At 44.6% G+C, this 144,179-nt stretch overlaps 2 protein-coding genes and 2 long non-coding RNA genes across 8 annotated transcripts in view; 2 read left to right on the forward strand and 2 right to left on the reverse strand.

Annotated features, from left to right (window-relative positions):
- Nucleotides 1-3,727: 3,727 nt before the first annotated feature.
- STIP1 (stress induced phosphoprotein 1) lies at nucleotides 3,728-90,211 on the forward strand. Of its 3 annotated transcripts, XM_056527262.1 has the most exons (15): nucleotides 3,728-3,809; nucleotides 9,720-9,854; nucleotides 47,858-48,067; nucleotides 50,878-51,019; nucleotides 51,109-51,250; nucleotides 60,900-61,068; nucleotides 61,344-61,470; nucleotides 61,572-61,674; nucleotides 61,830-61,950; nucleotides 69,601-69,697; nucleotides 83,852-83,976; nucleotides 85,219-85,255; nucleotides 87,582-87,685; nucleotides 87,894-88,066; nucleotides 89,885-90,211. In XM_056527262.1, exons 2-15 carry the CDS (start codon nucleotides 9,753-9,755, stop codon nucleotides 89,955-89,957), a joined length of 1,725 nt encoding a protein of 574 aa, XP_056383237.1. In that variant the 5' UTR covers nucleotides 3,728-3,809; nucleotides 9,720-9,752; the 3' UTR covers nucleotides 89,958-90,211. The 3 variants fall into 3 exon arrangements, with proteins under 3 accessions (XP_056383237.1, XP_056383239.1, XP_056383238.1); XM_056527264.1 differs by lacking the exon at nucleotides 9,720-9,854 and having other exon boundaries at nucleotides 3,789-3,809; XM_056527263.1 differs by lacking the exons at nucleotides 3,728-3,809; nucleotides 9,720-9,854 and adding an exon at nucleotides 34,542-34,834.
- Nucleotides 90,212-117,868: 27,657 nt separating this feature from the next.
- FERMT3 (FERM domain containing kindlin 3) overlaps nucleotides 117,869-144,179 on the forward strand; it is a 71,118-nt gene continuing 44,807 nt past the window's right edge. Inside the window, exons 1-7 of one of the 2 annotated variants that reach the window (XM_056527261.1) lie at nucleotides 117,869-118,320; nucleotides 128,800-128,970; nucleotides 135,573-135,806; nucleotides 135,885-136,010; nucleotides 136,918-137,089; nucleotides 142,764-142,866; nucleotides 144,177-144,179. The exon at nucleotides 144,177-144,179 is cut by the window's right edge and continues 105 nt beyond it. In XM_056527261.1, the coding sequence (XP_056383236.1) occupies nucleotides 128,811-128,970; nucleotides 135,573-135,806; nucleotides 135,885-136,010; nucleotides 136,918-137,089; nucleotides 142,764-142,866; nucleotides 144,177-144,179 (798 nt within the window). In that variant the 5' untranslated portion in view covers nucleotides 117,869-118,320; nucleotides 128,800-128,810. The remainder of the gene's footprint in view (nucleotides 118,321-128,799; nucleotides 128,971-135,572; nucleotides 135,807-135,884; nucleotides 136,011-136,917; nucleotides 137,090-142,763; nucleotides 142,867-144,176) is intronic. The other variant, XM_056527260.1, reaches the window with a different exon arrangement.
- LOC130277041 (uncharacterized) lies at nucleotides 118,710-134,130 on the reverse strand. 2 transcript variants are annotated; one of them, XR_008845351.1, is made up of 3 exons: nucleotides 134,035-134,130; nucleotides 129,004-129,125; nucleotides 118,710-118,843 (listed from the first exon to the last, which is right to left on the reverse strand). It is a non-coding gene; the product is annotated as an uncharacterized LOC130277041 (long non-coding RNA). The 2 variants fall into 2 exon arrangements; XR_008845350.1 differs by lacking the exon at nucleotides 118,710-118,843 and adding an exon at nucleotides 128,807-128,919.
- LOC130277038 (uncharacterized) overlaps nucleotides 135,787-144,179 on the reverse strand; it is a 34,371-nt gene continuing 25,978 nt past the window's right edge. Inside the window, exons 3-4 of the long non-coding RNA XR_008845347.1 lie at nucleotides 136,884-137,025; nucleotides 135,787-135,923 (exon numbers count right to left, since the gene is read on the reverse strand). This is a non-coding gene — a long non-coding RNA (uncharacterized LOC130277038). The remainder of the gene's footprint in view (nucleotides 135,924-136,883; nucleotides 137,026-144,179) is intronic.

Raw genomic sequence — 144,179 nt, forward strand, 5'->3', positions numbered from 1 at the left:
CTGTACCTGAGGACAAGCAGGGCTCTGTACACTGAGGGCAAGCAGGACTCTGTACACTGAAGACAAGCAGGGATCTGTACGCTGAGGACAAGCAGGGCTCTGTACACTGAGGACAAGCAGGGCTCTGTTCACTGAGGACAAGCAGGGCTCTGTACACTGAGGACAAGCAAGGCTCTGTACACTTAGGACAAGCAGGGCTCTGAATACTGAGATCAAGCAGGGCTCTGTATACTGAGATCAAGCAGTGCTCTGTACACTGAGGACAAGCAGGGCTCTGTACACTGAGGACAAGCAGGGCCCTGTACACTGAGGACAAGCAAGGCTCTGTACACTGAGGACAGCCCCCCCCAATCCTCAAGTAGAAAAACAAAGCCACCCCCCCCCCCGCCCGCATCTCCCACCTGCCAGCTAGCTATTGGAAGACTAAACTCCCAGCATGCTCTTACAGTGAGGACATGCTAGGAGTTGTAGTTCTACCAGCTAGCCAGTGGGAGGTAGATGCGGGCAGATGGCCGGGGAGCGGAGCTTCACAAAAAGTTGTACAAAAAGTAGCAGTTTGCGACTTTTTGTGCACCTTTTTTTTAAATGCTACAGCACGTCTTGTAAGCCGGGTCTGACCTGGCTTAAATTTGCGACTTTTTTTTAAGGGGGTTTGGACTGGGACCAAAAATACACTCTGACATTTAAGAATAAGCAGTCCATTTTTTTTTTTTGGTGGGGTCTGAATGCTGGGACCTCCACCAATCACCTCGCTTCAAGTTGCTCTCCAGCTGTTGCAAAGCTACAACTCCCATCATGTCTGAAGCCTCAGGCATTATCGTATGCAGTTTTGTAACATCTGAAGGCCACAGATTGGAGTACAGTGTCCCCATCATCACTGCAGAACTTACAAATTACAGCAGTGATGGGACAGTCAGGAGAATACACAATGATATCACTGACCTGAATGACGTCTTCTCTGTTGTCGTTCCTTTTCCTCTGGTCCAGACGCCTGGTCTTCTTCCAGCTCCATCTTCTCTGCAGAGTCTGAGGCCCAAACTTCATTGTCTCCTCACTATGTCAGCAGATCCTCATCCTCTGTATGATACTGCCAGATACTGTGCCCTAAATAAAATACTGCCACATACTGCACCCACTGAATGTAATACTGCCACACACTGTACCCACTGAATATAATACAGCCATACACTGAGCCCTGAATATAATACTGCCATACACTGCGCCATGAATATAATACTGCCATACAGTGCGCCCCAAATATAATACTGCCATACACTGAGCCCTGAATATAATACTGCCATACACTGCACCCTGAATATAATACTGCCATACACTGCGCCCTGAATATAATACTGCCATGCACTGTGCCCTGAATATAATAATGCCATGCACTGTGCCCTGAATATAATACTGCCATACACTGAGTCCTGAATATAATACTGCCATACACTGCACCCTGAATATAATACTGCCATACACTGCACCCTGAATATAATACTGCCATACACTGCGCCCAGAATATAATACTGCCATACACTGCGCCCAGAATATAATACTGCCATACAGTGCACCCTGAATATAATACTGCCATACACTGCGCCCTGAATATAATACTGCCATTCACTGCGCCCTGAATATAAAACTGCCATACACTGCGCCCTGAATATAATACTGCCATACACTGCACCCTGAATATAATACTGCCATACACTGCGCCCTGAATATAATACTGCCAAACACTGCGCCCTGAATATAATACTGCCATGCACTGCGCCCTAAACATAATACTGCCATTAGTCTTTGGATTAGCCTTTGGATAGGGGATAAGTTATAGATTGCGGTGGGTCCAAGCATTGAGACCCCCCACGATCTCCTGCACGGGGCCCAGTCATTATGCCAGAAGCCGACGTCTGACCCCACAGGAAGCCGTGGTCGGCACGCTCCCTCCATGTATTTTATATGGAGTATACGGAGTGGTGTGTCGGCCGGCACTTCGTGCGGGGTCAGCATACCTCTTTTCCAGCTGACTGACAAGGCCCGTACTGGAGATCGCAGGGGTCCCAGCGCTTGGACCCCCCCACAATCTATAACTTATCCCATATTCTTTGGACCCCGCATCTATCAATCATGCATATACACCTCCCCCTTATACTTGGTTTCCTCAGCCTCACACCTCCACAAACCCCCCCATCCTTGTTATCCTCACCAACACCCCCCAGCCTCCCCCCCTTCAATCATAAATATATACCCCTCCCCTCATCCTTGGTCCTAACCCCCCAGCCTCCCCCCCATTAATCATAAATATACACCCCCCCTCATCCTTGGTCCTAACCCCCAGCCTCCCCCCCATCAATCATAAATATGCACCCCCCCTCATCCTTGGTCCTAACCCCCCAGCCTCCCCCCATCAATCATAAATATACAACCCCCCTCATCCTTGGTCCTAACCCCCCAGCCTCCCCCCATCAATCATAATTATACACCCCCCCCCTCCTCATCCTTGGTCCTAACCCCCCAACCCCCCCCCCCATCAATCATAAATTTACACCCCCCCTCCTCATCCTTGGTCCTAACCTCCCAGCCTCCCCCCATCAATCATAATTATACACCCCCCCTCCTCATCCTTGGTCCTAAGCCCCCAGCCTCCCCCATCAATCATAATTATACACCCCTTCCTCCTTGTTCGTCACCCCCAGCCTCCCCCCCATCAATAATACATATACAACACTTCCCTCTCCTCAGTCTTACCTTAATCACACGCAGATCCGTCCCTCGCTCGGCAGCAGTTCCGGGCTCCCAGCTTTACGGCGTGAATATGCAGGGGGGAATGACGCCGCACGTGACTCCCCTGCGCTCCCAGGGCTGGACAGGGTGGCAGACAGAGCGGGCGGACACAGACCGGAGCGGGCGCTTGGTCCGCCTAGTTATAGAGCCGGGCCTGCAGGCGGCCTATGCGGCCGCCTGTGCAGCCCGCTGGTCCTATTTTCATGTAGGGGCCTGGAGCCCCTACGTTAATCCGGCCCCAAAGTGGCCCCAGGTCCAGCGGCCCACCGGGATAGATCCCCGTAGGCCAGTCAGGGCCTGCTCCCAGCATACATACACACACATAACAGGGACTACAACTCCCAGCATACATATACGCACATAAAAGGGACTACAACTCCCAGCATACACACACACAAAACAGGGACTACAACTCCCAGCATACACACACACACACACACAACAGGGACTACAACTCCCCCCCCCCCCCCCCCCTCACATAGAAATCATCCACAAGCAGAGATTTATTCCCAGTCCCTGCAGTGTATGATTCCCCAGCCCGTGTACAGTAAACACAGTCTGACCTCAGGCAGGGGAGATGAGGAACAGTGCTCTGGCTTCTAGACCTGCTCTAGCCGTGCTCCTCCTCTCGCCCCTGCTCTGGCTTTCCGTGGAGATCTGCGTCCTCAGCTCGGGGAGAGGAGGGAGGGGGCGTGTACTTCTCCCCGTGGAGATCTGCATAAATTCAAACCCGTGAAAAATTCGGACCGCCCCCTTCCGAAGATTGCCGAAGCTAGAAGGGGGAGGAGCAAGAGTGCCGAAGCTACAGCGGGGAGGAGCCGAGGGCAGAGCGGGGAGGAGCCGAGGGCAGAGCGGGGAGGAGCGAGGGCAGAGCCATGGGTTTGATTTTTTCACGCAGAGACATGGGTCACCGCACGTCTGCAGATATTCAAGCCACGCCCCCTCACACCCCTCATGGAGAATGGAGAGCGCCAGACGACGTACACAGCTCCTCCCTTCCCCGCTCTGTATACACTGGACCCAAGGTTTGATTTTATCACGGGGCAAAGCTTCTCTCTCCCCCGCTCTGTATACCAGTGTTTTCCAACCAGTGTACCTCCAGCTGTTGCAAAACTCCCAGGCTGTCCGGACATGCTGGGAGTTGTAGTTTTGCAACAGCTGGATGCACACTGGTTGGGAAACACTGCTGTATACAACACAGGACCCAAGGTTTGATTTTATCACGGGGAAAAGCTTCTCTCTCCCCCGCTCTGTATACACTGGACCCAAGGTTTGATTTTTATCACGGAGGAATCACAGAGCGGGTGAGGTGAGAGGGAACATGCAGAGCTCCTCACCTCCATAATGACTGCTGTGTGTGAGGAGACACTGGGCATGACAGGACATATTATATGGGATGGGGATGACAGGACATATAACATGGGATGGGCATGACAGGACATATTACATGGGATGGGCATGACAGGACATATTATATGGGATGGGGATGACAGGACATATTACATGGGATGGGGATGACAGGACATATTACATGGGATGGGGATGACAGGACATATTACATGGGATGGGGATGACAGGACATATTACATGGGATGGGGATGACAGGACATATTACATGGGATGGGGATGACAGGACATATAACATGGGATGGGGATGACAGGACATATTACATGGGATGGGGATGACAGGACATATTACATGGGATGGGCATGGCAGGACATATTACATGGGATGGGGATGACAGGACATATTACATGGGATGGGCATGACAGGACATATAACATGGGATGGGGATTACATGACATTACATGGGATGGGGATGACAGGACATATTACATGGGATGGGGATGACATGACATATAACATGGGATGGGGATGACAGGACATATTACATGGGATGGGGATGACAGGACATATAACATGGGATGGGGATGACAGGACATATTACATGGGATGGGGATGACAGGACATATTACATGGGATGGGCATGACAGGACATATTACATGGGATGTGGATGACAGGACATATTACATGGGATGGGCATGAGAGGACATATCACATGGGATGGGGATGACAGGACATATTACATGGGATGGGCATGACAGGACATATTACATGGGATGGGGATGACAGGACATATAACATGGGATGGGGATGACAGGACATATTACATGGGATGGGGATGACAGGACATATTACATGGGATGGGGATGACAGGACATATTACATGGGATGGGGATGACAGGACATATTACATGGGATGGGGATGACAGGACATATAACATGGGATGGGGATGACAGGACATATTACATGGGATAGGGATGACAGGACATATAACATGGGATGGGGATGACAGGACATATTACATGGGATGGGCATGGCAGGACAAATTACATGGGATGGGGATGACAGGACATATTACATGGGATGGGGATGACAGGACATATTACATGGGATGGGGATGACAGGACATATAACATGGGATGCGGATGACAGGACATATTACATGGGATGGGCATGACAGGACATATTACATGGGATGGGGATGAAAGGACATATTACATGGGATGGGCATGACAGGACATATTACATGGGATGGGGATGACAGGACATATTACATGGGATGGGGATGACAGGACATATTACATGGGATGGGGATGACAGGACATATTACATGGGATGGGGATGACAGGACATATAACATGGGATGGGGATGACAGGACATATTACATGGGATGGGGATGACAGGACATATTACATGGGATGGGGATGAGAGGATATATAACATGGGATGGGCATGACAAGACATATAACATGGGATGGGGATGACAGGACATATTACATGGGATGGGGATGACAGGACATATTACATGGGATGGGCATGACAGGACATATAACATGGGATGGGGATGACAGGACATATTACATGGGATGGGCATGACAGGACATATTACATGGGATGGGGATGACAGGACATATTACATGGGATGGGGATGACAGGACATATTACATGGGATGGGGATGACAGGACATATTACATGGGATGGGGATGACAGGACATATTACATGGGATGGGCATGACAGGACATATAACATGGGATGGGGATGACAGGACATATTACATGGGATGGGCATGGCAGGACATATTACATGGGATGGGGATGACAGGACATATTACATGGGATGGGGATGACAGGACATATTACATGGGATGGGCATGACAGGACATATTACATGGGATGGGGATGACAGGACATATAACATGGGATGGGGATGACAGGACATATAACATGGGGTGGGGATGACAGGACATATTACATGGGATGGGGATGACAGGACAAATTACATGGGATGGGCATGACAGGACATATAACATGGGATGGGGATGACAGGACATATTACATGGGATGGGGATGACAGGACATATTACATGAGATGGGGATGACAGGACATATTACATGGGATGGGGATGACAGGACATATTACATGGGATGGGGATGCCAGGACATATAACATGGGATGGGGATGACAGGACATATTACATGGGATGGGGATGACAGGACATATTACATGGGATGGGCATGACAGGACATATTACATGGGATGTGGATGACAGGACATATTACATGGGATGGGCATGACAGGACATATTACATGGGATGGGGATGACAGGACATATTACATGGGATGGGCATGACAGGACATATTACATGGGATGTGGATGACAGGACATATTACATGGGATGGGCATGACAGGACATATTACATGGGATGGGGATGACAGGACATATTACATGGGATGGGGATGACAGGACATAACCCCCATCCCCAGCCTGTGTAATGTCCCCTCACACATAGTAATCATCCCAAGTATGATATTTATTCCCCTGCAGTCTATACATCCCCACCCCATGTAATATGTCTCCTCACACATAGAAATCATCCCCATCCCATGTAATATGTCCTGTCATCCCCATCCCATGTAATATGTCCTGTCATCCCCATCCCATGTTATATGTCCTGTCATCCCCATCCCATGTTATATGTCCTGTCATCCCAATCCCATGTAATATGTCCTGTCATGCCCATCCCATGTTATATGTCCTGTCATCCCCATCCCATGTAATATGTCCTGTCATCCCCATCCCATGTAATATGTCCTGTCATCCCCATCCCATGTAATATGTCCTGTCATGCCCATCCCATGTAATATGTCCTGTCATCCCCATCCCATGTAATATGTCCTGTCATCCCCACCTCCCCCAACTCTAGCCCTGCTGCTTCTATCTTGCAGAGCCATGGGTTTGAATTTTTCACCTCACAACGGCAGAGTCAGGAGCGCGCCCCTCAGGGATGCGCGCACAGCGCTCGCTCCCGTCTGTCTGATTGACAGGCGGGGAGCTGCGCTGAGTATGCGATTTCGGACTCAGCTGCCAGGCCGGCGGGAGTCCGAAATCACTAAAAAAGGGACTCCTAGGGAGACCTCTAGTGGACAAGAGTATAAACACAAAAAACACATAAAAGTATACATTTTTTTAATAGAACCCAATTAGAAATTTAATTATACATATTAAACTATAAAATAATTTTTTTTTTTTTTATGAGAGGTACTCTTTAACCTTAGCATAACACATTTACTGTAGATCACATGACCTAAGGTCCTGGAAGTAACCTTTATAAAATAAAATATATACAATATACACATGAAATTAATGAAGGAAGAGGCGACTAGGGGTTATCCCATTAGGAGACTCCTATCAGGACGAAGGAACTCTGACTATGGGGACTTACTACACAAGGTACAGGACTGGGACACCACATATGCAACAGCTGGAGGCACACTGGTTGCAAAACACAGAGTTTGTTACTTAACTCAGTGTTTCCCAACTTGTGTGCCTCCAGCTGTTGCAAAACTACAACTCCCAGCATGCATGATTTGTCAGTGCATGCGGGTTGGGAAACACTGAGTTAGGAAACAGACAATGTTTCCCAACCAGTGTGCCTTCAGTTGCAGCAAAACTACAGCTCCCAGCATGCCCAGACAACCGAAGGGCATGTTGGGAGTTGTAATTATGCAACAACTGGAAGAGAAGCGTTTGGAGACTACTGTGTAGTGGTGTTCAAACTGTAGCCCTCCAGATGTTGCAAAACTGCAACTCCAAGCATTCTCAGACTGCCCAGGCATGCTGGGAGTTGTAGTTCGGCAATATCTGAAGGGTCAGATGTTGCTGAACTACAACTCCCAGCATGCCTGGGCAGTCTGGGCATACTTAGAGTTGTAGTTTTGCAACATCTGGAGCGCTACAGTTTTGGCACCACTGTATAGTGATCTCCAAACTGTGCTCTTCCAGATGTTGCAAAACTACAACTTCCATCATTCTGACACTGTCCAAGCATGCTGGGAGTTGTAGTTCTGGAACATCTGTAGGGCCATATGTTACAGATCTACAACTCCCAGCATCAGGCCCGGACTGGCCTACCGGGAACTATCCCGGTGGGCCTGGGGCCACTTTGGGGCCGGATTAACGTAGGGGCCCCATGCCCCTACATGAAAATAGGACCAGCGGGCTGCACAGGCCGCCTGCAGGCCTGGCTCTATAACCAGGCGGACCAAGCGCCAGCTTAGGGGCGGCCAGGTCCGCCGCAGTCCGGGGGGCGCAAAATTTGCTGCCCGCTCCGGTCTGTGTCCGCCCGCTCTGTCTGCCACCCTGTCCTCTCTGTCTGTCCGTAGCCCTGGGAGCGCAGGGGAGTCACGTGCGACGTCACGTGCGGCGTCATTCCCCCTGCGTCTTCACGCCGTAAAGCTGGGAGCCCGGTACTGCTGCTGAGCGCGGGACGGATCTGCGTGTGATTAAGGTAAGCATGGGCTGCGGAGGGTAGGCTGAGGAGAACAAAAGAATAAAGTTGGCGTGCAGGGGGGGGGGGTGTTGTATATGTATTATTGATGGGGGGAGGCTGGGGGGTTAGGATCAAGGATGAGGGGGTGGTGTATATTTATGATCAATGTGGGGGAGGCAGGGGTGTTAGGACCAAGATGAGGGGGGGGTGTATACTTATGATTGATGGGGGAGGATGGGGGGTTAGGACCAAGGATGAGGGGGGTGTATATTTATGATTAATGGGGGGGAGGCTGGGGGGTTAGGACCAAGGATGAGGGGGGGTGTACATTTATGATTAATGGGGGGAGGCTGGGGGGTTAGGACCAAGGATGAGGGTAGGGGTATATATTTATGATTGAAGGGGGGAAGGCTGGGGGGTGTTGGTGAGGATAACAAGGATGGTGGGGTTTGGGGAGGTGTGAGGCTGAGGAAACCAAGTATAAAGGGGAGGTGTATATGCATGATTGATAGATGCGGGGTCCAAAGAATATGGGATAAGTTATAGATTATGGGGGGGTCCGACTGCATGAAGTGTCGGCCGACACACCCCTCCGTATACTCCATACAGATAAATGGAGCGAGCGTGCCGACCACGGCTTCCTGTGGGATCAGACGTCGGCTTCTGGCATAATGACAGGACCCCCGTGCAGGAGATCGTGGGGGGTCTCAATGCTTTGACCCCCCGAAATCTATAACTTATCCCCTATCCAAAGGCTAATCCAAAGACTAATGGCAGTATTATGTTTAGGGCACAGTGCATGGCAGTATTATATTCAGGGCTCGGTGTATGGCAGTATTATATTTGGGGCGCAGTGTATGGCAGTATTCAGGGCTCAGTGTATGGCAGTATTATATTCAGGGCGCAGTGTATGGCAGTATTATATTCAGGGCGCAGTGTATGCCAGTATTATATTCAGGGCTCAGTGTATGGCAGTATTATTTTCAGTGGGTACAGTGTGTGGCAGTATTACATTCAGTGGGTGCAGTGTGTGGCAGTATTTTATTTAGGGCACAGTATCTGGCAGTATTATAATGATTATTGTCGTCATACAGAGGATGAGGATCTGCTGACATAGTGAGGAAACAATGAAGTTTGGGCCTCAGACTCTGCAGAGAAGATGGAGCTGGAAGAAGACCAGGCGTCTGGACCAGAGGAAAAGGAACGACATCAGAGAAGACATCACTCAGGTCAGTGATATCATTGTGTATTCTCCTGACTGTCCCATCACTGCTGTAATTTGTAAGTTCTGCAGTGATGATGGGGACACTGTACTCCAATCTGTGGCCTTCAGCTGTTACAAAACTGCATACCATAATGCCTGAGGCTCCAGACATGATGGGAGTTGTAGCTTTGCAACAGCTGGAGAGCAACTTGAAGCGAGGTGATTGGTGGTGGTCCCAGCATTCAGACCCCACCCAAAAAAATGGACTGCTTATTCTTAAATGTCAGGGTGTATTTCTGGTCCCAGTCCAAACCCCCTTAAAAAAAGTCGCAAATTTAAGCCAGGTCAGACCTGTGTTACGCCGAGCGCTCCGGGTCCCCGCTCCTCCCCGGAGCGCTCGCTTCACTCTCCCCGCGGCAGCGCTCCGGTCACGTCCTCTGACCCGGGGCGCTGCGATTCCGCTGCCAGCCGGGATGCGATTCGCGATGCGGGTAGCGTCCGCTCGCGATGCGCACCCCGGCTCCCCTACCTGACTCGCTCTCCGTCTGTTCTGTCCCGGCGCGCGCGGCCCCGCTCCCTAGGGCGCGCGCGCGCCGGGTCTCTGCGATTTAAAGGGCCACTGCGCCGCTGATTGGCGCAGTGGTTCCAATTAGCGTTTACACCTGTGCACTTCCCTATATCACCTCACTTCCCCTTCACTCCCTCGCCGGATCTTGTTGCCTTAGTGCCAGTGAAAGCGTTCCTTGTGTGTTCCTTGCCTGTGTTTCCAGACCTTCTGCCGTTGCCCCTGACTACGATCCTTGCTGCCTGCCCCGACCTTCTGCTACGTCCGACCTTGCTTTTGCCTACTCCCTTGTACCGCGCCTATCTTCAGCAGCCAGAGAGGTGAGCCGTTGCTAGTGGATACGACCTGGTCACTACCGCCGCAGCAAGACCATCCCGCTTTGCGGCGGGCTCTGGTGAAAACCAGTAGTGGCTTAGAACCGGTCCACTAGCACGGTCCACGCCAATCCCTCTCTGGCACAGAGGATCCACTACCTGCCAGCCGGCATCGTGACAGTAGATCCGGCCATGGATCCCGCTGAAGTTCCTCTGCCAGTTGTCGCTGACCTCACCACGGTGGTCGCCCAGCAGTCACAACAGATAGCGCAACAAGGCCAACAGCTGTCTCAACTGACCATTATGCTACAACAGTTACTACCACAGCTTCAGCAGTCATCTCCTCCGCCAGCTCCTGCACCTCCTCCGCAGCGAGTGGCCGCTCCTGGGATACGCTTATCCTTGCCGGATAAATTTGATGGGGACTCTAAGTTTTGCCGTGGCTTTCTTTCCCAATGTTCCCTGCATCTGGAGATGATGTCGGACCTGTTTCCCACTGAAAGGTCTAAGGTGGCTTTCGTAGTCAGCCTTCTGTCCGGAAAAGCCCTGTCATGGGCCACACCGCTCTGGGACCGCAATGACCCCGTCACTGCCTCTGTACACTCCTTCTTCTCGGAAATCCGAAGTGTCTTTGAGGAACCTGCCCGAGCCTCTTCTGCTGAGACTGCCCTGTTGAACCTGGTCCAGGGTAATTCTTCCGTTGGCGAGTATGCCGTACAATTCCGTACTCTTGCTTCAGAATTGTCCTGGAATAATGAGGCCCTCTGCGCGACCTTCAAAAAAGGCCTATCCAGCAACATTAAAGATGTTCTGGCCGCACGAGAAATTCCTGCTAATCTACATGAACTTATTCACCTAGCCACTCGCATTGACATGCGTTTTTCCGAAAGGCGTCAGGAACTCCGCCAAGATATGGACTCTGTTCGCACGAGGCGTTTCTTCTCCTCGGCTCCTCTCTCCTCTGGTCCCCTGCAATCTGTTCCTGTGCCTCCCGCCGTGGAGGCTATGCAGGTCGACCGGTCTCGCCTGACACCTCAAGAGAGGACACGACGCCGTATGGAGAACCTCTGCCTGTACTGTGCTAGTACCGAACACTTCCTGAGAGATTGTCCTATCCGTCCTCCCCGCCTGGAAAGACGTACGCTGACTCCGCACAAAGGTGAGACAGTCCTTGATGTCTACTCAGCTTCTCCACGTCTTACTGTGCCTGTGCGGATGTCTGCCTCGGCCTTCTCCTTCTCTACAGTGGCCTTCTTGGATTCTGGATCTGCAGGAAATTTTATTTTGGCCTCTCTCGTCAACAGGTTCAACATCCCGGTGACCAGTCTCGCCAGACCCCTCTACATCAATTGTGTAAATAATGAAAGATTGGACTGTACCATACGTTTCCGCACGGAGCCCCTTCTTATGAGCATCGGATCTCATCATGAGAGGATTGAACTTTTGGTCCTCCCCAATTGCACCTCGGAAATTCTCCTTGGACTTCCCTGGCTTCAACTTCATTCCCCTACCCTGGATTGGTCCACTGGGGAGATCAAGAGTTGGGGGTCCTCTTGTTCCAAGAACTGTCTAAAACCGGTCCCCAGTAACCCTTGCCGTAACTCTGTGGTTCCTCCAGTAACCGGTCTCCCTAAGGCCTATATGGACTTCGCGGATGTTTTCTGCAAAAAACAAGCTGAGACTCTACCTCCTCACAGGCCTTATGATTGCCCTATCGACCTCCTCCCGGGCACTACTCCACCCCGGGGCAGAATTTATCCTCTCTCTGCCCCAGAGACTCTTGCCATGTCCGAATACGTCCAGGAGAATCTAAAAAAGGGCTTTATCCGTAAATCCTCCTCTCCTGCCGGAGCCGGATTTTTCTTTGTGTCCAAAAAGGATGGCTCCCTACGTCCTTGCATTGACTACCGCGGTCTTAATAAAATCACGGTTAAGAACCGCTACCCCTTACCCCTCATCTCTGAACTCTTTGATCGCCTCCAAGGTGCCCACATCTTCACTAAATTGGACTTAAGAGGCGCCTATAACCTCATCCGCATCAGAGAGGGGGACGAGTGGAAAACGGCATTTAACACCAGAGATGGACACTTTGAGTATCTGGTCATGCCCTTTGGACTGTGCAACGCCCCTGCCGTCTTCCAAGACTTTGTCAATGAAATTTTTCGTGATCTGTTATACTCCTGTGTTGTTGTATATCTGGACGATATCCTAATTTTTTCTGCCAATCTAGAAGAACACCGCCAGCATGTCCGTATGGTTCTTCAGAGACTTCGTGACAACCAACTCTATGCCAAAATTGAGAAATGTCTGTTTGAATGCCAATCTCTTCCTTTTCTAGGATATTTGGTCTCTGGCCAGGGACTACAGATGGATCCAGACAAACTCTCTGCCGTCTTAGATTGGCCACGCCCCTCCGGACTCCGTGCTATCCAACGCTTTTTGGGGTTCGCCAATTATTACAGGCAATTTATTCCACATTTTTCTACCATTGTGGCTCCTATCGTGGCTTTAACCAAAAAAAATGCTGATCCCAAGTCCTGGCCTCCTCAAGCAGAAGACGCCTTTAAACGACTCAAGTCTGCCTTTTCTTCGGCTCCCGTCCTCTCCAGACCTGACCCTTCCAAACCCTTCCTATTGGAGGTTGATGCCTCCTCAGTGGGAGCTGGAGCTGTTCTTCTACAAAAAAATTCTTCCGGGCATGCTGTCACTTGTGGTTTTTTCTCTAGGACCTTCTCTCCAGCGGAGAGGAACTACTCCATCGGGGATCGAGAGCTTCTAGCCATTAAATTAGCACTTGAGGAATGGAGACATCTGCTGGAGGGATCAAGTTCTCCTGTTATTATCTACACCGACCACAAGAACCTCTCCTACCTCCAGTCTGCCCAACGGCTGAATCCTCGCCAGGCCCGGTGGTCTCTGTTCTTTGCCCGATTTAATTTTGAGATTCACTTTCGTCCTGCCGATAAGAACATTAGGGCCGATGCTCTCTCTCGTTCCTCGGATGCCTCAGAAGTTGAACTCTCTCCGCAACACATCATTCCACCTGACTGCCTGATCTCCACTTCTCCTGCCTCCATCAGGCAGACTCCTCCAGGAAAGACCTTTGTTTCTCCTCGCCAACGCCTCGGAATCCTCAAATGGGGTCACTCCTCCCATCTCGCAGGTCATGCGGGTATCAAGAAATCTGTGCAACTCATCTCCCGCTTCTATTGGTGGCCGACTCTGGAGACGGATGTTGTGGACTTTGTGCGTGCCTGCACTATCTGTGCCCGGGATAAGACTCCTCGCCAGAAGCCCGCTGGTTTTCTTCATCCTCTGCCTGTCCCCGAACAGCCTTGGTCTCTGATTGGTATGGATTTTATTACTGATTTACCCCCTTCCCGTGGCAACACTGTTATTTGGGTGGTCGTTGATCGATTCTCCAAAATGGCACATTTCATCCCTCTTCCTGGTCTTCCTTCTGCACCTCAGTTGGCTAAACAATTTTTTGTACACATTTTTCGTCTTCACGGATTGCCTACGCAGATTGTCTCGGATAGAGGCGTCCAATTCGTGTCTAAATTCTGGAGGGCTCTCTGTAAACAACTCAAGATTAAATTAAATTTTTCTTCTGCATATCATCCCCAGTCCAATGGACAAGTAGAAAGGATTAACCAGATCTTGGGTGATTATTTGCGACATTTTGTTTCCTCCCGCCAGGATGACTGGGCAGATCTCCTCCCATGGGCCGAATTCTCGTATAACTTCAGGGTCTCTGAGTCTTCCTCCAAATCCCCATTTTTAGTGGTGTACGGCCGTCACCCTCTTCCCCCCCTCCCTACTCCCTTGCCCTCTGGTCTGCCCGCTGTGGATGAAATTTCTCGTGACCTTTCCATCATATGGAGAGAGACCCAAAATTCTCTCTTACAGGCTTCATCACGCATGAAGAAGTTCGCGGATAAGAAAAGAAGAGCTCCCCCCGTTTTTTCCCCTGGAGACAAGGTATGGCTCTCCGCTAAATATGTCCGCTTCCGTGTCCCTAGCTACAAGTTGGGACCACGCTATCTTGGTCCTTTCAAAATTTTGTGTCAAATTAATCCTGTCTCTTATAAACTTCTTTTTCCTCCCTCTCTTCGTATCCCTAATGCCTTTCACGTCTCTCTTCTCAAACCACTCATCCTCAACCGTTTTTCTCCCAAGTCTGTTCCTCCCACTCCTGTTTCCGGCTCCTCGGACATCTTCTCGGTCAAAGAAATTTTAGCTGCCAAAAAGGTCAGAGGGAAAAATTTTTTTTTAGTGGACTGGGAGGGTTGTGGTCCTGAAGAGAGATCCTGGGAACCTGAGGACAACATCCTAGACAAAAGTCTGCTCCTCAGGTTCTCAGGCTCTAAGAAGAGGGGGAGACCCAAGGGGGGGGGTACTGTTACGCCGAGCGCTCCGGGTCCCCGCTCCTCCCCGGAGCGCTCGCTTCACTCTCCCCGCGGCAGCGCTCCGGTCACGTCCTCTGACCCGGGGCGCTGCGATTCCGCTGCCAGCCGGGATGCGATTCGCGATGCGGGAAGCGCCCGCTCGCGATGCGCACCCCGGCTCCCCTACCTGACTCGCTCTCCGTCTGTTCTGTCCCGGCGCGCGCGGCCCCGCTCCCTAGGGCGCGCGCGCGCCGGGTCTCTGCGATTTAAAGGGCCACTGCGCCGCTGATTGGCGCAGTGGTTCCAATTAGCGTTTACACCTGTGCACTTCCCTATATCACCTCACTTCCCCTTCACTCCCTCGCCGGATCTTGTTGCCTTAGTGCCAGTGAAAGCGTTCCTTGTGTGTTCCTTGCCTGTGTTTCCAGACCTTCTGCCGTTGCCCCTGACTACGATCCTTGCTGCCTGCCCCAACCTTCTGCTACGTCCGACCTTGCTTTTGCCTACTCCCTTGTACCGCGCCTATCTTCAGCAGCCAGAGAGGTGAGCCGTTGCTAGTGGATACGACCTGGTCACTACCGCCGCAGCAAGACCATCCCGCTTTGCGGCGGGCTCTGGTGAAAACCAGTAGTGGCTTAGAACCGGTCCACTAGCACGGTCCACGCCAATCCCTCTCTGGCACAGAGGATCCACTACCTGCCAGCCGGCATCGTGACAACCTGGCTTACAAAACATGCTGTAGCATTTTAAAAAAGGTGCACAAAAAGTCGCAAACTGCTACTTTTTGTACAACTTTTTGTGAAGCTCCACTCCCCGGCCATCTGCCCGCATCTACCTCCCACTGGCTAGCTGGTAGAACTACAACTCCTAGCATGTCCTCACTGTAAGAGCATGCTGTGAGTTTAGTCTTCCAATAGCTAGCTGGCAGGTGGGAGATGCGGGCGGGGTGTGTGGCTTTGTTTTTCTACTTGAGGATGGGGGGCGCCAAAATGGAGCTTTGTTTGTGTAGCAAGAATTCTTTGCACCGGCCCTGGCCGCCTGGCGCCGACGATAAATATCTTAACAGAAAACGAGGGCCGGCCCTGCACTGTCCTAGGCCGGCCCTGCTTCTTACTTACGGCCCTGGGTGGTCGGCTGCCTGGGAGAGGCGCTTTGAACTCCGGCGTGGCGCGCTGCTGCGCTTAGACGTGAGGTCACGTCACCATGGGGGTGACGTGACCTCACGTCTAAGCGCAGCAGCGCAACGTCGGAGTTCACTGTGCCACCGATCAGTGCGCCCGCCACCCTGGCTGCTCTCTCTCTCGTACAGAGCCCTGCTTGTCCTCAGGTACAGAGCCCTGCTTGTCCTCAGTGTACAGAGCCTCGCTTGTCCTCAGTGTACAGAGCCCCGCTTGTCCTCAGGTACAGAGCCCCGCTTGTCCTCAGTGTACAGAGCCCTGCTTGTCCTCAGTGTACAGAGCCCTGCATGTCCTCAGTGTACAGAGCCCTGCTTGTCCTCAGTATACAGAGCCCTGCTTGTCCTCAGTGTACAGAGCCCTGCATGTCCTCAGGGTACAGAGCCCTGCTTGTCCTCAGGGTACAGAGCCCTGTTTGTCCTCAGTGTACAGAGCCCCGCTTGTCCTCAGGTACAGAGCCCCGCTTGTCCTCAGGTACAGAGCCCCGCTTGTCCTCAGTGTACAGAGCCCCGCTTGTCCTCAGTGTACAGAGCCCCGCTTGTCCTCAGTGTACAGAGCCCCGCTTGTCCTCAGTGTACAGAGCCCTGCCTGTCCTCAGTGTACAGAGCCATGCTTGTCCTCAGTGTACAGAGCCCTGCTTGTCCTCAGGTACAGTGCCCGCTTGTCCTCAGTGTACAGAGCACGCAACACTATGGGGCTGGTATGTAATTTTTTCCAGGGCTGGTTTTCACACCCAGTCCGGCCCTGCCCAACATGCCTGGGCAGTCTGGGCATGCTTGGAGTTGTAGTTTTGCAAGATCTGGAGGGCTACAGCTTGGGCACCACTGTATAGTGATCTCCAAACTGTGGCCCTCCAGATGTTGTCAAACTACAACTCCTAGCATGCCCAGACAGACAAAGGCTGGTCTCCGGTCCCCAGCCTCAATCGCCGGTCCTCCCGTACTCTGATCCCTGCCACCATCTTCCCCCCTCTCTGCCTGGACATCCAGGGGCGGGCAGAGTGGGGATTTCAACTTTAACCCCCCTGCACCCAACGGCAGGGGAGAGGAGGAGGTGACCCCCCCTGCCACCTCTCACTGTCTCTGACAGCTCCGATCATCCCTATTTTCTGGGTTATCGGGTCATCATAGACTCGATCAGCCTGGAATCGCTGCGAATCGCCACTCTGAATTGATTGGTCATTTGCGGCGATCGTCGATATGGAGGGGTCTCAGGACCCCCCCCCCCCCCAGGCGTTGTCAGGGGATGCCTGCTGAATGATTTCACACAGTTACAGGTATGCCCTGAGTCCTTAAGGATTGAGGATGCAGGGCGTATGCATACGCCCTGCGTCCCCAAGAGGTTAATAAACATATTTGGTATTGCCCTGTGCATAAATGTCTGAACTATCAATATATAATGTAAATGATCCCATACAGTGAAAGGTAGAGAAAAAAAGAAAGCCAAAAATTGCTGTGTTTTGGTCACATCACATTCCAAAAAAAAATTAAAAATGCGATCAAATAGTCACATATGCGCAAAAGTAGTATTAAAAACAACTACACTACATCCATGTATACAGAAAATTTTGAAAGATATAGGTGGTCAAAATAGGGCAATTTTTAACATAATTATTTTGTGAAAAAAGTTTGAGTTTTTTTAAAGCAGTACAATAATTGAAAAGTATGTAATCATGGATATCATTTTAATCGTATTGACCCACAGAATAAAGAAAACATGTCATTTTTATCATAAAGTGCACTGCGTGAAAAGGAAACCCTCCAAAAATTGCTAAATCTCAGTTTACTTTTCAATTTCTTCACACAAATATTAATTTGTTGAGTTTGCGTACATTTTATGGAAAAATTTGTGATGTCATTACAAAGTACAAATAGTTATGCATAAGACAAGCGAGGAGGAAAAAATGAAAGTGCAAAAATAAAATTGTCTGTGTCCTTAAGGCCAAAATGGGCTGTGTCCTTAAGGGGTTAAAAAAACAAAAAAATAAACAACTCTTTTTTTAATGTTTATTGGAAAAATGTTATGTCCCCATAGGGGACCATTTACTGTATGGCAATCTATCAATTGCTTATACTGTTCAGTGGTATCATAGGCATAGCACACCGATCAGTATAATCAGCAGTCTACTTCTTTGGTCTAGCAGATGGCAGCAGGAGGCCGGTAAGGGGACCTCTGGCCACCATCTTGGCTCATCAGATCCCTGCTGTCGTGCCCTAGTTGGTTCGATAAGGTGTACAAAGCCTCCTCAATACTTCAAATGCCATGATCAGTAAATAGTACTCCTAATGTGTAAGAATACTCCCACCTAAAGAGTCTTTGAGACAACATATATACATGCCACCCCAGCTGAGCCCTAGCAATAGACACAAGCAATTTACCCGCTACCTCCCCACTCTCACGGTACTTCTGTCTGACCAAAAATCATTTATACTAAGCAGACAATTTTAGGCGCTGTTTATAATCAGCCTGAGCTTGGAAGCAGTCCTCCTGTGTGGCATTCGTTGGGTCTAGAGTATTGCTACTCACATCCACATCTGCTTGCCAACCACACCAAGCCCCTCGCATCCCAGTGCATGACTTATTAGTAGTAATGTATGTAATAAATAGGCCCCTCAAAAATGCTTTAAATGGGCACTGTCAGATTCAAAAACTTTTTGTATGTATATTAACCTTTCTAATATACATCATAATAAAAGTTTATTTCCTTTTTATAGAAATCATGGATAATAAAATCATGGCTTTGTCCAGACTGAAGCACAGGCATGGACAAAGTCCAGTAAGTGAGGGTGGGCCAGTACTCCTGTTACGCCGAGTGCTCCGGGTCCCTGCTCCTCCCCGGAGCGCTCGCAGCGTTCTCCTCTCTGCAGCGCCCCGGTCAGACCCGCTGACCGGGAGCGCTGCACTGACACTGCCGGCGGGGATGCGATTTGCATAGCGGTCTGCTCACCTGTCCCGGTCCCCGGCTGTCACGTCCTGGCGCGCGCGGTCCCGCTCTCTAGGGCGCGCGCGCGCGCCAGCTCTCTAAGATTTAAAGGGCCAGTGCACCACTAATTGGTGCCTGGCCCAATCAGTGTAATTAGCTCCTACCTGCTCCACGCCTATATATACCTCCCTTCCCCTTCCCAGTATTGCCGGATCTTGTTGCCTTGTGCCAGTGAAAGTGTTTTGTGTATGTCCCAAGCCTGTGTTCCAGATCTTCTGCTGTTGCCCCTGACTACGACCCTTGCTGCCTGCCCTGACCTTCTGCTACGTCCGACCTTGCTCTTGCCTTGTCCTTCTGTACCGCGCGTGTCTCAGCAGTCAGAGAGGTTGAGCCGTTACCGGTGGATACGACCTGGTTGCTACCGCCGCAGCAAGACCATCCCGCTTTGCGGCGGGCTCTGGTGAATACCAGTAGCAACTTAGAACCGGTCCACCGGTTCGGTCCACGCCAATCCCTCTCTGACACAGAGGATCCACCTCCAGCCTGCCGAATCCTAACAACTCCTCTGTGCTCTCTCCTGTCCTATCAGGCTGCAGCACTACTATCAGACATGAGGGAGCATAGAGGACTCCTATCAGACAGGAGATAGCACAGAGGAGTCCTATCAAACAGGAGTGAGCACAGAGGAGTACTATCAGACAGGAGAGAGCACAAAGGTGTCCTATCAGACAGGAGAGAGCACAGAGGAGTGCTATCAGACAGGAGAGAGCACAGAGGAGTCCTATCAAACAGGAGAGAGCACAGAGGAGTGCTAGCCCACCCTCACTTAATGGACTTTGTCCATGCCTGTGCTTCAGCTTGGACAATGCCATTATTTTATAAACCATGATTTCTATAAAAAGGAAATAAAATTTTCTTATGAAGTATATTAGAAAGGTTAAAGGGGTACTCCAATGGAAATTTTTTTTTTTACAGATTTGTAAATTCCTGCTACTAAAATCTTCCAGTACTTGTCAGCTGCTGTATTCTCCAGAAGAAGTTGTGTGGTTTTTTCCAGTCTGACCACAGTTCACTCTGCTGACACCTCTGTTCCTGTCCTGTGCAGGAGAAATTTGCTATATGGATTTGCTCCTGCTCCGGACAATTCCTGACATGGACAGAGGTGTCAGCAGAGAGCACTATGATCGGACAGAAAAGAAAAACTCAACTTCCTCTATAGTATACAGCAGCTGATAAGTACTGGAAGGATTAAGACTTTTTAATAGAAGTCATTTACAAATCTTTCAAACTTTCTGGAACCAGTAGATTTGAAAAAAAAAAAAAAATTCCAACGGAGTAGCCCTTTAATGTTTTGTAAAGATGTACAAAATGTAAAAAGTTTTTTAATCTGACAGTGCCCATTTAATTTTTCATCTTCACAGCCCACTGTTCCAAAATTCTGTGAAACGCTCCCCTTGTTACATTCCTTGAGGGGTGTAGTTTTCAAAATGGGGCCACATATGGTGTATTAACATACTTGGGAGAAATTGTGTTACAAATTTTTGGGGAATTTTTCTCAGTTTATCCCTTGTAAAAATGAAAAATTTGGGGTTACACCAGTATTTTAGTGTAAAACAATCACATTTTTTATTTACATGGCCCACTGTAATTAAAATTTGCCCAATCAGTATGATCGGTAAAAGCATCTCAGAGTTATTAACCCCATTAAGGAGAACTCCAGAATATAAAAATTGTCCGCCATACTGCCGGCAGTAAAAAATATAAAGATGTACATACCTTTCTCCGCTCCCCTGGGGCCTCCGGTAACCGGCTCTGGTGTCCGCCGTGATCCCCTTCCTGATTGCCAGTGGTCAGAGAGTAATACTGCACTCAGCCAATCACCGGCCGCAGTGAAGTCCCGACTCGGCCGGCGATAGGCTGAGCGGCAGTGTGATGTTTTCGGCCCCCGGCAGCAGGTTCTCACACTGCCGCTCAGCCTATTGCCGGCCGAGTCGGACTTCGCTGCGGCTGGTGATTGGCTGAGCGCAGTATGACTCTTTGACTATTGGCAACCAGTAAGAGGATCGCGGCGGAGACCGGAGCCGGTTACCGGAGGGTCCGGGGGAGCGGAGGAAGGTATGTACATCTTTTTTTTTTTCTGCCGGCAATATGGGGGACAATTTTTATATTCTGGAGTTCTCCTTTAAGTCCAAGCCAATTTTCACTGTAGGACCAGAGCGCTTTTTGGACCACTGTCACTTTAAGCATTAAGAACTCTGGGATGCTTTTACTTTTCATTCTGATTCCAAGATTGTTTTTTCGTGACATATTCTACTTTATGTTAGTGGTAAATTTTTGTTGATACTTGCATCATTACTGAAAAATTCCAAAATTTGATGAAAAAAATTAAAGTTTTGTATTTTTTAACTTTGAAGCTCTCTGCTTGTAAGGAAAATAGACATTCCAAATAAATTATATATTGATTCACAAATACAATATGTCTACTTTATGTTTGCATCATAAAGTTGACATGTTTTTACTTTTGGAAGACATCAGAGGGCTTCAAAGTTCAGCAGCAATTTTCCTAAAATTATAAAAACTGCATGCCTCAAAGTATCCAAAATGACATTCAGTAAATGTGTTAACCCTTTAGGTGTTTCACAGGAATAGCAGCAAAGTGAAGAAGAAAATTCAAAATCTTCATTTTTTACACTCGCATGTTCTTGTAGACCCAGTTTTAAATTTTTACAAGGGGTAATAGGAGAAAAAGCCCCCCAAAATTTGTAACCCAATTTCTGTCGAGTACGGAAATACCTCATATGTGTATGTCAAGTGTTCGGCGGGCGCAGTAAAGGGCTCAGAAGGGAAGGAGCAACAATGGGATTTTGGAGAGTGAATATTGCTAAAATGGTTTTTGAGGAGCATGTTGCATTTAGGAAGCCCTATGGTGCCAAAACAGCAGAAAACCCCCCATATGGTATACCATTTTTGAAACTACACCCCTCAAGGCACGTAACAAGGGGTCCAGTGAGCTTTAACACCCTATAGGTGTTTTACGACTTTTTGTTAAAGTCAGATGTGTAAATGAAAAACATTTTTTTTTTCACTAAAGTGCAGTTTTTTTCCCCCAAATTTGCAATTTTTACAAAGGTTAATGGGAGAAAATGCCCCTCAAAATTTGTAACCCCATCTCTTCTTAGTATGGAAATACCCCATGTTAGGATGTAAAATGCTCTGCGGGCGAACTGCAATGCTCAGAAAAGAAGGAGTCACATTTGGCTTTTGGAAAGCTGAATTAGTTTTTTGGGGGTATGTCGCATTTAGGAAGCCCCATATGGTGCCAGAACAGCAAAAAACAAAACAAAACTTTTGTTAAAGTTGGATGTGTAAATAATTTTTTTCACTAAAATACTCTTTTTTCCCCAAATTTTACATTTTACAAGGGGTAATAGGAGAAAATGCCCACCAAAATTTGTAACCCCATTTCTTCTGAGTATGGAAATACCCCATGTGTGGACGTCAAGTGCTCTTCTGGCGCACTACAATGCTCAGAAGAGAAGGAGCGCCATTGAGCTTTTGAGAGAATTTATTTGGAATGGAAGTCAGGTGCCATGTGCGTTTACAAAGCCCCCCGTGGTCCCAGAACAGTGGACCCCCCCCCACATGTGACTCCATTTTGGAAACTATACCCCTCACAGAATTTAATAAGGGGTGAAGTGAGTAATTACACACCACTGGCGTTTGACAGATCTTTGGAACAATGGGCTGTGCAAATGAAAAATGTAATTTCTCATTTTCACGGACCACTGTTCCAAAAATCTGTCAGACACCTGTGGGGCATAAATGATCACTGTACCCCTTATTACATTACATGAGGGGTGTAGTTTCCAAAATAGGGTCACATGTGGGGGGGATCCATTGTTCTGGCACTATGGGGGCTTTGTAAACACACACGGCCTTCAATTCCATACAAATTTTCTCTCCAAACAAAAGCTCAATGGCGCGCCTTCCCTTCTGAGCATTGTAGTGCACCCGCAGAGCACTTTACATCCACATATGGGGTATGTTCTTAATCAGAAGAAATGTGGTTACAAAGTTTGCCAGCTTTTTTCCTATTTTTCGTTGTGAAAATTAAAAATTTTGGGTAACACCAGCATTTTAGAGAAAAAATTTAATTTTTCATTTTCCCATCCAACTTTAATGAAAATTCTTCAAACACCTGTGGGGTGTTAAGGCTCACTATACCTCTTGTTACATTCCGTGAGGGGTGTAGTTTCCAAAATGGGGTCACATGTGGGTATTTCTTTTCTTGCATTTATGTCAGAACCGCTGTAAAATCAGCCACTCCTGTGCAGATCACCAATTTAGGCCTCAAATGTACAGTGCACTGTCACGATGCCGGCTGGCAGGTAGTGGACCCTCTGTGCCAGAGAGGGATTGGCGTGGACCGTGCTAGTGGACCGGTTCTAAGCCACTACTGGTTTTCACCAGAGCCCGCCGCAAAGCGGGATGGTCTTGCTGCGGCGGTAGTGACCAGGTCGTATCCACTAGCAACGGCTCACCTCTCTGGCTGCTGAAGATAGGCGCGGTACAAGGGAGTAGGCAGAAGCAAGGTCGGACGTAGCAGAAGGTCGGGGCAGGCAGCAAGGATCGTAGTCAGGGGCAACGGCAGAAGGTCTGGAAACACTGGCAAGGGACACACAAGGAACGCTTTCACTGGCACTAAGGCAACAAGATCCGGCAAGGGAGTGCAAGGGAAGTGAGGTAATATAGGGAGTGCACAGGTGATAACTCTAATTGGAACCACTGCGCCAATCAGCGGCGCAGTGGCCCTTTAAATCGCAGAGACCCGGCGCGCGCGCGCCCTAGGGAGCGGGGCCGCGCGCGCCGGGACAGAACAGACGGGGAGCGAGTCAGGTAGGAGAGCCGGGGTGCGCATCGCGAGCGGGCGCTACCCGCATCGCGAATCGCATCCCGGCTAGCAGCAGGATCGCAGCGCCCCGGGTCAGAGGACGTGACCGGGGCGCTGCAGCGGAGGAGGTGAAGCGAGCGCTCCGGGGAGGAGCGGGAACCCGGAGCGCTCGGCGTAACAGTACCCCCCCCCTTGGGTCTCCCCCTCTTCTTGGAGCCTGAGAACCTGAGGAGCAGACTTTTGTCAAGGATGTTGTCCTCAGGTTCCCAGGATCTCTCTTCAGGACCACAACCCTCCCAGTCTACTAAAAAAAAATTTTTTCCTCTGACCTTTTTGGCAGCCAAAATCTCCTTGACCGAGAAGACGTCCGAGGAGCCGGAAACAGGAGTGGGAGGAACAGATTTGGGAGAAAAACGGTTGAGGATGAGTGGTTTGAGAAGAGAGACGTGAAAGGCATTAGGGATACGAAGAGAAGGAGGAAGAAGAAGTTTATAAGAGACAGGATTAATTTGACACAGAATTTTGAAAGGACCAAGATAGCGTGGTCCCAACTTGTAGCTAGGGACACGGAAGCGGACATATTTAGCGGAGAGCCATACCTTGTCTCCAGGGGAAAAAACGGGGGGAGCTCTTCTTTTCTTATCCGCGAACCTCTTCATGCGTGAAGAAGCCTGTAAGAGAGAATTTTGGGTCTCTCTCCATATAATGGAAAGGTCACGAGAAATTTCATCCACAGCGGGCAGACCAGAGGGCAAGGGGGTAGGGAGGGGGGGAAGAGGGTGACGGCCGTACACCACGAAAAATGGGGATTTGGAGGAAGATTCAGAGACCCTGAAGTTATACGAGAATTCGGCCCATGGAAGGAGATCTGCCCAGTCATCCTGGCGGGAGGAAACAAAATGTCGCAAATAATCACCCAGGATCTGGTTAATTCTTTCTACTTGTCCATTGGACTGGGGATGATATGCAGAGGAAAAATTTAATTTAATCTTGAGTTGTTTACAGAGAGCTCTCCAGAATTTAGACACGAATTGGACCCCTCTATCCGAGACAATCTGCGTAGGCAACCCGTGAAGACGAAAAATGTGTACAAAAAATTGTTTAGCCAACTGAGGCGCAGAAGGAAGACCAGGAAGAGGAATGAAATGTGCCATTTTGGAGAATCGATCAACGACCACCCAAATAACGGTGTTGCCACGGGAAGGGGGTAAATCAGTAATAAAATCCATACCAATCAGAGACCAAGGCTGTTCGGGGACAGGCAGAGGATGAAGAAAACCAGCGGGCTTCTGGCGAGGAGTCTTATCCCGGGCACAGATAGTGCAGGCTCGCACAAAGTCCCCAACATCCGTCTCCAGAGTTGGCCACCAATAGAAGCGGGAGATGAGTTGCACAGATTTCTTGATGCCCGCATGACCTGCGAGATGGGAGGAGTGACCCCATTTGAGGATTCCGAGGCGTTGGCGTGGAGAAACAAAGGTCTTTCCTGGAGGAGTCTGTCTGATGGAGGCAGGAGAAGTGGAGATCAGGCAGTCAGGTGGAATGATGTGTTGCGGAGGGAGATCAACTTCTGAGGCATCCGAGGAACGAGAGAGAGCATCGGCTCTAATGTTCTTATCGGCAGGACGAAAGTGAATCTCAAAATTAAATCGGGCAAAGAACAGAGACCACCGGGCCTGGCGAGGATTCAGCCGTTGGGCCGACTGGAGGTAGGAGAGGTTCTTGTGGTCGGTGTAGATAATAACAGGAAATCTTGATCCCTCCAGCAGATGCCTCCATTCCTCAAGTGCTAATTTAATGGCTAGAAGTTCTCGATCCCCGATGGAGTAGTTCCTCTCCGCTGGAGAGAAGGTCCTAGAGAAAAAACCACAAGTGACAGCATGCCCGGAAGGATTTTTTTGTAGAAGAACAGCTCCAGCTCCTACTGAGGAGGCATCAACCTCCAATAGGAAGGGTTTGGAAGGGTCAGGTCTGGAGAGCACGGGAGCCGAAGAAAAGGCAGACTTGAGTTGTTTAAAGGAGTCTTCTGCTTGAGGAGGCCAGGACTTGGGATCAGCATTTTTCTTGGTTAAAGCCACGATAGGAGCCACAATGGTAGAAAAATGTGGAATAAATTGCCTGTAATAATTGGCGAACCCCAAAAAGCGTTGGATAGCACGGAGTCCGGAGGGGCGTGGCCAATTTAAGACGGCAGAGAGTTTGTCTGGATCCATCTGTAGTCCCTGGCCAGAGACCAAATATCCTAGAAAAGGAAGAGATTGGCATTCAAACAGACATTTCTCAATTTTGGCATAGAGTTGGTTGTCACGAAGTCTCTGAAGAACCATACGGACATGCCGGCGGTGTTCCTCTAGATTGGCAGAAAAAATTAGGATATCGTCCAGATATACCACAACACAGGAGTATAATAGATCACGAAAAATTTCATTGACAAAGTCTTGGAAGACGGCAGGGGCATTGCACAGTCCAAAGGGCATGACCAGATACTCAAAGTGTCCATCTCTGGTGTTAAATGCCGTTTTCCACTCGTCCCCCTCTCTGATGCGGATGAGGTTATAGGCGCCTCTTAAGTCCAATTTAGAGAAGATGTGGGCACCTTGGAGGCGATCAAAGAGTTCAGAGATGAGGGGTAAGGGGTAGCGGTTCTTAACCGTGATTTTATTAAGACCGCGGTAGTCAATGCAAGGACGTAGGGAGCCATCTTTTTTGGAGACAAAGAAAAATCCGGCTCCGGCAGGAGAGGAGGATTTACGGATAAAGCCCCTTTTTAGATTCTCCTGGACGTATTCGGACATGGCAAGAGTCTCTGGGGCAGAGAGAGGATAAATTCTGCCCCGGGGTGGAGTAGTACCCGGGAGGAGGTCGATAGGGCAATCATAAGGCCTGTGAGGAGGTAGAGTCTCAGCTTGTTTTTTGCAGAAAACATCCGCGAAGTCCATATAGGCCTTGGGGAGACCGGTTACTGGAGGAACCACAGAGTTACGGCAAGGGTTACTGGGAACCGGTTTTAGACAGTTCTTGGAACAAGAGGACCCCCAACTCTTGATCTCCCCAGTGGACCAATCCAGGGTTGGGGAATGAAGTTGAAGCCAGGGAAGTCCAAGGAGAATCTCCGAGGTGCAATTGGGGAGGACCAAAAGTTCAATCCTCTCATGATGAGATCCGATGCTCATAAGAAGGGGCTCCGTGCGGAAACGTATGGTACAGTCCAATCTTTCATTATTTACACAATTGATGTAGAGGGGTCTGGCGAGACTGGTCACTGGGATGTTGAACCTGTTGACGAGAGAGGCCAAAATAAAATTTCCTGCAGAACCAGAGTCCAAGAAGGCCACTGTAGAGAAGGAGAAGGCAGAAGCAGACATCCGCACAGGCACAGTAAGACGTGGAGAAGCAGAGTAGACATCAAGGACTGTCTCACCTTTGTGCGGAGTCAGCGTACGTCTTTCCAGGCGGGGAGGACGGATAGGACAATCCCTCAGGAAGTGTTCGGTACTAGCACAGTACAGGCAGAGGTTCTCCATACGGCGTCGTGTCCTCTCTTGAGGTGTCAGGCGAGACCGGTCGACCTGCATAGCCTCCACGGCGGGAGGCATAGGAACAGATTGCAGGGGACCAGAGGAGAGAGGAGCCGAGGAGACGAAACGCCTCGTGCGAACAGAGTCCATATCTTGGCGGAGTTCCTGACGCCTTTCAGAAAAACGCATGTCAATGCGAGTGGCTAGGTGAATAAGTTCATGTAGATTAGCAGGAATTTCTCGTGCGGCCAGAACATCTTTAATGTTGCTGGATAGGCCTTTTTTGAAGGTCGCGCAGAGGGCCTCATTATTCCAGGACAATTCTGAAGCAAGTGTACGGAATTGTACGGCATACTCGCCAACGGAAGAATTACCCTGGACCAGGTTCAACAGGGCAGTCTCAGCAGAAGAGGCTCGGGCAGGTTCCTCAAAGACACTTCGGATTTCCGAGAAGAAGGAGTGTACTGAGGCAGTGACGGGGTCATTGCGGTCCCAGAGCGGTGTGGCCCATGACAGGGCTTTTCCGGACAGAAGACTGACTACGAAAGCCACCTTAGACCTTTCAGTGGGAAACAGGTCCGACATCATCTCCAGATGCAGGGAACATTGGGAAAGGAAGCCACGGCAAAACTTAGAGTCCCCATCAAACTTATCCGGCAAGGATAAGCGTATCCCAGGAGCGGCCACTCGCTGCGGAGGAGGTGCAGGAGCTGGCGGAGGAGATGACTGCTGAAGCTGTGGTAGCAACTGTTGTAGCATAACGGTCAGTTGAGACAGCTGTTGGCCTTGTTGCGCAATCTGTTGTGACTGCTGGGCGACCACCGTGGTGAGGTCAGCGACAACTGGCAGAGGAACTTCAGCGGGATCCATGGCCGGATCTACTGTCACGATGCCGGCTGGCAGGTAGTGGACCCTCTGTGCCAGAGAGGGATTGGCGTGGACCGTGCTAGTGGACCGGTTCTAAGCCACTACTGGTTTTCACCAGAGCCCGCCGCAAAGCGGGATGGTCTTGCTGCGGCGGTAGTGACCAGGTCGTATCCACTAGCAACGGCTCACCTCTCTGGCTGCTGAAGATAGGCGCGGTACAAGGGAGTAGGCAGAAGCAAGGTCGGACGTAGCAGAAGGTCGGGGCAGGCAGCAAGGATCGTAGTCAGGGGCAACGGCAGAAGGTCTGGAAACACTGGCAAGGGACACACAAGGAACGCTTTCACTGGCACTAAGGCAACAAGATCCGGCAAGGGAGTGCAAGGGAAGTGAGGTAATATAGGGAGTGCACAGGTGATAACTCTAATTGGAACCACTGCGCCAATCAGCGGCGCAGTGGCCCTTTAAATCGCAGAGACCCGGCGCGCGCGCGCCCTAGGGAGCGGGGCCGCGCGCGCCGGGACAGAACAGACGGGGAGCGAGTCAGGTAGGAGAGCCGGGGTGCGCATCGCGAGCGGGCGCTACCCGCATCGCGAATCGCATCCCGGCTAGCAGCAGGATCGCAGCGCCCCGGGTCAGAGGACGTGACCGGGGCGCTGCAGCGGAGGAGGTGAAGCGAGCGCTCCGGGGAGGAGCGGGAACCCGGAGCGCTCGGCGTAACATGCACTCTCACTCCTGAGCCTTGTTGTGTGTCCGCAGAGCATTTTACGGCCACATATGGGGAATTTCTGTACTCAGGAGAAAGTGCGTTACAAATTTTGGGGGTCTTCTTTTCCTTGTACCGCTTGTAAAAATAAAAAGTATGGGGCAACACCAGCATGTTAGTGTAAAAATTTAAAAAAAAATTACACTAACAGGCTGGTGTAGCCCCTAACTTTTTATTTTCATAAGGGGTAAAAGAAGAAAAAGCCCCCCAAAATTTGTAATGCAATTTCTCTCAAGTACGGAAATACCCCATATGTGGCCCTAAACTGTTTCCTTGAAATATGACAGGGCTCTGTAGTGAGAGCGCAATGCGCATTTGAGGACTAAATTAGGGATTGCATAGAGGTGGACATAGGGGTATTCTACGCCAGTGATTTCCAAACAGAGTGTCTCCAGCTGTTGCTAAACTCCCAGCATACCTGGACAGTCAGTGGCTGTCCGGAAATGCTGGGAGTTGTTGTTTTGCAACAGCTAGAGGCTCCATTTTGGAAACACTGCCTTATGATAAGTTTTTCATTTTTATTGGGGGGGACAGTGTAAGGGGGTGTATATGTAGTGTTTTACCCTTTATTTTCTGTTAGTGTAGTGTAGTGTTTTTAGGGTACTTTTGCAATGGCGGGTTTACGGTGAGTTTCCCGCTTGGAGTTTGCGCTGCGGCGAAAAATTTGCCGCAGCTCAAACTTGAAACAGGAAACTCTCTGTAAACTCGCCCGTGTGAATTTACCCTGTACATTCACATGGGGGGGCAAACCTCCTGCTGTTTCAAAACTACAACTCTCAGCATGTACTGACAGACCGTGCATGCTGGGAATTGTACTTTTGCAACAGCTGGAGGCACACCTTCAGTTAGGTTCTGTTGCCTAACTCAGTATTTTCCAACCAGTGTGCCTCCAGCTGTTTCCAAACTACAACTCCCAGCATGTACTAGTCGCCGAAGGTCATGTTGGGAGATGTAGTTATTCAACAGCTGGAGGTACGCAACTACAACTCCCAGCATGCCGAGACAGCTGTTTGCTGTTTGGGCATGCTGAGATTTGCAGTTTTGCAACATCTGGAGGGCTACAGTTTAGAGACCGCTGCACAGTGATCTCCAAACTGTGGCCCTCCAGATGTTGCAAAACTACAAATCCCAGCATGCCCAGACAGCAAACTGCTGTGTGGGCATGCTAGGAGTTGTAGTTTTGCAAGATCTGGAGGGCTACAGTCTGAGACCACTGCACAGTGATCTCCAAACTGTAGCCCACCAGCTGTAGCAAAACTCCAAATCCCAGCATGCCCAAACAGCTGTCTGGGCATGCTGGGAGTTGTAGTTTTGCAACATCTGGAGGGCTACAGTTTAGAGACCACTCAGGACCCCCCTGGTCATTTGCACGGGGTTCCTGCTGATAGATATCAGTAGTCACCCCGGGGAGCCAGGAGCCAGGACGTACGCATATGTCCATGGTCCTTAACGGGTTAATGCATAAAGTGACATAGGTCAGATTTGCAAAATGAGTCCTTAGGGGTTTAAGGGGTACTCCGCCCCTAGACATGTTACCTCCTACCCAAAGGATGGGGATAACATGTCTGATCATGGGAGTCCAGCCGCTGTGATCCCTGCAATTCCCGGCCAGCGCTGTGACCTAAGGACCAAGTCCATTTTAACCTTAACCCCTTAAGGACGCAGGGTTTTTCAATTTTTGCATTTTCGTTTTTTTCCTCCTTTCCTTTTAAAAATCATAACCCTTTGAATTTTCCAACTAAAAATCCATATTGGGCTTATTTTATGCGTCACCAATTCTACTTTGCAGTGACATCAGTCATTTTATCCAAGAATCCACGGGGAAACGGAAAAAAAAATCACTGTGCGACAAAATCAAAGAAAATACGCCATTTTGTAACTTTTGGGGGCTTCCGTTTCTACGCAGTGCATATTTCGGTAAAAATGAGACCTTATCATTATTCTGTAGGTCCATACGGTTAAAATGATACCCTACTTATATCGGTTTAATTTTGTCGTACTTCTGGAAAAAATCTTAACTACATGCAGGAAAATGTATACGATTAAAAATGTCCTCTTCTGACCCCTATAAAAAAAAAATTCCACGTACAGGACGGTATGAGGGCTCCTTTTTTGTGTGACGTGATCTGAAGTTTTTAACGGTACCATTTTTTGTTTTGATCTGACTTTTTGATCACTTTTTATTCATTTTTTAATGGTATAAAAAGTGACCAAAAATAAGCTTTTTTGGACTTTTGAATTTTTTTACGTGTACGACATTGAATGTGCGGTTTAATTCACGATATATTTTTATAGTTTGGACATTTACGCACGCGGCAATACCACATATGTTTATTTTTATTTACACTGTTTTATTTTTTTTAATAGGAAACGGGGGGTGATTCAAACATTTATTAGGGAAGGGGTTAAATTATCTTTATTAACACTTTTTTTTTACTTTTCTTTTTTGCAATGTTATAGCTCCCATAGGGACCTATAACACTGCCCACACTGATCTCTTACACAGATCACTGGCGTGTATTAACACGCTTGTGATCAGTGTTATCGGCGCTTGACTGCTCCTGCCTGGATCTCAGGCACGGAGCAGTCATTCGCTGATCGGACACCGAGGAGGCAGGTAAGGTCCCTCCCGGTGTCCTGTAAGCTGTTCGGGATGCCGCGATTTCACCGCGGCGGTCCCGAACAGCCTGACTGAGCAGCCGGGATACTTTCGCTTTCGCTTCAGACGCGGCGGTCAGCTTTGATCGCCGCGTCTGAAGGTTTAATACAGGGCATCCTGTATTAGCCGCGGGTCCCGGCCGTTGCTGGCCGCCGGGACCGACCCGATATGACGCGGGTCACCGCGTGACCCTGCGGCATATCGCGGGAGCCGGCGGATGACATAAATATACGTCCTTCGTCGTTAAGGACAAGGACAATTTTATTTTTGCGTTTTCGTTTTTTCCTCCTCACCTTCTAAAATCCATAACTCTTTTATATTTCCATCTACAGACCCATATAAGGGCTTGTTTTTTGCATGACCAATTGTACTTTGTAATGAAACCTCTCATTTTGCCATTAAATGTATGGTGAACCGAAAAAAATATTTTTTTAGGGAGAAAATATTAATGAAAACCACAATTGTGCACATTTTGGAGGGTTTCGTTTTAACACTGTACACTTAATGGTAAAAATGACGTGTGTTCTTTATTCTGTGGTCAATACGATTAAAATGATACCCATGGCTAGATACTTTTATATTTTTGTACCGCTTAAAAAAAAAATCTAAAACTTTTTGTACAGAATCAGTAATCTAAAATCGCTCTATTTTGACCACCTATAACTTTTTCATTTTTCCGTATATAGGGCGTTATGAGGGATCATTATTTTCGCCGTCATCTGTAATTTATATCGATACCACATTTGCATATATATAAAACTTTTAGATAATTTTTTATTACACTTTTTGGGAATAAAATGGGACAAAAAAAGCAGCATTTTTGGACTTTTTTTTTTTACGTTTACGCCGTTCACCATATGGGATCATTAACATTATATTTTGATAGTTCGGACATTTATGCACGCGGCGATAGCAAACATGTTCATTAAAAAAAAATTACGCTTTTTGGGGGTAAAATGGGAAAAACTGTCAATTTTCATTTTTATTGGGGGAGGGATTTTTCCCTTTTTTTTTTACTTTTTATTTTTACATTTTTCAACTTTTCTTTTTTTTACACTTTTTATGTCGCCATAGGGGACTATCTATAGCAATCATTTGATTGCTAATACTGTTCAGTGCTATGTATAGGACATAGCACTGATCAGTTTTATCGGTGACCAGAGCAGAAGACGCCGGGAGACAGACGGAGGCAGGTGAGGGGACCTCCGTCCGCCATTACAGATGATCGGATAGCCACGGCAGCGATGTGGGCGATCATCTATTTTATCATGCGCATTGCTGCAGATGCCGTGATCTGTACTGATAACGGCATCTGAGGGGTTAATGGCGGACATCCGCGCGATCGCGTATGTTGGCCATTACCGGCGGGTCCCTGACTTCTGATAGCAGCTGGAACCTGCCGTGTATGACGCGAGCACCGCTCCGATGCTCGTGGTCATACACAGGACGTAAATGTACATCCTGGTGCGCGAAGTACTGCCAAACCAGGACGTACATTTACGTCCGTGGTCGTTAAGGGGTTAACACAGAAGCCTGGGGCTTCTGTGTTAATCACGTCATGCAACGCCTGCTCTGTTCATGTCTATTTGAGGGGCATGACTGCTAGTATACAGCCGTCACGCCCAATCCCATAGACATGAATGAATAGGGATAACATGTCTAGGGGCAGAGTACCCCTCTAAGTGCAATGCAGGAAAATACATTTGCTACATTTCCCAATACATATCCAGCAATATGGGCAGGAAAGAGACCACTTGAGTGCTTGAAAAGGGAGGAATCCAGGATGTTTGTCCTGCATAATGGGAACTAGAACTCAAAAGATGCTTCCTTTAGTCACTGGATGTAACTGCACTATAATTACTTACAGGTATTGGGCATGGCTAAAACAAGTGCCTTTTTCATTCACTGGTTGGGAAGTATGAGGACATGTTCTTCTGCAGAAGAATTCCGCACAGACATTCCGCTCCAGCAGAGTCCTATAAATTATGATGGGATTCTGCTGCGCTGTTCACTCTGCAGAATTTCCATGACAGATGTTTCTGGCGCAGAAATTCAGATTCCAGCGTCCGCAGAAACATGTCTATTCTTTCTGGAGATTCCGCAAGGAACTGCATTGCTGTCTATGAGACTGCGCATTTCCGAGCAGTCCTAGCACCCGCCTATTCGGAACCCAGCCTAGTAAGGCATCAAACAACCAACAACCATTGTTTGATGCTTCACTGTGGAGTGGAAGCAGTGAGACGATCTTATCACCCTTTGTACCAATGTTGTGCTGGGTATCACACAACCTACTTTGGTAGGCGCTTATTCACATGAAGCGTTTTTAATTGATCTTGCAGTTTTACACTATGGAGAGCGCTCCTTCTTGTCTTTTCAGCCTAGTAACAGGGTCTGTTGAGGTCAGCCAATGAATTTCCAATACTTTGATGGGAAAACTCTACATATGCAACGTTTTAAGTATTTTATTTCTCAACACAAGTGCATAGCTGAAGATGGGGATGATGAAGTGTTTCATGTAACTTGCGCATTTTTTAGCACCCTAGTGTGACGTCACGATTTCTCAATGGAAAATGATATGGGCGGGGCTTTGTGACAGGCAGGGTGACAGGCCAACTGCACGCAGAGCCCGTGACACCGGCCAATCCCTATAGTAGAAGCTTCGAGAATTCACCAGCCAATTCCACCCAATTCACAATAACCGCCTCGACCAATAGGACTCCACCGTTCCGAGGGGAGGGGTTTAACGATGCCCGGCTGTTCCCTGCGAATGGTAGATCGGGGAGCGGCATGTTGATTGACGTTTGTGCAGTCCAATCAACGGCGTTCATCTTAAGTCGTCCACGAATAGCGGGCGTCTTACTGGGCGGGCTCGGAACTGTCATCTTCTAGTAGGTTCGAGAAGACGCGTGGAGAGGCCGGGATACAGTGCGGCTATGGAGACGGTAAGTGGGGTGCGGGATATAAGTTGCGGACACCGGGTTGGGTAGGCGAGGTAGAATCCCGACTTAGTTGTGGTGACTGTGTGCTGTACAGCGGGGGAATGACCGGCCTGTTACCGGAGGTGGGTCCGTGAACTTTATGCCCTGTTTCCTGAGCTCATCAGCCCCAGGGCCCCATAGAGACCCTTGTGTAGGTTATTAGTAGTAGAGATACTGGTCTCGTCACTGAAGAACATTACATTGACCTAATGAAGTTTAGTGCCATTAGGGGGCAGTGCTGGGCATGTGTTTAACATAAGGTGCCCATTCACACACACAGGTCAGGGACAGCTGCGTTTTGTCATCTTCATAATTTCTCATAGGGAAGTATTGTAAGGTCAGTAAAGTTCTCCTCCATCTGCAGTATGTGTATACATGTAAATGACAGGATGGTTCTAGGTCAGTGGTCTCCAACCTGCGGACCTCCAGATGTTGCAAAACTACATCTCCCAGCATGCCCGGACAGCCAACGGCTGTCCTGGCATGCAGGGAGTTGTAGATTTGCAACATCTGCAGGTCCGCAGGTTGGAGACCACTGTTCTACATTATGGTCTTGTCTATTTTGGATAGGATCTAGGATATTTTGGATATGATGTCCCCTATGTCACAATTTGTCTCTCCTCTTCTATAGTAAGGTTCCCAGGTGCTCCGGATATTGCAAAGCTCAAACTCCTATCTTGCCTTTTGGCTGTTAGGCCCTGTTCACACAGAGTAATTCAAGAGGAATTTACTCGAGTAATTCCTCTTGAATTCTCCGCTTGAAATTAATGCACATCTCCTCTGCCCATTGACTTCAATGTTATTTCCGCTGTCCTGTTCACACTGCAGAAATTCCGCCGCTGAATTCCTTTCCGCTTGAAGAAAGAACATGTTCATTCTTCAAGCGGAATCCGCAAGCAGAATCCAATAGAAGTCAATGGTAAAACAAAAATTCAAGCGGAATTCAGAAAAGTAGATTAAATAGCCTCCTCCTTCATTCCTCTTCATTTCCGCATGAAAATTCCACTTGAATTCCGCTCGATGAAGGCAACAATTTCCTGACCGAAATTATTCCTCGTGAATTACTCTTTTTGCAGCAGCTGGAGAGCCACAGGTTTGGAGGGGGGGGGGGGGGGACACTGTCCGATGGAAACTTTTTTTATTTTATTTCTTTTTTTTGTTTTAATGGTATTCTTATTTTAGCAAGGGGTGAGTTATAGATCGGAGGGAGTCTCAGAACTTCACTCCATTCATTTAGGAACACAGTTTACTTGCCATCTTGGGATTGGTTGGGGACCCAGTGGTTGCACCCTCACCAATCTGCTAGTTATTCCCTGTCCTGGAGATATGGGATTACTTGCTGAAACTAGAAAATCCCTATGTAGCATGGATGTCAGGAGTACATGCTAAACCTACATCACAAATTCCATTTGACAATAGCCGTAGACTGCTGTTTCACTTTTAGTGGTGGCGTTATTAGGGTATGTCCACGCTGTGGAATTCCTCGCAGTGAACGTTACCATCATTGTGAATGGGTCTTCCGCAAGACCTGTTCACACTGAGAAATTTGAGCGACAGACAGCTGAAATTGTTCTGCGCAAAGAAGGTACATGTTCATTCTTTGTGCAGAAGCACTGCATAGCCTTCAATGGTGACACTGCAGTCCTACCGCTGAAATGTTTTTGTTGGTGGCCACCAGACGGAATCTTGCGGAGTGCGTTCAGTGGTCCCTCAACATACAATGGTAATCCGTTCCAAATGAAACATCATTGGTTGAATCCATCGTATGTTGAGGGATCTGTGCAATGTAAAGTTATACTCGCGTGTCCCCGCCGCTCCGGACTGTCACCGCTGCCCTGGATGTCGCCCTCCATCGCTATCGCCACATCCCCGGGGTATCCCCGCCACTCCGGACCTTCTCTGCTGGCCGGGATTGTCGCTCTTCGTTGCCGTCATCACGTCGCTGTGCACGCCGCTCCTATTGGATGACGGGACGGCGTGCGCGGCGACGTGATGACTATGGAGAACGACTGCCATGCAGCGGGGACAGGTGAGTGACACTCACTGGAGCACACGGGGCACATTAAATGGCTATCCGGTGGCAGCTGAAGCAGTCTGCGCTGACGGATAGCCGTTTATGCGATGCCCCCGACATAAAAAAAGCATCGTATGTTGATGCTGCCTTCAACATGTGATGTCCTCTGAGAGGCCATCGTATGTTGAAATTATCGGATGTCAGGGCCATCGCAGGTCAGGGGATCACTGTACGTATCTTTAGTGCAGTGTTTACCAACCGGTGTGCCTCCAGCTGTTGCAAAACTACAACGGGCATGCTTGGAGTTGTAGGTTTGCAGCAGCTGGAGGCACACTGGTTGGGAAACACTGTCTTAGGGAATCAGCTTCCAATACTGTGGAGGGAATAGGCCCATTTTCCAAATAACATTTTGGCTAGGTTCACACTATGGAATTTCCCCTGCAATTCCGATTTGAAATTGCAGACAGTTTCTGTTCACAAATACCCACTTTGGAATTTGTGAAGCTGAATTTGTGAATGGAAAATCCGCTTGAGAATTTTCACCTGAAGAATGGCGTTGCTCATTCTTCAGGAAGAAATACTTGCGGAAAACATTGCATTCTATTGGAGACTGCAGTGTCCGTGGGGTCCTAGTGCCGACTGATTCAGTCAGCACTGGCCGCACTCGGAAACTTTCTGCCCGGAGATTCTGCAGTGTGAACCTAGCCTTCTAGTGATTTTTCTCGTTCCTCAGTTATCAGACTTAGACACATTCCTCTATGGAACCACGATCCTCTGCATAGAGCAAAAATCATGTGGAATCTGCGCTTATTTCTGCTGTCCCAATGACAAACGGGCTTTCCTGACAAATTACAGCAGGAGGTTGAACATGTTCAATCTTCCGCCAGAATTCAAATTCTTATCAGAAGTTTCATTGTGGAACTTCCAATGTGTGAACAGAGCACCACAAAACCCATAAAATCAATGGGTGTACTGTGCAAATCGGAATCTTTATTGGGAACGGAGCCTTAACCCCTTAACCCCTTAGCCCATTTTGGCCTTAAGGACTCAGACAATTTAATTTTTACGTTTTCATTTTTTCCTCCTCGCCTTCTAAAAATCATAACTATTTTATATTTTCATGCACAGACTACTATGAGGGCTTGTTTTTTGCGCGACCAGTTGTCCTTTGTAATGACATCACTCATTATATCATAAAATGTATGGCGCAACCAAAAAACACTATTTTTGTGGGGAAATTAAAAAGAAAAACGCAATTTTGCTAATTTTGGAAGGTTTCGTTTTCACGCCGTACAATTTATGGTAAAAATGACATGTGTTCTTTATTCTGAGGGTCAATACGATTAAAATGATACCCATTATTACATACTTTTATATTATTGTTGTGCTTAAAAAAAAATCACAAACTTTTTAACCAAATTAGTACGTTTATAATCCCTTTATTTTGATGACCTCTAACTTTTTAATTTTTCCGTTTAAGCGGCGGTATGGGGGTTCATTTTTTGCGCCATGATCTGTACTTTTTTTTTTATATCACATTTGCATGTAAAAAACTTTTAATACATTTTTTATAATTTTTTTTTAATAAAATGTATTAAAAAAGTAGCAATTTTGGACAATTTTTTTTGTTCACGCCGTTCACCGTACGGGATCATTAACATTTTATTTTAATAGTTCGGACATTTACGCACGCGGCGATACCAAATATGTCTATAAAATTTCTTTTTTACGCTTTTTGGGGGTAAAATAGGAAAAAACTGACGTTTTACTTTTTTATTGGGGGAGGGGATTTTTCACGTTTTTTTTACTTTTACATTTTTTTAAATTTTTTTTTTTACACTTGAATAGTCCCCATAGGGGACTATTCATAGCAATACCATGATTGCTAATACTGATCTGTTCTATGTATAGGACATAGAACAGATCAGTGTTATCGGCTATCTTCTGCTCGATCTCAGACCAGAGCAGGAGACGCCTGGAGCCGGACGGAGGAAGGGGAGGGGACCTCAGTGCGGCGTTCTGAATGATCGGATCCCCGCAGCAGCACTGCGGGCGATCCGATCATCCATTCAAATCGCGCACTGCCGCAGATGCCGGGATCTGTATTGATCCCGGCACCTGAGGGGTTAATGGCGGACGCCCGCGAGATCGCGGGCGTCGGCCATTGCCGGCGGGTCCCTGGCTGCGATCAGCAGCCGGGATCAGCCGCGCATGACACGGGCATCGCTCCGATGCCCGCGGTTATGCACAGGACGTAAATGTACGTCCTGGTGCGTTAAGTACCACCGCACGAGGACGTACATTTACGTCCTGCGTCCTTAAGGGGTTAAGGACCAGGCCCATTTTGGCCTTAACCCCTTAAGGACCAAGGGCGTACAGGTACGCCCTTGGTCCTGCTCTCCTGATATCACGCGGGGTTACACAGTAACCCCGCGTCATATCGCGGCGGGCCCGGCGTCATAGTGAAGCCAGGACCCACCTCCAATAGCGCGCAGCGCCGCGCGCTATTAACCCTTTAGCCGCGCGCTCAGAGCTGAGCCGCGCGGCTAAAAGTGAAACCGAAAGTGGCCGGCTAGCTCAGTCGGGCTGTTCGGGATAGCCGCGGCTAATCGCGGCATCCCGAACAGCTGACAGGACCTGCCTCCTCGCTGTCCGATCGCCGAAGGACTGCTCAGTGCCTGAGATCCAGGCCTGAGCAGTCATGCGGCAGAATCGTTGATCACTGGTTTCTCATGAGAAACCAGTGATCAGCATTGAAGATCAGTGTGTGCAGTGTTATAGGTCCCTATGGGAGCTATAACACTGCAAAAAAAAAAGTGAAAAAAAAAGTGAATAAAGATCATTTAACTCCTCCCCTATTAAAAGTTTGAATCACCCCCCTTTTCCAATAAAAAAAAAAACACAGTGTAAATAAAAATAAAAATATGTGGTATCACCATGTGCGGGAATGTCCGAATTATAAAAATATATCATTAATTAAACCGCTCGGTCAATGGCGTGCGCGCAAAAAAAATTCCAAAGTCCAAAATAGTGCATTTTTGGTCACTTTTTATATAATTTAAAAATGAATAAAAAGCGATCAATAAGTCCTATCAATGTAAAAATGGTACTGTTAAAAACTTCAGATCACGGCGCAAAAAATGAGCCCTCATACCACCACATACACGGAAAAATAAAAAAGTTATAGGGGTCAGAAGATGACAATTTTAAACGTATTAATTTTCCTGCATGTAGTTATGATTTTTTTCCAGAAGTCCGACAAAATCAAACCTATATAAGTAGGGGATCATTTTAATCGTATGGACCTACAGAATAAAGATAAGGTGTCATTTTTACCGAAAAATGTACTACGCAGAAACGGAAGCCCCCAAAATTTACAAAACTGCATATTTTTTTTTTCAATTTTGTCGCACAATGATTTTTTTTCCCGTTTCACCGTAGATTTTTGGGCAAAATGACTGACGTCATTACAAAGTAGAATTGGTGGCGCAAAAAATAAGCCATCATATGGATTTTTAGGTGCAAAATTGAAAGAGTTATGATTTTTTAAAGGCAAGGAGCAAAAAAACGAAAATGCAAAAACTGAAAAACCCCCGGTCCTTAAGGGGTTAAAGGACCAGACCAATTTTATTTTTGCATTTTCGTTTTTTCCTCCTCGCCTTCTAAAAATCATAACTTTTATATTTCCATCCACAAACCCATATGAGGGCTTGTTTTTTGCGTCACCAATTGTACTTTGTGATTACATCACTTATTTTACCATAAAATGTACTGTGCAACCAAACAAATATTAGTTATGAGTGAAAATTGAAAAGAAAACCGCAATTTAGCAAATTTTGGAAGGTTTTGTTTTCACGCTGTACACTTTCCAGTAAAAATAACATGTTTTCTTTATTCTGTCGGTCAATACGATTAAAATGATACCCATGATTATGTTCTTTTCTATAATTTTACCGCTTAAAAAAAATCTCATACAATTTTAACAAAATTAGTATGTTTGAAATAGTCCTATTTTGACCACCTATAACTTTCTCCTTTTTCTGTATATGGGGCAATATGAGGGCTCCTTTTTTGTGCCATGATCTGTAGTTTTAATCAGTACCACTTTTGCTTAGGTTTTACTTTTTATTAAATTATTTTTGGCATAAAATGTGACAAAAAAGCAGCAATTTTGGACTTTTTAAATTTTTTACATTTACGCCGTTCACCGTAAGGGATAATTAACAATATATTTTAATAGTTCAGACTTTTACGCACGCGGCGATACCAAATGTGTGGTTTTTTTATTCTTTTGTGGGGGGTAAAATGGGAAAAACAGACGTTTTACTTTTTTTTTATTGGGGGAGGGGATTTTTCACATTTTTGTACTTTTATTTATTTATTTATTTTTTACTTTTTTTAATTTTACACTTTAATAGTCCCCATTGGGCATTATTTATAGCAATCATTTGATTGCTAATACTGTTCAGTGCTATGCATAGAGCATAGCACTGATCAGTGTTATCGACGATCTTCTGCTCGATCTCAAACCAGAGCAGAAGACCCCTGGAGACAGCCAGGTGAGGGGACCTCCGGCTGCCATGCTGGATGAACTGATCCCCACGGCAGCGCTTCGGGCGTTCCGATCATCCATTCAAAGTACCACACTGCCGCAGATGCCGTGATCTGTATTGATGACAGCATCTGAGGGGTTAAAGGCGGACATCCGTGCAATCGCGGATGTCCGCCATTACCGGCGGGTCCCTGGCTGCTGACACGTGCATGACACGATTACCGGTCCGGTGCTCGCGGTCATGGCGGCGCGTAAATGTACGTCATGGTGCGTTAAGTACCACGGCATTATGACTTACATTTACGTCCATTGTCGTTAAAGGGGCCATACATTTGATTTGTGACTACAGTATGGTTCACTAAATGTCATCAAGCTGTCTTCGATCATTGTAGTTATGAAAAAGTTGTTCTGCTTTCCAAGTATTCTTGGAAATTTGCTTGGTGTAGTATTTTCAAGGCCACAAGGACTGTCATACCAGACTAAGCTGAGGAATTGGAACACTTGGTAAGCAGGACATCTTTTTCTAAACTAAACCCTTTTGACGTATTGTAGCTCTCTTTTATACTTCGCATTCTGATCCTTTGGCAAATTCCAATATACTGCAGGCTTATACTTTGCTAGGACATCCTTTTTTTTTCAGCTTCAAACTTCCTAATTTGGGTTTTTCATTTTTTCCCCCCAAAGGGGTACTCCGGTTTAGGATGAAAACCGATCCCCTATCGATAGGATAGGGCAAAGTGTCTGAGCGTCCACCCTCTCTTGCAATCTCCTGCACAATGTTGCGGCCCTCCTTGTGCACGGAGCGGGGGTTGACGCATCACCTCCATACTTCTCTATGGGGGAGAAGGAGATAAACGAGTGCTGTGCTTGTGGGCTCTCCCATAAAGATGCTTGGAGGGGGTATGTTGACCCCCACTTTGAGCACGAGGAGTGCAGGACATTGTGGGAATTCTCAGTGGTTGGATTCCCCACAATCAGACACTTTTTCTACCTATCCTTTGGATAGGGCAGGTATGTGGAAATTAGGGATGTAAGAAAAAATCGATTCGCGCGATTATCGCGATTTTTTTCACTTGGCGATACTGAATCGATTCAAAATATTTTTGAATCGATTCTTTTAGGGATGTGGAATTTGTATCTCCTGACGCCCGGAAAAGCATGTCCCGGGCATCAGGAGATACAAGTTCCACATTTGTGGAGCTGGGCAGGCCGGATCTGACGCGGTGGCGCTCTCGGTGTACGGAGCGGGCTCCGACTCGTGCCCGCTCCATACTCTGCAGCCCCCGGCTGTTCTCAGTAGCCGGGGCCGCCGCTAATAGCCAGCATGCGGCGATCGCCGCAGCTGGCTATTAAAGGAGTACTCCGGCACGCACTTTTCTCATTTTATCCCGTCCAGGCTGCAAAATAAAACACACTTTCTCTTACCTGCCAATGAGCCCCCGTAGCTCCGGTACAGGTGTTCGGTCCCCGGGCTGTATTCTTCTTACTTCCTGTTAGCCTGGCACATCACACGGAGCTTCAGCCTATCACTGGCCGCAGCGATGTTCCGCCTCGGCCAGTGATAGGCTGAAGCTCCGTGTGACGTGCCGGGCTAACAGGAAGTAAAAGAATGCAGCCCGGGGACCGAACACCTGTACCAGAGTGTACCGGAGCTCCGGGGACTCGTTGGCAGGTAAGAGAAAGTGTGTTTTTCTTTTATTTTGCAGCCCGGACGGGATAAAAATGAGAAAAGTGCGCGTTGGACTACTAGATCGCCGCTGTCAAAGCTGACAGCGGCGTCTAAAGGGATCTGTGAATGCTCCCTGGGGGGGCGATGTATCGTCACCTAGACGGTTTCGCGATATATCGGGATATATCGAATCGCCACACTGGTATCGCGATTCGAATCGTATCGCCAAATTCTTGGCGATTCACACCCCTAGTGGAAATCGCTTGACGGTCGGGACATGCAGTTCCGGGAGCGCCAGTCAGGTGAATTTGTCAAATATTTATCCCTGCTTCGGGGGCAGGGATGGACCGACTTCCCCCTTTGATTTTATTTCGCTGGCGCTCATGGTGTATGGAGTGGGCTCCTGAATGAGCCCGCTCTGTACCTGGCGGCCCCCAGCTGATTTCAGTAGCTGGGGGCCGCTGCTAATAGCTGGCATGTAGTGACCGCCGCGGGCGGCTATTAATCCATTAGATCGCTGCTGTCAAAGGTGGAGGTAGCCGGAGGGCTCACCTCTTCATTCCATGGCTGCTGTGGATCTGTATTTGACTGAGCCTGCCTGGAGCAGGCTCAAACAAATGAGCACAGATCAATAGAGTTCATTAGAACTGCATTGATCTGTATGAGGAATCTAATGATACCTTCTAAAAGTGCCCTAAGAGGACTAATAAATTATAAAATAATAATAATAATAATAATAATTTACATACATTATCCCCTTCCATATTAAAAGTTCACATCACCCCCCTTTTCCCATTTTCCATAAACATATGTAAACATAATTAAAACAAACATATTTGGTATTGGCGCACATGTAATTGTCTGAACCAAGAAAATATAACATTATATATATCCTGTATGGCCAATGGCGTTAACAAAAATACAAAACCACAGAATTGTGTTTTTAATGTTTATAACATCATATCCCAGAATTTTTTTTTTATGAAAAGCGTTCCAAAAGTCTGATCGTTACCAAATTGTACAGATACTAACAGCAGATAACGGCACAAATAAAAAGCCCTCAGGGGGTCAGAATTATTTTATATTTTTTTTTTTTTTTTTAAGGTTAAAAAGTTTAGCATTTAAAAAAAAATTAGTATAACGTGATGGAAACTAAACAAATTTGTTATTGTTGTAATCAGCCTGACCTAAAGTATCAAAATAACATGTAAGTCTGACCAGAAGGTGACCAGAATGGCATAAAAAAGAAAAACCCAAAATAATTTTTTTTTTTCTATTTCAACAAAAAATATAAGTTATGGAAAAAAATGAAAGGTGTCATTATAATGTACGATTGGTCCCACAAAGAACACACCCTCATATGGGTCTCTAGATGGAAAATAAGTTATGGCTATTATAAGGCAAAGAGGAAAAAAATGAAAGTGCAAAAACTACTGTAAGTAACTAAACTAATAAAGACTTTATTACGTACGATTTTGGTTGAAATTATTTTGTGTACCAGGACAAGTGGATTTTTCATGAGACCAAAGTAGACTGTATTCCGTTTTAGACCCTTGGACAACTTTTAAATGTTGTCCAGGGATGTCAAAAGTTTTGATCACTGTGATAGCTAGTTATAATCTGGGCAAGTTCACAGCAGTGTCCAGCTCACTTTCCAGCTGTCAATCAAATCTGACCTCAAATATGTCTATACAGAAAAAAGGTTGGATCTTACAGTTAGCTGCAGAGTAGAGCGTGATGCTGCGCACTTCCCTGGATTATAACTAAGGATCACGGCAGGGCGCATGAGTGAGAACCAGTATAATCAAAACTTCTGACATGTCTGGGCAACATGTCAAAAGCTTTTAAATGATGGTAACACTTTAAGAGTCATTATTTTAGAAAACTAAGTACTGTTCAAAAAAATGGCAGGTTTATTAATTTTTTAGTTTAAGTCTCATCTGTGACAGAAAAAACAGAGCAGGATGACCCCTATTGACTTTAATGCGGTCTGTCTGGTGTCTGTTTATTAGCAAGATTTGAGCATAGAAAACTATTTTTAATTACACTTATGCCTCACTATTTGCATGGATTCTGCAAACAAAGCTCTGACACAGGACCTAGCCTAAGTAGAAGGGGCCAAAATACTGTGTGAACATAGTCTTAACGTACTAGGACATACATTTATGCTTAAAGCGGATCGAGGTCTCCTCCCCTGCTCTCCTGGGGTCGTCTTCTCTGGTCTGCATTCCTTCTATCGACGATTCATATGTATAGCACTGAACAGTATTAGTAATCTAATGATTGCTATAAACGCAAATATTATTTTGGTTTTAACATACATCTTAAAATTTGGTTGCACAAAAAAAACATATGGGTCTGTGGATGGAAATGTAAGAGTTATGGCTCTTAAAAGGTGAGAAGGATAAATGAAAATGTAAAAAAAAATTGGCCTTAAGGGGTTAATGGATTCTGTAAACAGAGCTCTGACACAGATATGAACCTAACCTAAGTAAAAGGGGCCAAAAACTGCGTGAACATGTCCTTAAGGGGTTCTGTCCTTTTAGACAAACCTTTCCAATGAGTCAGAATGAACAGCTGCTCCATTAACCTCCCTGGCGGTATGATTAGGTCTAGAAATTTTTACCAAATGTGGTACAATGTTTTTGCATTGAAATTTCACATCTCCCCCCCCCCCCCCCCCTTGTCACATTTCCCACTGTCTCTTTCATTCCCCCCTTGTCACCTTTTCTTGTCCTGCAGTAACATACACTAGGTTTGCCGGGCAGACTTCAAACCTAGTGTATTTGCTGCAGAACAAGTCCTTTCCCCTTCAGCCAATCACTGGCTTGATACGTGACACCTCAGCGGCCGGTGATTGGCTGAAAAGGGAAAGGTCCTACAAGGTGAATAATGAAGAGAGGACACCTCGGACCGCACGGAGGGGAACGGAATCTGCAGGGACAAGGTGAGCAGAAGGTTTTTTGTGTTTCTCTTTCTCTTTTTTTTTTATTTTTATTTTTATTTATTTTTCCCCGCGCGCTCTAGCATGGCCAGGGTGGGTGGGTGGCTTATGAATTGTATAGTTGCATGTATCTTCTACCTGCCTTTCACTGCTCCCTATATGATGGCACAGTCTGACTTATAAGTTATATGTGAAATATAACTTATATCTCTGACTGTGCCGTCATGTAGGGGGCGGTGAAAGGCAGATAGAAGATGGAGTAGGCTTCCCAGCAGCACAGAGTGTTTCTGGCAGGAAGTGTAGTGAAGTAGACAGTCTGCCTCACTACAGTTCCCTCCAGAAATACTCTGCTGCTGTGCTATTTCTGTAATAAATCTAAGAGGCCTCAGCCTCACCCAAGCAGGGGGCAAAAAAGGTAAACCCTTTGCTATTTTTTACCTGCCTTTCACCGCTCACTATATGATGGCACAGTCAGAGATGAGTTATATATATTTGACTGTGCCATCATGTATATGCAAGGAATATCGGTATCAGTTATCGGCTATTGGCCTAAAAGTTCACAGGTTATCGGTATCGGCTCCAAAAAAATCATAAATTTTGGTCGATCCCTAATTGGGGGTTAGTGTGTCATACTGCCCCTCAGCCAATCACAGGCCGAGGCGGAGTATCTGTGCCGCTAGTGATTCAATAAGGGACAGTATTAACTCTGGGCCCAAGCGTCCCGATTTTGGGAAGGAAGGTCATGGCAAAACCTTTGAGTAAATCCTTCATTCTGGAGAATATGACAAACCTACTATACACCTGTACAGTATGGAGGAATGCCCCTTCCCCCACTGATCTCTTGATGACAGCCTATCCTAGGGCATAAATATTGTGATCTGAATATCCGCTTGAAAGGCTTACTCCACTTGTTTACTTTAAACTTATGATGTATTACCATACGCCTGTATGCTAATACATCATACATTGTGAATTGTAGTAGTGTGACTCAGGCTGTTGTCATTTAGTGTAGCCTGTGTACAGACAGCCCTGGAGTCCATTTTAGGTCGCAAGGGCTGATTGTTTGATCCTGCCACGGTCGCTCTCAATTGTTTCAGAGGGTTTAGATGGCCGGGAACTGAGGTTCTTCCGATCTCAGACATCAGTGCATGAGCTCAGCTGTCACGAGACAACCATGTACCAGCTTCATGTTGACTCAGGACTAATTCTCAGGGCGGATTCTACAAGTGCTAAAAACCCACCCACATATGTCTGGTCTTTAAGGGGTTAAGAGAAACCTATACTTTGTAAAATTGCCTTTCAGCTTAGGAATTGTATGGTTCTCTGCAGAAAAGAAAATCGTCACAACTGTGCCTTTCTATCCAACCCACGCTGCCCTGAGTGAGTCAGTGTGGGGGTGGTAGAATTAGAGGGTTGTGGAACATAAGGGGTTAAGCATTGGTTTGCAAACTATAGAAGTGATAGTATGTGTGCCATCTGTAATATGACAATGCTGTCCAAATATTTACATAGTAAATAGAAGTACATTGATTCAGACTAAATATTGGGGGGGGGGGGGGGGAACAAATATAAGTTGGTGATATCAAGGGCTAGAGTTATACATATCTGATCTATACTATTATATTAGATAGATGTTACATTTCGAGATGTAGTGTAGGAATACCTAGGGATGTGCTGTATGTGGTGCACAGATACAGCGGTTTATAGTTTTGGTAGTTCCTTCCTATAATATGTACATGAAATGTCATAGCTTTATGTAAAATAAAGATTTGTGTACATTCACATTTCTTCCTTGCTCTCTTTATCAGGCTAATGAATTAAAAGAGAAGGGCAACAAAGCTCTTTCAGCTGGGGATCTAGAAGAAGCAGTGCGATGCTACACAGAAGCCATCAAACTTGACCCCAAGAACCACGTGCTGTATAGTAATCGCTCAGCAGCCTACGCCAAAAAGAGGGAATATGCCAAAGCCCTAGAAGATGGCTCCAAAACGGTTGAGCTGAAGCCAGACTGGGGAAAGGTATGACTACAATGGATAAAGCTGTTATAATCTGTGTCTTCTGCAAGCTTTGAGGGGACAGAGTACATATTTCATCTACTCCGGGGGCTAAACCCATAGCCCATCTATGTCATCAACCTATTTAAAGAAGTCCAGGGTTAAGAAATGTACCACTTATCTGCAGGATAGGGAATAAATGTCTGATCGTGGGTGGGGGGGCCGCTTGGACTTCCATACAGGTAGGGTGGGGGGGCTGATCTACCGTACGGGGGCACAGCCCTGGCTCAGCGCTGCTGAAACACGTTTTGTACCCAGTAGGTCAGCTGGTGCAAGCACTGCCTCTTCATTCATTTTTATTGGAGAGGCGGAGACACAGGAACACTTCCATACAGATGAATGGAGGGGCCCCGTACAGAAGATTGCCGGGATGAGTTTGTTACCACTGGACATCTTCTTCTTTCACAAGTGGCTCAGGTATTGCAGCTCATCCAGGATGGCACATCAATGCAAGCTGTGGCAAGAAGGTTTGCTGTGTCTGTCAGCGTAATGTCCAGAGCATGGAAGCGCTACCAGGAGACAGGCCAGTATGTCAGGAGACGTGGTGGAGGCCGTAGAAGGGCAACAACCCAGCAGCAGGACCGCTACCTCCGCCTTTTTGCAAGGAGGAGCAGGAGGCGCACTGCCAGAGCCCTGCAAAACTACCTCCAGCAGCCTACAAATATGTGTGTGTGTACTCAAATGGACAGAAAAAGACTCTATGAGGGTCCGACGTCCACAGGTGGGGGTTGTGCTTACAGCCCAACACTGTACAGGACATTTGCCAGAGATAACCAAGATTGTCAAATTCACCACTGGTGCACTGTGATCTTCACAGATGAAAGCAGCTTCACACTAAGCACATGTGACAGAGTTTGAAGATGCCGTGGAGAACCTTCTGCTGCCTGCAACATCCTCCAGCATGTTGCATATGCTGGTGCGGTTGGCCCTGGGTTCCTCCTAATGCAATACAATGCTAGACCTCATGTGGCTGGAGTGTGTCAGCAGTTCCTGCAAGAGGAAGGCATTGATGCTATGGACTGGCCCGTCTGTTCCCCAGACCTGAATCTGATTGAGCACATCTGGGACATCATGTCTCGCTCCATCCACCAACACCATGTTGCACCACAGACTGTCCAGGAATTGGCAGATGCTTTAGTCCAGGTCTTGGAGGAAATCCCCTCGGAAGACAATCTGCCACCTCATCAGGACCATGCCCAGGCGTTATAGAGAGGTCATATGGGCACGTGGAGGCCACACACACTACTGAGCCTCATATTGACTTGTTATAAGGATATTACATCAAAGTTGGATCAGCCTGTAGTGTGGTTTTCCACTTTGATTTTGAATGTGACTCCATATCCAGACCTCCATAGGTTGATAAATTTGAGTCCCATTGATAATTTTTGTGTGATTTCGTTGTCCGCACTTTCAACTATGTAAAGACGAAAGTATTTCATACGATTAGTTTATTCATTCAGATCTGTGTGTTATCTTAGTGTTCCCTTTTTTATTTATTTATTTTTTTAGCAGTGTATATATTACACACTTCCCTGGAGTACCCATTTAAGTTTGTATCGTAGTGAGATGCTATAAGGAAGAAGGTTATAGAATGGTCTAGTGCTGACAAAAGCAAGACTAAGAAATGCTTATGTCTTTAAAGAGACTTAAGAGAATTTTATGTCTAAGGGTAGCATAAGCCTGGTGATGGGAATTCCAAGTTAAGCACCACACGTCTGATAAAATCAACGTTAATCTCGGCAGACTAGTGAGCAACCATATCCTCTGCAGCCTGTGGTATTCATTATAATTTTTTTTTATTTAGTTTTGCATTTTAATTAACAAACATTATCAACAAGGTAAACATAAACAGCCTCCGTAGGTCCCAGAGACCGATTACACCATAATGACAGGGAGCAATACATATAAAAACATCCATCAGCAGTAAGGAAGGGCACATCTGAGACCCAACCGGAGAAAGCCCAGCACAAACAGACACACACTCGCTCATGCGCACTTCCTGGTAACAACCCCCCCCCCCCCCCCCCCATCCCAGTCCCCTCTCAGAGAGAACAGTAGCACACTGTAGGAGAGCTACCGGGACAATCTAGCCTGGGGGGCAGCCGACACATCTAGGAGAAGCCAGGGGGGTCCACATTTTGTCAAATTTCTTAGGGGACTTGCGAATCATGTACAATGCCTGGTACAACGGGACATAATGGTTTACCAGATTCAGCCATCTAGACAGATGGGGAGGAGGGGTATCCTTCCAGGACATCACTACCACCTTACGGGCACAGAATTAAGCCTGTGGTATTCATGAGCTTCTGCTTTTGGCTCTTTCAGTAATGACTATAGCCAGAACACCAGTGGTCGTCAGGCCAATGGTTTGCAGTGTTCTGTCTGTGGCCACTGACACGAATATTGCAGATTACTGAGGGCTCTTAGTATTCTATAGTGATTTTATGTTCTGAAATTCCATAGATGGTGAATAGAACAGTGGCTGGGCATGTTTGCCTCTTCTTTATTCACTTCTATTCTTGTGATAGGAATCCCAGTGATGGTATCTTCATCGTTAAGCTACTTATCTCCTGTCCTGTGGATTGTGGAAAAATTCCAATCATGGAATAACTCCTTTTTATATCTAGTTAAAGATGTAAATTTCCTATCGCATGTGTTCTTGGTGGTTCCTGTGTTGTAGTTGAGCTTTGTAGATGTAACTACAACTTGTATAATTGATTACTTTATAGTATCTTATTGACTGACTATTCATTTAATGCCCTCTTCCTGTCTAGGGATATTCACGAAAAGCTGCAGCATTGGAATTCCTTAATCGCTTTGAGGAAGCCAAGAAAACCTATGAGGAAGGTTTAAGACATGAGCCAACAAATGCCCAGCTTAAAGAGGGCCTGCAAAATATGGAGGCAAGGCTAGCAGGTACAAGTTCATTGATGATTGAGCTGAAAAGCGTCTCTCTGTCTTTAAGATGTATTACTTATTAGATATTTTTTTTTTTTTTCCCACAGAGAGAAAGTTCATGAATCCGTTCAACTCCCCTAACTTATTCCAGAAACTAGAGTCTGACCCTCGTACACGAGCCCTCCTTAATGATCCAAGCTACAAAGAGCTTATAGAACAACTAAGAAACAAACCATCTGATCTTGGCACGTGAGTATTATTGGAAACATGAAGAGGTGTTTATTGAAGTTGCTTCCTTCAGAGGCAGACATTGGATATGAAGGTGTTATTTAAAAAAATAAAGACATGATTTATCCCTTTTTTCAAAGTTATGTTCTCCTGTCTGTATGAGTCATTTAATCGACATTGGTCTCCTTACTGGCCTAAGTGTGTGTTCACACGTTTGGGTTTTAATTATTGAATACAAAGCTTTAAAAAGGGGGGGGATTCTCAGTATTTCCTTTTTTATATATGTCCTCCATTTATGATCTGTTTCTGGCTTTGTCTTCAATTATCAAAAATAAGAACCTAAACACGTGAACACACCCTTTAAAGGGGTACTCCGGCAATAACATAGTTTGTTAGGTTGAAAAAAAAGAGGCCATCAACTTTACATAGTTGAATGTGCTCACAACAAAATCGCACAATTGATCAATGGAAATCAACTTTATCAACCCGTGAAGGTCTGGATATGGAGTCAAAATCAAAGGGGAAACCACACTACAGGCTGATCCAATTTTGATGTAATGTCCTTAACCCCTTAAGGACCAAGGACGTACCGGTACGTCCTTGGTCCTGCTCTTCTGATATAACGCGGGGTTACACAGTAACCCCGCGTCATATCATGGCGGGCCCGGCGTCATAGTGAAGCCGGGACCCGCCTCTAATAGCGCGCAGCGGCGCCGCGCGCTATTAACCCTTTAGCCGCGCGCTCAAAGCTGAGCCGCGCGGCTAAAAGTGAAAGTGAAAGTTCCCGGCTAGCTCAGTCGGGCTGTTCGGGATAGCCGCGGCTAATCGCGGCATCCCGAACAGCTGACAGGACAGCGGGAGGGCCCCTTTCTGCCTCCTCGCTGTCCGATCGCCGAATGACTGCTCAGTGCCTGAGATCCAGGCATGAGCAGTCATCCGGCAGAATCGTTGATCACTGGTTTCTTATGAGAAACCAGTGATCAACATAGAAGATCAGTGTGTGCAGTGTTATAGGTCCCTATGGGACCTATAACACTGCAAAAAAAAGTGAAAAAAAAGTGAATAAAGATCATTTAACTCCTCCCCTATTAAAAGTTTGAATCACCCCCCTTTTCCAATAAAAAAAAAAACACAGTGTAAATAAAAATAAAAATAAACATATGTGGTATCACCGCGTGCGGAAATGTCCGAATTATAAAAATATATCATTAATTAAACCGCTCGGTCAATGGCGTGCGCGCAAAAAAATTCCAAAGTCCAAAATAGTGCATTTTTGGTCACTTTTTATATCATTTAAAAATGAATAAAAAGTGATCAATAAGTCCTATCAATGCAAAAATGGTACCGTTAAAAACTTCAGATCACGGCGCAAAAAATGAGCCCTCATACCAGCCCATACACGGAAAAATTAAAAAGTTTAAACATAAATTTTCCTGCATGTAGTTATGATTTTTTCCAGAAGTCCGACAAAATCAAACCTATATAAGTAGGGTATCATTTTAATCGTATGGACCTACAGAATACATATGAGGTGTCATTTTTACCGAAAAATGTACTACGTAGAAACGGAAGCCCCCAAAAGTTACAAAACAGCGGGTTTTTTTTCAATTTTGTCGCACAATGATTTTTTTTCCCGCTTCACCGTAGATTTTTGGGCAAAATGACTGACGTCATTACAAAGTAGAATTGGTGGCGCAAAAAATAAGCCATCATATGGATTTTTAGGTGCAAAATTGAAAGAGTTATGATTTTTTAAAGGCAAGGAGCAAAAAACGAAAATGCAAAAACGGAAAAACCTCCGGTCCTTAAGGGGTTAAAACAAGTCAAAATGAGGCTCAGTAGTGTGTTGCCTCCACGATCCCGTATTACCTCCCTTCAACGCCTGGGCATGCTCCTGATGAGATGGCGGATGGTCTCCTGAGTCCTCCCAGACCTGGACTAAAGCATCCGCCAACTCGTGGATAGTCTGTGGTGCAACGTGGCGTTAGTGAATGGAGCGAGACATGATGTCCCTGATGTGCTCAATAGAATTCAGGTCTGGGGAACGGGCGGGCCAGCCCATAGCATCAATGCCTTCCTCTTGAAGGAACTGCTGACACTCCAGCCACATGAGGTCTTGCATTAGGAGGAACTCAGGGCCAACCGCACCAGCATTTGGTTTCACAAGAGGTCTGAGGATCTCATCTCGGTACCTAATGGCAGTCAGGCTACTTCTGGCAAGCACATGGAGGGCTATGCGGCCCCAAAGAAATGCCACCCCATACCATTATTGACCCACCGCCAAACCGGTTATGCTAGAGGATGTTGCAGGCAGCAGAACATTCTCCACTGCGTCTCCAGACTCTCACATCTGTCACGTGCTCAGTGTGAACCTGCTTTCATCTGTGAAGAGTACAGGGTGCCAGTGGCTAATTTGCCAATCTTGGTGTTCTGGCAAATGCTAAACGTCCTGCACGGTGTTCGGCTGTAAGCGCAACCCCCACCTGTGGACGTGGGGCCCTCATGGAGTCTGTTTCTCACTGTTTGAGTGGACACATGCACAGTTGTGGTCTGCTGGAGGTCATTTTGCAGGGCTCTGGCAGTGCTCCTTCTGTTTCTCCTTGCACAAAGGCGGTCCTACTGCTGGGTTGTTGGCCTCCTCCACGTCTCGTGATGTACTGGCCTGTCTTCTGATAGCGCCTCCATGCTGTGGACACTATGCTGACAGACACAGCAAACCTTCTTGCCACAGCTTGCATTGATGTCATCCTGGATGAGCTGCACTACCTGCGCCACTTTTGTGGGTTGTAGACTCCGTTTCATGCTACCACTAGAGTGAAAGCACTGCCAGCATTCAAAAGTGACCAAAACATCAGCCAGGAAGCATAGGAACTAAGAAGTAGTCTATGTTCATGACCTGCAGAACCACTCCTTTAATGTCTTGCGAATTGCCATAAATTCCATCTGTTGTGTTACATTTGCACAACAGCATGTGAAATTGTCAATCAGTGTTGCTTCCTGAGTAGACAGTGTGATTAACTTGGAGTTAAATTGTGGTGTTTCAGTGTCCCCTCTATTTTTTTTAAGAAGTCTATTATGGGGCTGCAGACCCGATTGTAGTCTGCTAGTGACTACAATCTGATCATTTTCTTAGGGGATCCGCTTTTTGAAACGGACTGAAAATTGTGGCAGACCACGATTTTCAGTCTGAGTCAAATCGGATCCCCTGAGAAAATGACCAGATCGTAGTCACTAGCAGACTACGATTGGGTCCTCTGCCCCATAATAGTTAATAGCTCTATATCTGTCTGTACATGTCCATACATAGATATGATTTCAGGTCGATTTGAGCTTCCGAAATTGTATCTGTGCATCGAATGGTCAAATTGTGGAGGGAATGCAACCTTGCTATCATTTCAAAAAACCTTTGACCTGTTGCAGAGATGTGAAAAGTTTTTTAATCGGTTGAGTTCTTCATTGCTTAGAACACTTTTGATCATTAAAATGAGTTACGAAAGGCATGTGGCCGAGTGCTTCCATCACTAGCTCGCTTGTCTCCATGGCTCTCCACAGACTTCACATAGAATCCATCTCCTTCAGTGAACTGGAGAAAGAAGTGTTCAGCTGCTGCTTTTCTTGGCTCATCCTAGACCCTAACCTAACTTAAAGGGGTATTCCAGGGAAAAACTTTTTATTTATTTTTTAACTGGCTCCAGGAAGTTAAACAGATTTGTAAATTACTTCTATTAAAAAATCTTAATCCTTTCAATAATTATCAGCTGCTGAAGTTGAGTCGTTGTTTTCTGTCTGGCAAAAGTGCTCTCTGCTGACATCTCTGCTTGTCTCAGGAACTGCACAGAGTAGAAGAGGTTTGCTATGGGGATTTGCTTCTAAACTGGGCGGTTCCCGAGACAGGTGTCATCAGAGAGCACTTAGACAGAAAATAACAAGTCAACTTCAGCAGGTCATAAGTACTGAAAGGATTAAGATTTTTTAATGTAAGTAATTTACAAATCTGTTTAACTTTCTGGAGCCAGTTGATAGATAGAAAAAAAGTTTTTTTTTCCTGGATAACCCCTTTAAACAATAGACCATTGTTTACATCACAAATCAAATTCTTATATTAAATATATATATATATATATATATATATATATATATATATATATATATATATATATATATATATATATATATATATATATATATATATAATATATATATATATATATATATATATATATATATATATATATATATATATATATATATATATATATAATTTTTTTTCTCCCCTCAAGGAAACCGCACCAGTCACAAGGTCGGGGTTGAGTGCAGGCAAAAATCTTTATTGCATTAGAGCATAACGTGCGATGTTTCGGCTGACAAGCCTTTTTTCAAGCAAGGTGCTGTTTCCTTGAGGGGAGAACTGTTTGTATATCCAGCCTGGCAAGCTGGGGGATACCTGCACCGCACTGATGGCCATCCTGTGCTGACATTTCCATATTTACATAGTTCATAAGGTTGAAAAAAGACCACAGTCCAGTCTAGTTCAACATATATCTCTAATAAGTCCCTACTGAGTTGATCCAGGGGGAAGGCAAAAAAAAACTCACACTAGAGGTAAAAATTCCTTCCCGACTCCAAATATGGCAGTCAGAATAAATCTCTGGATCAACGTTCTGTCCCTATAAATCTTGTGTACATAACCGATGATGTTGTTGTTCTCCAAGAATGCATCCAGACCCCTTTTTTGAACTCTTTTTTTTTTAGAGTTCACCATGACCACCTCCTCCGGGAGAGAATTCCACAGCCTCACTGCTCTTACAGTAAAGAACCCCCGTCTGTGCTGGTGTAGAAACCTTCTTTCCTCTAACCATAGAGGATGCCCCCTTGTTATAAATACAGTCCTGGGTATAAATAATCATGGGAGAGATCGCTGTACTGTCCCCTGATATATTAATACATAGTTATTAGGTCTCCCCTAAGCCTTCTTTTTTCTAAACTAAATAAACCCAATTTTGATCGTTCTGGGTACTGTAGTCCTCCCATTCCCCGTATTACCCTGGTTTCCCGTCTTTGAACTCTCTCCAGCTCCACTATATCTTTCTTGTACACTGGTGCCCAGTACTGTACACAGTATTCTGTGTGGTCTGACTAGTGATTTGTACAGTGGTAGAATTATTTCCTTGTCGTGGGCATCTATGCCCCGATTGATGCACCCCATGATTTTATTTGCCTTGGCCGCAGCTGCCTGACACTGGTCACTACAGCTCAATTTACTATTGACTAAGACTCCTAAGTCCTTTTCCATGTCAGTCGTCCCAAGTGTTCTCCCATTTAATATATAACCCCGTCCCGAATTTTTCCTCCCCATGTGCATTACCTTACATTTATCAGTGTTAACCCTCATCTGCCACTTCCGAGCCCAAACCTCCAACATATCCAGATCCATTTGTAACTGTGCACTGTCCTCTATAGTGTTTACCGCTTTGCAGAGTTTAGTATCATCTGCAAAGATTGCTACTTTACTATTCAACCCCTCTACAAGGTCATTAATGAATATATTAAATAGAACAGGACCCAAGACTGACCCCTAGTTAACAGTCACCCAATTAGAATAAGTACCATTAATAACCACCCTCTGTTTCCTATCACTGAGCCAGTTACTTACCCACTTGCACACATTCTCCCCCAGCCCCATCCTTCTCATTTTATGCACCAATCTTTTATGTGGCACCGTATCAAACGCTTTGAAAAAATCCAGATATACGACATCCAGTGATTCCCCCTGGTCCAGTCTGGAGCTCACCTCCTCATAAAAGCTGAACAGGTTAGTTTGACAGGACCAATCCCTCATAAATCCATGCTGATATGGAGTCATACATTTATTTTTATCAATATACTCCAAAATAGCATCCCTTAGAAAACCCTCAAACTATTTACATACAACTGAGGTTAAACTAACAGGTCTGTAATTCCCGGGGTCACCTTTTGTCCCCTTTTTTTAAATATTGGCACCACTTCTGCCATGTACCAGTCCTGGGGAACAGTCCCTGTTACCATAGAGTCCTTAAATATTAAAAATAGAGGTCTATTACCATAATTCCTTTAGAACACGGGGGTGAATGCCATCTGCACCTGGTGATTTTGTCTATTTAGATTTTTTTTTTTTTTTGTAGGCGGCACTGTACTTATTCCTGGGTTAGACAGGTGACCTGTACTGGGGAGTTTACCTTATCACACTGTATTTCACCTGGCATTTCATTTTCCTCTGTGAACACAGTGGAGAAGAACTTGTTTAATATATTTGCTTTTTCCTGATCCCCATTTAGAATTTCTTCCTCATTTTTTAAAGGGCCTACACTTTCATGTTTGACCTTTTTGCTATTTATATAGTTAAAGAACATTTTGGGGTTAGTTCTACTCTTTGGCAATGAGTCTTTCTGTGTCTATTTTTGCGGCTTTTATCTGTATTTTAACTTTTTCTCTATAGCTTTCTAATGCTTCTTCACTGACGTCCTGTTTTAGTAGTTTAAATGATTTATTTTTGTCATTTATTGCCCCCTTAACATTTTTATTCATCCATATTGTGTTTTTTTTTTTAATTTTTATTTCTGACCCCTTTATTCCTATAAAGTATATACATCTTACAGTGACAATTTAAGATTTTTAAGTCTCCCATTTAGTGTCAGTATTCATATTTTTGAGGTCATTATTCCATTTTATATTGTTAAGGGCTTCTCTGAGTTGATCGAACTCTGCCTTCCTAAAGTTCATTGTTTTTGTGGCCCCTCGAGAGATTCTCTTATTGAAGAACAAGTTATAATTTATGTTATGATCACTATTTCCTAGGTGTCCTTCTACCTGCACATTAGTTACTCTATCAGGTCTGTTGGTTAATTGGTTAAGTCTAGTAGGGCGCCCCCTCTGGTCGGGTTCTGTACCATTGGGGACAGATAATTGTCTTTAGCTATAGTCAGAAACATGTTTCCTTTATGAGATTCACAGGTCTCAGTTTCCCAGTTTATATCATGATAGTTAAAGTCCCCCATTATTATCACCTCATTTTGATTTGCTGCCTTGTTTATTTGCTTCAGTAGTTGATCTTCTACCTCTTCCATTATGTTTGGCGGTTTATAACAAACCCCTACCCGAATTTTTTTTTTTTAAATCTCCATATATTTCTACCCATAATGACTCCACATTAACGTTTCCCTCCCATATATCCTCCCGCAGTGCGGCCTTCAGACTGGACTTTACATAAAGACAAACTCCTCCCCCTTTCTGTTTTGTCCGATCCTTCCTGAATAGATTATATCCCTGTATGTTGACCGCCCAGTCACAGCTATCGTCCAACCAAGTCTCTGTTATACCCACTGTCATAATTTTCTTCAGACCTCAACCACTCCAGTTCCTCTGTTTTATTGCACAGACTTCTAGCAATAGTCGTCATGCAATACAATGGTGTATGATTTTTCATCCTATGAAGCCTATCCCTATTAACTATTCTAACCCCTCCCTCCGCTCCACCTCCAGGTGTATTAATACCCCCTCTACGTTGTAGGTTCCCTCCCCCCCAGTCCCTAGTTTAAACACTCCTCTACCCTTTTAGCCATCTTCTCCCCAAGCACGGCTGCACCCTCCCTATTGAGGTGCAGCCCGTCCCTACGATAGAGCCGGTAACCGACAGCGAAGTCGGCCTAGTTCTCCATGAACCCAAACCCCTCCTTCCTACAGCAGCTTCTGAGCCACTTATTTACCTCCCTGATCTCCCACTGCCTCTCTGGTGTGGCTTGTGGTATAGGTAATATTTCAGAAAATATTACCTTGGAGGTCCTTGCCTTAAGCTTGCAGCCTAAGTCCCTGAAATCATTTTTAAGGACACTCCACCTACCTCTTACTTTATCATTGGTGCCAATATGTACTATGACTGCTGGATCCTCTCCAGCCCCACCCAGCAACCTGTCAACACTATCCGCGATGTGCCGAACTCGAGCGCCAGGAAGACAACACACTGTTTGGCGATCCCGGTCTTTGTGACAGATTGCCCTTTCTGTTCCCCTAATAATTGAGTCCCCCAGTACCAGTACCTGTCTGGCCTGCCCTGCACTCCTCCCTCCCTCCTTACTGGAGCAGACACCCCCCCTGGCGGTCAGAGGCAGTATCTTGCTGCAGTACTGCTAGCTCTGAAATGGCATCCCCCTCATCTGCCAACTGGGCAAACTTGTTGGGGTGTTCCAGTTCAGGACTAGCCTCCCTGACACTTTTCCCTCTACTGCGTTTTCTTACTGTAATCCAGCTAGCTGCCTGACTGTCCTGCAACTCCGTCCAACTATCCTCCCCCACCTCTACCCCAGAGATTACTTGCTCAGTGAGCAGGAGACTCCTCTCCAAGTTGTCAATGCTTCTCAGTGTTGCCAGTCGCTCCTCTATATCCAGGATCTGGGCTTCTAAATGAGCAACTCGCACACATCTCTCACAACAATATGCACCCTCAAACTGCTGTTCAAGGATGGCATACACTGTGCAAGATGTGCACTGGGCTGCATTTTCCAACATGGAGGCCATAATAGATTTGGGGATTGCAAGTATTAACAGAGTAAAAAAGAAAAATATTTCAATTAAACTCCCCGAATTCAAAGTTCCTTAAATTTTAAGTCACTCTCACTTCTAAACGTACTCACTTGTATACGTCACACTTGTATACAGACACACAATCACTAGCTCAGACAATCGCTAGATAAACTTAATTTTATAGTTATAAAAAAAAAATAAAAAATAAAAAAAAAAAAATATATATATATATATATATATATATATATATATATATATATATATATATATATATATATATATATATATATATATATATGTGTATATATATATATATGTATATATATAATTTTTTTTTTTTTTTTTTTTTTTTTTATTATAAAATATTCCTAAAATCATAGGTTTTTAATCAGGCCACTAGGCCAAATATTAGAGTACCTGTCATGAGCACGATACATTTTATAATCTTCTCAGTTCACTCCCTCATCGTAACCCACCACCTGCCCTTATTTACATTTTTTTTTTTTGTTTTGTAGTTTTGGTTAATAACTTTTTTTTTTTTTTTTTTTGAAAAAAAAAAAAAAAAAAAAAATAACATAAAGCCAAAACAACAAAGTAAAGAGACATAAATGGGTAGCGCAGTACCCAAGGTGTCATCAATAAAGAGCTAGGTGTCGCCAGTAGTTTCCAAGTCCTATGAAGAATGACCTCTGCGCAGGTCACAAATCATGGCTTAAAGTTTATCCGTTGAAGTCAATAGGGTCTGCTTCAGTCCCCCAATATTATGGTGCTCATTTAAAGTTAAGGTGTTTTTGTTTGGTTTTTCTGATTTGCAGCTAGGTATTTTAAGTGTCTTTTTCTATCTAATGGTGTCATTTTTCACTATAGTGCTGTATCCATCTCTTCCCAACAGTCTCATCATATCGAGAACGGAGCCTAGTTTTAGACTAAGTCAGAATGAATACTGCAAGATTTAAGGATTATTTTATAATATAGATAAGAGAATCTCTGTCATTCATTTTTGGTGATTTTTTTTTTCAAATTATACTAACACTTAATTGAAGCAATGTTATTTTCCAATGATGGTTAGATAAATCGGTCAATTCATGATAAAAAATGTATTTGAAATTTTCAGGAAGCTGCAAGATCCAAGGGTCATGACAACACTTAGTGTATTACTTGGAGTGGATCTTGGCAGCGTTGATGATGAGGAAGAGGAACCTCCCGCACCACCTCCCCCTCAGCCTAAGAAAGAAACGAAGCCAGAGCCAATGGAAGAAGACCTCCCAGAAAACAAAAAACAGGTCAGTATGGATTAGAAATAATTTTACTGCCAGCTCATATTATATCACAAGAACTTTGACCACCTCATTAAGTCCTTTTCCTTGCCATGCTTTCTCCAGTAAGGCATGAAATGGATACCTAGCAATAAAGGTGTTTGTTTTGCCTTTCTTCAGAAACTGCACCACATTTGTCTGTGGGCTTTGTCTGGTATTGCATACACCCCTCAATGACCCCCTGCTTTTATGAGTAATATGATTTAACATACCAATATTTCAAAGTATCTTATTGCCATTAGGCTCAAAAACAGAAGGAGCTTGGCAATGAAGCCTACAAGAAGAAAGATTTTGAAACGGCACTAAAGCACTATGCTCAAGCCCGGGAACTTGACTCTACTAACATGACTTATATTACGAATCAGGCAGGTACGTTTCAGACTCGGTCAACTTTGACAATTATGTTGTGTTCATTTGAAACGTAAATTATATTTCAAACAGTTTCTCACTATTCTTCACTTGTTATCCAGCTGTATACTTTGAACAAGGGGATTATACTAGGTGCAGAGAGCTGTGCGAAACAGCTATTGAAGTAGGAAGAGAAAATCGTGAAGACTATAGACAAATAGCCAAGTGAGTCCAATGGCATGAGCTGAAGTCTTTTCATAACTGCAAAAATGTTGCTGTTTACACATTATTTTTTTTTCTCTTTCTAAACGTGACAGAAATATTGTAGTGATTATATCAAAATCTTTTGTGCACTAAGTTTCTTTTCCTTCTATCTGCAGAGCTTATGCTCGTATTGGAAACTCCTATTATAAAGAAGAAAAGTACAAGGAAGCAATTCAGTTTTTCAACAAATCTCTGGCAGAGCACAGAACACCAGAAGTTCTCAAGAAATGTCAGCAGGTCTGTATAAAATTGTGTAAATCTAAGTATTTCATATGAGTTGGTCTCTCTATGTGTGGCCTGTTGATAAATTTGTGTGAGGAAAAAGGTTGGTGCTGTGTTCTAGCATTTTTTTTCCAAAACTTTTTCATAGATTGATATGAATGTATGTCCATGCTTTCTGAATTGTATCAGCCAAAGTGCAGGGACTTAAAGCAGTAAATCCAGACATGTCCAAAGTTTAAACCACATTGTGATCAGAATCGCTTCACCCAGCTATAAGGCTTGATTGCAGCTATAAGGCTTGATTGTAGCAGGTCTTAGGACTGACATCTCAAGGAAGCTAAACTTTGACATGGGTGACATATCGACCTTTTTATATAACACAAACTTTCTCTATCGGCTCCATTGGGGGACACAGACCTTGGGTATATGCTGTTGTTGCTAGGAGACTTGACACTAAGGAAACCAAAAAAATCGGCTCCTCCCAGCTGGATATACCCGCCTAGAGAGCCTGAGGTAATCAGTTTAAGCTTAGTGTCGCAGGAGATGGACACTAGTCTGGGGTTCTCCCCAGACTTAGTCTAAATAATTTTTTCCCCCCCCAGAATAGGGACGTTTAGTTTTTCTTCCCTTTTTATTTTCCTTTTTTTCAGGTGGGGACTCGGGAACATAGCATTCACTGTTTCCCCTTTTGCAATTAAGGGGGCACAGGCATCGTGGATGTACTGTCAACCCCCTCTCGCCAACGGCCAGCGGCTGTGGTTAAATCTTATGGGTCCCCCACCTTTCCCTTCTCGTCTCGCTTTTCAAGCCCGGCATGATGCAGGTGACAAAAAAGCTGGCTGAAGGCTTTATGAATGAAGACTTCATTAGGTGAGTTCTTCAGATTGAGGTGAGTATCCCCCCCCCCCCCCTTTTTTTTCTTTCAGGTGCGGGGGCTCGCAACTGCAGGAGACCCCCCTGTTTTGGTCCCACTCCTTTTTTTATTCTATCTAGTTGGGGGTCCCTATTGGGCAAGGACTCACTAACGTTTATTGGGGGCACTTAGGGAATGCAGGGGGCTAAAAGGAGTCAGTGGTGTAGGACTGTGTTTGTTCACTTTTGGCAGTTATTCAGCAGCAGCCGCGGCTGCCTTTTCACTTCATCTTTCCTCTGTTCTCTGGCCGCGTCGTGTGCGACGCGGTCGGGGTGCAGTTTACTTTCACTTTCGCAGCGGCTCGCTGCGCCGGCATTCTCGCTTGCTCCCATTCCCCTGCACTCACATATGCTTCGGGGATGGGAGCGGGCGCCATTATCAGCCAGCATCCTTCTTTTTCGGCAGTTCGTGCCCTTAGGAGAGCGTGGATCTCTTTAGCCAATGGGAACTGTGCAGGGGTCTGTTATCCAGTCAGAGGCGCCTCAGTCTAATCCACCCCCCTCTTTTCTGATTGGTCCGGCCGTCCCTGTCTGTTTTCTCTCTCCTTTCTCATTCCTTTCCTCACAGCAGCGGTGAGGCTGTTTTATTTTACTCATGTCCGAGCCAAGAACTGTTCCTCCCTCTAAACAGGTACCTGGGGCCCTGGTCACCTACTATTCTTGTAAGGGCTGCAACTCCAAAATGCCTGGGTCTGCTCTACCCACTTGTTCCACCTGCACCTCCTGACCCTCCTGGTATTCCTATTCAGGATGCTTCCCCAGACCCAGTGGGCTCTGCTGCCCCTCCAATAGGGGTGTCTTCCCTCTTTCAGTCTTTCTGACTTGGTGCAGGTCTCCCGCTCCGTGGTGACTGCCTTAGAGAGGTCTTCCTTACACCGTTCCCCTAGAGAGCCGCGCTCTCCCTCACCCTATTTTAAACGCTCTCACAGTCGTAATAGGGGTCATTCCTCTGACTCCTCTCCGGAGTCTTTGTACAGACGTAGGTGCTCCTCCTCATGGGCACCGTCCCTCTGCTACGTCTTCCAGCAAGTGTCTTTCTTCTAGAAGACTCTCCCAGAGTCGCCGTTCTGAGTCTCCAGTAATGAGGCTGCTTCTGTCTGACTCAGAAGACCACGCAGATATGACAGATACGGTGGACTCATTGGTTTCGGCCATAAGATACACCTTTCACCTAGAGGACCCAGGAACTTCGGACGCTGTCCCAGAAGTTTCCTTTTATCGTGCCCGTCCGGCACCCAAAATTTTCAGCTCCCATGCTGAATTTGAAGCCTTGCTAGAGTCTGCCTGGAGGCACACTGACAAGAGGTTTCAAGAAATAAAGAAGGTTCAAGCGCGTTATCCCTTTGCTAAGGACCTTATGGCCCGGTGGACCTCATCTCCTACGGTGGACCCACCAGTCTCCCGTCTATTTAAGACCACTACCCTACCTTTGTCCGATGCTGCATCCTTTAAGGATCCAGCGGACAAAAAGGTGGAGACCTTGGCTAAATTTGCCTTTGAGGCTACGGGTTCATCTCTTCTCCCTACCTTTTGCCTCGGCTTGGGTTTCCAGGGCCCTTGCGATTTGGGTTTCCCAGCTCCGCCAGGGCATTTCTTCTGGGGCTTCCTCGGAAGAACTGGCCGATTTTAATTCTCCTGCTTTCTTAAGCGGGAGATTTTCTATGTTCTGCTTCCATGCAGTCGGCCCGCTGTGCTGCTTTTGCCATGGGTAACCTTGTGGCTCTCCATAGATCTGCGTGGCTCAAAGCCTGGGATGCGGATGCAGCCTCTAAAAAGTCTCTCTGAGCTTCCTTTTACTGGCTCTCGGCTTTTTGGTAAGCGCCTAGACAAGCTCATTTTGGAAGCCACGGGAGGGAAGAGTTCCTTATTACCTCAAAATAAGGCCCGTAGTACTACCCCCCGCCGTAAATCTACCTCCTTTCGGACCTTCTGGGTAAAGAAGGGGACTAGGCAGACGCCTTCTCGGGACAAGGCTCCCTTCTTCCGGACTCGCCCATCCTGGAAATCGGATAACCGTTCAGGCCGCTTTGCGCACAAGGCGGGTACCCCCACCCGTGGATTTTTCTCAGGTTGAGGGTGCGTTTGTTACTCTTCCGGGACGTCTGGACCACACATGTGCTGGACTCCCTTGGTCAGATGTGGTGTCCAACGGTTACTGGATCGAGTTTGCATCTCTTCCAAAGGATTGCTTTTTCCTTTCCCGAGCTCCGCGATCTCCCTCTCTGGCAAAGGCCTTTTGGGGTGTGCTTCAGTCCCTCCTCATTCAGGGGGTCATTGTCCCGGTTCCTCCCAGGGAACGCTTTCGAGGTTTTTATTCCAACCTCTCTGTAGTTCCCAAAAAAGGGGGTTCGGTACGCCCAATATTGGATCTAAAGCTCCTCAACAGGCATCTCCTCCTGCGCCACTTACGCATGGAGTCTCTCCGTTCGGTTGTGGCAACCATGGGTCAGGGGGGAGTTTCTTTCCTCAGTGGACATCAGGGACGCCTACCTCCATGTTCCGATTTTTTATTTATTTATTTATTTATTTATTTATTTTTATTTTTTCCCGGGACACCAGCGGTTCCTCCAATTTGCTGACCCGGAGGGACATTTCCAGTTTGTGGCTCTCCCCTTCGGCCTGGCCACAGCTCCGAGGCTATTCACCAAGGTCCTTGTGCCGGTGATCGGCCTGCTACGGACAAGGGGGGGGGGGTCTCGGTGATCCCTTACTTGGACGACCTTCTCATCAAGGCTCTGTCCAGGACCAAGAATCTGGAGAGCCTCGCCCTCACTCTTCAGGCCCGGTCTCTCTTCGGTTGGTTGGTCACTCCCCACATTTAGTCTTTCACGTTCTTGTCACCTGCATCTCAAAAATATTTCAAGAATCTGCCCGTTTCTCACTACTGAAACTGCTAAAACTCTCATTATTGCTTTGCTTCACTCCCGCCTTGACTACTGTAACTCTTTACTAATAGGCCTTCCTTTCTCCAAACTCTCTCCTCTCCAGTCCATCCTTAATGCCGCAGCCAGACTCATCTTCCTCTCCAGCTGCTACACAGACTCCTCCTCCCTGTGCCAGTCACTACACTGGTTACCAATTCAGTCCAGAATACAGTACAAAATCCTCAGTCTCACACACAAAGCTTTCCACAATGCTGCACCTCCCTACATCTCCTCTCTCATCTCTGTCTACCATCCTACACGTTCTCTCCGATCTGCTAATGACCTCACACTAACATCTTCTATAATCCGAACTTCTCACTCCTGTCTCCAAGACTTCACTCGTGCTGCATCGGTTCTCTGGAATGCTATCCCTCAATCCCTCAGACTCAACAACATCCATAGTTTCAAATGTGTCTTAAAAACACATCTCTTCAGACAGGCCTATAACATTCTCAAATTGGCCCCAACATATCCCCACACCTCTCCCCACACCTCTTGTTTGAATAGTTATTGTGTAATTTTATGTCTGATACTTGTCTTTGTTTGTACCCCATAATTGTAAGCGCTGCGGAATCTGTAGGTGAATTTCCATGTTTTAATTAGTTGCCTTTAAAGGTTAAGTTTTACTGGATACCTCACCCAGGAGCTGGACCCCCTCCACTTCTTTTTCTCAGTTTCACGGGGAGTGGCGGCTCCCTGCCTCCGTGCTCCGGGACTATTGCCTGATGCTTGACACATATGGACTTTGGTGAGCTGATCTATTCCTCTGTGTTTCTCTGCTATATAAATATAGTCCAACCTATCCCCCACTCAGTCCCTGGTTTTTCTGGGACTTGGGTTCGACACCCGGTCCACACGAGTTCACCTCCCGTCAGACAAGCGGTTGACCCTTCTCTCAGGGGTTCGTATACTCAGGAACCCCCTCCCCAGTGTCCATTCGGTTTTGCATGGAAGTCCTGGGTCGGATGGTGGTGGCCATGGAGGCCATTCCCTTCGCTCAGTTTCATTTTCGACCCCCTTCAACTTGCGATTCTATCCCGGTGGGACAGGTCTCCATTGTCCCTCGATCGCAAGATTGTACTTCCTCGGACATCTCGCCGCTCCCTTCTGTGGTGGCTCCGCTCTCCCCTGCTTCTTGAGGGGCGCTCCTTCCTGCCCCTCCATTGGCTGGTTGTCACGACGGATGCCAGCCTTTCGGGTTGGGGGGGTGTTTTCCGAGATCGGACAGTTCAGGTCCTTTGGTCTCCCAGGGAGACACTCTTCCCGATCAACATCTTAGAACTGAAGGCAATCTACCTTTGCCTGTTACATTGGGAGAGCCTTCTCCAGGGCCGCCCAGTTCGTGTCCAGTCGGACAACTCCACTGCGGTGGCATACATCAATCGCCAGGGCGGCACCCGCAGTTTGGCGGCGATGGACGAAGTTTCCAAGATCCTTCTCTGGGTGGAGCTCAGGGTTCCGGCCATCACATCCCAGGCGTAAACAATTGGGAAGTGGTCTTCCTGAGCCGGGCCTCTCCCGACCCCGGCGAGTGGTCCGTTGATCCGGAGGTATTCGCAGAGATTTGCGGCCTCTGGGGAACTCCAGATGTGGACCTCTTTGCATCCCGCCACAACCAGAAGGTTCCCCTCTTTGTGTCGAAGTCGCGGGACCCCCGTGCTCTGGCAGCGGATGCACTGGTAATTCCTTGGTCGGGGTTCGTCCTTCCTTATTTGTTCCCTCCTCTTCCTCTCCTTCCTGGGGTCCTGAGGAAGCTCAGAGCGGAGAACATTCCTGCCATTCTTGTAGCTCCAGATTGGCCTTGGAGGGCATGGTACGCCAACGTCGTCCGGCTCCTGGACGACGTTCCGCTTCGTCCAGACCTTCTCTCTCGGGGTCCCCTGTGCCACCCCAATTTACTGTCGCTGCATTTGACGGAGTGGCGGTTGAGACCGCGGTACTAAGGGCCCGTGGCTTCTCAACACAGGTGATTCGCACCATGCTCAAGGCACGCAATCCCTCTTCCGCAAGGATTTTCCACCTTACCTGGCGGTATTTTCGTTGGTGCGAATCTCAATCTCTTTCTCCAGTCGTGTTCTCCCTTCCTCGACTTCTTTCATCTTTGCATCAGGGCTGGAACAACCTTTAGCTCTCAGCTCTTTAAAGGGTCAAGTTTCTGCCCTTTCCATTCTTTTCCAACACCCTCTGGCATCTGATGTTCGGACCTTTCTTCAAGGAGTGGCCCACGCCGCTCCTCCTTACAGGTCTCCTACTCCTCCTTGGGATCTTAATTTGGTCCTTGGCGCACTACAGGGAGGTTTCCCTTAGTCTCCTTTCCTGGAAGGTGGCGTTACTTATGGCAATTACCTCCATCAGACGGGTTTCGGAGTTGGCGGCTCTTTCTTGCCGCTCTCCCTTTCCAATTGTCCATCAGATCAAAGTTTTTTTTCGTCCGGTTCCTTCTTTCTTGCCTAAGGTGGTTACTAACTTCCACCTTTAATGAGGTTATCGTCCTTTTGTCCCACTCCATCTCATCCCGGGGAGCGTTTGCTTCATAAACTTGATGTGGTACAGGCGGTGCGTACCTACCTCTCTGTTACGTCGTCTTTTCGTCAGTGTGATTCCTTTTGTTCTTACGGACGGTCACCGTCCCCGCCTGCAACACCTTCACGGTCCCAGACTCAGCCTCCGCGGATCCAAAAGGTATGAACCTGCGTTCTGTCGGAGCTTCCTGGGCTCTTCATAAGAGCTTCAGCCTCTCAAGTCTGTAAGGCGGCTACCTGGTCGTCCTTGTGCACACTTTTTTACTAAATTCTACCAGGTTCATACCTTTTGGATCCGCGGATGCTAGTCTGGGCCGTAAGGTGTTGCAGGCGGCGGTGGCCCAGCCTGCCCCTTGATTGTTTTCTGTGCCCACCCTAGGGACTGCTTTGGTACGTCCCAAGGTCTGTGTCCCCCACCAATGGAGCCGATAGAGAAAAAGGGATTTTTGTCTTATCATAAAATCCTTTCCTTGGAGGATCCATTGGGGGACACAGCTCCTGCCCTTTCTTTGGTGTTTTTGGTTACCTGTCCGGGGGGGCGGGTTCAGTTAATTTTTTTGTTCTGGTTACCTCGGACTGGTCTTGGTTTTCTGCCTCTCGGTCCTCTACTACTGCATGGGGACTAAACTGACTACCTCAGGCTCTGTAGGCTGGTATATCCTGCTGGGAGGAGCCAACTTTTTTGGTTTCCTTAGTGTCAAGTCTCCTAGCAACATAGCCCAAGGTCTGTGTCCCCCAATGGATCCTCCAAGAAAAAGATTTTATGGTAAGATAAAAATCCCTTTTTTATGCCATTAAACTAGCCTAACTATATTAATGGATCTGTTCCAATGAATATTTATTTAAACTTTCAATAATTTCAAGGAAACCTGTCTAGTTTCATGCTGCCTGAACTACAGACGGGATGAAACCCTAAAAGGCTTCCTTATCACAACAATCTAGAACTCACTCTGAACAACTCATGTTGTCTGGCTGTGAAATGAGGATCGGAGATATCTGGGTGGTCCCTGGGCCTAATTCACAGTCCCAGCCAAAGTTACTACTATGCTTGCTTTTAAATGGCACGGCTGTAAAGGGTGAACCATAGATCGCTGTGAGAGAAGGGAGCCTGTCATTGTTTGTTTAATGCTGTGTGTGGTTCGGGCAGCATGAAACTAGTCACAGGTTTTTTCAGCCTTTGCTGATCCTTGAACTGTTTCAGTGAGGTTTTGATTGTAGTAAATATAAAATCTCTTGTGTGTGATTTGATGGCCATGAATGTTGAACACTGAAATATTTCAAGTGGTTAATCCTTGCTTTATCTGTAGGCAGAGAAAATTCTGAAAGACCAGGAACGCCTAGCATATATAAATCCAGAGCTAGCTCTGGAGGAGAAGAGTAAAGGCAACGAAGCCTTCCAAAAAGGTAAAGGTCCTTTATCTAAATGCATGTTTCAGGTTTTGTTTTATTTTACTATTTTGAAAAAAAGCTTTTTGTAAGAAAATGCGTATGCTTAAAATTAAGTGTCCTCTTCTGACCCCACAATGCTTATTTTTCTGTTTCCTGGGCTGCATGAGGGTTCCTTTTTTTTTTGTTTTGATTGCTTTTTTATTCAAATTTTTTTTTCTCATATCTCAAGTAACAATGTTTATTTACATGTTGTTTTTATTTTTATTTTTTTATTTAAATGGGGGAAAAGGAGTGATTTATTAGGGGTGCCTATATTATTATTATTATTATTTTTTTTATTATTATTATTATATAAAAAAAAAAAAATATATATATATATAATATATATATATATATATATATATATATATATATATATATATATATATATATATATATATATATATATATATATATATTTATATATTTATATATATATATATTTATATATTTATATATATATATATTTATATTATATATATATTTATATTATATATATATTTATATTATATATATATTTATATTATATATATATTTATATTATATATATATTTATATTATATATATATTTATATTATATATATATTAATATAATATATATATTAATATAATATATATATTAATATAATATATATATTAATATAATATATATAATTAATATAATATAATATAATTAATATAATATAATTAATATAATTAATATAATAATTTTTTTTTTTTTTTTTTTTTTTTACTGGCTGTATTCTTGGAGCACTGATCAGACAACAGAGGCAGATAAAGATCCTCCTGTCATCCCAGCTGATCAGGACTCTGCTATTACCCCCCCTCCCCCCCCAAGTGGTTTTTACCTTTTGGGTCCACGGTGCATGCAAGCCTGGAATCCATGCGCATACACAGGCTATGATCTGTTTCCCTGATAGTTCTCTCATAAAATACTAACTGAATATACAAAGGTAACTTATATAATGCTTTGGTTATATTGACCTCCTTCCAACTGTAATATACTTCACGGTGACTGGTCCTATTTAAAGGTACCTGAACCTACATTGGTTCCCAAATTTTTTTTGCCTGGTTCACCCCCATTCCCAAAAATTGTACTCTAATATTAGATACATTTTTGTAATGAATATAGTATAATTCATATGCTTTACTTTACTCCATATCCTCTCCCCAGGCCCTCTGCTCCTCTCCCTATAATCCCAGTCCCACTATTCACAGGTTTTCTCTGATCAGCATTGTTTACTTTTTCCTTTTCACTAGGCCTAGGCCGCCATTAAGATTTCTCCCGTCCAAGACTTGTCTCCACAGAACTAGCCAAACAAACATTATAGGCTCCTTTCTCAAATACAATACCCACCTATTTACAAACTCCTAATGTGTATTTCCCCACACAGTAATAGATCCCGCTTTGTGTGCCCATAAAGTAAGTAGGCCCCTCTGTACCCCTATATCTAGCTGTAGGCCCCCATACTGCCCCCATGTATAGTTTTAACGCACACTAATGCCAGACCAGGGTGAATTATATACTTTTAACTCATAAACCAATAATTTAGTAGTCCAGAATACCACTAAAATGAAATATCTTTATTGAAAATACACACAAGATTAAAATTTTTGTCAGACCTGTTAGGTTGCTATATGAATTGATAGGTTTATAGGTCTTATAAACCTCAGTAATGGCGATTGATACTCTGTGGTGAAACATGTTCAGGGGGGCTGTGTTTTCATTTTAATCATATGTATGTTAGACCAGTACTACTCCACTGACCGTAGGCGCATGGTGTTGAGTTTAAGAATGTCACTTAAGTTTGGCCGGCTGGCCAACACTGTACTGTGAGCTATAATTCACATTAATTTCAGATAGCTACCTAACATGCGTTCATTGTTGATCGCTGTGTAGCTCCCACAATCTTTTTTTTTTTTCTCCATCGGCTCCATTGGGGGGACACAGACCGTGGGTGTATGCTGCGGTCTCTAGGAGGTGTGACACTATGGTAAAAAAAAAAAAAAAAAAAAAAAAGTTGGCTCCTCCCATAAGGATATACCCGCCTTCAGGCCCTGAGGTAATCATCTTAAGCTTAGTGTCTGAAGGAGGTGGACATGGTCTGGAATTATCCAGACCAGGTCTTCTGATTTTTTTTGTTTTCCTAGTATAGGGATGTGTTAGTTTTTCATTCCTTTTTCTTTTCTGTTTTCAGGTGGGGACTCAGGTACTCCGGTTCCCTGTTTCCCCATTGCGAGTGAGGGGGCACAGACATTGTGTATATGCGCTGTTCACCCCCCCCCCCCCCCCCTCGCCAATGGTCAGTGCCTGGGTTGGTACCTCATGGGTCCCGGTCCCCCTTTTTTCCTTGCTCGCGCATAGCAGCCAGGCGTGATGCAGGTAACTAATGCTGACTGAAGACTTCACTGAAGACTCCATTAGGTAAGTTCTTCTGACTGAGGTAAGTACTTTCCCCCCTTTTCTCCTTAGGTACGGACTTGCAACCTCTGGAGACCCCCTGTTTTTGGCCCACCTTTCAGGTTATGGGGCTGGCTTATACAGGGGCTGGATTTTTATTCTGGGGAGCAGTGGCATTTCAGGGGGCATGTAATTTTATGGGGCACTTCACTGTATGTGTGTATGTGTGTGTGTGTGCAGCGCCTTAAATGCGGCTGTCAGCTGCGGCGCTGGTATGGGCCGGGCTCTCTCAGCGCCAGCTTACTCTCTCTCCTCCGCCAGCGCCTTATATGCAGCTGACAGCCGCGGCGCTGGTTCGGGCTGGACACTCTCAGCGCCGGCGTACTTTCACTTTCTCCGGCAGTCTCTGCCGGCGTACAGGCCACCCGCTCTGTTTCCCCAAGCGCATATGCAGCTGACATGTGCGATTGGGACAAGGAGCGGGCGCCATTTCTTCTTCTTCTTCTTGGCAGTTCATAGCTCCGCCCACAGCACGGTCGGAGCTCTTCAGAGGCGCGAAGTAGCCTCCAATCAACGCCGTGGGCGCGAATTTCAGTTAGGAGGGGCCTATTAGTTAGTTCCTCTGCTTCAGGCACGCCCCTCCATCCCTATTAGCTGACACTCTAGCTGTACGGAGCCGAGTTCTCCTCTCTGCAGCTGCCTAGGGTCACAGACTAAGGTGAGAAAGTCCCTGTCTTTTTTTTCTCTTTGTCAGTACCCAGAGCTGTCCCTCCCTGACTCTTCCATTGGGTCTTCAGCTAGACGTGGGCGTTCCCCTCGTGGGTCCCGCCCCCTGTCATCTGGGCACAAACGTCGCTCCTCCAGAGGACGTTCTCGGAGTCGCCGCTCTGCCACGCCAGAGCCGCGTACCCGGTCAGGGTCGCCCCCCCCCCTCCAGGACTGCCTCTACTCGTTTACATTCTCCTGGTGAACTGGCGGACGAGGCTTCCGAGCCGGCATCTGACTCAGAGGACCGCTCGCATTCAGTTGAAACATTGGTGTCATTGGTGACAGCCATAAGAGACACCTTTCACTTAGAGGACCCAGGATCTTCGGATGTCACTCCAGGAGTATCCTTTCATCGTACTAAGCCAGCACCTCAAAGGTTCAGCTCTCACGCTGACTTTGACGACATTCTGGAATCTGCATGGAAACATCCAGATGAGGTTCCCAGGAATCAAGACTATTCAAGAACGTCACCTAGGTGGTTTTCCCTCCCTCTGTGGATCCACAATCTCCCGGATCTCTAAGGCGACTACACTGCCACTGGCAGATGCCGCTGCCTTCAAGGATTCCACCGACAAGAAGGTAGAATCCTTAGCGAAGTTTGCCTCTGAAGCAGCTGGCTCTTCTCTTCTTCCCATCTTCGCCTCAACATGGGCATGGCCCTGTCGGAGTGGTGCCAAGAGCTCCATCAGGATATCTTAGCGGGATTCCCCCCCCCCAGAGGATCTATCTGTCCTTGCTCTCCAATGCTCTAAATCTGGGGACTTCCTGTGCGCAGCTTCCAGGCAGTCAGCCCGTTGTCCTGCCTTTGCTGTTTGTCACCTAGCGGCTCTCCGCCGCTCTATGTGGCTTAAAGCTTGGAATGCTGATGCCGCTTCCAAATGGTCTTTCACTGTGCTTCCTTTTTCGGGTGGCCGTCCTTTCGGCAAGCGCCTTGATGTGATTTTCTCTTGAGGCGACGGGTGGTAAGAGTTCCTTGTTGCCTCAAAATAAGGCTTGACCTACTTCCCAAAGGAAGTCCTCTTCCCCTTCCGTCCTTTCGGACCTTTGGCTCCAGCAAAGGGTCCGGGCAGGCTCCTTTGTCGGACAGGAAGGCTACCTTGTTCCGGGCACACCCGTCTTGGAAGTCAGACTCCAACTGCTACGACCATTTTGCGCCCAAATCAGGCAACTGCAAACCCACTTCGGCATGAAGTGGGCCCCCACCCGCGGCTTTTTACTCGGGTGGGAGGTCGTCTCTCTCTTACTTTTTTGAGACATCTGGACCTTGGTGTCAGGGCCGTGGTGTCCAACGGTTACAGAATTGAATTTGCCTCCCTCTCGGGGGATTGCTTTTTCCGATCCCGGGGCCCCCGGTCGCCTTCTCTGGCGAAGCAATTTCGAGAGGCACTCCAGTCTCTGCTTCTCCAGGGGGTTATAATTCCCGTTCCTCCAGGGGAACGGTTCCGGGGTTTCTATTCCAATCTTTTTGTGGTTCCCAAGAAGGACGGTTCTGGGTGACCAATCCTAGACCTCAAGCGTCTCAACCATCATCTTCTCTTCCGTCACTTCCGAATGTAATCTCTCCATTCGGTGTTGGCGTCCCTGGAACAAGGGGAGTTCTTTCATCTGTGGATATCAAGGATGCCTACCTCCATGTGCCAATATTTTTAGGCCATCATCGGTACCTCCGCTTTACGGTTCCGGAGGGTCTGGCCTCGGCTCCTCTGGTATTTACCAAGATCCTTGCGCCAGTGATGGGCCTGTTATGGTCGAGGGGAGGCTCGGTTATACCCTACCTGGACGACCTTCTCATCAAGGCTCCAACCAGAGCCCAGACTCTGGAGAATGTGGATGTCACTCTCCACACTCTGGATTGCTTCGGGTGGATGGTCAATCGGGACAAGTCAGTCCTCTTTCCTACCCAGTCTATAACCTTCTTGGGACTTCGTCTCGACACTGCTTCTGCCGAATTTGCCTCCCGCCGTGCAAACGTCTGGCGCTTCTGTCGGGGTCCGCTCCTTTCGGACCCAGGTCAGTCCCCATCCGCACTTGTATCGAAGTCCTGGGTCAGATGGTGGCAACTATGCAGGCCGTACCCCTTGCCCAGTTTCTCTACCCACCCCATTCAACTGGCGATTCTCTCTCGATGGGACAGGTCTCCTCTGTCCCTCGATTGTCAGATTGTTCTCCCTCGCTGGGTCCATCAGTCTCTGCTCTGGTGGCTCCGCCCCCCCCCCCCTTCGTCTCCAAGGGCAATCATTTCTTTTCCTTCTCTGGCAGGGCGGTCATTTCTTCCCCTTCACTGGCAGGTAGTTACAACAGATGCCAGCCTGTCGGGCTGGGGCTGCGTGTCAGGGATTGGACGGTTCAGGGACTCTGGTCTCCCCGAGAAACCCTTCTTCCGATGAACATATTGGAATTCTTCTTTGTCTTCATTAGGAGTTCCGGCTTCAGTCCTGTCCGCGTCCAGTCGGACAACGCCACGGCGTGCATGAATCGACAAGGCAGCACTCGCTGCTCAGCAGCCATGGCCGAGGTGACCAGGATTCTCCTCTGGGTGGAAAGCAAGTCCTGGGACCCTCAGGCTCTGCCGTGGCACCCTTGTGTTTCCTGTGGCGGGGTCTCCCTACCCGATCTGTTCCCTCCCCTTCCGCTCCTTCCCAGGCCTCTGAAGAATCTCAAAACAGAGGGCGTCCCGCCATTCTGGTAGCTCCAGATTGGCCCCGAAGGTCGTGGTACGCCGACTTAGTCAGGCTCCTGGATGACGCTCCACTGAGCCTTCCGCTCCGTCCGGACCTGCTCTCTCAGGGTCCTCCTTGCCACCCCAATTTACAGTCGCTGCATTTGACGGCGTGGCGGTTGAGACCACGGTTTTGAGGGCCCGCGGGTTCTCTTCCAAAGTCATTCACACCATGCTCAGGGCTCGTAAGCCCACCTCCGCAAGAATTTACCACCGTACTTGGCGGTCTTATTTTCGTTGGTGTGAAGCTCAGGACTTATCCCCTGTAACCTACTCGGTTCCCCGTCTTCTCTCCTTTTTCCACTCTAAGGGAACTGAGAGACAACCCCAGTTCCAAACCAAAGGTCAGGTTTCGGCCCTTGCTATTCTTTTTCAGTGGCCTCTGGCTTCTAATTCTCATGTCCGGACCTTCCTTCAAGGAGTGACGCATGCTGTTCCTCCTTATCGGTCACCATCTCCCCCTTGGGATTTGAATCTGGTTCTGAGTGTCCTCCAGGGTGAACCCTTTGAGCCCCTTAGAGAGGTGCCTCTCCGCCTCCTTTCTTGGAAAGGGGCGTTTCTTGTTGCCATCACCTCCATCCGGAGGGTGTCTGAATTGGCAGCTCTCCATTTCTGGTGATCCACCAGGACAAGGTTGTTTTCCGGCCAGATCCTTCCTTTTTGCCTAAGGTGGTTTCGGCCTTTCATCTCAATGAGGACATTGTCCTCCTGTCTTTTTGTCCTGCTCCTTCTCATCCTAAGGAGCGCCTTCTACACAAGCTGGATGTAGATCGGGCTGTTCAGTCTTATCTCTCCATCACTTCTTTGTTTCGTCAGTGTGATTCCTTTTTCGTCCTTACAGAAGCTCGTCGTAGGGGACAGTCTGCTTCCAAGGCCACCATTTCTTGGTGGATTCGGTCTGCCATTTTTGTAGCCTATCGCTGTAAGGGGAAGATTCCTCCTTTCAGGGTTGTGGCTCATTCTACCCGTTCTGTTGGGGCATCCTGGGCTCTCCAGAGTAGGGCCTCGCAGATTTGCAAGGCGGCTACCCGGTCGTCTTGGCACACTTTCTCGAGGGTTCTACCGAGTTCATACCTTCGCATCGGCTGATGCTAGTCTGGGCCGTAACGTGTTGCAGGCGGCAGTGGAACGGCCGTCTTCCTGACTGCTTATCTGCGCACCCAAGGGACGGCTTTGGTACGTCCCACGGTCTGTGTCCCCCAATGGAGCTGATAGAGAAAAGGAGATTTCTGTTTACTTACCGTAAAATCTTTCTCGAAGGATCCATTGGGGGACACAGCTCCCGCCCTTTTTTTGGGGTTTCCTTTGGTTCTCTGTCCGAGGGTGTGTTCAGTTATGTTTTTCTCTTCTGGTTCTCGGACAGTTTGGGTTTTCTTTGACCTGTTGTTCCTCTCCTATTGCTCTGGAACTTAAACTGATTACCTCAGGGCCTGAAGGCGGGTATATCCTGCTGGGAGGAGCTGACTTTTTTTTTATTGCCATAGTGTCACACCTCCTAGAGACAGCAGCATACACACACGGTCTGTGTCCCCCAATGGATCCTTCGAGAGAGATTTTACGGTAAGTAAACAAAAATCTTTCCACCCCTGTCCTTGCCTATTGCCCATTTATCCCGAACCCTGCCCTTAATTATTATTATTTTTTTTACATATTATAAATGCCTTTTTGTCTGCCTGGTAGTGTGTGTGGGGGGGGGGACTTCTGCCTTTAGTTCACCTAGACAGGGTGCCTCCAGCTGTTTCACCACTACAACTCCCAGCTTGCCCTGGCATCTATTGGCTGTCAGGTCATGCTGATAGTTGTAGTGGGGAAACAACTGGAGGCACCCTTTGGTGAAAACAATAACTTTGTTATGGCCGCGGCGCTACCGCCGCAACGACCCCCCTCCCCCACCACGAAAGCAATACATTTTATGGCCGGCTTTCAAAATAAAGGTTTTTAATAAAATAAAAATAATTTAAGTATATTAGAAATATGTTGTAGTACATCAGTACTAGGGATCGACCGATATCGTTTTTTAGGGCCGATACCGATAATCGGTGCAGGTTAGGCCCGATAGCCGATAACTTATACCGATATTCCGGTATAAGTTATCGGCTATTTAACTCCCCGTGACACCGCTGCAGATCATTGATTTAAAGCGGGCGCTTTAAATCAATGATCTGCAGTGGCTTTTGCGAGGCCATATGCCGCCGCCGCCACCCGCTTCTCTCCCCCTACCTGTCAGGGTGGTCCGGGCCATCCATCCTTCCTTCCTTCCTGTAGTGTCCGGAGGCGTTCCGGGTGAAGAGTGAACCGGTCCGGGCTGTCCTTCTCTGGCGGTCATCTTCTCCACTTCGGGCAGGCTCCGGCCTAGTACGCTGCATAGACGCCGCTGCGCAGTGATGCCCGTGCGCAGCGACGCACCTAACGTCACTGCGTAGCGGCGTCTATGCAGTGTACTAGGCCGGAGCCTGCCCGGAGTGGAGAAGATGACCGCCGGAGAAGGACAGCCCGGACCGGTTCACTCTTCACCCGGAACGCCCCCGGACACTACAGGAAGGATGGATGGCCCGGACCACCCCAATTACGGGTAAGTTTAATTTTTTTATTGACTCGGAGGGTGGGGGAGGGGCCCAACCGGTATAGCGGTATGGGCAAAAATCCATACCGGTATACCGCCCAGCATCACGGTGGGGGGTGCGGTGCGGTGGGGGCGGGGCATTATCGGCAAGGTAATTGAGAATACTGATAATGCCCAAAATCGTGATTATCGGCCATACCGATAATCGGTCGATCCCAAATCAGTACGAAAACATATAGAGAGAAAAAAAGTTCATGACAGTGCCGGTTAGCTCAGGGGGCAGTTCGGGATTGCCGCAGTGAAATCACGGCACAGCTGTAGAACACGAGGAGGGTCCCCTTACCTGCCTCCTGGTGTCAGATCGCTGAATGACTGGTCCGTGCCTGAGATCCAGGCATGAGCAGTCAAGCGGCAGAATCAATGAGCAATGTTATCCTATGGATAACAATGCTCAATGTAAAAGATCAGTGTGTGCAGTGCAATAACATTGTGAGAAAAAAAAGTTAATAAAGATCATTTAACCCCTTCCCTAATAAAAGAATCACCCCCCTTTTCCCATAAAAAGTGTAAATAAAAATAAAAGAAACGTGTTATCGCCACGTGCGGAAATGTTTGAATTATAAAAATTATATCATTAATTAAACCACACGGTGAATGGCGTACGCGCCAAAAAATTCCAAAGTCAAAAATGGCGTATTTTTGGTCACTTTTTATATCCTGAAAAAATTAATAAAAAGCAATCAAAAAGTCTGATCAATACAAAAATGGTGCCGATAAAAACTTCAGATCACGGCGCAAAAAATTAGCCCTCATACCGCCCTGTACACGGAAAAATTAAAAAATTATAGTGGTCAGAAAATTATTTTTCTTTTTTAAATGTAGTAAAGGGGTACTCCGGGACCACAGTTTTATTGTTATCTAGCGTGTTTGTAGCGAGTTTAGCACTTTAGTAATTCACATGTTATACATCTGTCCACTGCATATGTTTTTTACTGACTTCTTTTCTGTAAAGGAAGTTCAGTAGTTTTTCTGGTTGCTTTTGACTGTCGTCCACACCTGTACACGCCATGTTTGTTCACCGTTGTGGACAAGACGTCAGTGCTGCAGGCATTGCTGTTTTTTCTTGCAACCTGCAATGGTTTCGCCCCTTTTTCCACACCCCTGTAATGAATATTCATTGAATTGTTGGGGAGGATGGATGTCCCCCCCCCCCGCTGTCAGCCAGCCCTGCTCACAATGTACGTAACCCCTTCCCCCCCCCCCCATGAAGACCGTGCACCAGTGGCGAGAATAGGGTATCTGCTATCATGATTCCCCATGCTGCTGTCAGCTTCTCACCCGCAGTCCACACATCAGGGAATGAATTGTCAGCCGCATCACAATTGGGAACTAATGATATGTGACCTGCGGGCGCCGCTCTCCGGCTGGCTCCTTACATGACAGTGCGCTCAGCCTATCACCGGCTGCAGCAGACGTCTGTGTGACATGACCATGAGGCCGCTGCAACGGGGGAACGCTGGGCAGCAACGCAAAACAGGTTGGGCGGGCTACAAGGCATGCTGGGTGCTGTAGTTTCTAAAACAAAGGCAAAACGGAAATAGATGCTACACTACATGGACACACTTGTGCAAAGAAAGGAAAAGAGACCCAAACAAAGAGCAAGCATGAGACCAGAGATAACAAGAAAACTCACCTGCAAGGGTAAGTAGAAACTGAAAAAACACATTGGCCACCGGAGTACCCCTTTAATTTTCCTGCATGTAGTTATGACTTTTCCCAGAAGTACGACAAAATTAAACCTATAAGTAGGGTATCATTTTAATTGTATGGACCTACAGAATAAAGTGAAGGTGTCATTTTTACTGAAAAAATTTACTGTGTAGAAACGGAAGCCCCCAAAAGTTACAAAATTGTATTTTTTTTTCTTCAATTTTGTCGCACAATTATTTTTTTTTTTCCATTTCTCCATAGATTTTAGGGTAAAATGACTGATCTCATTTCAAAGTAGAATTGGTGGCACAAAAAATAAGCCATCATATGGATTTTTAGGTGGAAATTGAAAGAGTTATGTTTTTTTTAACCCCTTAAGGACCGAGCCCTTTTTCACCTTAAGGACCGGAGCGTTTTTTGCAATTCTGACCACTGTCACATTAAACATTTATAACTCTGGAATGCTTTTAGTTATCATTCTGATTCCGAGATTGTTTTTTCGTGACATATTCTACTTTAACTTAGTGGTAAAATTTTATGGTAACTTGCATCCTTTCTTGGTGAAAAATCCCCAAATTTGATGAAAAAAATGAAAAGTTAGCATTTTTCTAACTTTGAAGCTCTCTGCTTGTAAGGAAAATGGATATTCAAAATAATTTTTTTTTGGGTTCACATATACAATATGTCTACTTTATGTTTGCATCATAAAATTTATGAGTTTTTACTTTTGAAAGACACCAGAGGGCTTCAAAGTTCAGCAGCAATTTTGAAATTTTTCACAAAATTTTCAAACTCGCTATTTTTCATGGACCAGTTCAGGTTTGAAGTGGATTTGAAGGGTCTTCATATTAGAAATACCCCATAAAAGACCCCATTATAAAAACTACCCCCCCCCCCCCCAAAGTATTCAAAATGACATTCAGTAAGTGTATTAACCCTTTAGGTGTTTCACAGGAATAGCAGCAAAGTGAAGGAGAAAATTCAAAATCTTCATTTTTTACACTCGCATGTTCTTGTAGACCCAATTTTTTAATTTTTGCAAGGGGTAAAAAGGAGAAAATTTTTACTTGTATTTGAAACCCAATTTCTCTCGAGCAAGCACATACCTCATATGTCTATGTTAATTGTTCGGCGGGCGCAGTAGAGGGCTCAGAAGGGAAGGAGCGACAAATGGTTTTTGGGGGGCATGTCACCTTTAGGAAGCCCCTATGGTGCCAGGACAGCAAAAAAACACACATGGCAAACCATTTTGGAAACTAGACCCCTCAGGGAACGTAACAAGGGTTAAAGTGAACCTTTAATACCCCACAGGTGTTTCACGACTTTTGCATATGTAAAAAAATATTTATTTTTTTTACCTAAAATGCTTGATTTCCCAAAAAATTTACATTTTTAAAAGGGGTAATAGCAGAAAATACCCCCCAAAATTTGAAGCCCAATTTCTCCCGATTCAGAAAACACCCCCTATGGGGGGTGAAAATTGCTCTGCTGGCGCACTACAGGTCTCAGAAGAGAAGGAGTCATATTTGGCTTTTTGAAAGCAAATTTTGCTATGGGGGCATGCCGCATTTAGGAAGCCCCTATGGTGCCAGGACAGCAAAAAAAAAAAAACACATGGCATACCATTTTGGAAACTAGACCCCTCGGGGAACGTAACAAGGGGTTAAGTGAACCTTTATACCCCACAGGTGTTTCATGACTTTTGTATATGTAAAAAAAAAATGTTTTCTTTACCTAAAATGCTTGTTTTCCCAAAAATTTTACATTTTTAAAAAGGGTAATAGCAGAAAATATCCCCCAAAATTTGAAGCCCAATTTCTCCCGAGTACGGCGATACCCCATTTGTGTCCCTCAACTGTTGCCTTGAAATACGACAGGGCTCCAAAGTGAGAGCGCCATGCACATTTGAGGCCTAAATTAGGGATTGCATAGGGGCGGACATAGGGGAATTCTACGCCAGTGATTCCCAAACAGGGTGCCTCCAGCTGTTGTAAAACTCCCAGCATGCCTGGACAGTCAATGGCTATCTGGCAATACTGGGAGTAGTTGTTTTGCAACAGCTGGAGGCTCCGTTCTGGAAACAGTGGCGTACCAGACGTTTTTAATTTTTATTGGGGAGGGGGGCTGTGTAGGGGTATGTGTATATGTAGTGTTTTTTACTTTTTATTTTATTTTGTGGTAGTGTAGTGTTTTTAGGGTACAGTCGCACGGGCGGGGGGTTCACAGTAGTTTCTCGCTGGCAGTTTGAGCAGCGGCAGAAAATTTGCTGCAGCTCAAACTTGCAGCCGGATACTTGCTGTAATCCTCCGCCCATGTGAGTGTACCCTGTACGTTCACATTGGGGGGGGGGAAACATCCAGCTGTTGCAAAACTACAACTCCCAGCATGTACGGTCTATCAGTGCATGCTGGGAGTTGTAGTTTTGCAACAGCTGGAGACACACCGGTTGTGAAACACCGAGTTTGGTAGCAAACTCAGTGTTTTGCAACCAGTGTGCCTTCAGCTGTTGCAAAAGCTACAACCCCCAGCATGTACGGACAGCGGAAGGGCATGCTGGGTCTTGTAGTTATGCTACAGCCGGAGGCATACTACATTGGCTGGGGATGCTGGGGATTGTAGTTATGCAACAGCTGGAGACACACTGGTTTACTACTTAACTCAGTGTGCCTTCAGCTGTTGCAAAACTACAACTCTCAGCAGTCACCGACAGCCAACGGGCATGCTGGGAGTTGTAGTTATGCAACCACCAGATGCACCACTACAACTCCCAGCATGCACTTTAGCTGATTGTGCAAGCTGGGAGTTGTAGTTACACAACAGCTGAAGGTACACTTTTCCATAGAAAGAATGTGCCTCCAGCTGTTGCAAAACTACAAGTCCCAGCATGCCCTTGTTACATGCTGGGAGCTGTTACTAAGCAACAGCAGGAGGCTGTCACTCACCTCCAACGATCCACACTGCAGGACTGTCCCTCGCCGCCGTCGCTCCTGGGGCCCCGATCCCAATAGGGACGCCGGGGATCGGGGTCCCCAGCCACCAGGGGTCGTCTTCCCGCACCCGCTCACGTCCTCCGGAAGAGGGGCGGAGCGGGTTGCGGGAGTGACACCCGCAGCAGGCGCCCTGATTGGTCGGCCGGTAATCCGGCCGACGAATCAGGGCGATCGTGAGGTGGCACCAGTGCCACCTCACCCCTGCTGACTCTGGCTGTTCGGGGTCGTCTCTGACAGCCCCGATCAGCCAGTAATATCGGGTCACTGGAGACCCAATTGACCCGGAATCCGCCGCAGATCGATGGACTGAATTGTCCAGCGATCTGCGGCAATCGCCGACATGGGGGGACATAATGACCCCCCTGGGCGATATGCCGGGATGCCTGCTGAACGATTTCAGCAGGCATCCGGCTCCCCTCCGGCTAGCGGTGGGGGCCGGAAATGCTCAGGGCGTATCCATACGCCCTCGGTCCTTAAGGACTTGGAAACGGGGGCGTATGGATACGCCCTATGTCCTTAAGGGGTTAAAGGTAAAGAGGGAAAAACGAAAGTGCAAAAATGGAAAAAAACCTGAGTCATGAAGGGGTTAAAGGTGGCCTGGCCACTTTAGAAGCAGCGACCAGTGGCTATGGCTGCCATTACTGATTTCTCTCCCCCCCCCCCAAAGTACCCACTGGAGAACTGCTAAGGTTGGGAACTGCTGCTCTAGACTTTGACTGTGTACTGTGGTGACAATGGCAGGCCTTGGTGGTACAGAAGCACATATGAAATTAAAGAAAGATGTATTATTTATATTATTAAACCCACATGTTGTGATGTAATGGTTATCATCCAGTGTAACTGGAGTTGGAAGTGCCAGGGCAAGTACAAGACCAAATGTTATCATTATTGTTTTCTTTTTCTCCCTATGGAAACGTGAACACATACTTCATACAGTGGATGGAATACATCTAGATTTTACATTTTATTTATCTGGCAGGAGATTACCCACTAGCAGTAAAGCATTACACAGAGGCAATAAAGAGGAATCCAAAAGATGCCAAACTGTACAGCAACCGTGCAGCATGCTACACAAAGCTTCTGGAGTTTCAGCTTGCACTAAAGGTAATGACTATGTATACCCCTGCAAAGATAAATTAAATTTGTTGCCCAAACTACAATTTTTCAGGTGTACATTTGGTTTAGAAATACTTTTGATTAAATATTTGGGCATTGCATTATGACCAGGACCATTATGTACTAACTCCTTTTAACCCACCATGGTTTAGCTGTACATTATGGTGCCCTTAGGATGTAAGGAGTTGGCTTCTGAGCAAAACATGTTTGTTTTACACTGTTCATCATGTAGTAAAATACACATTTAAAGAATAGGCCATAATAAGTTGATTGGCGGGGTGCAAACAGCCAGCTCTTGGTTTAGCGCTGGCATAGGTGATAAATAGGTACCATTCAAAGTTATTTTCCAGCAAAAAGGAGAACTTTTGATATGTCCTAGAGACATAGACAAAATGTTTAGTGGGGCCTAAGTTTGCAGACCCTGACAGTTTACGAGAACAAAGAGGGAGAGATAAGCATCTAGCATTTTCCCTCCTTGCTTTGTGTAATGTAACCTGGACCGACTTAAAATGCTAAAAGTGTATGGGGCCATCCAGGTGTCATAGACGAGAGTGAGGAGCAACATGTTCAGTCCATCAGTCCCTACTTTTAACATAATAGTGTTATAGCACAAAGTCTAAATCTAAACAGTTTGGCCTCTTAGCACGGACAGGCTGCTAGTTTGTGGTGTTCCTCAATCCACTTGTAGAACACTTATATAATTACTGGGTTTCTCATTGGTTTTCCTAGCATTTCCTATCCTACACCATCAGAGTATAGCTATAACCCTACTTTTTAAAGCATAACTGTCATAGAACAGAAATAAAATGCTTCTATATGTTAATCACTAGATCATGCAGATACTTAACATGTCATTTTTGTGTCTAGCTCCCTCTGTTCTGATGCTTACTCATTATGAAATCCCCTTCTCAGGAAGGGGCATGTCCAAGGCAAGTGCTGAGTCTCTCCATGCAATCACTGCAGGCAGATCTGTAACCCCCTACCCCCCCCCCCCCCCCCTTCTTTTCATTATGCAGTCTGATAGGACAGGTGTGAGCACAGAGAAGTACTAGTCTCGGCCCACTTACTAGGCTCTGTACCAGCCTGTACTTTTAGCTGGGACAAGGATAATGGTGTGGTCTCTTTATAAGCAATGATTTCTATGAAAAAATTATGAAATTATAAATAGCCACAGCAGAAACTAACCTTTTGATCAGATTTTACAAAGTTTTACTTCTCAATCTATTCCAGGACTGTGAAGAATGTATTCAACTAGAACCTACATTTAGTGAGTATTTTTTTTATTCTGTGTTTTTGTAGTGTTTTGTTTTCTTTATATGTCTGTTTTGAATAGTTAAAAGATTTTAGTCTCAGGCTAAGTTTACACTAGCTTCGGAGGTCCTTCGGACTTCATTCATGCCAGAAAAACAGCTGGACAGTTTGTTGCACGACGGACACAAATGGATTCCATTGAATTTGAATGTGGTCCATCTGGTATACGTTGTTTTGCAGGATCTGCTGTATTATTTTCTACGCTCATGTCTAGTCATTACAATGAATTCTGCGAATGAAGCTCCCTGACCAGAGCTCCAATGCTGATGTGAACAAGGCCTTAGACATTCAGGAGACTACTCCCCCAAAATTACAGTAAAACATGGTCTTGTATGGGCATGGCTCCTCTCAAGGTAGATGGCCAGTATGCATGGGGAACTAAAAAGCTCAGTAAATGAGGTCTGGATATTGGTATGGTCTTCTTACAGAGCTGTTTGATTTTTTATTTTTATTTTTTATTTTTGGTGAGGTTTTACTGTTCTGTGATATACTTTAAACTCTAACAGAATATAGTCATGGCTGTAAATGTTGGCACCCCTGAAATTTTTTAAGAAAACAAATTATTTCTCACACAAAAGGATTGCAGTGACAGGTTTTGCTATACACTTGTTTATTCCCTTTGTGTGTATTGGGACGAAATAAAAAAGAGGAAAAAAAAAGCTAATTGGACATAATATCACACCAAACTCCAAAAATTGCTATCCCTCAGACTCAACAACAACATCCATAGTTTCAAATGTGGCCTAAAAACACATCTCTTCAGATAGGCCTATAACATTTTATAATTTGCTTCAAAATATCCTCAATATATCCCCACACCTCTTGTTTGAATAGTTATTGTGTAATATTATGTCTGATACTTGTCTTTTGTTTGTACCCCATAATCGTAAGCACTTCGGAATCTGTAGGCGCTATATAAATAAATAAATAAAATAAAAATTGGCACCCTTAACTTAGTATTTGGTTGCACACCCTTTGGAAAAAATAACTGAAATCAGTCGCTTCCTATAACAATCAATAAGCTTCTTACACCTCTCAGCCGTAATGTTGGACCACTCTTCCTTTGCAAACTGCTCCAGGTCTCTTATTGGAAGGGCGCCTTTTCCCAACGGTAAGTTTAAAATCTCTTCACTGTGTTCAATGGGATTTAGATCTGGACTCATTGAGGCCACTTCAGAACTCTCCAGCCCTTTGTTGCCATCCATTTCTGGGTGCTTTTTGATGTATGTTTGAGGTCATTGTCCTGCTGTAAGACCCAAGATCTCGAATGCAAACCCAGCTTTCTGACACTGGGCTGTACAGTGGGACCCAAAATCCATTGGTAATCTTCAGATTTCATGATGCCTTGCACACATTGAAGGCACCCAGTGCCAGAGGCATAAAAACAACCCCAAAACATCATTGAACCTCCACCATTTCACTATAGGGACTGTTCTTTTCTTTGTAGGCCTTATTCCATTTTCTGTAAACAGTAGAATGATGTGCTTTACCAAAAAGCTCTATTTGGTCTCATTTGTCCACAAGACTTTTTCCCAGAAGGATTTTGGCTTACTCAAGTTCATTTTGGCAAAATGTAGTCTTGCTTTTTTTTATGTCTCTGTGTCAGCAGGGGAGTCCTCCTGGGTCTTTTGCCATTGCATTTCATTTCATTTAAATGTCGACGAATAGTTAGCACTGACACTGATGCTCCCTGAGCCTGCAGGACAGCTTGAAGATCTTTGGAACTTGTTTGGGGCTGCTTATCCACCATCCGGACTATCCTGCTTTGACACCTTTCATCAAGTTTTCTCTTCTGTCCACGCCCAGGGAGATTAGCTACAGTGCCATGGGTTTCAAACTTCTTGATAATGTTGCGGACTGTGGACAAAGGCAAATCTAGATCTCTGGAGATGGACTTGTAACCTTGAGATTGCTGAAATGAACTTTCCTCCTTTTTTATCTGCTTTCAGTTTCTGTAACATTTGGTGTAACATATATGTCCAATTTGCTTTTTTTCCTCCCCTTTTTTTTTTTTGTTTTTTTTTTTTTGTTTAGTGCAATACACCCAAAGGGAATAAATGTGTGTGTTTGTATAGCAAAACATGTGTTACTGCAATCCTTTTCTGTGAGAAATACTTAATTTTCTTGAAACATTTCAAGGGTGCCAATATATTATGATATAGATAGATAGAGAGAGAGAGATAGAAAATAAAATATATATATATATATATATATATATATATATATATATATATATATATATATATATATTAATTATAACATTTATTCATTTTACCCCTCAGTTAAAGGATTTACTCGCAAAGCTGCGGCACTTGAAGCAATGAAAGATTTTACTAAAGCTATGGATGTCTATCAAAAGGCACTTGAACTGGACTCTGCATGCAAGGTACAGTACAACATCCTGATATAAGTTGCCATCCAGTTTTGGATAATCTGAACTAGTATATATGTTTTCATGATGCTTTTTTAAGTACTGTGGCTCTCAGAACTCCTCTCTAGTCCTTATACATGCTGTTTATGTAACCTTTGACTGCAAAGCCGGAAAAGGAGGTGTGACGTCTAAATTTATCTAAACTGGTAATTTATCTAAACAGGAAGCAAGTGAGGGTTATCAAAGGTGTATGATGTCACAGTATCACCGAAATGACAGTCCTGAGGATGTAAAGCGTAGAGCTATGGCAGATCCAGAAGTGCAGCAGATAATGAGTGATCCCGCAATGCGACTTATATTAGAACAGATGCAAAAAGATCCTCAAGCACTGAGCGAGTAAGTATTTTCAACTTTAGTATTGAATGTTTCAGTTTACTCTAAGAGTATATTTTTGCTAGTGTTTTAACCACTCCCTAACCTCTTCACCCACATCAAACTGTGGGGCAGGCTCTGGATCTGAACCTTCTTAACCCCTTAAGGACACAGGGCGTATCCATACGCCCCCGTTTCCAAGTCCTTAAGGACACAGGGCGTATGGATACGCCCTGCGCATTTCCGGCCCCCACCGCTAGCTGGAGGGGAGCCGGTGCCGGATGCCTACTGAAATTGTTCAGCAGGCATCCCGGCATATCGCCCAAGGGGGTCATGATAACCCCCCATGTCGGCGATGGCCGCAGATTCAGCCCAGCAATCTGCGGTGGATTCCGGGTCAGTCGGGTCTCCGGTGACCCGGAATTACTGGCTGATTGGGGCCGTCTGACGGCCCCGAACAGCCATAGCCAGCAGGGGTGAGGTGGCACTGGTGCCACCTCACGATCGCCCTGATTCGTCGGACGGTTTACCGGCCGACCAATCGGGGCACCTGCTGCGGGTGTCGCTCCCGCTCCGCCCCTCTTCCGGAGGACGTAAGCGGGGGCAGGAAGAAGACCCCGGGAGCTGGGGACCCCAATCCCTGGCATCCCTGTTGGGATCGGGGCCCCAGGAGCGGCGGCGAGGGACTGACCTGCAGCGGCGGCGTGGATCTGCAGTTGGAGGTGAGTGACAGCCTCCTGCTGTTGCTTAGCAACAGCTCCCAGCATGCAAAAAGGGCATGCTGGGAGCTGTAGTTATGCAACAGCAGGAGGCAGACCACCACAACTCCCAGCATTCCCTTATGGGCATGCTGGGACTTATTGTTTTGCAACAGCTGGAGGCACATTTTTTTCTATGGAAAAGTGTACCTTCAGCTGTTGTATAACTAACACTCCCAGCTTGCACAAACAGCTAAAGTTCATGCTTGGAGTTGTAGTGGTGCATCTGCTGGTTGCATAACTACAACTCCCAGCATGCCCGTTGGCTGTCGGTGACTGCTGAGAGTTGTAGTTTTGAAACAGCTGGAGGCACACTGGTTGTGAAACACTGAGTTAAGTAGCAAACCAGTGTGTCTCCAGCTTTAGTTTAGGGTACCCTTTTGGGGGTTTTCCCCTGTTGTTGTTGTTGTTGTTTGTTTGGCATTTATTACCCTGTCAACTCAGGGTTTGTTGTATACTGTTTGTATAGCAGCAGCAGCAGCGCTTCTATATATCTTGCCTCTGCTGGGCTTCTATATACATATGGCCCCTGCAGCTCTGTGAAAAGAAAAAACCCTGCTGGGAGCACTGGGATATTTAAAAATGAAAGTAAAAATACACTATACATTGCAGGGGAGCGGTGCATGCTGCCGCTTACCTGGTTAATAACTTCTGACTTCTGTGCAATCAATCCCTCAGACCATGTACTACAACCCCCAACATGGAACAGACTCTGATCCATGATGGGGGTAGTAGTAGTACAAGCACTAATGTAGCCTCTCCAGCCACCCGCTGACATGAACTACTACTACCATCATGGAAACAAGTCTGTTCCATGATGGGAGTAGTAGAAGTCCTGGCTGCGGGAGTCTGTAGGCGGCTGACTTTTCATACTAACAGATGAAAAACTGATGCAAAAGGATGCCACAGAATGGCATCCTTTTGCATCCGTTATTAGTATTTTTATTTATTTTTTATTTTTGGGATGCAGTGACTGGAGAAAAGCGGGACAGAAGACTACAGCCTTGTGAACCTAGCCTTATGTTTCTTTAGCATTATATTTTCTATGAGCTAAACCATGCTTCACCTTCCTTTTTTATTCCAGACATTTAAAGAACCCAGTTATTGCCCAGAAAATCCAGAAACTGATGGATGTTGGATTGATTGCTATTCGGTGATGAGTTCCTTGCTCCTTCTTTCTCTGCAATGTTGGTTTCCTGTTTTCCTTCTATTGCTCCTTTATTGCTCTTCACTTGTGAGGACGCGGCTGAGAGCTAATGGACATTCTGAAAAGATCTCTGTTGTTTCAGCAAAGTATAGGGAAGAGATCCATGCGCCGGACACTCTTGTATTGCGCTGTTGTTCTGTCAATCTCTCCCAGTTAAGTTTATTGATCTGTAATAATGTTAATAAAGAGAAGCATGTGACACGATTTTTGATTACTCATGTGGTGTATATCTTAAATAGCATATGTAAATCTGTCTGGTTTTTAACTCCATTCTCTGCTGCAATAGGTCCTCATAGCACGGTTTTCCATAGACCATATATTTTCAGAATAATAGAGCACAGGCAACTGAAGATATAACTTAAGGAGATTATCTTTCTGGTGAAAGCAATTTTGCATACTTTTCTCAAGAATAGTCTTAAATTGGGCTCTGTGAGAAACCTTTTTTTTATATGTTGTTCATCTTGGCAAAACATAAACCTTTCGAATATACTTCATAAGAATGTTTTTTCCTTTTTTCTAGAAACCATGGCTTATAAAATCATGGCTTTATCTAAGCTAAAGCACAGGCATGGACAAAGTCCAGTAAGTGAGGGTGGGCTAGCACTCCTCTACTGTATGAGAGAGTATGCAGGATTTTGTTCCCTCGCAGCTTTTGACCTGCTCTAAGTGGTTCCCAGCTCGATCTGCTGATCCAGCATAGCCTTAGTCAGAATTAAATAAATAAAAAGTAAAGTAAAATTTACCCCCAAAATTTTACACACACAAACTCCTCCCCTACTAAATATGCAAATAAAAAAAAAAACCTTTTTAATCTCATTATCACATCAGCACCACAATGAGCTCCACCCCGGACAACCCTTCAGTGTTTTCTGTTACAAACGCTGCTCCGGGTCGTGCGCTCTTTGTAGCAGGCCTCCCGGACCCTTTGATTCCCTTCCGCGGCGCTCGGTGAGTTCATGTGGCGGAGAACATAGCGTGCAGGACCTTGGCAGCACGCGTGTGTCGTCCCCCCCCCCCCCCTCTTGTCTTTTCTGGTCTCTGGCGGTTCCGGCGCTTGTGTGACGTCACGTTGCACACGGGATGCTGGGATTGCCGGGAACCCGAAGTTCCGCCTTCTCATGCGGCGGGGATTTTTAAAATCATCGCTGGGTGGTGCTGCATGCGGATGGCTTTGGAAAGGTGCCAAATTCAAATCGGCTGGGCTATTTAAAGGTAAGACCTACTCCTTTTCCTGTCTTGTCAGAATGGACGCTGCTTCTTCAATCCACTCTGAATCTGTGGAGCTGGGGAAGTCTATCAGCCCAGTGAGTGTCTGGCCCCTTGGGGTTTCATTTACTTGATCTTGGTTTTTTTTTCTCCCCTATTCATGGGTGTTCAGTCTCTCCTTTTTTAGGGAGACAAGGAGACCCCGAAAAACCTTTTTAAAGCCAAGCCTAAGAAATGTGCTATATGCTTTGAGAAATTACCTGAAGGGCACCTGAAATCCTTATGTAATTCTTTCACGGCCAGGATTGTTCAGCAGGAGACTCCATCCTTTATGGACGAATTAAGATACAGGCCTCTGTGGCAGCTGCTCTGCCTACGCCAATAATTTGTGATCCTCGTCCTGCTAAAAAATCTAAGCCAAATTTTAATGTGGATTCAGACTCAGATTCTGAGATGAATGCTTTTTCTTCTAACTTGGATTCAGAAGAAGATATCCTTTCTACCTCCAGGAAATTAGAAGATAAAAAACTATTTTTTGTCCAAGGATACGGATACCCTTTTAAGTGCAGTAAAAAGCACTATGAATATAGAAGAGAAAGGTTACCCTTTCAGTGCAGGATGAAATGTCTGCAGGGTTAAAACCTAGGAAACTAAACTTTTAAAGGTTCTTTTGAATAGTGAACATATTTGATCTTTGATGAATGGAAAGATCCTGATAGAAAGCTCATGGTTGCTAAAGAATTCAGAGCAAGGTTTCCATTTAATAGTGAAGATACTGATTTATGAAGTGAAGTTCCTAAAATAGATATACAGGTGTCTAAAGTAGTCAAAGGTCTCTCCCATTTGAGGATTCCTCGCAATTAAAAGACCCTTTGGATAGAAAAATGGAAGGTATACTTTTTAAGAAAAATTGGGATGCTTCATCTGCATTATTAAATCCTAATATCGCAGCCACAAGTGTTGCAAGATCTGTTTCTATGGCTTGGTCAGTTGGAAAACCATATTGAAAATAAAACAGCCAGAGATCAACATCTTCCTCTATCCCTGCGCTAAAACTGTTTTTTTGGTTGATGTATCGTCCGAATCTGTAAGGATGGTAGCGAAATCTGCAGCATTATCCATTTCTGCTCGAAGAGCCCTGTGGTTGACGAACTGGCAGGGAGATTCTGTATCTAAAACTAAACTGTTCTATTCCCTTTTGAAGGTAAATTGGTGTTTGGCTCTGTATTAGATAATTTTGCGGCAGGCAGCAGACAACAAAAAGAAATTTCCTGAAGAGAAGAATACAAAACGGAAACCTTTTCATCTATTCAAGAATAGACAGAGAATATAAAGGGAAAGGAAAATCCAGAAGATGGAGTTACACTAACGGAGGTAAGGGGTGAGATTTCTTGCTCAACCCTAACAATTGAGACAAAAAGCAGTGACTTGCCTCCGTGGGGGGAGGGCGAGAGACTAACTATTCTACCATCAGTGGAAGGAAATAACAACAAACCAGTTCATTCTAAATTCCATCAAGAACGGGTTCAAGATAGTTTCTCTCCTTCACCTCAAATCTTTTGCACAACAAATCTCAGTACCGATTGCCTAAACAAACTGTTATTTCAGGGGATTCAAGTTTTTCTAACTATGGGAGCAATCATTCCTGTTCCTCTGGAGGAACCCAAACCGAATGGTTCTTTCAGAACAATAATAAATCTAAAACATCTGAACTGTTCTATAACTTACAAACTCTTCAAGATGGAAACACTCAAAACGGCTGTCCCCCTAATACCTCAGAATGCCTGGATGGCAACAATAGATCTAAGGGACGCTTATTTCCATGTACCCATTTTTCCGACACATCAAAAATTTCTGAGATTTGCTGTAACCCAAAACCTCTGACCTTCCACTATCAATTCAAGGCACTACCGTTGGGGGATAGCCTTGGCCCCGAGGATCTTTACCAAAGTCATGATAGTAGTCATCTTTATTTTGCAACTTCAAGTTTTGAGCTCGTACTGAGCTCTTCGTCAGGCATATGATACACAATATGAAAAACAAGTGGTATAAAAGACCGGGGAGGGAACATTTTCCGGGTCAGAGGGTCATTACAATTATGTGCTTTAAAACATATCAAAATCAACAAATATCGATGTATGAACAAAGGGTTAACCTGGATTGCATTTGCAAAGCAGATGTTAAAATGAGGGGTTTAAAAGACACTGTACAGCGCAGCTGCCCCCGTTCGTTGCCCACTCCGGCAACCTCTGGATGAATGAAATCCAGAGCGAGGCTGGGTAAACAAAACATAGTAGCGTCCCATTCGCTACAATGTAACAGTTGGCGTATGTAAACACACCAGTGCGCTAGGAGTGACCACTCAAGCTGCGCTATTGCCGATGCACATTCAGTGCACTGGCTGTTTATGCAGTGATGTCCCGATGTGCTGATTGTCACAACCAGGATTAACTGATCCCGTGCCATCCATGTGCTGACATCTGTGCGATGTCTGCTGCGCTCAGGACGTGATTTGTGGTTTGTCTGTATATTAATGCTGAATCACAGTAAGTATAGTGTGTAAGGAAATTAACCTTGCGTAAGGGAATTTGTATGTGAAAGCACTATGGGAATCTTCATGTTAATGTGCAAATACGCTCAGTGGTTTTGTATTTAACGTTACAGGGAATATGGTGTGCACAATTAAGCCTGTGCAAGGGGGTTTACATGTTCGTGCATAATATTTATAAATTTTGGGACACTATGGGAATATGTGTCTAATACAAAGTACCAGCACTGGAGTGGTAAAATAAGCATTATCTGGCAAGCTGCACAGCAGATATATTTACATATACTGTGTCTGCACATTTAATAGATGGCAATATATTAGTAAAATAGGTAAAATTGTTTTAAAATACCCATATGTGGGTGAGTATGGATACAGTGGTTTGCTTATTATATAATAATAAATATGCACTCAATAATAATAATAAAAATAAATGTTGCAAAATATATCAGAAACAATCTCAGAGAAACAAAACAAAAAAGTTGATGTGCTGGATGCGGAGCCAAACAATTGATGCTGAATGTCAGAATTGATAAGGATCTTAATTATGAAAATATCATTTGTGGTCTGAAGAAGACAATACAAATCAAATAATGGTTTCCACTACTTCATTAAGCCCTTTAGGGGAAATTGTGGATATTTTATACATCCAGTAAATCTTCTTTTTCAAGGTTTCAAACCGATTCACCATGTGGCTCAGTACATGATCAATCAGCTTTACTGAAATCAGATTTCGTCCTCCGGGATGCGAATTGGCACAATGCCTGGAGATCACTTTGTAACATAAAACTGTTTTTAATGTTCTGTCTATGCTTTAGACGATTCCTCAGGAAGCCAAATGGCGAAACAACGTTGGGGTGCTGGTGTTGTGTGGGTAGGTACACTGTCTGTCTCCCAGCTTGTGTTTTGTAAGTGGGGAAGCTTTATATTCATTTTTGTTTCACTGTGCCCAGGGAGTGCGGGTGTTGATTGTTATCCTGCAGTCTTACCTGGGCTCTTAATTGCTGCTCCCCTTTCCTCCTGAACACTCGCTGGAGGGCATCTTCCTAGTGACCTCCGTATTTATGTGTGAATTCGGGTAGAAAAACAGACATGGTGCACATCTACAATCTTGTATAATGATCTGACTGCTTCTCAGCATAATATCAAAAACTAACAGGTTGTTAGTATACATTTTTGATCAAAAAGTACAAGCCCACTCGCCACGTCAAGGCCACCTATTTAGAGTGGGTCCCTAACGTCCCTAGCATAAAATGGCGCAGCACCGGGCGGCGACCACCACCGCCGCGACACCAATGCCCACAGGGGGGGGGGAACGACCCACCGGCAGAGCAGCCCCAATGCCACTTGAACCAGTCTATGGGCCGTACCCCCCCGCAGACACGGCGCCACGGCAGCAACGGACACCGCACAGCACCACACCAGTGTGAACAAGGTCCAGTAGCTCACTTACCATGCTCTCCCAGTCAGACTGGGAGGCTGCTAGGAAAGAAATGACCCATGTGTAGCAAACTACTACTTATATAGGGTTGGGCTGAGGGGGTGGGGAAGAGTGCAGCACATGTTAAAAAAAAAAAAAAAAAAAAGAGGGGATAGAAATCACAGTGTGAATTCGGGTAGAAAAACAGACTGGTGCGCATCTACAATCTTGTATAATGATATGACTGCTTCTCGGCATAATGCCCACCCACCGACACCAATGCCCGGTGGGTCGTTTCTCCCCCCCTGTGGGCATTGGTGTCACGGCGGTGGTGGTCGCCGCCCGGTGCTGCGCCATTTTATGTTAGGGACCCACTCTAAATAAGTGGCCTTGACGTGGCGAGTGGGCTTGTACTTTTTGATCAAAAATGTATACTAACAACCTGTTAGTTTTTGATATTATGCTGAGAAGCAGTCAGATCATTATACAAGATTGTAGATGTGCACCATGTCTGTTTTTCTACCCGAATCCATATTTATGTTTCGATATCTGTGTAATTATTGCATGACCTTTAATGTATGACTCATTTTTTGTTATACTGGTGGCCCTACTCTTTAGTTAGGACTAGTTATGCCTCATTGCATTTATGCTAATTAATGATACATTACCTACCTCACTAACTCCAGTTATTTCTGGCTATACTGTCCCTTTTTAACCCCTTAAGGACGCAGGACGTAAATGTACGTCCTGGTGAGGTGGTACTTAACGCACCAGGACATACATTTACGTCCTGTGCATAACCGCGGGCATCGGAGCGATGCCCGTGTCATGCGCGGCTGATCCCGGCTGCTGATCGCAGCCAGGGACCCGCCGGCAATGGCCGACGCCCGCGATCTCGCGGGCGTCCGCCATTAACCCCTCAGGTGCCGGGATCAATACAGATCCCGGCATCTGCGGCAGTGCGCGATTTGAATGAATGATCGGATCGCCCGCAGTGCTGCTGCGGGGATCCGATCATTCATAACGCCGCACGGAGGTCCCCTCTCCTTCCTCCGTCCGGCTCCCGGCGTCTCCTGCTCTGGTCTGTGATCGAGCAGACCAGAGCAGAAGAACACCGAAAACACTGATCTGTTCTATGTCCTATACATAGAACAGATCAGTATTAGCAATCATGGTATTGCTATGAATAGTCCCCTATGGGGACTATTCAAGTGTAAAAAAAAAAAAAAAAAAAAAAGTAAAAGTAAAAAAAAGTGAAAAATCCCCTCCCCCAATAAAGTAAAACGTCCGTTTTTTTCCTATTTTACCCCCAAAAAGCGTAACATTTTTTTTTTAGAGACATATTTGGTATCGCTGCATGCGTAAATGTCCGAACTATTAAAATAAAACGTTAATGATCACGTACGGTGAACGGCGTGAACGAAAAAAAAAAAGTCCAGATCAAAAATGAGCCCCCATCCTGCCGCTTATACGGAAAAATAAAAAAGTTAGAGGTCATCAAAATAAAGGGATTATAAACGTACTAATTTGGTTAAAAAGTTTGTGATTTTTTTTTTTTAAGCGCAACAATAATATAAAAGTATGTAATAATGGGTATCATTTTAATCGTATTGACCCTCAGAATAAAGAACATACGTCATTTTTACCATAAATTGTACGGCGTGAAAACGAAACCTTCCAAAATTAGCAAAATTGCGTTTTTCGTTTTAATTTCCCCACAAAAAGTGTTTTTTGGTTGCGCCATACATTTTATGATATAATGAGTGATGTCATTACAAAGGACAACTGGTCGCGCAAAAAACAAGCCCTCATACTAGTCTGTGGATGAAAATATAAAAGAGTTATGATTTTTAGAAGGCGAGGAGGAAAAAATTTAAACGTAAAAATTAAATTGTCTGAGTCCTTAAGGCCAAAATGGGCTGAGTCCTTAAGGGGTTAATTGTTTTTATTAAATGTTATTCTATATCTAGACTATCTCCTGGTTCATGCCCCGTCCAAAGAGCTCTTGTCAGCATGTCAATTTAACAATTCTTTCCTTACAGAATTTAGACTGGATCAAAAACTTCAAGAAGTCAGATCTCCTTCCTGCAAAACAGAAAATGTTTTTAGGAATGATATTGGACTCAAGCAAGCAAATTACTTTTCTGTCAGAGGAAAAGATATCAGCGCTAATCCAGAAAATCAAAATCTTCTATCAAGCAAACTGTACTACCATCAGGAATGCAATGTCCCTGTTGGCTTCCATCACCTCATGCATTGCAGCAGTCCCATGGAGTCAGTCAATCCAGAAGTAACATAGTTCATAACGTTGAAAAAAGACCAGAGTCCATCATGTTCAACCTATATCCCCTAATGAGTCCCTACTGAGTTAATCCAGAGGAAGGCAAAAAAAAACTCATACTAGAGGTAAAAAATTCCTTCCCGACTCCAAATATGGCAGTCAGAATAAATCCCTGGATCAACGTTCTGTCTAATATACATAACCAGCGATATTCTTACTCTCCAAAAAGGCATCCAGACCCCTTTTAAATTCTTTTACAGAGTTCCGCATGACCACCTCCTCCGGGAGAGAATTCCACAGTCTCACTGCTCTTACAGTAAAGAACCCCGGTCTGTGCTGGTGTAGAAACCTTCTTTCCTCTAAACGGAGAGGATGCCCCCTTGTTATAGATACAGTCCTGGGTATAAATAGATCATGGGAAAGATCTCTGTACTGTCCCCTGATATATTTATACATAGTTATTAGGTCGCCCCTAAACCTTCTTTTTTCTAAATTAAATAACCCTAATTCTGATAATCTTTCTGGGTACTGTAATCCTGCCATTCCCCGTATTACCCTGGTTGCCCGTCTTTGAACCCTCTCCAGCTCCACTGTATCTTTCTTGTACACTGGTGCCCAGTACTGTACACAGTATTCTATGTGTGGTCTGACTAGTGATTTGTACAGCGATAGAATTATTTTCCTTATCGTGGGCATCTATGCCCCTATTGATGCACCCCATGATTTTATTTGCCTTGGCAGCAGCTGCCCGGCACTGGTCACTACAGCTAAATTTACTGTTAACTAAAACTCCCAAGTCCTTTTCCACGTCCGTCCTCCCTAGTGTGCTCCCATTTAATACATAATCCCAGGCTGGATTTTTCCTCCCCATGTGCATTACCTTACTTTTATCAGTGTTGAAACTCATCTGCCACTTCCCAGCCCAAGCCTCCAACCTATCCAGATCCATTTGTAACAGTGCCCTGTCCTCTATTGTGTTTACCACTTTACAGAGTTTAGTATCATCTGCAAAGATTGCTACTTTACTATTCAACCCCTCTACAAGGTCATTAATGAATATATTAAATAGGACAGGACCCAATACTGACCCCTGTGGTACCCCACTAGTTACAGTCACCCAATCGGAATAAGTACCATTAATAACCACCCTCTGTTTCCTATCACTGAGCCAGTTACTTACACACATTCTCCCCCAACCCCATCCTTCTCATTTTATGCACCAACCATTTATGTGGAACCATAGCAAATGCTTTGGAAAAATTCAGATAAATGACATCCAGCGATTGCCCATGGTCCAGTCTGGAGCTCACCTCCTTATAAAAGCTGAACAGGTTAGTTTGACAGGACCGATCCCTCATAAAGCCATGCTGATGTGGGGTCATACACTTATTTGTATCAAGATATTCCAAAATAGCATCTCTTAGAAAACCCTCAATTTACATACAACAGAGGTTAAACTAACAGGCCTATAATTTCCGGGGTCACCTTTTGTCCCCTTTTTAAATATTGGCACCACATTTACCATGCGCCAGTCCTGGGGAAAAGTCCCTGTTACTATAGAGTCCATGAATATTAAAAATAGAGGTCTGTCTATTACACTAGTTAATTTCTTTAGTCTTCAGAAACAAGTCCTCAAAGTCTGGGATTGTTCAGAGTTCTCAGGAAAAGATGAGGATTCCTCTTTCTGTAAAAAATTCCCTCAAATGGTGGATGAAGAGCAAAAATTAAAAAAAGGGGGGTATCTTGGTGACAGTCACAACAGATGCCAGCCAAAAAGGTTGGGGGGCACATGTTCAAGATTTGTCTCCAGGGCACCTGGTCAGAGGAAACTCTTCTTAGCTCTTCCAATTTCCGAGAACTAAAAGCTGTGTTCAAGGCTTTGAAGGGTTCACAACATCTAATCCTGAATCATCATATAAAGATTTACACCGACAATGCTACTACAGTAGCTTTTCTAAATCATCAAGGGGGAACAAGGCACAGTCTCCTACAAGCACTGACAGAAGAAAAAAAAAATCTTGGACGGAGGACAAGATATTGTCAATTTCTGCTATACATATCAAAGGAAGCGAGAATATGCAGGCAGATTACCTAAGCCGACAGCAGATCAATCCGAGAGAATGGGAACTCAATCCGCAAGTTTTTCAGGAACTGGTCTTGAAGTGGGCCATACCAGAAGTAGATCTATTCGCCACCAGGAAAAATCGGAAGGTAAACAAATTATTTTCCCTATTTCCAGGCGATCTCCCAGATGGAGTAGATGCTCTTCAACAAAGTTGGAACTTCAACATAGCCTATGCATTCCCTGCTTTCCCTCTGATCAGCAGGACTCTACAGAAGATATGGAGAGGTCTAAAGTGATATTCATAGCTCCAAGGTGGCCCAAGAGAGGGTGGTACACCCTAGTGCAGCAACTGTCCATAGATCACCCTTACCCTTTTGCAATAAGAGAAGATCTCCTTTTGCAGGGCCCACTATGCTTCAAGGATTTATCAAACCTGCAGTTGACAGCCTGGTTTTTGAGCGGTCAATTTTGAATCAAAAGGGTCTTTCACAGAGTTATTGATACTATATTAAAAAACAAGAAACCTACAACTTCTGCTATCTATTGGAAACAATGTAAAACATGTGGCTCCTGTCCTCCAAATCCCTTAAACCCTGATATTCCTCAAATTCTAAATTTTCTTCAAGATGGACTTGACAAAGGTTTAAAAAGTACAGACAGCAGCCTTGGGGTTGCTTTTTTGACACAAGTATTGCAGAACATAAGTGGATTAAAAGATTTTTTGGTGCCGTGGCAACGCTGAAACCAAAAATATTTGTGCTTCCTGTTCCTTTAGGATTATTGGGGCAATCTCATTGTGGTGCTGATGTGATGATTCAGAATTATTGGTAAGTCATAATTCCCACATATTTAGTATCGTCGTGTGTGGAAATGTCCAAACTATTGAAGCATAATGTTTATGATCCCCCTACAGTGAACGGCATAAATGTAAGAAGTAGAAAAAATAATTACCAAATTCCAATTCCAATTGCTCATTTTTGGTCACATCACATACCAGAAAAAATAGAGTAAAAAGTCATATATGAAACTCATATATACTGAAACTACAGATCAGAGCAGAAAATGGGCACTCATAAATCCCTGTATACGGTAAAAGTAAGTGTTAGGGGTAAGAATACAGCAATTTAACCCCTTCCTGCAGAATGCCTTATAGAAACGGCAGGATATGCAGGTAGTTTGCGCATCCCGCCGTTTATATAAGACATTCAGTTAACCCGGCGATGCGCGGCATCGCACAGGTTAACAGGCAGAAGTCCCGCTGTTACCGGCAGGAGACAACTTTTGCCTGACATCCCAGGACCATCTGTGATTGGTCTTGGTCAGCGCTCCATGGGGACCAATCAGTGTCTCAGCTGAAATTGAAGGGCAGGGGCGGGGGGGGGGGGTGAAAGTTCAGATCCCCCGCTCTGCCTGCCCCTTGAAGTCTGGGCAGAGCGGGGGAAGATGGCGGCGATGGTGCGGGGGCAGTTGATGCGGGGGGGGGGGGGACCGGCAGCAGTTACCTGATGACACCGTGGGACCGGCGTGGAAAGGATTTGCAGGCAAGTGGAGGCAGCGTCGTCAGATGCAGCAGTGAAGATCGCTGTAAAGTGATCTTCACTGCTGCTTCTAGGAGTTTCAAAACTTCAACTTGTACTACACTTGTACTACAAGTTGTAGTTTTGCAACATCTGGAGGGCCATAGTTTGGAGACCAGACCAAACATGCTGGGAGTTGTAGTTTTGCACCATCTGGAAAAGTGCAGTTTGGAGACCACTGCACAGGGGTCTCCAAACTGTGGCTCTCCAGATGTTACAAAACTACAACATGCCCATGCAGCCGAAGGCCATGTTGGTAGTTTTAGTTATGAAACAACTGGAGGAGAACAGTTTGGAGACCAATGTGTAGTGGTGTCCAAACTTTAGCCCTCCAGATGTTGCAAAACTACAATTCAAAGCATGCCAAGACTGTCCAGGCATACTGGGAGCTGTAGTTCGGCAACATCTGAAGGATCAGATGTTGCTGAACTACAACTCCCAGCATGCCTGGACAATCTGGGCATGCATGGAGTTGAAGTTTTGCAACATCTGGAGGGCTACAGTTTGGACACCACTACACAGTGGTCTCCAAACTGTTCTCCTCCAGTTGTTGCATAACTACAACACCCAACATGCCCTTCGGCTGTGTGGGCATGCTGAGTTGTAGCTTTGCAACAGCTGGAGGCACACGGGTTGGGAAACAATGAGTTAAGTAACAAACTGTGTTTTGCAACCAGTGTGCCTCCAGCTGTTGCATAACTACAACCCCCAGCATGCACGGACAGCCAAAGGGCATGCTGGGATTTGTAGTCTTGCAACAGCTGGATGTTTGCCCCCCCCCCCCCCCGCCATGTGAATGTACTGGGTACATTCAGACGGGAGGGGGTTTACAGGGAGTTTCTCGCTGCAAATTTGAGATGCAGAACATTTACCGCTGCAGCTCAAACTCCCAGTGGGAAACTCGCTGTAAACCCCTGCCTGTGTGAATGTATCCGTATCCTAAAAACACTACACTACACCTACACAAAATAAAAAGTAAAACACTACATATACCTCTACACAGTTTCCACCCCCACAATCCCCCCAATAATAATGAAAAACGTCTGGTACGGCACGGTTTCCAAAACGGAGCCTTCAGCTGTTGCAAAACAACTCCCAGTATTGCCAAACAACCGTTTACTGTCCAGACATGTAACAGCTGGAGGCACCCTGTTTGGGAAACACTGCTGTAGGGTAATTTTGGTATCTGAGGCAAGTCTAATTCTTGCATCTGGGTCCGTCCCTATGCAAATCCCTAATTTAGACCTCAAATGCACATGGCGCTCTCTCACTTCAGTGCCCTGTTGTATTTTCACAAGGGGTAATAGGAAAAAAGCCCCCCAAAATTTGTAACACCATTTCTTTTGAGTATATCAATACCCCATGTGTGGTCGTAAAGTGCTCTGTGGGTGCACTACAGGGCTCAGAAGAGAAGGAGCGCCATTGGGCTTTTGGAGAGAGAATATGTCTGGAATTGAAGGCCATGTGCGTTTACAAAGCCCCCATGGTGCCAGAACAGTGGACCCCCCCCCCTCACATGTGACCCCATTCTGGAAACTACACCCCTCAAGGAATGTAATAAGGGGTGCAGTGAGCATTTACACCCCACTAGGGTCTGACAACTTTTTAGAAAAGTTGTCCGTGAAAATGAAAAATGTAATTTTTCATTTGTGCAGCCCACTGTTCCAAAGATCTGTCAAACGCCAGTGGGGTGTAAATGCTCACTGCATCCCTTATTACGTTCTGCGAGGGGTGTAGTTTTCAAAATGGGGTCACGTGGGGGGGAGGAGTCCACTGTTCTGGTAGCATGGGGGCTTTGTAAACGCACATGGTCCCCGACTTCCATTCCAAACTAATTCTCTCTAAAAGCCCAATGGCGCTCCTTCTCTTCTGAGCATTGTAGTGCACCTGCAGATCACTTTACGTCCACACATGGGGTATTTCCATACTCAGAACAAATGGGGTTAAAAATTTTGGGGGACATTTTCTCCTATTACCTCTTGTAAAAATGGTAAATTTGGGGGGGAAAAAACACAAAACCATAAATTTACACATCCGACTTTATCGAAAAGTCACCTGTGGGGTATTAAAGCTCACTGTACCCCTTGTTACGTGCCATGAGGGGTGTCGTTTCCAAAATAGTATGCAATGTGTTTTTTTTTCTGTTATGGCACCACAGGGGCTTCCTAAATGCGACATGTCCCCCAAAATTTGCTATCAAAAAGCCAAATGTGGCTCCTTCACTTCTGAGCATTGTAGTGCGCTCACAGAGCACTTTACGTCCACACATGAGGTATTTCCATACTCAGAAGAAATGGGGTTACAACTTTTGGGGGACATTTTCTTCTATTACCACTTGTAAAAATTGTAAATTTGGGGGGGAAAACTGCATCTTAGTGAAAAACATTTTTTTTTTCATTTACACATCCGAATTTAATGAAAAGTCATCAAACACCTGTGGGGTGTTAAGTACCCCTTGTTATATGCCATGAGGGGTGTAGTTTCCAAAATAGTATGCTATGTGTTTGTTTTTTTTTGTTGTTTTTTTGCTGTTATGGCACCATAGGGACTTCCTAAATGTGACATGCCCCCAAAAACCATTTCAGCAAAATTCACTCTCCAAAATTCCATTCTCTCCTTCGCTTCTGAGCCCTCTAGTGCACCCACAGACAACTTAACGTTCACATATGAGGTAAATTGGGTTACATGTTTTGGGGGGATTTTTCTCCTTTTACCCCTTGTAAAAATTCAGAAACTGTGAGTGTAAAAAATTGATTTCGAATTTTCTCCTTCACTTTGCTGCTAATTCCTGTGAAACACCTAAAGGGTTAACAAACTTTCTGAATGTCATTTTGTATACTTTAAGGGGTGCAGTTTTTATAATGGGGTAATTTATGGGGTATTTCTAATATGAAGACCCCTCAAATCCACTTCAAACCTGAACTGGTCCTTGAAAAATTCTGATTTTGAAAATGTTGTTAAAAAATTGGAAAATTGCTGCTATACTTTGAAGCCCTCTGATGTCTTCCAAAAGTAAAAACATGTCAACTTTATGATGCAAATCAAATTCATAAGTAAAAGCATCCCAAAGTTATTAATGCTTAAAGTGACAGTGGTCAGATGTGCAAAAAATGCTCTGGTCCTTAAGGTGAAAATGGGCTTGGTCTTTTAACCCCTTAACATCGCAGGATGTAAATGTACATCCTGGTGCGGTGGTACTTAACGCACCAGAACGTACATTTATGTCCAATATGTTACCGCGAGCATCGGAGTGATGCTCGGTCATGCGCGCCAGGTCCCGGCTGCTGATCGCAGACATGGACCCGCCAGTAATGGCCGACATCCGCGATCGCGCGGATTAGAGATGAGCGAACTTACAGTAAATTCGATTTGTCACGAACTTCTCGGCTCGGCAGTTGCTGACTTATCCTGCATAAATTAGTTCAGCTTTCAGGTGCTCCGGTGGGCTGGAGAAGGTGGATACAGTCCTAGGAAAGAGTCTCTTAGGACTGTATCCACTTTTTCCAGCCCACGGGAGAACCTGAAAGCTGAACTAATTTATGCAGACTAAAGTAATCAACTGCCGAGCCGAGAAGTTCGTGACGAATCGAGTTTACGGTAAGTTTGCTCATCTCTAGCGCAGATGTTCGCCATTTACCCCTCAGATGCCGTGATCAATACAGATCACGGCATCTGCAGCGCTGGAGATCCGATCATCCAGAACGGTAGACGGAGGTCCCCTCACCTGGCTCCGGCCATCTCCCGGGGTCTTCTGCTCTGGTCTGAGATCGAGCAGACCAGAGCAAAAGATGACCGATAACACTGATCAGTGCTATGCCCTATGCATAGCACTGAACAGTATTAACAAGCGAATTATTGCTATAAATAGTCCCCTATGGGGACTATTGAAGTGTAAAAATAAAAGTAAAAAAATAGAAAAATCACCTCCCCAATAAAAATTTTAATTGTTCCATTTTCCCCATTTTGCCCCCATAAAGTGTAAAAAAAAAAAAAAAAAGAAAATGCAGTAAATATATGTCGTGCGTAAATATCCGATCTATTAAAATATAATGTGAATGATAGCGTACGGTGAACGGTGTGAACGTAAAAAAAAAAAGGTCCAAAATTGCTTTTTTTCCCCCCAAAAAATTGATTAAAAAAATGTATTAAAAATGTTATATATGCAAATATGGTATCCATAAAAAGTACAGCTCTCGGCGCAAAAAAGTAGCCCTCATACCGTCGCTTATACGGAAAAATGAAAGTTATAGGTCTTCAAAATAGAGGGATTTTAAACGTACTAATTTTGGTAAAAAGTTTGCTATGTTTTTTTAAGCGCAACAGTAATAGAAAAGTATTTAATCATGGGTATCATTTTAATCATATTGACCCATAGATTGAACAACACATAATTTTTACCGTAAATTGTACGGTGTGAAAACGAAACCTTCCAAAATTTGCTAAATTGCGGTTTTCTTTTTAATTCTCCACACAAATAGTATTTCTTTGGATGAGCCATACATTTTATGGTAAAGTGAGTGATGGCATTACAACGGACAACTGGTCGCGCAAAAACACAAGCCCTCATACTAGGCTGTGGATGAAAATATAAAAGAGTTATGATTTTTTGAAGGTGAGGAGGAAAAAAACGAAAACGTAAAAATAAAATTGTCTGAGTCCTTAAAGGGGACAGCAATCACGCCCCCTCCCATAGGCTTGCATTGAGGGGCGGAGCGTGACATCACACGGGGGCGGAGGCGTGACGTCACATGCTGTCGGCCCTGTGGTCACCGGTAATCAGACCCGAAGCGAACACGCTCCGGGGACTGATTATAAACGGGGTGCCGCGTGCAAGATCACGGGGGTCCCCAGCGGCGGGACTCCCGCGATCAGGCATCATATCCCCTATCCTTTGGATAGGGGATAAGATGTCTAGGCACCGGAGTACCCCTTTAAGGCCAAAATGGGCTCAGTCCTTAAGGGGTTAGAAATGCATTTTTATTTGTTGAACTTCTTTTTAAAAGCAGTTCACTAATAGCTATGTAAACATAGCATTTTCATCACATTTTCCTACAGAATATAGAGAACATGTCATTTTATTTACACCCACAAATAATAATTTTTTGGTTACACCCTTCATTTTATGGTAAAATGAAAGGTGTTGCGCAAAAAAAAAAAAAAACAAGCTTTCATATGGGGTCTATAAATGGAGAAAAAAAAAAGAAATATGGCTATTAAAAGTTGAAGGAGGAACAAAACAAAGGCAAAAAAGGAAACTTGCGGTGTCCTTAAAGGGTTAAGTTCAAAATTATTTTCCACACAAGAAAACTCAAAGCCACAAGTTGTGCAGCAAGAGTGTGCAACTTTTCATATAGAAGACTTCTAAAGCTGTTGACTGTATGGTTGTGTTTGGTTAGGGATTTTGCAGTGGTAATGTACTAACTGTGTACTAAACCACGGGGGACATTTATCAAACCTTGCTTTAGTCCTCGTATTTTTAGTTATTTTTTTTTTTCGACTGCCATTTTGCTTACGTGCGACATATTTATTATTATGTCACACGGCCTTAATAAATTTGTTGCACGTAAGATCTTGAAATCTGCCACAGGTAAGCAAAAGTAGGTGAGGTATTTTAGTAAGCCAGGATTTTCCTGGAGTAAATGTAAGCAAACTTTTACTTTTACTGCGACTTTTTTTGCAACATTCGCATTTTATAAATCTCTAACTACCGTAAGCTGATTTGTGAAAGTTGCTTACAAAAGTTGGAATCAAGATTTTTGCTTTTCTCGCTCTGAAGAACGATTGTCGCAAAGAAAAATGCGTAGTTGCAACTGCGACTTTTTAGCGAATGTCCCCCTATGTTTTTCAATAAGTAGCATTTTGCGAACGCAACTGGCCTACAAATGCCGCAAGCCCACGCCACCTCTAACCAATCTTAAAGGGAACAGGTCATCAGATTTATATATATTATACATATGTATATAATATGTGGCAACGTGTTATATATGGTAAAATCTTCTTCCTCACCATTGCCGGAAGATGTTCCTGCCCACAGGCATGGTGAGAATATTTAGTTTAAAAATGTCTCCCTCTGGCCCTGTACGTAGTCCTCTGGGCGGGGAGCTATACTCGCCTAGTTCTGTCGGCTCCAGCTATAATCAACCCCCCTTAGTGTGATTGACACCGGTCTGCTACCTAAGCAGACGGAGCAGAGTGATGACTCTGGCTGTGCCTAGGCTGTCAATCACAAAGGGGGTGTTATTACAGCCAGTGCCAACGGAACTAGGAGTATAGCTCCCCACCCGGGGGAACCTTAGACCATATATCCTCACCATCTCTGCAGGCAGGAACATCTCCTGGGGATGGTGAGAAAGAAGATTTTACCATACATAACACGTTACCTTGCGTCATATTTTGTAAAATCAGGCAAGTTACCTTTTAAGTATGGTTAGAGGTGGCGTGGGTTTGCGATGTTTGTAGGCCAGTTGCATTAGATGACTCCAGAAAGTCAAAACAGCAAAAGTTACCATATGCGGTGCAACAAAATGATAACTTTGGCACATGAAAGACAGAATTCCAATCAGATAAAATTCCAATATAAAAAAATGGGCAGACAGTAACCCCAGAAACTATAGGCCTGTACACTCTACCACTCTTCAGAAAACAAGTCAGACCACACATGGAATATTGTGTCCAATTTTAGGCACCAGTGTACATACAAAACTTTGCAGTAGTTGGGGGCCAAAATTACAATCGGCTTCACTTCCTAGGGCCCCACATATGTTTTTAGTATGTTACTACCATCTCAAATTATGTAGTTAAACATTTTACTTGACATTCAGATTATGTTAAAAGCAATAGTATCCTCATTGAAAAATGTTTGGACTCCCAGGAGATGTCTTTTCTGATTGGAGTTGTCCTCTTTCATTTCGATTTGACGCAGACCGCCATGTCAACTTCCTTCAGCTGTCACTCTTCTCTGCAGAATTGCTCAGTAAACATTTTGGGCTCCTCATTTTTCTAGCACCTTCAGCTCATCCATACAAACTCTCCATTAATAGGGAACCAAATTGTTATAATGCCATGCTTTTGTGCTTGCTACATAGAAGTTATTTTTCCCTGGGTCTCTATACAGTAGGTAGATGCCCAATGTAGCCCCCGCCCATTAGATAGGTCCTCCCTTTCCTTAGTAGTGCTCCTTTTGCACTAATTTAGGTAGTTAGGTTCCCTCATCACATTTACACCTGCTCCCCATTCATACCTAAGACCTTGTAACATGAGTCACATGACACTGGGGAGGCAAAATAGCTAAGCCCAATTTTGACATTTCCACCTAGGAATGTACTCACTTTTGTTACCAAGATTTAGAATTAATGTCCGTGTGTTAAGTTATTTTGAGGGGACACAACAATAAAACACCATTATACAGTGTTATGGATATTAAAATTATGTGTTTTTACATCCATATTATATCCCATGTAGTATAAATTTCCCTGCCCCCACGGTCTAAAGCTTAGTCACCTGCAGCCACAGTAGGCGGGGCTAAAGAACCATTTTTTCCAGGTTATGTGAGGAGAGCAGGCGGACACTAGGGCAAAGGGGTGGGGCATTAGGGGATTTCACAGGAAACCATATGGCCCTCGGTCTCTTTGCTTTGGGATCTTCATTGAAGAGGGGAGCAATCTTATGCTTCTTCTAAGGGGATGGATATGTATATTGATTGTATCATTTCTACACTAAATATTTCATGTATCACTTGGGTAGATTCATGCTAGTTTGCTAAACATAGAGTATGTACTATTGTATTAATGCTTGTATGTATGTCTTATTTGGTTTAGCTAATTAATGTTTTATTAAATGTTATCAACTTTGCTGGTTACCGAGTGATTGTTAATTTACACTGCTGGTACAAGACATTTCTGCCAATTATTTCATAGTTGTACAAAACGTAATCAGTGTTTCTGGGTGTTTTTTCAAACATTTAGGACCTATAGTTTTAGCCTGAACTTCCTGCTTCCGTTTTCATATAGTTGGTGGCCATTTTGGGGACTAACAAAGAGAGCACATGGTCGGGGGAGGGAAATCTTTGTTTTACTCTAATTCTAAAATCACAATTGGTGTAGTATGCAGGATTTTCCACAATAAGTGGAGCTGCAGACAGGATTATCACCTTAGAACCGCAGCATACAGGCTGTGCACTCACTATTTTATATTGTAGCAGAGTATACGTTTTTTTAAATGTCACAAAGTATAATAAAATATTTACAAAATGTTAAGGGTTTACCCACTTATGTGAGATACTGTATATATGCAGACTCCCCAAATATATCCATAGGCAGTATGTCACCCTCCTTTTCTTAGTAGTGCTCCCTGTAGCAAAAAAAACAATGACCCCAGGATGCTCTTATTGCGATGCAGCAGTGTGATGATGTGTTATCCCTGCTGCCGTGTGACACCAAAGTGAGTGGCAAGGGAGGGACCTGATGGACCTTAACATCGGGTTTGGGGATAGCGAACACACAAGCTGCGGCTGCAGTGAAGAGATCCTGTGCGCTGTGATGTCAAGGAAGGTCCTAGTACACTACTACTACACTTGCTTCATCCTTGACAGTGGGCAACCCATGAATCCTTTGTTGCCTGCAAGCCATATGTTGTGCATTGCTGATCTTGTGAGTTCCTATATAGAAGGGGATTCTTTACTGTAAGAGCAGTGAGACTGTAGAACTCTCCCAGAGGAAGTCATGGTGTTATGCCATGGCGAATTCGCTAAAGTAGTTTAAAGGGCAACCCCAGTGGAATCAAGTGGAAAACAAATGTTTTCAAATGAACTGGTGCCAGAAAGTTAAACAGATTTGTAAATTACTTCTATTTCAAAATCTGAAGCCATCAAGTACTTATCAGCTGCTGTATACTACAGAGAAAATTGCTAAGTTCTTTCCAGTCTGACAACAGTGCTCTCTGCTGACACCTCTGTCCGTGTCAGGAACTGTCCAGATTAGAAGTACATCCCCATAGAAAATCTCTCCTGCTCTGGACAGTTCCTGATACGGACAGAGGTGTTAGCAGAGAGCACTATTGTCAGACTGGAAAGAACTTCACAAATTTCGCTGTAGTATACAGAAGCTGATAAGTACTGGAAGGGTTACGATTTTTTAATAGAAGTAATTTACAAATCTGTTTAACTTTCTGGCACCAGTTGATGTTAAAACATTGTTTTCCACAGTTCCCCTTTAAGTGGCTTGGATACATTTCTGACTTGTAATAATATTACAGGTTATAGTTTACTGGAGTCTGGAGAAGGAAGTCATTGATTGTAATTGCTATATATGGGGGAAGATTTATCAAAACCTGTACAGAGGAAAAGTTAACCAGTTGCCCACAGCAACCAATCAGACCACTTCTTTCATTTTAAAATGGCCATGAAAAGTAAAAGACGCATCTAATTGGTTGCTGTGGCGATTGCACAACTTTTCCTCTGCACAGGTTTTAATACTTTTTTCCAATGGGGTCGGGAGGAAACTTTTCAAGGTGAGGAAAATTAGCTTCTACCTCATGGGGAGTGTTTGCCTTACCCTGGACCAGCCCTGCACCTCAATAAAGCTGAACTGGATGCACATGATTGCTTATAACAGGCTCCTAGTAAGGCCAAAATAGTTTTAAAAATCTAAAAAAAAACTAATAAAATTCAAATCGCTCCCCTTTTCTAAACAAAACAATATTAGGTATCACAGTGTTTGGAATTGTCCCAACTATTAAAGGGGTACTCCGGTGAAAAACTTTTTTTCTTTTTTAAATCAACTGGTGCCAGAAAGTTAAACAGATTTGTAAATTACTTCTATTAAAAAATCTTAATCCTTCCTGTATTTATAAGCTGCTGAATACTAGAGTGGAAATTCTTTACCGTTTGAAACACAGAGCTGTCTGATATCATGAGCACAGTGCTCTCTGCTGACATGTCTGTCCATTTTAGGAACTGCCAGCGTAAAAGGAAATCCCCATAGCAAACATATGCTGTTCTGGGCAGTTCCTAAAATGGACAGAGATGTCAGCAGAGAGCACTGTGCTCATGATGTCAGCAGACAGCTCTGTGTTTCAAAAAGAAAAATAATTTCCGCTGTAGTATTCAGCAGCTAATAAGTACAGGAAGGATTAAGATTTTTTAATAGAAGTAATTTACAAATCTGTTTAACTTTCTGGCACCAGTTGATTTAAAAAAAAAAAAGGTTTTCACCAGAGTACCCCTTTAACCCGATAACGACCACGGACGAGTAAAGACGTCCAGGTTGGCGGCCGTTCCCGCACCTGGACGTCTATACTCGTCCATTATTCTCGTGGATGCTGCCCAGTGCACCCACGAGATTGCGGCAGGGACTCGGCTGTATCACACAGCCGGGACCCTGCTGCACTGCCAGGACCGAAGTAAACTTTGGTCCCGGCAGTTTTAACCCTTACAGCCGCGGTCGGAAGTGACCGCGGGCTGTAAGTGTTATGACAGAGGGAGGGAGCTCCCTCTGTCACTCCTGCAGCACCCCGCATCGCGATCGCGGGGTGCTGTGTGTGGCCGCGGCTGGCCGGGACCTGCTGCACTGCCGGGAGTGAAGTTCACTTCACTCCCGACAGTTTAACCCTTACAGCCGCGGTCAGAAGAGACCGCGCGCAGTAAGGAGTTCTGACAGAGGGAGGGGGCTCCCTCTGTCTCCTCTGCAGCACCCCGCAGCGCGATCGCAGGGAGCTGCTGCATACCTGGGCAGCCGGGGTCCTACAAAGACCCCCAGGTCTGCCCTGGGTATTGCCTGAAAGGACGTGCCAGAGGCACGTCCTAATATGCTACCTGCTAGTGAAAACTGGCAGGCAGCATATAACTGCAATCCTTTGGAATACTAAGTATTCCAAAGCATTAAAAAGTGTAAAAATAAATAAATAAATAAAATAAAAGTGTAAAAATAAATAAAAATGTAATAAAAGTGTAAAAAAAAATAAAAAAATTAATATATATATATATATATGTATATATATATATATATATATTAAAAAATACATTTATTAAATGAATCTAATTAAAAAAATGCATAACGTGTAGGATCGCATTGGTGGACATCCGCAGCATTTAATATGCTGCGGATGTCCACCATGTGATCCTACACATTATGCAGCAGTCACGGTAATGAGTTCCCTGCTGCGGCTGGGTAGCTTTGTGTGTCCACTCATAGCAGCAGTCATGAGCGGACACACTGAGCTACCCAGCCGCAGCAGTGATGGATATATTCGCCATGAGCGGGTGCTTATTCCCACAACATGGCGGATATATCCATCAGGAGCCTTAACTGTCACAGACAGACGCGTTATACTGCCAGCCGACCAAGGACCAATCAGAGTGGTCCCTGGTGCAGCCAATAACTTGTAGGGGTGCAGTATATAAATGGGGTCACTTGTGGGGGTGGGGGTACTGTTCTGCCCTGAAAGCCAAATGGCGCTCCTCTCCTGAGTCCTACCACGCGGCCAAGGAACCATATATGGCCAAAGCGGGGGTATTTCCGAACATGGGACAAGCAGCTAAATAAAATATAGGGTGCATTTCTTTCAATATTTCAATATATTAATAAATATATAATAAATTAATATATTAATAAATATTGAAATATTTCTTTCAATATTTCTTTCAATAGGAACACCCCCCAAATGACCCCATTTTAAAAACTAGACCCTTCAAGGTATTCACTAGGGGGTACAGTGAGTATTTTAACACCATAGTTTTTTGGCGGGAATTATTACAAAGTCAGTGTTCAAAATTAGAAATGAGCATTTTTTCACAAATGCATCATTTGTGGGACATATTTTTTGTACATCACTTCTGATATTGCAAGAAATGCACCCTATATTTTATTAAGCTGCTCGGCCCGTGTTTGCAAATATCCCCATATTTGGTTCCTTGGCCGCGTGGTAGGACCCAGAAGGAGAGGAGCGCCATTTGGCTTTCGGGGCATCATTTTAGGCCGAATGGATTGTAGGCTGCACTTCATGCCTGCAAAGGGTTTTAGCTGGCAGAACCATTCAGAACCCCCACAAGTGACCCCATTTTGGAAATTACACCCCTAAAGTATTCATCTTTTTTTTCCACAATTGCATAATTTGTGGGACATATTTTTTGTACATTGCATCTGAAAAGTAGAAAATGCTCCCCATATTTTATTACGCTGTTTGTCCCGTGTTCAGTAATACCCCCGCTTAGACCATATTTGGTTGCATGGCCACATGGTGGGACCCAAAATGAGAGGAGCCCCATTTGGCTTTCAGGATATCATTATACAAATTATGGGCCGCACTTCAACTTGCAAAGCTTTCCAGCTGTCAGAACAATACCGCACCCCCAGATGTGACCCCGTTTTCAAAACTACGCCCCCTAAAGTATTCACCTAGGGCAAAAGTGAGTACGTTGAGCCCTTATTGTGTGGCTAGAATTATTTCAAAGTCAGTGGAAAAAATAGAAATTAGCTTTTTTTCCCCACAAATTCTTTATTTGTGGGACATCATTTTGGTAAGTCGCTTTGAAATGTAGTAAATACGCCCCATATTTTATCACCCTGTTCGTCCCGGCTGGGCAGTACCCCTACTTAGGCCATATCTGGTTGCCTGACCGCCTGGTAGGACCAAGAAGGAGAGGAGCCCCCTTTGGCTTTCAGTGCATCATTATATGAATAGTCCCCATTCATACTGCGTTTTTGCAGTACAGGTGTCCGTTGTCATGTCAAAAAAGGGATGCCAATGTATACTGTAGCAGTCTCATTCAGAAATGAATGGAGCTGCTACAGTATATGTCAGCATCACTCTTTTTGACATGATGCTGATGGATACCTCTAACACTGCACAAACGCAGTGTAGGGGCACAGAGCACATCCGTGGCTTATTTCACACTGCGGATGCTCCCGGCAGCAGTCACAAGGGGCGAGATCACTGCTGCGGCTGGGTAGCTCAGTGTGTCCGCTCATGAATGCCGGTGGGAAATCCACCGCTATGAGTGGACACACAAAGCTACCTAGCCGCAGCAGGGAGCTCATTATCGTGACTGCTGGCGGGCATCCGCAGCATGTAATATGCTGCGGATGTGCGCCGTGTGATCCTACACATTATGCATTTTTATTTTTGATTATATTTATTTAATGTATTTTATTTATTTTTTTACACTTTTTTTTACACTTTTTTTTACATTTATTGTATTTACACTTTCTTTTTTACACTTTTATTTTTTTAAATATTTTTTTTACACTTTTTTTTAATGCTTTGGAATACTTAGTATTCCAAAGCATTGCAGTTATATGCTGCCTGCTAGTTTTACACTAGAAGGCAGCATATCAGGACGCGCCTCAGGCACCTCCTATCAGGCAATAACCTGGGCAGACCTGGGGGTCCTAGTAAAGACCCCCGGCTGCCCAGGTAAGCAGCACCACCCCGCGATAGTTGCTAACTATCGTGGGGTGCTACAGGAGAGAGACAGAGGGAGCCCCCTCCCTCTGTCAAAACTCCTTACAGCTCGCGGTCACTTCCGGCCGTGGCTGTAAGGGTTAAACTGCCGCGGGACCGAAGTTTTCTTCTGTCCCAGCAGTAACGCAGGTCCCCGCCCGCCAGGGATTACACACAGCACCCTGCGATCGCGCTGCGGGGTGCTGCAGGGAAGACACTCTGTCTTAACACTTACAGCCAGCGGTCACTTCCGACCGCGGCTGTAAGTGTTAAAATGCCAGGGCTGCAGTTTACTTCAGTCCGGGCATTGCGGCAGGGTCCCGGCTGTGTGTTACAGCCGAGTCCCTGCTGCGATCTTGTGGGTGCACTGGGCAGCACCCACAAGAGCCATGTACGAGTATACACGTCCTAATGGCTGAACGTGCATTCAGCCTGGGCGTGTATACATGTCCATGGTCCTTAAGGTGTTAAACAGATATACAAATAGGTGGTATTGGAACTGTACACAAACTGTACAGTCTCAAATAAAGACTATGTCTTCATTGTAACCCTGTGAACAAATATATGTAGTCTGATCCTGTCTGATCTCTACTTTAAAGTGTTACTGTCAGTACAACTTTTGACATGTCAAAAATTGTTGATCGTACCGGGTCTCACTCCTGAGACCTGCTGCGATCATGAGTTATTAGGTGGGGAAGTTGAGAGATCCATACATTTCTCTGCATAGAAATACATTTCTACGAAGAGAATTAGACAAATCTCTTGCCGGACAGGGAGTGGAGCGCAAAGCCACCCCCTTTCCAGGCTAATAAGTCACCATCAGTGGGTCTGAGGAGTAAGACTCGATGTGATCAACAAGTTTTGACATGTCTGGTTGACATGTCAAGAGTTGTTTTAATGACAATAATGCTTTAAACGGGTACTTCGCTGAAAACATGTTATCCCTTATCCAAAGGATCGATAAGATGTCTAATCTCTGGGCCAGCAGCGGTGGCATCCAGAACACGGAAGCTATAAGCTTCCACGTTAGTAATGTCACACCTCCTTCATTCATAGTTACATAGTTAGTACGGTCGAAAAAAGACATGTCCATCAAGTTCAACCAGGGAATTAAAGGGTAGGGGTGTGGCGCGATATTGGGGAAGGGATGGGATTTTATATTTCTTCATAAGCATTAATGTTATTTTGTTCCAGGAATGTATCTAATCCTGTTTTAAAGCTGTTAATTTTTCCTGCTGTGACCAGTTCCTGAGGTAGACTGTTCCATAAGTTCACAGTTCTCATGGTAAAGAAGGCATGTCGCCCCTTGAGACTAAACTTTTTCTTCTCCAGACGGAGGAAGTGCCCCCTCGTCCTTTGGGGGGTTTAACCTGGAACAGTTTTTCTCCATATTTTTTGTATGGGCCATTAATATACTTATATACGTTTATCATGTCCCCCCTTAAACGTCTCTTCTCAAGACTAAACAATTGTAACTCCTTTAATCGCTCCTCGTAGCTAAGATGTTCCATGCCCCATATTAGTTTAGTCGCGCGTCTCTGCACCTTTTCCAGCTCCACAGTGTCCCTTTTATGTACAGGCGACCAAAACTGAACAGCATATTCCAGGTGAGGCCGTACCAATGCTTTATAAAGGGGGAGTATTATGTTCCTGTTCCTTGAGACCATGCCTCTTTTTATACATGACAATATCCTGCTGGCTTTGGAAGCAGCAGCCTGACATTGCATGCTATTCTGTAGTCTGTGATCTACAAGTACACCCAGATCCTTCTCTACCAGTGACTCTGCCAGTTTAATCCCCCCTAAGACATACGACGCATGCATGTTATTAGTACCCAGATGCATAACTTTACATTTATCCACATTGAACCTCATTTGCCAAGTGGATGCCCAGACACTTAGTCTATCCAAGTCATCTTGTAACCTATACACATCCTCTATAGACTGTACTGTGCTACAAAGCTTGGTGTCATCTGCAAAGATAGAAACAGAGGTGTTAATGCCATCCTCTATATCACTGATAAATAAATTAAACGTAACCGTCACGCCTCCTCCCATAAACATGAATGGAGGGGGCATGGTGGCCGTGTTCTCCAGTCATCAGGTAGGGAGCATAGTTTGCTCCGTGTGCCGAATGACGGGGTGCCACAGCGGAGATCCCTATTAAATGAATGTTAACAAGTAGATGACATCATAAAGTTACTACCAGGTATAGTGGGTACAACATTACAGACTTCAAATGGCAAATTGTAGAACAGGTTTCCATTCCGACTAATGAAGAGTTGAACAGAAAACGTGTGCTTCAAAGGGAAACATATTGGTTAACTAAGTTAGACACTTTAATACCGAAAGGCATGAATTAAAATTGTAGTTTTAGAGTATTTCTTTAAGACTTATTATGCTGCTTTCTGTCAAATAATTATCTATTATTCTTATTCTTATCTAAGCGCTGTAAAAAAAGGTAAAAGGTTCCATTGTGGTCTTTGTATTAAAGGACTCGTGAGCCCAGAAGTTATTGCACGTGATTAAGGAGGTCTGCCCCGAAACGTAGTGCCAAGACCTGAGGATTTACAGACAATGTTTAAACTTCTGGTAGCAATGTTTTAAACAAGTTCACCTGTCTTGTAAGATATTTTTTTCTACAGAGAAATAAAACAAAAACCATTATTATGTTTCTTAAAATCTGTAGGTGATCTATCAAAACCTGTCTAGAAGAAAAGTTGCTCAGATGCCCATAGCAACCAATCAGCTCACTTTCATTTTTAACAAGGCCTCTGTAAAATGACAGAAGCAATCTGATTGGTTGCTATGGGCAACTTTTCCTTTGCACAGGTTTTGATAAATCTCCTCCTATGTGATTGCCCTGCCAGTGTGTGTTACCTGAATAGTGTTGTGGAGCAAAGTAGAGCTCTGAAAGCTGGGGTGAACAGTGATCTATTCAACTGAAGTTCGAAATTTACAAAAACTATTTGTTGTATATAATATATATTGGGATAAACATTATTTTTGCATTTAAATTCTATTAAAACATTTTCAACCATTTGGATTCTGCAGCATCTATGTATCATACATATTGTACATAACAAGTTGCAGAATGCCATTCAAAGACAAATTTGTCACAGAACTGGCCTGGGAGCCCGGTCTCCAGCCACCTCTGTGTTTTACTGAGTGATTAGAAATAAAAGAGAAGTGATGGTTAGGGAGGAAACTAAAGGAGGAAGAAGAAGAGGGCATGGTAGATTCACTGAAGTTAACTACATAAAGATACAACTAAGAGCTAGAGTAGGACGCCAGAGGATAGACCAAGACAAAGGAAAGTAAAAGGTATAGAAGTAGACAGGCTTGGAGGATAGCTTCTGTTAATATTACAAGTGATGCAATGACTACATAAAAAATAGTACACGAAGAGTTGACAGAATAGGAATTCATGGTGAATAGACAGCAGAGTAAAAGGCAGTGAAAGGTGAGAGAACTGTACATAAATAGAGAACATAGGAAGACTTTACTAGATTAAAAAAATCCTTTTTTTTAGGTATGGATAAAATAGGATACGTGCGCACAGCAGAAATAATGGCTACCGGTAGGTGGAAAAGAGAGCGATGAAGAGAACTTAAGAGGAAACACTGTAAATCTAGGGTGACAGGAAGAAGGACATCACACAGAAGGGAGGGGACAACGTGCAAGTGGTTGTGGTAAAGTACTGACTACATGCGCTCTTGACTTCAACTCTGTGAAACAAAACAAGCAAGAAAGTCACTAAAACAAGCCAAGCCAAGTGAGAAGGTAAGTCAACTTTCATTGTATTGTGGGGATAAGAAAATATTGCTTATAGTAATGACAGTTTGGAAGACTAGTAAATGTCTTTCATTGTCTTTCAAGAGAATCCACATCTGTCCACAGTATGGAAAGATTATCTCTATTTTGTATTGCACATTTGCATCTTTCTAGTAGATATCTGTAAATGCTGGGTAGTTAGCGTTTCAGCTCACTGTAAACTGAAGACAAAGAAGGATCATTTCTAGTTTTTCATGACACATGCCAGTCTATAGTTAGAAGAAATTCACATAAGACTTACCTCCTGTCACTGCAGATCAGATATTTCCATTTTTACGCAATCCTTCTTTTAGCAGAACTAGAAGATATCTCCACCCGTATGATTAAATGTATCTATGCGTAAATTTATGTTGTTTTTTTAAATTCCCATGGATGTTCAAATGAACCCTCCAGAAGGACTCATGGGGGAGATTTCTTAAAGCTGGTACACAGTAAAAGTTGAATAGTTGTCCATGACAAGGGCCTGTAAGAACTGAAAGGTGCAATTTGCTTAGTAGATGCTTGGAACCCACTTCCAGTCGGTGGTGTATATAGAAGAAAGGTGGCCCCATAGCAATTATGAAAATGAGCCTCCTCTAATGGCAACTTCTTAGTACAGATAGGGCTGGTATTTATTTCCCCTTGCTTTACATAACCCATTGGTGAATATCCCCACAATTCAGTTTCTTGAAAAGAAGAGTTCTGCACAGTTTCTCCTCCCTTCAAGGGCTCATAGTAGCCGCATAGTTGGCCACTATAGTTTGCTTCCAGCATATGTGTTGGTAAATTCACAAGGAGTGAATGTAAGCATGCATAGGATAAATATATTTCTATTCTAAGATAACAAATTAATAGAAAATAATATAAAGGCAGACTAGATAGACCAGATGGTCTTTTCTGCTGCCAGTCTTTTATTTATCTATGCTTCATTCCTATAGGCAATTACTTATATTTCCCTTTGCATACATTTTGATAAATCTCCCTGAATGTTTCTTCTGATACTCTCATTCAACAATTCTTCACCCTGTTCTTACAAGTTTAGTGCTTATCTAATTGTTCTTATTAAAGAAAAACAAATATTTAGAAAATAAAATTGAAAAAAAGTAGTGTTGAGGCTGTGTTCACAAATGCAGATTTCTAATTGGAGTTATTGGATACAAAGCAAGGACTGGAGTCATATAAAGGAAAGCGTGAGTGTAATTAACAACTGCAAGTAAAATCCTGAACATGTAAACACAACCTTAGGGTACGTTCAGACGAGCGGATCCACAGCGTATTTTATGCTGCTGATCCACCACTGAAGGACCGCTACAGGGTGCCTATAAATGTGCCTGCACTACACTGCTATGAGCAGACACACTGCGATGTGTCAGGTGCCACACGCATGCGCAGTATACTCGTGCAGTATACTCGCACATCGTGGAGCAGGGGGAGCGGCCACGATGTATGCGGGTACACTGCGCATGCGCGGCGACTTGCACATCGCAGCAGTGTGTCTGCTCATAGCGGCGTAGTGCTGCTCCGAGCAGGCACATCTAGAAGGCACCCTTCCTTCGGTGGCAGATCCACAGCGTAAAATACGCTGTCAATCCGCTTGTTTGAACGCACCTTTAAAGTTGCATACAGACTGAGCAGGTTTATGACATTTGGTGATTTATTTTACTTAATAATGGTAGGGTCACACATGCCATATTTTGCTGTGCATTTGCTGCTGTGTATTTTCCTAACCATTAAAGCGATTGACTTCAATGGGTAGGAAAATACAATACAGCACATTTGACCCTACCCTAAGGGCTCGTTCACATGAACGGATTTCTTTTTGAACCCGCAGCAGATCTCCCGCTGTGAGTTTGAAAAGGGGCAGGGCCTCCGTGCACTACCCGCAGTGGATTTTACACCAGCGGAATCTCCACCGCAGAGCCCATTGAAGTCAGTAGGGTCTGCAGTGGATTTTTAACAGTGGAGATTCCACTGGCAAAAATCTGCTGCGGGTAGCGCATTAAGGCCCCGCCCCTTCAAACTCACAGCAGGAGAATCACACATACTGGATCTGCAGTTGCGGATCCACAATTGGAGATCCACAGTTGTAAAATCTGCAGTTGCAGATTTGCCTTGTAAAATCCATAGTTGGGGATTTTACAACTTAAAATCTGCAGAGAATTCAGTATGTGTGTGTGAATACATCCTTAAGAAGTCAGATTTTACAAGTGAATATACTTTAAACTTTACATGATGTATAGTGTTCTGTGTCTTTTTAAGTGTTTGTATATGGCCATATGATGGATACCACCAGTCGAATCCATCTATTGCATGGAAAAAATAGTGCTGCATGCTGATGCTTTGCTATTCCTTCTATCAATCCTAAAAATTGGAACAGAGGGTTTGAAGGATTATTATTAGACTATAGTTCTAGGGATATAGCATATACAGTATCATTAGGATATAGTTCTGTGGACATATTTTCATTTCTGCTATAAAAATGTGCTTTTACACCGAAGCACATGAAACAGAATGGTTCCCACAATATAACTATTCTACAATAGCTGCACTTACACACAATTGCCCTGATTTACTAAGAGTGGAGTGGAGTTTTCTTTGTGGGTTTTAATTTCCTACAATTTTTTTCCAAGGTATTTACTAAGGTTTCCCTATATTTTGCACTTTTCCCTACATTTTGCTTTTTTTTTTTTTACACATGCTCTGAGCTGTAGGGTTTTTCTAAGCTCAAATCCACCACATTTTCTGTGGAAACCTTAGTAAATATGTTGGGTTTTTGTTAAAATGTTGGGGACAAGCCCCCTTTTCGGTAGCCACATCCCCCTTTTCCCGACGGCCACGACCCTTTTTTCGGGTTTTCTCAGTAAAATGGAGAGTTGTTTGGGTTTTTTTTCAATTCTGGCGTAAATTCTGGTGCAGACAGAATTGCTCACGCAATATGCCAGATTCTGGCACACAACCCGACAAAACATATCAGGTTTATAATAGTAAATCAGGGTCAATATCTTAATTTGTATTCAGAGCAGCCAAGCCTTATTCTTTATTGAAAGCTGCCACTGCTACTATACAGTTCTTAATGTTACAGTTTCTTCAGATACTGAATCTCTACTTCTATTGTAAAGGGGATAATTACTGTCCTCATTCTGTTTGCCATTTGTTCCTTTCCACTAACCCTATAAATACAGTGGGGATCAAAATTTTGGGCACCCCAGGTAAAAAATTTGGTTAATGTGCATAAAGAAGCCAAGGAAAGATGAAAAATCTACAAAAGGCATCACATTACAGATTAGACATTCTTATAATATGTCAACAAAAGTTAGATTTTATTTCCATCATTTACACTTTCAAAATAACAGAAAAAAAATGGCATCTGCAAAAGTTTGGGCACCCTGCTGAGTTAATATCTTGTACTGCACAGCTTGTAAACACTTTTTGTAGCCAGCCAAGAGTCTTTCAATTCTTGTTTGAGGTATCTTTGCCCATTCTTCCTTACAAAAGTCTTCCAGTTCTTTGAGATTTCTGGGCTGTCTGTCACGCACTGCTCTTTTAAGGTCTATCCATAGATTTTCAATTATGTTGAGGTCAGGAGATTCTGAAGGCCATGGGAAAACCTTCAGTTTACGCCTCTTGATGTAATCCCCCGTGGATTTCCAGGTGTGTTTAGGATCATTATCCATTTGTAGAAGCCATCCTCTCTTTAACTTCAGGTTTTTCACAAATGGCATTAAGTTAGCATCCGAAATTTGCTGAAATTTTATTGAATACATTTTTCCTTCTACTCGTGAGATGTTCCCTGTGCCACTGGCTGCAATACAACCCCAAAGCATGATTGATCAACCCCATGCTTAACAGTTGGACAGAGGTTCTTTTCATTAAATTATGTTCCCCTTCTTCTCCAAACTTACCTTTGCTCATTCCAGCCAAAAAGTTCAATTTTAACCTCATCGGTTCTCAGGCTTGTCTATATGTTCATTTGCAAAGTTCAAATGCTGATTTTTGTAGTGAGGACGCAGAAGAGTTTTTCTTCTGATGACACTTCCATGAAGACCATATTTGCACATGTATCTCTTTATAGTGGAATAGTGTACCACAACTCCAGTGTCTGCCAGATCTTTCTGGAGGAATTGTGCGGTCAAACATGGGTTTTGAATAGTTTTTCTCACAATCCTGCGAGCTATTCTGTCTGATATTTTTCTTGGTCTTCCAGATCATGCTTTAACTTCCACTGTTCCTGATGACTGCCATTTCTTAATTACATTCCAAACAGCAGATATTGACATCTGAAAACGTTTTGCTATCTTCTTATAGCCTTCTCCAGCTTTGTGAGTGTCAACTATTTTCAGTTTCAGATTTCTAGACAACTGCTTAGAAGAACCCATGGTGCTGATTGTTGGGGCAAGGTCAGATGAGTCTGGGCATTTAAAGGGGTACTCTGGTGAAAACCTTTTTTCTTTTAAATCAACTGGTGGCAGAAAGTTAAACATATTTGTAAATTGCTTCTATTAAAAAATCTTAATCCTTCCAGTACTTATTAGCTGCTGAATGCTACAGAGGAAATTCCTTTCTTTTTGGAACACTGATGACATCACGAGCACAGTGCTCTCTGCTGACATCTCTGTCCATTTTAGCAACCATGCATAGCAGATGTATGCTAAGGGCAGCATGGTGGCTCAGTGGTTAGCACTGCTGCCATGCAGTGCTGGTGATTTGGGTGATTTCCCACTAAGGATAACAATAAATAAAGCATTATTATTATAATAACGTCAGCAGAGAGAACTGTGCTTGTGATGTCATCAGAGAGCATTCCAAAAAGAAAATAATTTCCTCTGTAGTGTTCAGCAGCTAATAAGTACAGGAAGGATTAAGATTTTTTAATAGAAGTCATTTACAAATATGTTTAACTTTCTGCCACTTTTTAAAAGAAAAAAGGTTATCACCGGAGTACCCCTTTAAAACCTTTGAGATTGACATCACCTGGTCTTCCCAGATAATGATTGAGAACAATCCATGACACTGGCAGGTCTTTGCAAAGGGGGCAGTGCATGCTATAAATTCTGCAGGGTGCCCAAACTTTTGCAGACGCCATTTTTTTTTGTTTTCTGTTATTTTGAAAGGGTAAATTATGGAAATAAAATCTAACTTTTGTTGACATATTATAAGAATGTCTAATTTGATGCCTTTTGGAGATTTTTCCATCTTTCCTTGGCTTCTATATGCACATTAATACAAATTTTAACCTGGGGTGCCCAAACTTTTGATCCCCACTTTACAATACTGACTCTGCTTCTTAAAATGACCACATACCCCAGAATCCCTATCCTAATTTTGGCATGGTAGTCTGCAAAGTGTGCAGTACTTGTGTTAGGAAATAAAGAACTTCCTGTGAAAGGTGTGACGATTTGCAGGCTTTACAAATATAGTGAAAAGCAATAAGATGCAGTGTCAGGCCAATGGACACTTCTGACCTGAACAATTATCAGATAATTGTCAGAAATACACAGTAATATATATATATATATATATATATATATATTTTTTTTTTTATACACGTTTTGGTGAACTTTAAGTTCTAGTCTTTAAAGACACTTCCTGTTCTTACTAACACATCTACAAAATATTATACTTGTTGAGTGTAGTTTTCTTAATGAGGCTCAGGTTTTGTGCACACAATTTTTTTTCTTCTACTATTATAGTAGCAGAACAACACAAATTATGGCAGTGCTAAATCCTCTGCACGCCGGACACCAACAGCGTCTGGCAGATCCCATAGACTTTAAAGGAGAACTGCGGAATATAAAAATTGTCCCCCATACTGCCGGCAGTAAAAAAATAAAGATGTACATACCTTCCTCCGCTCCCCCGGGGCCTCCGGTAACCATCTCCGGTCTCCGCCGTGATCCACTTCCTGGTTGCCGGTGGTCGGATGAATCATACTGCGCTCAGCCAATCACCAGCTGCAGCGAAGTCAGACTCGGCCGGCGATAGGCTGAGCGGCAGTGTGAAAACGCTTCAGGACACAAAATTCTTCACTACACTGGAACTGGCACCTGCGGCCGGGGCAGAAAACATCACACTGCCGCTCAGCCTATCGCCGGCCGAGTCGAACTTCACTGCGGCTGGTGATTGGCAGAGCGCAGTAGGATTCATCCGACCACCGGCAACCAGGAAGTGGATCGCGGCGGAGACCGGAGACGGTTACCGGAGGCCCCGGGGGAGCGGAGGAAGGTATGTAAATCTTTATTTTTTTACTGTCGCCACTATGGGGGACAATTTTTATATTCCGGAGTTCTCCTTTAATGAGCTCAGTCAGGTTTCCATCATGTGCAGCATTTTACCAGGCAAAATAGTGCTGCATGCCACGCAGTTTGACACAGGATTTTGAAGGTACCAGCTAGAATGGTTCTAAATGGAGTCCCTAACACACATGTAAATTAAGCCTTAGGTGGCAGAGTTACGTACAGTATATATATCGTATATAATGTTTATTGGATTAACAGGGTTACGTATGTAATGTTTATTGGATTAAAAGGGTTTTCTGGCTGTATAAAACTAAAGCGGTATTGTGTAAAAGGGTAAAAGGAATTGAAACACAATGTATATTAGGAAGTTACAAAAGGTTTCAATTTTAAGATCTGTGCTTGCTGTCAGCAAATACAAAGAGTTTTTATTTATTGCATGTCCAGTGGTAGAAATCCTGCTGTGGTCCTGATGAAGACAAAACTCTGACAAACCAAAAGGGAATGTTTTTACCTGCTTTTTTTAAATGTATTATTTTCTATTTTCTGTGCATGAGCATGGGGGCAGCCATCTTGCCTGAGCAACTTTTAGTCAACCTATAGTCTGACTTTGGGACCTTTGCAGAGGGCAGTGTAAAGGAAGGGGGAGGAAGTGAGCCGTGAAAAAAATTGAAAAGGATTCTACTGATGAATTGAAACATTGCTGCTAACATGGGCTGAATAAATGCATTCGTTTTTTCACTTATTCTGGAGTGCTGCGTTGCTATCTACTTACCTAATGTGAACCGTGATCGCTGGCACCCATCATTTTTCTGCTAGATTTTAAGTAGTGCTGCTGTACACTTTGCATTTATCTATCTACCGATCTATAATACCCATCATTGTAAACCTGTCTGTGATGTGCTTATGAGACTTCTGAGGAATGATCTTTTCAGGGCAGAAAGTGCCAGTCCATTGAAAATTGCAAGGTTTTACTATTTAAAAAAAATATATAGGTTGTGGCATAAAAATAAATATCACCCACGCTTCTTAAAAATGTATTTAATATTACTGTTTAATCACACTTTGGGTGGTGTCTTTCTGCACTTTTTCTCCAAGAACACTAGAGCCAAATTTTAGGGGGGAATTCTGGCAAAGGAGTATAGCAATTTTTGAGCATATATTTGCCCGAAAATGTACATATTTTCCAGTGTTTCGCATTAAAATGAGAGCGTTCTGCAAAAATGTTTGACTTTTTCATGTTAGTTTTTTGGTCAGGCATTGATAAATACCCCCATTGCTTCTCAAACTGTCAGCATGAGGTGCCCAATAACTGTTGGGGAGGCAGTTTTCACAAAAATGACATTAAATGGCCACTGTCATTAAGAAAAACTTTTGTAGAAAGGGCTTCGTTTAAACCAGGATTCGTGGCGCTGATTAGGACATAGGACTCACAGTTCAGGGATAAAATCCATCAGGTTTGTTACCAGTAATGCAACGCGTTTTGCTGCGCATGTGCAGCTTCTTCAGGCATCTTAAGAAGCTGCGCATGCGCAGCGAAACGCGTTGCATTATTGGTAATAAACCTGATGGATGTTATCCCTGATCTGTGAGTCCTATGTCCTAATCAACGCCACGAATCCTGGTTTAAACGAAGCCCTTTTTTACAATATTTCACATACATCCAGGAAGGCTGCAGATGGACCTTATCTAACTACACACTTTTACCATTGTTGTGTATGTTGTTGCACAACCTTATCTGGTAAGCGGTATTGAATCTTCTAATCCTTCTACCCTTACCACCTATGTTACTCTACAAGGAGCGCTTTTGCTTTCTTTTTTTAAGAAAAACTTTTGACATGCCCTAGCGACATGTCAAAAGTTTTCAACGGTGAGGGGTCTTAATGTGCACCAAGTTTGAATGAACCATGTAAAAAGACATTTGATCATACAGAAGCAGGCCACGTGTGGTAGATCCAAGAGGCGAGCATTGGTTGACACGTTTGGTATCTCAGCAATGAACCACAACCACAGTGGATTGTCTCAGTGCGGACACCCTGCCGATCAGCTGTTAGCCTAAGCCACAGCACCCAAATGTAAATAAGGAATGGGAACCATAAGCCTCAGCTTCATACATTGTTTAGTGGTGACACTAGGTTAATGCAGCCCAGCTCCAATTGAAATGAACTAGAGCTGCAATGCAGTAACCCGATGGCACAACCACAAAATGCAGAAAGCAAAGGCTTTTCGCTCTGTTCATTTGTTTACATTCAGGATCCATGGCTATTGGGTGTCGGCATGCCACCAATCAGTTATTGATGGCCTATACTGTAGATTTTCTGTAGGTTTCCTGGAAAACCCATTTAACACTTAATCTAGATTATATGAAAGGTAAAATAATGCTCAAAACTGGACTTTTCATGATGGCATAATCGAAATTTCATAATCGAAATCTGTCAACTTTTTGCTGTGGCATAGGTCAGGAAGCCAAAGATTGCTGTGTTGTGCTGCCTGAGTCATGTTGCATCGCACCTGATGAAAGTGAATGGAGTTTTGCTGCAAGTTATTGTGACTGTGACCTGACAATCATCAGAAATAAATAAATGAATCTAACACTGGGATCTCTGGCTGCATTACCTGTGATGCAGACAAAGTAAATTTAGGAAAATACAGTCATGGCCGTAAATATTGGCACCCCTGAATTTTTTCAAGAAAATGAAGTGTTTCTCACAGAAAAAGATTGCAGTAACACATGTTTTGCTATTCCCTTTGTATTGGAACTACGGTAAACCAAAAAAGGGAGGAAAAAAAGAAAATTTACCAAACTCCAAAAATGGGCTGGACAAAATAATTGACACCCTTAACTTAATATTTGGTTGCACACCCTTTGGAAAAAAAATAACTGAAATCAGTTGCTTCCTATAACCATCAATAAGCTTCTTACACCTCTCAGCTGGAATGTTGGACCACTCTTCCTTTGCAAACTGCTCCAGGTCTCTCTTATTGGAAGGCGCCTTTTCCCAACAGCCATTTTAAGATCTCTCCACAGGTGTTCAATGGGATTTAGATCTGGACTCATTGCTGGACACTTCAGAACTCTCCAGCGCTTTGTTGCCATCCATTTCTGGGTGCTTTTTGATGTATATTTGGGGTCATTGTCCTGCTGAAAGACCCAAGATCTCGGACGCAAACCCAGCTTTCTGGCACAGGGCAGTACAGTGGGACCCAAAATCCATTGGTAATCCTCAGATTTCATGATGCCTTGCACACATTCAAGGCACCCAGTGCCAGAGGCAGCAAAACAACCCCAAAACATCAATGAACCTCCACCATATTTAACTTTTCATTCCATTTTCGGTAAACAGTAGAATGATGGGCTTTACCAAAAAGCTCTATCTTTGTCTCATCTGTCCACAAGAAGTTTTCCCAGAAGGATTTTTGCTTACTCAAGTTCATTTTGGAAAAATGTAGTCTTGCTTTTTTATGTCTCTGTGTCAGCATTTAATTTCATTTAAATGTCGACAGATAGTTCGCGCCAACACTAATACCTCCTGGACAGCTTGAATATCTTTGGAACTTGTTTGGGGCTGCTTATCCACCATCCGAACTATCCTGCGTTTACACCTTTCATCAATTTTTCTCTTCCGTCCACGCCTAGAGAGATTAGCTACAGTGCCATGGGTTGCAAACTTCTTGATAATGTTGCGCACTGTGGACAAAGGTAAATCTAGATCTCTGACCTTGAGATTGTTGATATTTTTCCAAGTGAACTTCTCTCCTTTTTATCTGCTTTCAGGTGTGATTTTTATGTTGCCCACACCTGTTACTTGTCCCAGGTGAGTTTAAAGGAACATTGCATGCTTGAAACAATCTTATTTTTCCACATTTTTGAAAGGGTGCCAATAATTTTATCCAGACCATTTTTGGAGTTTGGTGTGACATTATGTCCAATTTGCTTTTTTCCCCTCCCTTTTTTTGTTTAGTTCAAATACACACAAAGGGAATAAACATGTGTATAGCAAAACGTGTTCCTGCAATCCTTTTCTGTGAGAAATTCTTCATTTTCTTGAAAAATTTCCGGAGTGCCAACATTTATTGCCATGACTGTAAGATACTTGACAGGCATACTATTTTATTTTATTATGGAAGTTAAATGAATACAATAGTCTGTATAGAGATGTATATCAATACTTTATTTGAAATTAATTAAATGTATTAATATTTTCTCGGAGACTAGGTAAATAAAAAATGGCTGGTATTCAGACTGCGAGTGGAGAATATATAGATTCCTCCTGGGAACTGAAAGTCCATGTTGAGGATCTAGAAGAAGATGCAGACCCAATAATACTCCGAGTGACTGGCGAGCAACACATTGGGGGAGTTATGTTACAACTTGTGGAAAAAATAGGTAATTTTAACTTTAACTAGTATTTCTACTTACATCTGAAGTATCTCTGTTACCACTTATGTTCAAACATTTCTGTGGTATTCGCTGAGTGTTCCTGCAATGTACAGTAATCTTCTTATTCCAGGCTCCTCTGTGGTTATTACTTCCTCCTTTCCCTGTCAAAGCATGACACTTTAGAAACAAAAATAACTTAAGAGATGGGAAAGAGGAAGATGCTTTGCAAGTAGACACTGAAAGAGAGGAGCTGCTTGATGGGCATAATGACTCAATAAAAAGAATGCTAAAACTTTATATAAAAAGGTACACTAAACATGTAGCATGCACACAGGCAGTACACTGGTAAGTTCAGAGTGAGTTCTATGATTCCTTTAAAGGGGTACTCCACACCTAGACATCTTATCCCCTATACAAAGGATAGGGGATAAGATGTCTGATCGCGGGGGTCCCGTCGCTGGGGACCCCCGCAATATAGCATGCAGCACCCAACTGTATCTGCTACCAGCACGATCTTCTGTTCCCTTGGTCAGGAGCCAGAACCTCCAGCGCTGCCGGAAGCAGATACAGGTGGGTGCTGCATGCTATATTGCGGGGGTCCCCAATCGACGGGACCCCCGCGATCAGACATCTTATCCCCTATCCTTTGGATAGGGGATAAGATGTCTAGGGGTTGAGTACCTCTTTAAGCCATGTAGTCATAATTATAAGCTCAATTATTTGTGGGTTCCATAGTGACTAAAGGCCCTATTACATAAGACAACTAATATGCTCTATGGGGGACATTTTGAGCCTAAAATTTACCATATTTGTGCAAGTCCCATGATAAATTTGCCACAAGATTCTAAATATCCCCACAGTTCTATAGTCCACCAGCTTTGTACCTCACTGTTGTTGAACAATTTTTTAGTGGGATTCTGTTCTCTATTTGTAACTAACATGGATGTTTACTAAATCAACAAATTGTGATGTAACAATGTTTATTTATTTTTTGTTCAAATGTTCTTTAGTTTTAAAATGAAAAAATAAAAATAAAAAATAAAATAATAATAATATATAATATATATATATATATATATATATATATATATATATATATATATAGTACAGACCAAAAGTTTGGACACATCTTCTCATTCTGAGTTTTCTTTATTTTCATGACTATGAAAATTGTAGATTCACACTGAAGGCATCAAAACTATGAATTAACACGTGGAATTATAGACATAACAAAAAAGTGTGAAAATATGTCATATTCGAGGTTTTGCTTTTGCTTTGATTACTGCTTTGCACACTCTTGGCATTCTCTTGATGAGCTTCAAGAGGTAGTCACCTGAAATGGTCTTCCAACAGTCTTGAAGGAGTTCCCAGAGATGCTTAGCACTTGTTGGCCCCTTTTTGCCTTCACTCTGCGGTCCAGCTCACCCCAAACCATCTCGATTGGGTTCAGGTCCGGTGACTGTGGAGGCCAGGTCATCTGGCGCAGCACCCCATCACTCTGCTTCTTTGTCAAATAGCCCTTAAACAGCCTGGAGGGGGGTTTGGGGTCATTGTCCTGTTGAAAAAGAAATTATGCTCCAACTAAACGCAAACAGGATGGAATAGCATGCCGCTGCAAGATGCTGTGATAGCCATGCTGGTTCTGTATGCCTTCAATTTTGAATAAATCCCCAACAGTGTCACTAGCAAAGCACCATCACACCTCCTCTTCCACATCAGCACACCTGTGAAGTGAAAACCATTTCAGGTGGCTACCTCTTGAAGCTCAACAAGAGAATGCCAAGAGTGTGCAAAGCAGTAATCAAAGCAAAAGGTGGCTACTTTGAAGAACCTAGAATATGACATATTTTCAGTTGTTTCACACTTTTTTGGTATGTATATAATTCCACATGTGTTAATTATGTTTTAATGCCTTAAATGTGAATCTACAATTTTCATAGTCATGAAAATAAAGAAAACTCTGAATAGGAAGGTGTGTCCAAACTTTTGGTCTGTACTATATATATCTTTTTATCCAATGACATTACAAAACCCACAAACAAGTAAAAAAAAACTTGATAATCACATATTTCAAGAAGCATGCTTGGTTTTAGCTAGTTAGTGCCCTGTCACTTTTCTAAGTGTCCTGCTTGCTGTCGTACACTTGCAGCAAAAAAGGCTGACTTGAGAAAAAAAAATTAACATTTCTTTTGCGCAAATAATAAATACAGCTCCACTGCAAAAAGTAGTGTATGGTGCACCAAACAGTAGAAAACTTTGAAAGATGTTCTGTCAATTACCCCCAAAAATTGCGCAAAAACTGCAATTGTGCAAAATTTGCAGGGACATTTAGAACATTAAAGTGGTGTAAAGGCAATGATAAATGTCCCCCTATGAGATCAGGAAAACGGAGGATGCTTCTGTGTAGTTAGCAGCGAGATTGGAATGTTGCTGACGGACCCAGAGCAGACACAGCAGGTGAACACAATGGTGATAAGGATTTATTTGACCAAGATGCAACACATTTTGCTGCGCATACGCAGCTTCCTCAGGCACCCCCTATGAGATCAGCAATCATTTACTATACGACTCAACCTTTGTAATACGGCCTTTACTCATTATCTAATCTTCCTTTTAAACTCATTAAAGGGGTACTCTGCCCCTAGACATCGTATCCCCTATCCAAATAATAGGGGATAAGATGTCTGATCGCAGGAGTTCCGCCGCTGGGGATCCCCACGAACTCGGCTGCAGCACCCCAGACATCCGGTGCTGGTCAACAGCCGTGGTGCGGTCGAGGACCAGATCAGGAACCATGTTGAAATTGCCTACAAAGAGAACAGGGTCAGAGGGAAAAGAGAGTAGTTCATTAGTAATAAGCTCCAGAATAGAAATTTGGAAGGGAGGGGGCACATACACAGCCACAAGTACAAAAAAGACAGACCCCAAAGAGCAGTGCAAAAGGACAAATCTCCCAAATTGAACACAGAATACCCGAGAGTCAACCAACAGCAATGATTTAGTAATGAGCACAGAAACCCCCCTAGCATAAGTGGAGTAGGTAGCATGATAACCCCTCGCAATCCAGGCCCGTTTAAGGGCCAAAATCTTCTGACCCGTAATGTGAGTCTCCTGCAGACAGATAATGTGAGGAGACTGATGCTTAACAAAATCAAGACAAAGGGTCCTTTTAAACTTGGAATTCAATCCCCTGACATTCCAGCTAACCACCTTTAGAGTCCCGATCTGGAGAAAGAGCACAAAGAAGAAACGGGATAGACCATCTCCCGACCAGGTCTAGGGAGGATCGAGCACCGGGACCACACACACACCCCTCACACCCGACAAACAGACACTCACATAGACAAAGACAGCACGGACAGACAACATAGACAACAATCGTCCAACCAACAAGAACAAATAATCCCCAAAACAATCCCTGTCTAACACTAACCAAACCCGTGCCGACCTATACCCCGAACCAGAATATTTATCAGGCGAGTGCGGGAGTTACGTACAACTTCCAACCACCACCTCCCGCCCACCCAGGAAATGCAAAACATTAACCCCTGACCCACTAGCCAGGGAATCCCTAAGGGAAACTCGAACCTCGGACAGCTAACACTGACAACCTATCCGCTAGGTAATTAACTAAAAAGGCTAAGCATTCCATCCGATATATCAGTCCGGTGGCTGAGCCGCTCTAGGCGCAGCCTCCACCCACTGTAGCGCCTCCACAGGGGAAGTGAAGAATCTGGTGGTGCATCCATCCAACACCTGCAACCGGGCCAGGTACAGCATGGCATACCGATACCCTTTGGTATGGAGTGTGGCCCTGACTTCCGTAAACTGTATGCGCTGTTTTCTCAATTCCACGGAGAAGTCCGGGTAGAAGGAGACCCTGCTATTGCCGAAGAGCACCTCCCCCTTGATCCGCACAGCTCTCAGGATTGCATCTCTATCCTTGAAGTGGAGAATCTTCACTAGAAATGGTCCCCCCCCCCCCACAGAGAAGAAGGGAGAGAAGGTGTCCGCAGGCAACAACTCTCGCCGCTACGGGATCCGAACCCTTTTCGGGAAGGCCCACCAGCCTCACGTTGTTGCGCCTCAGTCGGTTTTCAAAGTCATCCGCTCTATCCACCACACCATGGAGCTGCCGCTGAATATCAGAAATTTGCTGAGGAAGAGGGCATAGGGTATCATCAACCGTAGAGACCCTATTCTCCACCTCCGTAGTGCGTTCTCGCAGCTTTTGATTCTCATGACGCAGGATGACAAATTCCTGATGAAGCTCGTTCACCTTGGAAATCATAGATGTATGACAGGAGGTAATAGTGGATAGAAGCTCTGTAAAGCGCAAGTCCAAGAGGGCCCCATCATATGGTATCTTATCCGGAGAGGGAAGGAGCGAAGGTACAGCACTGCCCGATGGCCGTTCAGACTTGGAGAACTGACTTAACGCCTTAGCAGCATTGGCCGCCACTTCAGTAGATAGAGGGGTCGGGGGCGCAGATTCCCTCTGGGAGCAACCACTAGCCTCAGAGAGACCATCACCAGAAGAAGCGTTGTCATCCATAGGAGGAAGAAACACCCCAACGCCCGACTTGTTGCATTTGGATCTACCCCTGGAGCCTCCCATAGTTGTATACCGGATAGCAAGCGGTTCCACAGCAAAAAATGCAGCAGTAGGAAGGGCCCAGTCAGCAGCGCCCCAGCCCTCACAGTCACAGCAGCACAGTCCCGCACAGAGGGAGTGAAGTATATTAACAGAGTCCGTGCACTAGCAGGAGCCACAGCCAGGACAGAGGGGATGAAGAACAGCACAGTCCAGTACAAAGGGAAGTAACTAAAGCTGCAGGGCCTCCACAGTGACAACAGCACAGTCCAGCACCACAGGAGTTAACCGGCCCCTCACAGTCCCAGGAGTACAGTCCAGCACTAAGGTAGCCAACTGGGACAGCAGAACTCCAACTGTAACAGCAGCACAGTCCAGCACCTCAGGGGTTAATAGGGAGAGCAGATCCCTCACAGAATAGCAGCACAGTCCAGCAGAGAAGGAGTTAATGGCAGGGTATAGTAGTTGTTACTCACTGCCACAGCAGGAACGGAGGCCAGCCAGCATGAAGTCTCCTCCACCAGCAGTCAGGATAGCCGAGCAGCCTCAGAGTAGTATCCAGCTGTCTCAGGAGCCCAGAGAGCGGGGGTTGCCTAGCAACCAGGCCCGGAGCGAGGCCCCGCCCACGAAGGTCAGCAATAGTGGGCCTCTGCCTTGTAGTCCAGGAGCCTTCCAAGTCCCAAAGAGCCGCGGGGACACCTCAGGGCACCCTGTCAACTCTTCCAGGCACCACCGGAGCCCAACAGCAGATGTCCAGTCCCGACGCCGCCTCCACACAGCACCGCCGCAGCCCGATCCCACTCGCAGCGTGCACCACACCGTCTGCGCCGGGATGGATCCGCACTCCTCACCGCTGGCAGCACCTGCGTCCTAGGAGTTCCGAAGCACCCTCGGGTCAAAGGTACCGTGGGTCAGGGGGGTCCTTTTCAGGGAAAATTCACAGGGTGAGCGGAAGCTCGGCAGCAGTGCGACCGCTCAGCTTCACATGCAGGCCACCCATGTTATTTCACGTACTGCATTTTACATTGTATATTATTCTGTTGTCTTCCACCTTTGCCTGTGCCGTTATATTTTCTGTATTTATTTATTTATTTTTTACTCAAACTGGGCATTGCCTGGTTTTTCCTGCCTAATCCTTATGGGGGAGGAAAAGCAACATAGGAGGAAGCTTTTGATTTCATATGCCATCCTCATATCCCGACCTCATATCCTGTGCTCATATCCCGTCCTCATATCCCAACCTCATATGCCGTCCTCATATCCTGACCTCATATCCCGCCCTCATATCCTGTCCTCATATCTCATCCTCATATCCCGTCCTCAGGTGGGGCTGAGTTGTGATGAAGAGTTTGTAGGCCAAGAATAGAAGGAGGCGTGGTTTTGTGGAAGTGGACATGACTTGCAAGCCAGACCAATGCACAAAAAAGGGTAGAATATAAAAGTGGTGTGGTTTAAATGGTAGGAGTGGCTTTGCAAGAAGGGGTGTAGCATGCGGGAGGGGTGTGGCCGGATTGATGCACTCACCAGGAGATCCAGAGTAGAGCTTGTGGAGTAAGGTACTGGAAGTCCTATATACTTTCATGGGACTTGAGACAAAAACCCCATCCTTCACGTAAGGAGGTAGGTTAGGGTTAATTTAACTATCATATATTTTATTTGACATAAAAGTAACATGTGTATGAAGTTTCATCGAAATATCTCCAGCCATTTGGAAGTTATGCTGGAACATACATTTCCCATAGACTTGCATGGCACTTTAAACAAAAATTCTGACCGTCGCAAATGGGGGTGGGTTAGGGTTAAGTTATCTATCCTTTGTTTATAGTTGACATATAAGTAACGTGTACCAAGTTTTATCAAAATATCTTCAGCCGTTTGGAAGTGATGCTGGAACATACACACATACACATGGAGTTTTATATATATAAATAAAAATATGTTTAAAAAAAAACAAAAAAAAAACAAAAAATAAACCTTTGCTGGGATCTGTTTTTAATGTAGGTTTTTATTGTAGATATTTCCAAGGACTGGTCAGATCATGCTCTGTGGTGGAAACAGAAGCGTCAGTGGTTGCTTAAAACTAACTGGGCATTGGACAAATATGGAATCTTGGCTGATGCACTTTTGTACTTCATGCCCCAACACAAGCCAATCATCTTATCTTTGCCTAACCAGTGTTCACTTAGGATCCGTGTTTGCTTTTCCGGCACCACATTTAGTGCATGTTCTGAGGTCTGTAAGATACTGGGTAAGTGTCCATTATAACAGATACATAACAAATTATTTGGGTTGGAAGGAGCACAACATTCATTTTCCATTCTACCAGGAATCAGACATCCAGAAGAACTTTCTTTCTTGAAAGCACCTGAAGAACGAGAAAAGAAGAAAAAAAAAGATAAGGACCCAGTGACGCAAGAAATTTTTGACATCTCGTCCTTTCAGCCCACAGTTGGTAATGCAACATAGACACCTATATTCTCATGCTTGGTTATTTTATAGACTAGCTCCAGACATAATGGGGGAGATTTATCAAAACCTGTGCAGAGGAAAAGTTGACCTGTTGCCCAGAGCAACCAATCAGATTGCTTCTTTCATTTTTCACTTTTTCTCTTTCAAAATGAAAGAAGCGAGCTGATTGGTTGCTAGGGGAAACTGCACCACTCTTCCTCTGGACAGGTTTTGATAAATCTCCCCCATAGTCTTACTTTAAAAAAGCTATGTGTATGTTAATCATTTTATAATTATATCATCCTATTTCCATCCTATCTTCTGTTTTCAAGAGAACTCTTGGCCAAATTTTAAAAGAACTCCTAAATAGGCCATAAGAACAACCCTAGATCATTAAACATTTCTAAATAGCATTCTCTTCAGCAAATGCATTGGTTAAACTGCCCAATCATTTTATAGAATAACATAGGGCATTAAGCCCAATAATACAAATCTGTCCCATGTGCCAGTTTTTAGTCTCTTATTTTTCAATTTAATTATTTATCCCTTCCCCTGACCCATTGTATTTAAATGGGTTATCCCATGATTGAAAAGTGACCCCCTATCTACAGAATGAAGTTATTTAGCTGGGACACCCACATCTTATTAAAACAGAGGTCAAATACCCCCAAAATGCCACTTCATTCACTCTGTATGGGGCTTCCGAACACTCTATATTTGAAAACCCCTTAGACATTGAACGGTGTGGTGGTCAAACATGCATGCCATTTAAACTATACTGTGAATAAAGGATACATTTTAGCCTTATCTCACTCAGCTTATTTTCTTCTTTAAGATAAGTGACTTTTTTTTTTATCTTTCTATGGTTCCTTTATACCTTCAAATTTTACAACCTATTTCTTCTCTCACAGCCAGAGAAGGACAAGTGCAGTATGGGGGAGCTCCAGCTCACTTCATTGGTTCTCCTGAGGGACAGGAATGTTACAAAGCCTTATCTGTCTGCCGAAACGGACTGACTCCTGAAGATATACAAAAAAGATACAAGCCAATTACAGTGACTGATAAAACAGCAGTGCATGCCAGGTATAAACTGCAATGCAGACAGAAATGCGTTATTCCTAGTTTTTTAGTAGTATCACATTCTATGTTCATTAGACCTGTGCTAGTAGCCATAAGAAATCTATATAATCTAGTACGATACAGTTATGCTATCAGCATTTAGGTATGTTTAGTTTCAAAACAGAGAAATGTTATTGAAATACAGCCAAAAAGAAAACAAAATTGGTTCAAGCCATGACAAAAAGGCCTGAAAATGCCACAAGAATAACAAAAATATACAACTTGGGAGAATATGGGGTATATGAAAAGCTTGGTCAAGACAACAAAAGGACATGTGAAATAAACAAATAGTCAGGTCAGGCATTTATAGCAAAAAGGTAAGTAGCCACAATAGGTGAGAAAGGAGCTTTAGAATCGGGCAATATGGCATGCCAGGGGCATGAGAGGAGGATATTCATGATTGCCACACCTTAAGGAATAATTCCATAGAATCTTCCCAGATAACATTAAATTTTTCAGATATCATGATGGTAAGGTGTCAATATTTAAAAAGGGGACAAAAGGTGACCCCAGAAATTATAGGCCTGTTAGTTTAACCTCTGTTGTATGTAAATTGTTTGATGGTTTTCTAAGAGATGCTATTTTGGAGTATATTGATAAAAATAAATGTATGACACCATATCAGCATGGATTTATGAGGGATCGGTCCTGTCAAACTAACCTGATCAGCTTTTATGAGGAGGTGAGCTCCAGACTGGACCAGGGGGAATTGCTGGATGTCGCATACCTGGATTTTTCCAAAGCATTTGATACGGTGCCACATTAACGGTTGGTGCATAAAATGAGATGGATTGGGCTGGGGGAGAATGTGTGTAAGTGGGTAAGTAACTGGCTCAGTGATAGGAAACAGAGGGTAGTTATTAAAGGTACTTATTCTGATTGGGTGACTGTTACTAGTGGGGTACCACAGGGGTCAGTCTTGGGTCATGTTCTGTTTAATATATTTATTAATGACCTTGTAGAGGGGTTGAATAGTAAAGTAGCAATCTTTTCAGAGGATACTAAACTCTGTAAAGCGGTAAACACAATAGAGGACAGGGCACTGTTACAAATGGATCTGGATAGGTTGGAGGCTTGGGCTGGGAAGTGACAGATCAGATTCAACACTGATAAATGTAAGGTAATGCACATGGGGAGGAAAAATCCGGGCTGGGTTTATATATTAAATACACTTGGGACGACTGACGTGGAAAAGGACTTGGGAGTTTTAGTTAACAGTAAATTTAGCTGTAGTGACCAGTGTCGGGCAGCTGCTGCCAAAGCAAATGAAATCATGGGGTGCATCAATAGGGGCATAGATGCCCACGACAAGGTAATAATTCTACCGCTGTACAAATCACTAGTCAGACCACACATAGAAAACTGTGTACAGTACTGGGCACCAATGTACAAGAAAGATATAGTGGAGCTGGAGAGGGTTCAAAGACGGGCAACCAGGGTAATACGGAGAATGGGAGGAATACAGTACCCAGAAAGATTATCAGAATTGGGGTTATTTAGTTTAGAAAAAATAAGGCTTAGGGGAGACCTAATAACTATGTATAAATATATCAGGGGACAGTACAGACATCTTTCCCATGATCTATTTATACCCAGGACTGTATCTATAACAAGCGGGCATTCTCTACGTGTAGAAGAAAGAAGGGTTCTACACCAGCACAGACGGAGGTTCTTTACTGTAAGAGCAGTGAGACTGTGGAATTCTCTCCCGGAGGAGGTGATCATGGTGAACTCTGTAAAAGAATTTAAAAGGGGTCTGGATGCATTTTTGGAAAATAAGAACATTGCTGGTTATGTATACCACATTTATAGGGACAGAAGGTTGATCCAGGGATTTATTCTGACTGCCATATTTGGAGTCGGGAAGGAATTTTTACCTCTGGATAAAGTCAGTAGGGACTCATTAGGGATATAGGTTGAACGTGATGGACTCTGGTCTTTTTTCAACCTTATGAACTATGTTACTATTGACTCTGGAGATAACAGTAGATTTTATTTAAAGTGGTTCTCTGGGCCAAAATTTTTAATCCCTCTTAGGCTGCATTCACATCTCGGTTTTCCACTACGGGTGCCGGATCCGCCTGGGGGAGGGGCAAACCATATACCACGGTTTTAAGTTCCGGTCACAAAACTGGATACGGGTGAAAAATGAGCCGACTGGAGTCACCGTTTGACTCCGGTCGGCTCATTAAAGTGAATGGAGTTTAGCGCTGGTCCGGCTGGGGTACGGAAGCGCACGGTATTCCCTTCCCCAAGCCGGATCCGGCACCCGTGGTGTAAAACCGAGATGCGAATGCAGCCTTAGGCTTTGTTCACACTACCATTGTGGTTTTCATCATAAGCGGCAGTGCCGGATCCTTATTTTGGACTCTGGGCTAGGTGTCCCCTTTGACTTATAATAAGGTTTTTCAGATTCCACCTGCGCTATCCTGCCCATCAATGCGTTTGAAAAAAGTGTGAACACACTTTACTTCATTAAGAAAAACAAGGGCTTCCCCACTGAAGCTATGCCACATACTGTTGGTGAGTAACACTCAAAAAAAGCAACACTTTAGAAGACAAGGAACAAATAGCAAACATAAACATAATACATAAAAAGTCATAAGTAATACAAAAAAGACAAGTTGGAAATATACATGAAGAAACAATTATAGTAACTAAAATAATGACCTATAATAACTAAAAGGCTCTTGAAGAAACCAAGATCTAAGACACCAATACATATTGGCTTTTTTGTATTAATTCACTGACCAAGCCCCTTTCATTCGTTATGGAGTCCTCATTATGAAATGTGGCATAATGCCCTTTCAATAGAGGCTTATCTCTATTGTACAATAAACTTTTGTTACAGTATTTTGAACATGGGATGAATTATAAATTAGATTAATTACTTATTGAGTTACCTATATTTGTATATCTACATAGCACATAGCACCTAGAGATTGAAATGCATTCCATCTAAATAGGATCAGTTTATGTTTAAACAGAATATTAATGCTTTTGGTCACTTGTAGTTATCTTTGGTGCTACAGTTTGGTTATATTACCTTGGTTGGTAAGCAGTAATGGTCATTGCTTCTAAGAAACAATAGTGTCAAGTTAAAACTTGATGTTGAAGGAGAAAATGGAAAAGGTCCTCATAGGTCCACATACCAATCCGAAAAAAAATCAGAAATCCAACCAGTTAAAATGAACCAAATTACCATCAATTATTAATCTCTTATGCATGTATTTTAGGGTATTGTAAGTGATCTTCAGAGAGACCCAAAATCCTCTCCCATGAAACAAGTTGCTGGAGATATCATTAAGAAAGTTTATCTCGATTTATATTTATTTATGTTGAATACTTAGATATAAGTAATGTAGGTACTTTACAATGAGCAGGATATAATATGGAGATTAGGAAGAGACCATGAAGCGGTATTTCCCAACCAGGGTGCCTCCAGCTGTTGCAAAACTACAACTCCGAGCATGCCCAGACAGCCTTCGGCTGCCTGGGCATGCTGGGAGTTGTAGTTTTGCAACAGCTTGGGGCACCCTGCTTGGGAAACACTGCCATGAAGAAGAGGATTATGCACCAAACAGTGGCCCTAGGGGTGTGGTAGGGAAATGTAAAGGTTGAAAAAGTGGGGAAACAGAGCTTTACTCTTGACAAATAAAATAGAGGAACGAAAAAGAGGAAATATTCCTCTGACCTTAAAGGGAGTATTTCAGGAATTTTTATTTTAGTTGACTATGCTACAGGGGCTGTAAGGTTAATGTAGTTCATAATATAGTGTCTGTACCTGTGTGTGACGGTTTTCTCACCATTTTTCTGTGATTTTCACCCCAATATTTATTTTTAACAGCATACAAAATGACTGTTGCCTCAGATTTTTCCCAGGTTGCAATACGGCCGAGACCTGACCTCACTAGTCAGCTCATGACAGGGAGCCTGTCTGCTCCAATGGGTGGAGTGATTGCTTTGTGGGAGAGAGATAAACAGCTGTAGGCACCCTGATTGAAAACCACAGGTCTTTTGAATGGATGCAGCACATTTATGTTTCAATGGGGGGGGGGTGGCTGATGTGTGGGAGGGAGGAAAATGGAATTATGGGATTTGTAGGCAAAGAAGAAAACTCAAACAGGAATTACGGGTTCACAAAAAGCTAGCCACAGTGTTATGGTAATCTCACATTATAGCCATTTAGCCCCAAGACAAGTGCAGATCCTTCCTAAGCATGTCCATTACTTTCTGCCAGGTATGTACTAAAATCATCTTTTGGTGGATAACCCCTTTAAGTAGGGGTAGCATATTAGTCTATGATGTGTAGTAGTGTTTTATGGCCAAAACATTATGAGCAAAATGACCATAACGTTAAAAAGCAACCTAATTATCGATTTGATGTGGGTCTCCTGGGGGCTGCTGTTGTGTAGGAGAATGGGGTCCCTCTGAGAAAAGTAAGCTTGTCAACCTTATAACTCCAATCTTCTTGAGGAACTGATCAAAGCTGCCTGTAAGAGGTTTGGCTCTCATGGAGTGTTTATATCTAACTTTATTGATCTTGATTTTTTTATTTGAGGAGATTTTATTTGATTAGGTTTCCCTAAGATTTTACTCTTTCAAATATTATCACATTGTTATACAAATATAATTATCTCAAGCACAGTAATATATACTATGTGACAATTTGATTACTTTTTTGTCTTGTCCACAGTGCTCTCTGCTGACACCTCTGTCCGTGTCAGGAACTGTTCAGAGCAGCATAGGTTTGCAATGGGGATTTTCTCCTGCTCTGGACAGTTCCTGATACGGGCATCAGGTGTTAGCAGAGAGCACTGTGGACAAGACAAAAAAGAAATGAAAAAAGAAAATAATTTCCTCTGTAGCATACAGCTGCTATAAAGTACTGGAAGGGTAAAGATTTTTTAATAGAAGTCATTTACAAATCTGTTTAACTTTCAGGCACCAGTTGATTTAAAAAAAAAATTCCACTGGAGTACCCCTTTAACCTGAAGTCTGCCAGCCTGTCCTGGGAATATTACTTGTTGACAGATTTAGTTTTGTTTGTGCCAGTGTGAATATGGCTGTATATTTTGTTTGGACAAAAAAGTGCAAGAAAAGCCTTGCATTGGTCTCATGTTTATGCCTCTATGGAGCTAAAATCCCACACCACGTATGAAATAATACAAAAACAATTCACTTCATGGCAGCATTAAAAAATTCAAATGGGTCTCCCAAAAATAAATATGGGTAATTTTGACGCTACCTTTGCATATAGCAATGCAGATGGCCTGCAGCTGTAGGGATCCCTCCAGGAGAACTATTAGCCCGGGTGAAGATTTACTTTATTGTCTGAGAGGGTTCTGTTGTTAGGCAGTAGTAAAGACAGACACTGTTGGTCTGAATCACTAGTATGGGCACACTCCAGCTGGCCACTTACTTCTGCCAATAATTCACAAGATGAATGGCGCAGCTTGCATGTGTATCTGTGCTGAAAGTGAACAGAGTTCTCCCGACGGCTTTTAGAAACCGCTGTTTCCTCCCTCAGGACTGTAAATGCTCTTAACTTGTCCACTTGACAAATACCATGCAAATATACGGAATACAAACATTACTGATTATATGTATTTAAATTAGCATTTTCTTATATATACAGGTGGCTGGACTCTTCCAAGTCTCTCATGCAGCAAGGAGTCCAGGAGGGGGATAGACTGTGGCTTCAATTTAAATATTACACTTTTCATGACTTAGATCCAAAGGTGAGACATAATATAACAAAGGAATTTTACAAAGGCATTTATCATATCTCTATGTCTGTTCAGCTGGCATAAAACCTTGCAAACATTTGTGACTTTTCGCTGTTTAAAGTCAGCAGCACCAGGCCTGGCGTAAAAGGGGCATGGGCCCTTGCAGTTGTTGGATGTATTACTATTAATGGCAGAAAACTGTAGCACTGTGCATATGTCATATGTCTAAATGTGAGGCCATACAAAATCAGCTCCTAAATCCCTGAACAGGCGCTTTTCTCCCCATTCCCCACTGCTGTCAGCTCTATATTGCTCTGCACTATGAGACAGACCCGGCCTATAACAGCCACCTCCAGTGACAAGACCCAGCATAATGTAATTCTATGGTGCCTGGTGTCATTTGTCTTAAAACCACTAGAGACATGCTTTAAGACCAGTGATGGAAAGTTTACTGTGAGTGCGTAGTGAACTACGAGCTTCACAGTTAGTGAAGGAGTGATTTTGCTAGCGTACTTTGTTGGCATAGAGCGTAGTTCGCTTTTACACTGACAGCAGAGAAAGAGTATAGGAGAGAAAGGTGAAAAAGAAAGGAGGACAGCGCCTTGTGTAATCCTGATATTACAATAGGTGATAGGTAAACTGATGGATAACAGACTCTCTCACCTGGAGAAATAGAAATCAAGCATATCACCCCTAAAAAGGGGTACTTTAGGAATTGCAGGCCGTCGGAGCTTGACCAGGAGCCGTGGCAGTGGTTCCAGGACGAAAATGCACAGAATAAAAGAAAAAAAACACCAAGGAATGTTGCTATCCCATAAATTAAAAAGTGACTGGTATCTGAAATGCAACAGTACTTTATTTAAAAACTCAAATGGTTATATCCATATATCAATTGCAGATGAAAAAAAGGGTAGGCTCATACCCGAAACGCGTTTTGCTTATGGATGTAACCATTTGAGTTTTTACATAAAGTACTGTTGTAATTAAGATACCAGTCACTTTTTAATTTATGGGATAGCGCCATTCCTTGGTGTTTTTTTCTTTTATTCTGTGCAGCAGAGGAAGAGGGGAGGGAGAGATTTAGCGAGTGTAGAATGCAGTTAGTTTTTACTTACGTTAGCAAAATCACTCCCTTGCCAACTGAAAAGTAAACTGCGCATGTGCTCACAGTTTACTACAGACCCGCTGTAAACTTTACATCACTGGCATGTGAATTTTCCCCTTGTCTGTAGCAATGCTGTCCAAAAACATATTCACATAAACTCTATAAAGAAGAAAGAACAATACAGTACAAGACTAATTCATTAACATGTCTCTCTCAGATG

This window comes from Hyla sarda, chromosome 6 (genome assembly GCF_029499605.1).
Source record: "Hyla sarda isolate aHylSar1 chromosome 6, aHylSar1.hap1, whole genome shotgun sequence".
Taxonomy (NCBI): domain Eukaryota; kingdom Metazoa; phylum Chordata; class Amphibia; order Anura; family Hylidae; genus Hyla; species Hyla sarda.

Coding starts and splice junctions, on each gene's coding strand:
- STIP1 (XM_056527262.1), top strand. CDS start 9,753: ATGAAGTTTGGGCCTCAGACTCTGCAGAGAAGATGGAGCTGGAAGAAG. Junction 69,698..83,851: donor CAACGAAGCCTTCCAAAAAG/GTAAAGGTCCTT, acceptor TTTATCTGGCAG/GAGATTACCCACTAGCAGTA. Junction 87,686..87,893: donor AACTGGACTCTGCATGCAAG/GTACAGTACAAC, acceptor TTATCTAAACAG/GAAGCAAGTGAGGGTTATCA.